General features: G+C 45.8%; 1 protein-coding gene across 1 annotated transcript; it reads left to right on the top strand.

The window, feature by feature from the left end:
* Positions 1-31,841: 31,841 nt before the first annotated feature.
* SLC6A2 (solute carrier family 6 member 2) lies at positions 31,842-135,576 on the top strand. Its single transcript, XM_084812872.1, has 14 exons — positions 31,842-32,163; positions 70,664-70,795; positions 74,516-74,750; positions 81,295-81,433; positions 94,555-94,689; positions 103,585-103,688; positions 108,185-108,309; positions 109,142-109,254; positions 113,754-113,882; positions 115,890-115,989; positions 122,685-122,785; positions 129,203-129,370; positions 132,771-132,842; positions 134,220-135,576. Exons 1-14 carry the CDS (start codon positions 31,842-31,844, stop codon positions 134,241-134,243), a joined length of 1,899 nt encoding a protein of 632 aa, XP_084668998.1. The 3' UTR covers positions 134,244-135,576.
* Positions 135,577-144,179: the final 8,603 nt, after the last annotated feature.

The following is a 144,179-nucleotide window of genomic DNA, read 5'->3' as shown; positions in this document are numbered from 1 at the left end:
GAAGCTCAAGTCTGGATGCCAAATTCAGCCCACCTGGGGATCCCAATCTGGTTCTCTGGTATTCCCCAGATGGCCACGCCCCTTTCCACAGCCCCTCCACCTTCCCCCAACCCACCAATTGTTCTATGGTTTCCCAGCTTTTGTGCAATCCCCCCCCACACACACACACACACCCTTCTTAAAGGTTGAAATGCTTCTCTTAAGGCTTAGTTACTGTCATGGAGAGAGCAATCCTACAGGGATCGGTGGCCACCTCGGAACTTGGAGGCAACCACCTATCCAATGCAGGGCAGGAGAAGGGCGGAAAAGATTGTCCCCTCCATACTTCAGCCACCCTGAATTTGCAGCTAAACAGCCGATTTTGGCCGTCTAGCCGTGGGAAGGCGGAGTGGGGGGAGCGGCTGCCGGATGATGACACGTTGGATATGTTGTACCGGCATTTCCACCTTCCCCACCCTGGAACACCCCCAGGAATGCCCGTCTTCTAACCGTGGAGTGTGGGGCCATTCCGTGCTGCCTAGGAGGCAGAACGGGAGTGTAGGAAGGTCAGTTCCCAGAAACCGACGTATCCTATGGCCTTCTAGCCACTGACTAGCGGCCATAGGATTGCGCCCAAAGAGTTTTGAGCTAAAACAGGCTGGTCTTTTTTTCATATTTTGGCCCCATCCTCTTTTGGCTTTGGCCTTACCATGACATTTTATGGGGGTTTCAGAGGTCACTGTTGTGTTCCACTCATAGCTGTCCCAAGTTTTCCCACTGCTTTCCCCATATTTTCTCTTACTGTTTTTGTTCAGTCGTTAAGTCGTGACCCCATGGACCATAGCACGCCAGGCCTTCCTGTCCTCCGCTCTCTCCCGGAGTGTGTTCAAGTTCATATCGCATTGGTGATGCTATCTAGCCATCTCATCCTCTGCCGTCCCCTTCTCCTTTTGCCTTCAGTCTTTCCCAGTATCGGGGTCTTTTCCAGGGAGTTTTATCTTTGTATTAGGTGGGCAAAATATTTGAACTTCAGCTTCAGTATCTGTCCTTCCAATGAGCACTCAGGGTTGATTTCCTTTAGGATTGACTGATTTGACCTCCTTGCAGTCCAGGGGACTCGTAAAAGTCTTCTCCAGCACCACAATTCGAAAGCATCAATTCTTCGGCGCTCAGCCTTCCTTATAGTCCAGCTCTCACAGCCATATGTTGCTACTGGAAAAACCATAGCTTTGATTATATGGACCTTTGTCGGCAAGGTGATGTCTCTGCTTCTTACTATGCTGTCTAGGTTTGCCATAGCTTTCCTCCCAAGGAGCAAGTGTCTTTTAATTTCATGGCTACAGTTACCATCTGCGGTGATCTTGGAGCCCAAGAAAATAAAATCTGTCACTGCTTCCATTTCTTCCCCTTCTATATGCCAGGAAGTGATGGGGCCAGATGCTATGATCTTAGATTTTTAATGTTGAGTTTCAAACCAGCTTTTGCACTCTCCTCTTTCACCCTCAACAAGAGGCTGTTTAGATCCTCTTCGCTTTCTGCCATTAGGGTGGTATCGTCTGCGTATCTGAGGTTGTTGATAATTCTCCCAGCAGTCTTAATTCCGACCTGTGATTCATCCAACCCGGCATTTCTCATGATGTACTCTGCATATAAATTAAATAAGCAGGGCGACAATATACAGCCTTGTTGTACTCCTTTCCCAATTTTGAACCAATCTGTTGTTCCATGTCCGGTTCTTACTGTTGCTTCTTGACCCTCGTACAGGTTTCTCAGGAGACAGGTAAGGTGGTCTGGTATTCTCTTACTACAGAAAAACTATTAAGGATTTTTTTTAATGGAATAGCTACACAATGCCTTCTAATTCATAGCACAAAGTGCCCTCTACTTGGAAGAATCCTCAGTCTCTCTCTGCCCACCCCTCATTGAGAACTTTTAGCTCAGCCCATGATTAGACTGTGCTAGCTGCAAAATAGATTTGCATGGATAAAGCAGGGGTGCACAATATGATTCCTGTGAGCCACATGCACCCCCTCCCTCTTTCCCATCACCACTGCATTTGCTGCCACAACGATTTTTCAAGAAACACCCCTGGAGGAAACTGACTGGTGAAAGTTTCCCCAAGGAAAGGGAGAGGAAACTGACAGGATGTTGTTAATATCTTGTTACAATTATGGAGCCTGGAAAACTCTCCTCCTATGAGCTAGATGCTTTTTTCCCTTAATCCTAGCTGTGTGAGAGCAGGTGATAGTGAGAGATGGTACACTCTGCATGTACTTTGAGGTATCCTTTTAATTCTGACTTTAGTGGTTGTCAGGTCTGAGCATTGGTGTTATTCTGAAAGCTGTTAAGGGAGAGTAGTGTAAGGGTGTCCCCTGCTGGTTCAACATCTTTAATGCATATGGTGCTTTCCCAGGGGAGAAGATGTGCACCCATAGAGCCCTTTTCTTGAAAGGCTGAAAGCAATACCTGAACCCGCACCCCACACTGAAAGGGAAATAATTTGGTCCCAAAATCTGTTTGGGCTCTTTAAACTTAAATGACACTGTCCTCATTAGAACAGGTGCCTATAACCCTGCCTGATGGGGATAACTTGGATTCGTGGGATGTAATTCACTCTGGGGCTCAAGCCGCACTGTCACTTAGATGTTCATATTGGGTTGTGTTTTAAACATTTAGGGTGCAATCCTGTACATGTTTAGGCAGAAATAAAGTCCTACAACAGCATAGCTGGCTGGGGCATGCTGGTGGGTTTTTTTTTTTCTGTCTGAACATGCATAGGATTGTGACTGTAGTAATGGAAGTCAAATCTATTCAAAATAATTGTTAAAAGATGGTGGCACCACTGTACTAGTAGGGAACACAAAACCACAGATGCTCAAGTTCACCAACATTCTCCATGCTGCACTTCGAAGCTCGGTTCGCCTTGCTCCCATTTTCACTTGCAAACTGATGTTCTTTTCATTCAAATGGGGGAAAGTGTGCATTTGTGTGCATTTTTCTAAAGGGTGCACACACACACACACACACACACACTTAACTAAAGCATGAAAATACATATTGGAGGGAAAACACTCATTTTAAAGAGTGCACAAAAGAGTATGCACTCTTTTTCCACCCCCACCCCCACCCCGCGCTCCTGTTCATGTTCAGGTTATCACCTGGGACAAGTTCTGATGATTTGTGAACTAAAACAACATTCTCAAACATCCCTAGGTAGCAGTTAACAAACTTTTAGGTCAGAAAAGATAAAAAACAAACAAACTTAGAAGCTTTTAAGAGCTTCTTAAACATTAAGAACAACATTACCAGTTGTCACAGCTTTCTGGTAGCAGTGGTAACTCTCTTCTGGGAGCAAGACCACCCTTTCCTCTTTCATTTTAGTCTTGAACATCATGATAGTTGATGTGTGACTGGCCACTGCACTCATTTACTCCCACCTCTTTATATTGCACTCTGGCTATGTTCATGTACCCTTGGCCTAGCTTGCTTACAAAGCACAATCTTTTCTAATTCTTCTTCCTCCATCTACATTTGTGATACTTGCTACTTCCTCTTCTCTGTGTCTCTGTCTTCAAAGTCACTACTTTCTCATTTCGATTAGCCTATTTTCCTTGGGGCTTCAGGCTTTTCATTTAAGGACTCCCAACATTGGACAAGCTGAACTGGTCAACATTGGTCAACCTCTGTAAATCGCCCAGAGAGCTGCGGTTATGGGGCAGTATAAAAATGTAAATAACAGTAATACTAACAACAACAACAACAACAACGAGAACAATTGTAGTTGAATAACCTGCACCCTATCATATATGTATGTGCATGTGTGTGCATATCAAGAGTAGGTCATGTGGTACCTGTGGACACCTAATGCACCCCTGGACACTTTTTTTGTTTTGCTTTTGCTTTTGCTAGGCACCAAGGTGCCCTAGCCCTCCCCACTTTTTTTAATTAACACATTTCTTAGCAGCAGCTGGATTGCTGTTGGTCCTGTTGGTGTTGAATAGGTTTCTGTTGGTGCTGAAAATTGTGGGTTAGAAGGGGTTTTATAGTGTGCTGGAACTCAAACCCCACTTCTGCTTTGTACCAGTGGAGGTTGTGGCTCCGTTGTCAGTAGGGCTTATGGATAGCTCCTTGAGAGTTCTGACTGAAACCCAGAGTAGATTCACGGCCCCACTGACATTGGAGGCACCAGTCTCCACTGCTTTGTATTCAGTCTTTTTGCCCAGTTACTGATCCTTTGTCATGCCCTCCATGGCAGCCATTCCATGGTGTGCGTGTGCCCAGGACCATTTCACAAATTGTCAAATGTGTCCATGGCCAAAAATTTGCCTACCCCTGGTGTGTGTGTGTGTGTACATCTATATCTATTCTATATTTATCCCCCACAGCCCCTAAAGTGGACTGATGGAACATTGTGCATATAGTCCAGCTGGACTATTGAAACCTGAGGAGACTCTGTCTCTATCTCTGGACAAGCCTGGGAAATTTCCTCCCCCACCTCCTGCAATTCTTCTTCAGTATTTGAGCCACTGTGCCACTTCCTGTGCTCAGAGGCAACCCTGATGTTCAGACAAAAGCAGCAGGGCAGAAAGGAACTGGCAGGGCCATAAGTGCCCCATGTGATTCTGCCCCCTACCCCCCGGTCCCCAGCTATGGTGAGGCTTGCATACAGCTACGTTTTGAGGGAACAGGGAGGCCAGAGGGCTGTGGCAGATGATATCAGCACCTCTGCTATTATTTTTTTTAAGTGTTTGTGCTGGGTCCCTGTGAGCGTTGGCTCCATTACATTACTGCTGCCATTTAGCTGTTGAAGTTGAGGAGCCTGTTGGAGAAAGGAGATGGCCACTGTGATGGAATTTGCCTTTGCCTAAGGATTCTCTTAGATGTATTTTTTTTTTCTGTTTCCAGCTGGTCCCAGATCAACTTATCACACTCAAATTCCCCAGCGCAAAACCCACACCTCAAGGAGATGTGGGTTTGAATCTCCCTGAGATGGTGATTCAAATCCTGACATAGACAACTGAAATCACTTGCAGGACCATACGATCAGGCTTTCCTTTCCATCCTTTACTTCACAATAAAATACCTTGCATCAGAGGTGGGGAACCTCAAGCCTAGGAGGCAAATCCTGCCCGCTGGGGTTCCCAAAATGACCACACACCCTTCCCCCAACCAATGATTGTTTGATGATTTCCCAGCTTTTCTGCAGTTTTTTTCTCCCATTCCAAAAGGTTGAAATTCTTCTCCTCAGTTACTGGCAGTAACAGCATTTAGCTAAAATCAGCTGGTATTTTTTGTGGTGTTGGCCCTGCCCATTTTGCCTTTGCCTCCACCCACCACTAGAATGTGGCACCCAAGTGCTTTTCTGAAATTGAATCGGCCCCCAGGCTGAAAGAGGTTCCCTACCCCTGCTTTATAAGAGAACGACATATGGTATAAGTGCATAGAACATGTACAAAAATGCAAAGTAGTCGTTACCAGCAGAATACATTTCAAGAATATTAGCAAAAATTGTTCCAGGAGAATGCCTTTCTTCTTTTAACCATAAGAATACAAAAAGAGCCATGCTGTATCAGACCAAGGGTCCATCTAGTCCAGCATTCTGTTCACACAGTGGCCAACCAGCTGCCGACCAGGAACAGCAGGACATGAATGCAACTACACCCTCCCACCCATGTTCCCCAGCTACTGGTGTACATAGGCTCACTGCCTCTGGGACTGGAGGTAGCACATAACCATCAAGACTAGTAGCCATTGATAGCCTTTTCCTCCAGGATTTTGTCCAACCCCCTTTTAAAGCCATCCAAATTGGTGGCCATCACTACATCCTGTGGTAGCGAGTTCCATAGTTTAACCATGCGCTGTGTGAAGAAGGACTTCCTTTAATTTGTCCTGAATCTCCCACCAATCAGCTTCATGGGATGACCCCATTGGGTTCTAGTATTTTGAGAGAGAGAGTAAAATGTCTCCCTATCCACATTCTCCACACCACGCATAATTTTGTTCACTTCTATCATGTCTCCCCTTACCCGCCTTTTTTCCAAGCTAAACAATCCCAGCTGTTGTAACCTTCTCTCAGAGGGGAGATGCTCCAGCCCCTTGTTCATTTTAGCTATCCTTTTCTGCACTTTTTCCAGCTGAGTGAAATTAATTTTCTGAGCGGACTCAGAATGAGTAGAGAAGTTATGATAAGGACAGGTTTTCTCATTCTGACTTCTATCAGCTCTGTCTCTAATATTGATACTGTTCCTTCTGAGCTGGTTATGTGATGCTTAACGAAGACTGGAACTGAAGGTCAGCACCCTTTAATAAATGTTTTTCCCAAAAGTCCCAGCTATGATTTAAGAGAAAAATATTTATTTCATATTCTTGTCAGCACTGCTGAGTAACAGCTTTCCTTTAAGTTGCCATAACTGGTTACTTGATTTTGAGTCACCTCTTCGTTTTCTGTCATCTTTGGGCTAGCTTGTTTTCTATTCTATTCACTTTCCAAAATATTTCATATGTATATTAGGCAATGTATATATTAGGCAAAATATTTCATGTTATTGTCACTCATTTACACCATAAACATCATCCTTCCTTCAGACTCCTTATCTGAAACATAAATGATTTTTTCCTGGGTTGTGGTGGGAAATGGTACAACCTTGTCCTTCAGTTGTCACTTGGGTTAACAATAGCAGGCTAAGACATCAGGAAAAATACAGTGAAATTAGTATTACAGTATGACAGAGTGACTGCTTGGATAATTTAAAAAGTGCATTATATTAGGGAAAATATGTGCAAAAAATGTGGATATTACTCAAAATGGTGTACAAAAACACATGTATTAAAATAAATGTTGACAAAAATTTGTACAAATTTTCATGCAAATTAAAAATTATATATATCAAAGTTTGGGATGAATCAGAATTAACACTGGAAAAATGAAAACCTGAAATTGAGAGATTCATCTGCCTCTACCAAAATTCAGGACTTTAAATTTTTCTCCATTGGTTTCAAACTGGCATTGCAGCCTGTGTGAAGATGGTTTTGAATCTTGAGTCAGTCTTCTATAATGGTGGTCTTCTCTCCCAGCTTTGAGTTGATTTTATAAACTCCCCATCTACTCCCTTATCCAAAGTATTGCCCTTGTTGAACATACTTCCCTTTCAGTGGGTTTCTCTTTCTCTTCAGAGTTGAGAAGTCCTCCATTCTGGACAAAACAGCAGAGTAGAGCTGTGAATGGCTTGGATAGTCCGAAGGATCCCATACACATTGTCTGAACATCCCTATCAAGACATTCCCCATTGTACTAAAACTTCTCATTTCCCAGGTCAACTACGCTTCAATTAAGCTGCTTTCTTCTAACATTTGGGCTTATCAGTCCAACTTTATCTAATATAAACCACTAAGTCTTCTTTGGATCAATTATACCTTTCCTCCCTCCCCTGTGTAATTTCAAAAGCTTAATATCTCTGTTACTTGTCAGCCCCAGGGGCAAACTTGTCCAACTGAATCCTATCAATGATCTCAAGCCTTTAATTCAATTGTAGCTTCTTCTTCTTTTTCTTTTTTCACTACAGCCCCAACCGTTACACATAATTCTTTTATGGCCAAGAAGCCTCTTTAGAAATAATCCAATAGCTCATATTAAAATATGGGTCATACACAGAGCTGCCAAATGGCTGATGTGTCATAAACTTGGAGAATGAGTTTCCAGCTTCTTTCCAGCCTTGGCTTAATTTTCAAACAATTTGGGAAACACAATTTACCTGCTGCCAATGGTGTAGTGGAGCCAGGGCTCACAGGGTCAAAGCCCCAGGACTTTTTGATTAGCAGGGGCAAAATGACATAATCTGCCACCCCCTTTAGACTTCACTGCCCCCTATGAACATGGCTGCAATCCCCAGAGTAGGTGAGGAGAGAAGAGATTTCCCCAGCAAAATAAATGCATCAATATATAGTTGTGAGCTATCCTGGTTTTAAAGCAAAGTATTTTGGAGCAGCTTAGTTTTGAGTGGGTGATGAAGACCGATTAGTTTAGGGATGTTGGAGCAAGGCAGTTGTGCAGTAGAGCTCAATGAGCTTCCATCAGCTTGGCCAGCTGTACTCCGTTCTGTCTTCTGCTAGCTGGCCCCATTTGGCCTGCAGCAAGTCAGGCCAGCTAGCGGATTTTTTGTTTTTTTGAATTTGCATAAATTCTGGCTGCAGTTTGTAATTCTTGCAAATTGTGCAAATTACAGCCACAATTTGTGCACATTATGCAATTTGTGCAAATTTGCAGGTGTCATTTGCACAACTCTCTATTTGAGCAAATTACAGCCGAGACACCCCTCCTGCCCAATACATAAAAAGTCACCAGGATTCAGAGAAACCTGGTGGCTCAGTTCACATATACAAGCTGAGACGGGCTTGCTCTGAAAGTCCAGCAAGCCCCCAAAGGGCTGGATTTCCCAGCTTCAGACATCCCTACCTGAGATCTACGAAGGGACCTGCTCCTGCTGGAGATGAAACCTGCTAGAACTGGTTTGTTGATATGGATCAATACAGCTGCCTGCATTTTTGGACTATCCTTAGGGGCGTGGCCATGGGGACTGTCATGATAACAACCTGCACTTCAAAATTCATCATTACACTACTGCCTGGTGCAGACTAGTTGTGATGGACTACAACTCCCAACAATCCCCCAGACAGCATGGACAATTGCCATGCTGTCTGGAGTATTATGCGAGTTGTAGTCCAACACATCTGGGGGGTGATGATGGGTTGAGGAAGGGTAGTATAAACAGGAGAACAAAAGGAACATTAAAGGAGTACAACAGCCCCCACCAAAAAAAGTCTCTTCCGTAGCTTGATGTGAAAATTTAAGGGCTGTTGATGATCTCTGTGTACGTAATATGCAAAGTTTTTTTTTTAAAAAAGTTCTAATAGGCAATTCTGAGAAGCTATCAAATGTTCTCAGTGTCTCTCCAGCCCCTCCGGTAAGAAGCACCACATCACACAGCGAACATTTAAAATCTGGGTGACAGCAAAGGCCCTAGTAGACCGCAAACCTCATAAGCAACGGGAAATGTTTTTGATTATACACATCCTTCCATAAAATGACTCAAATGCATCCAAAAAGCGAACACACATTCTCCCTAAGAGGGAATGCCTAAAAGACATATGTTTCCAATCTTAATATTTCACATTGTGCCACAGCTGCCAAAACAACTCCCCTACTCCTACCCCACCCCAGTTTTAACTTCTGCAGCAGCAAAAGTTTCCACTGGTCCACAGAAACGTCCTTTTAATGCCAAGTATCATTTGACATTCATTTGCAAATACTTTGATCTGTACAGTTTCTTTGGAGAATGCAATATGAGTTTATAGAATTAATAAATGCTGAAAAACACAAGTCCCCTGACAATAAACAAACCCATAGCACACTGCGTAGACCATTCAATCCCTGCTATTTCCAGATGAGACACAGAAAGACTCCTGTCCAAAACTCAGGACAATCACTGCCAGTCAATGTAGACCAAGGTGGGGAACTTTTTTTTCAGTCCAAGGGCCAAATTCCAACCTGTGAAAGGTCTTAGGGGGCATATTCCATCTGTGGACAGGGCCAAAGTCAAAATGGGCATGGCCAAAGTCAGAACGGGTGGGGTCAAATGTGATTCTTACTGATTGTAAACCTACTCAGTAGTAAGCCTCTGCATGTCTACTTGGAAGTAAGCATGATGAATCACTCAGCAGCATTTTCAAATAACACCCCCAAATACTAAGCCACATGTCTACACAGAAGTAAGCATGAGCAGCATGTCTACTCACAAGTAAACAGGACAAGCCACTGCATGAATACTCACAAGTAAGCAGGACTGAATCACTCAGCAGTTTCCTCCTAGACCTTACCCTTTCACACCGGCAGGGGAAAACTCTTCTTTCAGATCAGCTGCTGATCAAAGAAACGACCTTTTCCCTGTTAGCAGGGGCTGCAGAGCCTAGGTAGGAAGCTGGGAGCTGGATGGGGAGCCCCTGTGGGCCATAAGCTGGGGATCCTGAGCTAACTGAACTAATGGTATGACTTGGTACAAGGCAGCTTCATGTGTTCTAAGGTCTGAGCGAGCGCTCCCTTGGAGATGGTGGGGGCATAGTTCAGTGGTGAGGTATGCTCTTTGAAGTGTGCATGCAAACCCCATGAGGGGCTAATGTGCCATGTGGGGGCTGTTTTTCCCACCTACCATGGGTCTGTTACCCACCCTCTGTAGTGGCTTACCATGTCATGTGGTGAGCTCCTGTGGATTACCCTAAGTGGCCATAGAAATGGCCACCGACAGCGGCCAGAAACACCACTGATTCTCTGGCCCACTCAGCAGATCTCTTGGCCAAGATCTCCTAGCAACAGCTGGCGTGCCTGGTGCAAGGCTGTTTCCACCATGGTGGCTGCTGGGATGTGCAGCTGCCTTGGTAGGAGGACAGCAGAGCAGCGTGGGTACCCAGGGGGTAAGTCAACCATGCTGCCCAGTGTGGTTTGGCAGTCATGTGGGGCATGGGCTTGCTATGGTTCCCCTAGCCCTCCCCACAGCATGGTTCTGCAGCCCTCCTTCCCCTTGTGAGCATCCAAAAACGCCCACTATGTGCACTATCTGCAGCACCTCTACCTAAAGAATCGTCGCTAGTAGGACACTATATAGGCAACACTGGCCTCCTGCTGCCCATATTTTCTCATCACTGTCATTGTCACTGTGTGTGAAATTCCACTGGCCCCAAAGTTAGGAGAGCGGGGGAGCCCAAAAAGGGGCTGGAGTCCAATGAACCCCCTCCCCTGGGTCCGGCCTCTCAGACTGCGCTCGCCGAGCCCTGGGGCCCTGACAGACCTGGCTGCTGAGCGCCCCGGAGCTTGGTGAGTGGCTGGGAGCACTGCTGCATCCCAGCACACCTCCTCTTGGGAGGAGGCCAGGGTGAGAGTGGCAGGTGCTGGCCGTACTGGGACCCAGACAGTTCTGAACAGGCCTAGATGACTGTGCACAGTTCTAAATACCCATGCTACATTCCTAGATGCCTGGGAGACCATGCAGCAAGGATTTTTTCAGCTTGGCCTAATAAGACCAAAAGCTACAGAAAGACATAGGTAAACATAATAAGTAACTAACTGAAACACAGATCTTTCAAGCTCCCACTCATGGCCTTGAAATTGCTGTTGACCTCCAACATGGGGGTTCACAATCATTGGGGGGAGCAGGGAGGGGGGAGCATGTGTGTGTTTTCAGACCTATTTTGGCATCCAGCTGAGATACCAACATGTCTGAAATGCCCTCCAGTCCTAAAATGGATCAAACTTTTGCAACCATTCAACCTTTCCCTATATTTAACTGGGGTCTCATGTTGATACTCCTTCCTGGGTGTGCTTCATGTTGGAACAGTTTTGAGAAGACTGTTATATAGATATTGTTACTTCATAGTCTTGTTAACCATAGAGTGGGTCAGTTTAGGCCAAAGGTGGGTCAGTTTCGACTACTCATGCTTTGTTGTCAGTCTTGAGACCTTTCAGTGTTCAAAATGTTTCACCATCCAGGTCAAGCAATTTCCCCTGACATGACCCTAGGTTCCAATTCCTCCTCTTCAAGAAGAGAAGCCTATGATTTAGATCTCTCAGACCCAGAAGAGGATGTGGCTGTGGAAGCAGCTGTCAACACCTCTCTCACCTCAGGGCCCACAACCTCAGAAGGGCTGCTGCAATTCACCCCACTGCTTCTGGAGGAGGTCTTGTTGCCACTCTCAGATTCTGAGGACTATGGTTCTGAGGCCACTACTATGGTCCAGTTGCCATCACAGACAAAGCCTTCAAAACCAAGCATGGCCACTTTAAGGGAGTGTCTGTGGGAGAAGCTAGCAGCTTCTAGAAAGCCCAAGTGCTATTTAAGGCCTAGTCTGAGTCTACCAGTTGTTGGAGCAATACAGAGGCTGAGCTTTCCTTGGCCCACGTAGGTGTCTCTGTGATGCTAGATTTCTCAGGGGAAGTCTAACTGGTATCTCACCTTGCTTTTGGACTCTCTCCCATACTCAACAGGGCCCATGGCCTGAGATGATATATGGCAACTCAGGACATGTGTTGGTTTAAATAAAGATCTGAGTGGGGAATTAAAGGATTCAGACAATCACCTGGATATATCAACAATGTTTCTTTGGATTTCAAATGAATAACAATAAATTTCCTCTCCTTCCCTTTACAATGGAATCACCCCCTTTGTCCTGTCTCATGGTTCCTCAAGTCCCATTGCTGTGTGTGCATGTGGGGCCTTTGTTCTTTCTAGATCAACTGTTTACTTCTCAGATGTCTTTCACATAATGGGCCTCATAGCCAGGTGATGATCAGGTTGGCTCCTTGTCTCTTGGCTTCCTGCTCAGATGCTGATAAAAAGCCCCACCTCCCAAAACCACCTTCTTCCTTCTCTTTTTCCCTCCAACTGCCCTTTAACTGCTCTCTTTTGTACTGCCCTTTTCCCCTAGCAACTGTTGTCATGACTTTCTTCTTGTCAATATTCCCTTCACCTAGCTTATTGATCCCATGCCACAGGTGCATCCCTCTTATCTGTAACCTGAAGAGTGGAATGCCAGCAGCAGTTTAAATGGAAAATGCACCTTTACTTCATTTTAGGAAGTAAAAAAAAAAAAAGAAGTAACTTCTTTGCCTCACAGCTTACTCCAGGAACAGGCAAACATTTTGGGCTGTCAACACATTTGGCAATTTGAGAATCTGTCCTGGGCACCACCACAAAATGGCTATCATGAGAGATGTGGGAAAAGACATATAATCTGCCCCAAAGACTGAGTACATGGCTGAGGTGGGGGGGTCTGAGACCCAACACACTAAACAACAGGATCAACCTATTTCACAGCAATCCCAGCTGCTGGTAGGAAAATGTGTTGTGTTGTGTGATGATGATGATGATGATGATGATGATTGATGATGATTGATGAATAAGGTATCCTGATGGGCACCAAGAAAGGTGTCCTAGTGTTGCCTACCACTAGCTTGCTCACAGACCACACCTAGGCCACTCTTATTTGGCATTTCTCCAGCCCAGCTTTCTCCAACCCTCTGAGAGTGTTGGACTACAACTCCCATCCTTCCTAACCATTGGCCATGCTGCCTGGGCCACATGGGAGTTGCAGTCCAAAATATCTGGAGGACATTTGGTTGGGGAAAGCTGCTCCAGGCTCTTGTCTTTCAAACTTCCAGACTTCAGAGGACCACTTCCATATGGACATCAGAAAGGAACTCCGATTTATCCATCATGCAGACCTTACACATTGTAGAAGTTTCTTGGATGTGTTCTTAGCACATCTCACTTCACACAGAGCACTAGCTAAGCCTTTGGAGCCTCAACATCAGCCTGTGTGTTCTGTAATACACCCCTGCAGCTATATATAGCAGAGGTAGACTAGTTAAGAAGAAGAAGCTGTCCAAAGTGCTGTGGGAGGGACCATAGTTCAGTGGTAGAATGCCTGTTTTGCATGCAGAAGGTTCCAGATTCAGTTCCAAGCATCTCCAGGTAGGGCTGGAAAAACTCCTCCCTGAAACCTTGGAAAGCGGCTGCCAGTCAGTGTCGACAACACAGGGCTAGATGGACCAAGGGTCTGACTCAGTACAAGGCAGCTTCCTGGGTTCCTTCGTGGAAGCTTGTCTACCAGGTCCATTACTGGAACTCTTGCTGAGGTTATGAGGAATTACAGGGTTCTGTGCTCCAGACTGAAAGCTGTGCTCCTACTAGTTCAGCGGTGCAGACCCTCAGGCCTGGGTGCCAAACCTGGCCCTCCTGGGGCTCCAGTCTGGCCTTCTGGGGTTCCCTAGATGGAAATGGCCCTTTCTCTTGACCCAAACACTTTCCCCAGCCACTGATCTTTTGGTGGGTTCCTGGCTTTTGTGCAGTCCCCACCCCCACCCCCATTCTAAAAGGTTGAAATGCCTCTCCTAAGGCTTAGGCTAGATCTGCACTTCTGTGTTACAGCGGTATTGAAGTGTACTGATAACTGTCAGGGCACATTACACTTTCAATATACCACTTTTGTAGTGTTATTTCCTGCTTTTTATTCCACATTATACAATATGCTGCAGCAGATGTCCGTGTGTGTCCTATGAGATTTAAATGCCCAAGAGAGATATAGCGTTACCATGATGGGATCATGGTAATGATATGGCACAAGGTGTAGATCTGGCCTTAGATACTGTCAGCAAGAGCTTTAAGCTAAAATATCCTGGGCTGGGCTGGGGTGGGGGTGGGGGTTGGAGGGGGGTATTTTGGTCCTGCCCCTTTTGCTTTGGCCCCATCCACCACTTGAATGCATTGTCCAAGAGCATCTCCAAAACAGAATTCAGCCCTTCAGCACCCATGCTCTAGGCATCAACTGAAGACTGGAAGATGGTAAGCAGACTGAGCTTCTATTAAGCAATGACATTGGAAGACAGAAGAGGAGAAGCCCAGGCTGGGGAGCTTTTGCCATGGGCTCCTGATTCCTGAAATGCCCATCTATTGACCTGGGAGAACTGCCTCCTGGTGTTTGTTTGGGGTTTTGTTTTTTGTGGTCACATTTGCTTGTTTGTATCTGTATTTAAAAATTGTAAGCTGCCTTGGGTGTCTTGGCAGACAGGCAATATAGAAATGTAAATAATGATGAGATTGTTGATGATCAATGAACCATTGGGTGATTGTTCAGTAGTTCACACAATAACAATGCCTTAATCCTTAATGCTGCAATATTGTATCATTTCTCATGATTCTGATCCTTTGTTTGGCAGCCTAAGAAGAGTGACAAGACACAGCTTTTTTTTCTAGTCGGATTTTCTGGGCTAATCAAGATCAAGTGTTTCCAAATAAGGTCCCTTCATGGACCCATGAATTATCAGATGATGCAGTTGACATGATGAGTAAGCATTAAGGCATCCAGGGTTTTAGCATTTGGAGAGACACCATCACGTTCATGAGATGGATGACTCTGTACCTGCCATGATTCAATTCTATATCATTAAGGACAGTAGCAACATAATCGTCTCCACTTTTAATGTCTGAAGGTTATGGTTAAGTTTATTTGAACTGAGGCTTTAAAAAAAATCAGGAAAATATATATTGTATATTCAATAAATATACAAACACAACAATACAAAGTGAAATGCAATACAAAGTGAATTTAAGAAAAACACCAGATGTTGTTGTTGTTGATGATGATGATGATGGGTCTAGGCTAGGGCCAGGTCAGCACTGCTGAGCATTTGCCAAGACATACACCCCAGCAAAGGGCCTACTGCTAACTGCTGTTCCTTGTTGTTTCTGCCTTTTCACCTGCCCTCTGTTCTGTAAGCATCCAATCTGTGACAGGAGCAAGGAGACCAAGTAGCAGCCTCGTTGTGACATAACCTCTCCTTCGGAGTGGATTGGGCCCAGTGGGAGAGGGCAAATGATTGGGGAGTGATGACAGTAGCAAGAAGGTGGGCCCACTCAAGGAGAGGGTCCCACTGAGGGCCTCTTGCCCACAGCTGCCCCGCCTCCAATCTGAAGCTGACACTGATGGATGTGGGGCTCTTGCCACAGGAGGAGGAAGATTTTGACCATCTCAGTCCCAGGCAGAGCCAAGTATCTGAAGGATTGTCTCCTCCCATATGTACCTGCCTGGACTCTAAGATCATCTCTAAGGAAGTGAGGTGGGTGGGTGGCTACCAGGAAGATGGCCTTTTCTGCTGTGGCACCCCAGTTGTGGAATGAGCTTCCTAGAGAGGCTCGCCTGGCACCTGCTTTGTGCTCTTTCCGGTGCCAGGTGAAGACCTTTTTATTTTCCCAGGCATTTTAGTATTTTAGCATTTTAGTCTTTTAGCTCTGTTGTTTTAATCTGCTATTGTATTTTAAATCTCTGCATTGCTGCTAGGTTTTATGCTGGTTGTCCTTTTATAATGTAGTTTTAAGTGTTTATATTTTATGTTATGTTATATTTTGAGGTTTTAATTGTTGTGAACTGCCCAAGGAACCTTGGCTATTGGGCAGTATAGAAATGTAATAAATAAAATAAAATAAAATAAAGAATAAGTAAGCAATTGTTTATTGGCACAACCAGTGTCAAGGGTAGGCATGGCCAGGGACCTCCCAAGGGCTCAGCAGGGCCCTACTGACAAGAGTCTGCAGGATTTATTCTTCACCATCATCATGCCCATTTCCATAGGTGGGTTCCATAGTCAAGCAGAAAGGGCATCTGTGGATGTTGAGGCATTGCCACCAAAGCCAGTGTGCCCTTTCATAGCTCAGCTGGAAGAGCAGGGGATGTAACTGTGCATTTCAAGACCCCCTTAGGCTGGCATGGGCCAATTGGCAACATGACAACCACAGCCCATCTCTTCCTTCACATGATGGCCCTCGTATTCGACTGAAGGCCACCACGTCTTCCAGCTGAACATCAGGAGAAACTTCCTGACTGTTAGAACAGTACAACAATGGAACGAACTGCCTAGGGAGCTGGTGGGCTCTCCCACACTGGAGGCATTCAAGACAAGGCTGGACAGCCATCTGTCAGGGATACTCTGAGCCTCTGACTTAGATTCCTGCATTGAGCAGGGGGTTGGACTCAGTGGCCTTATAGGCCCCTTCCAACCCTACTATTCTATGATTCGATGATTTGATGATCATTGCGGTCTGCTCGTTCACCTCCTCCCCCTTGCTTTGGTCCAGATGATAGTTGGGGTAAGAAGGAGGAGCAGTAGATGCCACAGCCTACTTGCTCATTGGCTCTCTGCCTGTCAAGCAAGCAAGTTGGAGCTAGGGATGTACGAAAGTCACTTACCTTTTTGCGGATTCTGTTCATGGGGGGGGGCGTTCTGTCCCTCCCCCCGGAATCCTCGACAGGGGGGAGGCGATCCGGTCCTCCCCTCCAGAATCCTCCACGGCCGGCTGTGCTCCGCGGCGGCTCTGTGGAGCAGCCGGCCAGGCCCAGGCCAGGGCCTTCCACACCTGGATTTCCGGCCGCAGAGGGCTCTGGGTAAAAAAACAAAACAAAATGCATACGCAAATGGCGGTGGCTACAGCCGCCGCCATTTGCGTTCCTTATTTTTCTTTGTCTTAGTCTACGTAAATATTTACATAGTCTAAGATGAAGACTAGAAAGGGGAATGCAAATAGTGCCCAGTACGCTATTTGCATTCCCCTTTCTTTTCTTCGTCTTAGTCTACATAAACATTAACGTAGACGAAGACAGCGAAAAATAAGGAACGCAAATGGCAGCGGCCATAGCCGCCGCCATTTGCGTACGCGTGTTGTTGTTTTTTACCCAGACGTGATAGACTACGTAAGTCTGTACGTAGCCTATCACGTCTATGGGGGGGGGCAGACTGCAAATGGCGGCGGCAGCAGCTGGTCAGAAGACCAGCTGCTGCCACCGCCACCGCCAAAGCCGCCACTGGAGCCACCACCGTCTGAAACATCCGCCCCAGATAAGTCTCGTCCCGGGGGGGATCCACGGGGGGACGGGGGGGTGGCAGGCCGTTCCACGATGGATTTCGGGGTGCCGAATGCACTGGCATTCGGCCTCACCGAGATCTGTCGCGGAATTCTCTGACATCCCTAGTGGGAGCAGTAGCAGCTGGTGATGGTGAGAAAGTAGACCCAGCAAGAAGTGGGCCCATGGAGGATATTTTGTCCAAGACCCCTTAACAACCTGGAATTGGCACTGTTTATTGGGAGTCATCTCAGTTTGGGAAAACATATGCAAGCTTTGGAGCTACACAAGAATAAAGGTGAGGGGTTCTATGTAATTCAGCGTTCTGTCATTGTTTTTCACCAACAGCAAATATTCCACCCCAAAGTAACATCATTTATTCTGATTCCTTTGTTAAAAAAAGAGAAAACAGTGGCCTATAGGAGTTTTAAGGCTTCTTCTAACTCTAAGCTTCTGTGTTTGAACAGCAGCTACCTTTCCAGGCAAGAGCTAGTTGAAATTATTGTTTGTGTCAGTTAATGTTTGTAAAACAATACAGCAGGTCTTGGTAGAGTGCAGTAGGTCCTGGACCTCATTCTCTGTTGCGATTTTCACTTAGTATTTCCACAGCCTTGAACAGTGCTGAAGCCTTTTGAATAGTCTGGAAAGGTGCAATCTGCAAAGGTGCAATCCCCAAAAGGTTAGATGCACATTAAAAACAAAACAAAAAAACCTCAGGGGATGTTTTTGTATAAATGTGTTCCGTGATGAAAGAAACTGCCAGTTTAAGACCAAAGTTAAGGTGATAGCAAGATGGCTCAAACACAACAAAGCCAGGAAATTGGAAGCTAAAACTGATGCCTTAACCAATGTGCCCTTGATGTTGGGCAATGTCTCTCAGATTGCATTGCTTACAATTTACCCTCCATTTTAAGAACTTAGCTCTTAAAAGCGCTTAAAAAATTTGCAGACTGCTTCATAGACAGGATGAGAAGCAATATCTATCTATCTATCTATCTATCTATCTATCATCTATCTAAATTAAATGTGGGTGAAAGTGAAATGGACAGATTTCTCCATCCTGATTTATAATAGTGCAATGGCTTTTGTCAGATCATTTCCTTGGTTAACAGCTCATTGGCGAATAATCCCAGAGAGATATTATTTCCTCAATGGGAGCTAATAGGACAGAAATGGGAATCTCTCTCTCTCACCTTCTGTTCCCCACAGGTAATCTCTTATAAATCCCCAGGGTCCCTTGATGTAGGGCAGGGAGATTGGTGGTGGTGGTGGGGAGTTCCTCCACGCCTCTATCCAGGCCAGGGGGGCTGGGGGCTATCCCTCTAAATTTTCGCTGCACCCCTAATATTTTTTACAAACAAATAATTAAAAACCAGGTTATAATTTTGTCTTTTAAAAGCCTGCAAACCAGATGAACTGCCACCTACTTTTGGGCAACCCCCCACACACACTTTTAGGCTGGCTACGGGCCTACCTCTATCTTTCACACACCTGCAGACTGCAGTTGCACCCATGTCCTCTTTAGGGCTTCCCACAGGTGTCCATCTGGTTAGCCATTGTGGGAATAGAATGTTGGACTAGAATAACCTTTGCCTGGCCCACCAGGGCTCTTCTAGTCTTCTGATGTTTTGGTTTGTTTGTTTGTTTTTTTATGGTGAACAACAGCAGGCAAGGGTTACTGTCCTCATGTCCTGCTTGTGAGCTTCCCAGAGACATTGGGAAACAGGATGCCAGACTAGATAGTCCTTTGGTCTGATACAGCCCATCTCTTCTTATGTGCTCCAGGGTTTGCCAGGTGGCTATGCCTGCTCCCCTCAGGCCCATTTCTCCTGACCACCAATCATTGGGTGATTTCCTGGCTTGTGTGTGGTTTTTTCCCCATTCTGAAAAGTTGAAATGCCTCTCCTACGGTTCGGGATGCAGCCCTACTGGTTGCGCCCTCACCGCTCAGACGCCTCTGAACTCGGAGGCTTCCCAGTTTCCTACAGCCTGCTGAGCTGGAGCTGGCAGGGCAGGAGGGACGGCAGAAGGGGACTTTCCCTCCCCACCCTCTGATCTCCTGCCTTTTTGCTTGGGGGGGCTTTTCAGCCTGTCTAGCAAGGGCTTTGGACAGGGAGGGAAGGAGGATGGAGGAGACTGAAGATAACTCGTATCCCGGCCGCTCCACTCTCGTCCCCTCCCCACCCACTACAATGGCCCCTTTCCTCCTCCTCTCATGTCAATTTTCCTGCCTCAGAGCAGCAGCCAGTATGATTCTTTCCATACCTGCTGCAAAAGGGTGTGTGTGTGTCGAATCTCCATCTGCCCCTTCCGAGGTCGGAGTGCTGTCTCCAACCTCGAAGGGGATCTTCTCAGCCTTCCTAGAGTCCCTGAGATGCTCACCACTATTATGCTGTGATTTGAGGTAATTTGGTCCCACCCCTTTTGCCTTTGGGCCCACTCAACACCTCTACTTCAAGACCTTGCAAATTTGTGTGGCCTGTGAGGTGACTGGCAGTGTGAGAGTTAATACAAACCCAGCTTGGCTATCATGATGGTGGACTCACTACCAACAGCTGGAGGAGCAGACCAGTGACATCCTAACTGCATCAGCAATGGTGAAGGGGATCATGAGCAACTCCTGTTGCTGACTAAGCCATTGATGTAGCTGTTGGACTGATGTTGAAATCTGAAATTTGGGCAAGAATCCCTCCATTACGTCTCTGAATGATTATGTCCCATGGTGACTCAATGTAATATATTCTTTTCAGCCTCCGAGAATAGCAGCTGTCAACTGAAAGAAAGCTCCCATGGGACAGGTCATCTGAAATTTGTGTCCCAGAAAATCTCCTTCACTCCAGGAGGAAAGCTTGAGCATCAATGGGCTTCTTGAAAATGTAAGTACCAGCTGTTGGCATCAGGTGACACATCTATCTATCTATCTATCTATCTATCTATCTATCTATCTATCTATCATCTATCTATCTAATCATCTGTCATCTATCTTTCAAGATGAGGCTGGCTGGACAGCCACCTGTCAGGGATGGTCTGACTTGGATTCCTGCACTGAGCAGGGGGTTGGACTCGATGGCCTTGTAGGCCCCTTCCAACCCTACTATTCTATGATTCTATTATCCACCCTGGCTTACTCTGACTTTCAGTGGCTTTTGAATGTATACTGGGACTGGAGCTTATGCTCTACCAATGGCCTCCAATTTTTGCCCATTCATTGGTAGAAAAATTACATTAAGACATATGACTTATAGAACTTGTTTCCAGCTCGAGCCTGAGAAAATGGTTTATTTGAACATACCTTATAATGACAAGATGGAAGGGCTATTGTTGGGTGGTTTGTCCATCCACCAGATTGTGCTTGTAATCTGGGGGTGCTGCTTGATCCAGCCTTGTCACTGGAGGTCCAAGTAGCTTCTAGGGCATGTAGCATCTTCCACCAGATAAGGCTGGTGCACTAGTTGTGAACCCTCCTGGACAGGAGATAGTCAGGCCACCATTAACCATGATCTGGTACAAGGCTGGTACCAGTTTTGGTGGGGCCCTTGGTAATTCCTGTGGGTGGGCCCCTCAGGTGTGGTGAAGAACCCCTCTGGGCATGGCAACAGTGGAGGGTGTGGTGGCAGCTCCCCCTCTGTCTATGAGTGCAGCAGCACCTCCTCCCATCTCCCCTTATCTTGAGGCAGGCAGTTGCAGAAGCAGCAACAGCAAAGAAAAGAAAAACACAAAAACAACAACACTGTCTAGCCAGCCAGTGCTGTTGTTGCCACCCACCATTTTTATTCCCCCACAATGCATCTAGGGCCGTGATGTAACACTAATATGGACCAATACCATGTTGGGGCCTCAAATATATTGCGGGGAATCTAAAAACACAGGCCTCTCCAAGGTCACTGTCAGGGTTGGACTGGAGCCCAGAGAGCCCCAAAGCAGTTCTGATTCTGAGGAAGAGATAGAAACCGGGGGAGAGGAACCCGTGCACTGTACAGAGGCACAGCCAGGGGGAGAGCCCCTCCCGGTACACATTCTTGAGAGTGATAGTGACCCTGGCAAGGAGAGGGAGGTGCAACAGCAGTTTCTGGATGCTAGGCGCTGGCGCAGCGTCAAGCGGAGATGGCGGGCACTGAGAGGAGGTGTTCAGCCCACTTGGCACGACAGCAACAGTGGCGCCCCGATGCCCCATGGGAAAGGGGTGGACTCTCTCCTCCTAGCCCATAAGTTCAGAGGTTTCCTGCCTTCCCCTCCATGGAGATCAACTGATTCCTAAGGTTAGAACCCCCAAGTAGGCAGCTCTCTTAAGTCTCACTGGTAGGATCAAGCAATTAGCATCTGTAAGCATCATTAGGTTGAATGGGAATAAAGCCTTGGAAAAGAGCTTTATTGTCTGTGTGGTGATTCTGGCTACCTGAGGATTTTGGAAGGCAGCAGGGGTGACCTCCCAACAGTCACAGGCAGAGAAGTAACTTTCCCAGCCCTGCCACCCAGAGTTTCTGGGGATCGAATGTGCATTTTATGTGGGGGTGCCCTTGAAGACAACTCAGAAGTTGCAGCTAGTGCAAAATGCAGCAGCTAGACTGCTGACTGGAACATCTCATAAAAACAATATAACACCAGTTTTAAAGGAATTGCACTGGCTGCCAATACACTTCCGGTCAGAATTCAAGGTTTTGGTGATGGCATTTAAAGCCCTAAGCAGCTTGGAACCTTGATATTTGAGGGGAGGACCTTCTCTGCTGTGGCACCCTGGTTGTGGAATGCCCTCCCCTCGGAGGCCCGATTGATGCATACATTGGTTTCATTTCAGTGCCAGGTAAAAGCATAGCTTTTAACTAAAGCCTTTGAGAGCTAAATGCATTCCCTAAAGAAGCACATCGTTTTAGGGAGCAATCCTATGTGGATCAACGGTCGCCTTCAACCCTGGGGATGACCGCCTATCCAGTGCAGGGCAGGAGGAGTGGTGAGGAGTAGATCTCCTCCTTGATCCCCCCCACCCCGCTTTCATGGTTAGACAGCCGATTTCGGAGCGTGGGAATGGTTGGATGACACATAGGATGTGTCGTACCAGCATTTCCAACCTCCCTGCCCTGCCCTGCCCTGCCCTGCCCTGCCCTGCCCCCAGGAATGCCCCGTTTTCACCACTCTGCGCTGCTCTTACAAGCACGGCGCACAGGGCTGATCCACACTGCCTACAATGTGACATGGGAGGGGATGGGGGTCGGTTCTCCAGGAACTGACCTATCCTATGGCCATCTAGCCACTGACTAGTGGCCATAGGATTGCACCCTTGACTGTTTTATTGTTTTAGATTTTAATTGGTATTAGCTTGTTTATTGGTTTAATATGTTTTAAGCTGTTTAAATTATTTATTGTTTTATACTGTTTAAATTGATTTTATCTGTACGCTGCCCATGGATCTTAATGATATAGGGTGGGATACAAATGTTTCAAATAAATAAATAAAAAATAAAAATGTGGGACAGGGCCGGCATTGTCACTTGGCATCATTGGGCAGCTCTTGGGGCCCCAAAACCCAGGCAGAGCCCACTGCTGACACCTGCCGTGGCCCAGTGTTCTGAGCAACAATGGACTAGATGAGGGCTACCAAACTGAAGCTCAATCCAGGCAAGAGTGAGATGCTGCTAGTGGGTGGTACTTCTGACCAGATGGAGGGTGCCCAACCTGTTCTGGGTGGGGTTGCACTCCCCCTGAAGGAGCAGGTCCGTAGCTTGAGGGTTCTCCTGGAGCCATCCTTGTCACTTGGGGCTCAGGTGGCCTCAGTGGCATAGAGTGCTGCCTTCTACCTTCGGATGGTGGCCCCGCTATGCCTGTATCTAGACAGGGATAACCTGGCTTTGGTAGTCTTTGCTCTGGTAATCTCCATATTAGATTACTGGAATGCACTCTGCGTGAAGCTGCCCTTCAAGATGGTTAGGAAGCTGCAGCTTGTGAAAAATGAGATGGTCGGATTGATAGGATGGACCAGATGGTCTGAACATACGTCAGTTCTGGTGTGCTTGCACTGGCTGTCTGCACATTTCAAACCCAATTCAAGGTGCTGGTTGTTATATTCAAACCTATAAAGCCATACACAACTCAGGACTGCAATATCTGACAGAGTGCCTCTGCCAGTATGAACTCATCTGTGCACTATGATAATCATCTGAGGCCCTACTATGAGTGCCTCCTCCAAGGGCGATTCAGAGGACAGCGGCAAGGGACAGGGCCTTTTCTGTGCTGTCCCCAGTGAGGCCTGCCTGGCACCAACATTGCTATCTTTTCAGCACCAGGTTAAGACTTCCCTCTGTTCCCGGGCATTGGAGAGCATATGATATCTGTTGATTTGTTTAAAAAGAAAAAAGTAGGGATGTCAGAGAATTTCTCCACGAATCTCGTGGAGGCCGAATGCCAGCGCATTCGGCCCCCCGAAATTGGTGGAGAAACGGTCTGCCACCCCCCCCCCCCAGGATGGGACTTACCTTGGTTGAATGTCCCTGGCGGCGGCGGCGGTTCTGGCGGCGGTGCGGCGGCGGTGCGGTGGCGGTGCGGCGGCAGTGGCACCCGGTCTTCTGACCGGCCACCGCCACTGCCATTTCCAAGATAAAACAAACAAACAAACAAGCAAACGTGATAGGCTACGTAAAGATTTACGTAGCCTATCTCAGCTAGATTTTTTTAAAAAACCGTGATAGGCTATGTAAATGTTTACGTAGCCTATCACGGCTGACTTTCGAAAAAAAAAAAGCGTGTATGCAAATGGCGGCGCCCATGGGTGGCCCCATTTGTGTTCCTTATTTTGGCACATGTAGTCAACGTAAACATTTACGTAGACTACGGCGAAAATAAGGGCAACGCAAATAGCATTGCCCTTATTTTCGCCATAGTCTACGTAAATGTTTACGTAGACTACAAGTGCCAAAATAAGGAACGCAAATGGCGGCGCCCATGGGCGCCGCCATTTGCATACACGCTTTTTTTTTTTTTTGAAAGTCAGCCGTGATAGGCTACGTAAACATTTACGTAGCCTATCACGGCTGACTGCAGGGACGCAAACGGCGGCGGCTACAGCCACCGCCATTTGCGTCTCGGCAGGAGATGACGTTTCACAGCTGGAGGGATGGGGCACCTCCCCCCCGGCCAGAATTTCGGTGGGGAGGGATGGGGCGCCTCCCCCCCGGCCAGAATTTCGGGGAGAGGGACAGAGTGCCTCCCCCCCACAGCGAAGCAAGTGTCGGGATCAGGTAAGTGACTTTCGTCCATCCCTAGAAAAAAGGGTCCTGGGATTTTATTTATTTATTTATTTATTTTCATTTCTATACCGCCCAATAGCCGAAGCTCTCTGGGCGGTTCACAAAAATTAAAACCAAACAACACACAATAAAACAATTTAAAATATATAGAACATTAAAACCACAATATAACAATACAACCACAATAAAACCTAGCAGCAGTGCAGGAGTTTAAAATACAGATTTAAAACAGCAAAGCTAAAAATTTAGAAAGCTAAAATGCTAAAATGTCTGGGATAATAAAAAGGTCTTCACCTGGCGCTGAAAAGGAATACAATGTAGGCGCCAGGCGAACCTCACTAGGGAGCTCATTCCAGAGCCGGGGTGCCACAGCAGAAAAAGCCCTCCTCCTAGTAGCCACCCGCCTCACTTCCTTTGGCAGAGGCTCACGGAGAAGGGCCGCTGACGATGATCTTAACGTCCGGGCAGGCACATATGGGAGGAGGCGATCCTTCAGGTAACCTGGCCCCAAGCCGTTAAGGGCTTTGAATGTTAACACCAGCACTTTGAATTGGGCCCGGAAATGGACTGGCAGCCAGTGCAGCTGGAAAAGTACTGGTGTAATATGAGCTCGCAGGCCAGTCCCTGTTAACAATCTTGCTGCTCTATTTTGGACCAGCTGAAGTTTCCAGACAGTTTTCAAAGGCAGCCCCACGTATAACGCATTGCAGTAATCAGACGAGAAGTTATCAGAGCATGGATAACTGTAGCTAGGCTATCTCTGTCCAGATAAGGGCGTAGTTCATATACCAGCCTAAGCTGATAAAAAGTGCTCTGTGCCACTGAGTTCATCTGTGCCTCAAGTGACAGTTCTGGATCCAAGAGCACCCCCAAACTACGAACCTGATCCTTTAGGGGGAGTGCAACCCCCTCCAGAACAGGTTGAATATCACCTAGCCGGGCAGATGAACCACCCACTAACAATACCTCCGTCTTGTCTGGATAGAGTTTCAGTTTAATTGGCCCTCATCCAGTCCATTACCGTGCCCGGGCACTGATTCAGAACAGCCACTGCCTCACCTGGTTTTGATGAGAAAGAGAGGTAGAGCTGGGTGTCATCTGCATATTGATTTTATTGTTGATGGATTAAAAATTGGTTTTATATTTTTGTATGGTTTTATGTGATGCTACCATTTTTGTATAATGGTTTCATATTATGCTATCATAGTGTATTTTAAAGTTTTAATCTTTGTTAACTGCCCAAAGAGCTTTGGCTATTGGGTGGTATAGATATGTAATAAATACAGTGAGTGGCTATATTTCCTACACACTCCCAACATAGCATCACTCTGGGGCATTGTGGGAGCTGTAGTGCCACCTGGTGTGTCTGCCACTGCTGACAGGTAAGTCCACCAAGAGAGGAAGGGGCCCTTGAGAAGCCATTTTGTTTGGAGCCTTTTAAAGCCTGGAGTTGGTCTTGACTTGGAGCCTTCTGCTTGCATGTACTTTTCTACTTTGCTGCTACCCAAATAGAGCATGGAACAGAGTGGACATTATTTTGGTGAGGGCAAAATTTGCCTTCTAGGGCCATGTTTCATCGTTGGGAATTCCATTGGATGGTTTCAAAGTCCACAGAGATACACTGCATATACACACACAGAGAGAGAGAGAGAGAGACTCCCTCCCTACACACACACACACACACACCAGGAATCTTTGAAATATGCATGACCTCGCTCTACACATACACACTATCATAATGATGTGCAGTGTTTGTGTGTGTGTGTGTAAGAGAGAGAGAGAGAGAGAGAGAGTTTCACCACTAGCAGAAGTTGATGGGTTAAAAACAAACAAACTGACTTTTACAAGTCAAACAAGTAGATGTGGAAATTGGTCTGAATCAATCCAGCATTATTAATTCTTTTGTTAGGAAATAGCTAATTTGACCACTTTTTTTTTTTTCCAGATCCTTGCCCTAAAATGCTAGAGGTCAAAAAGAAAGAAGACAGATTTCACACCCCAGACAAAAAGCTTTAAAAACATCACCTCTTCTTGGGACTGATCCAGTCTGGTTTTAAAGTTTAAAGCATCTCAAGTCTCAGGATGATGGATGCTGCCAATCAAAGGCACCAAATTCCCTTTACTGCTCTTTGACTCATCCCCCCCCAACAAACAAACAAACACACACACACACACAGCCAGAACATTTCATGTATTCCCTTTCCCCTTGCCTGCAACTGCTTAAGCTGCTGTCAAGCCCCATTAGACACAACATGGTCCAGAGTGATTCAACATTAAGCCCCCCCCCTTTTTTTGGGGGGGAAAATCCAATTGAGGACTTTTCTTACCTTGAGGGGGCAGCTGATATTACATTAACCAGACTGCCCACACTTTTCCAGTCAAAAGCTCCACAGCTAGAGAGAGAAGGAGGCAGGCAGGCAGGCAGAGACCCACATATCAAATTCTCGAAGGGAAAGAAGTGGAGGAAGGAAGGTTTTCCTGGGCAGCCCCAATTTCAACTTGCCTTTGGAATGGGATCAATCCTATTCCAAAGTCTTCAGCCTTCACGGGGAGACAGGAGAGAAAGGATCCCCACCCCAGCTGCTCAGGGTTAAACCTGCTTTCTCCAGTCAGGGGAAGTGATCCGGATCCTCCAGGGCAGAACATCTGTGAGGTTGTATTAATACAGTAATTCAATCACGTGGAGGGAGACGGGTTTAAAAAGCTCCCCGGTGCCTCGCTTACAGCTTCTCCTCTTGTCCAAAAGGAGAGGAGGTCTGAGAGGCAGAAGAGGAGGCCTTCCTTCCCATATTTGCTCCACACAGTCAACAGCTGGGGAATGGGACATCTGTCTTTGTCAAGTGCCACCTTCTGCTGAGCGAGCTGACCTGTCTGCTGGTGAGTTCCCAAAAAGCCTGAGTTTGTGGGTAGGTGAAACACAGGGGCTGCTGGAATCAGGTTGGCCAGGCCTGGAAGAAGCAGGGTGTGATATCCGTGTGCCTGTCTCTTTGTGCTTGTCTGTCTCTGTGTGCTTTAACACATGCAGTTTCGCACTTGACATTTGCATCATAATGGTGGATTATGTGTGTCGGTCTGTTTCACTGAGCATGCACACATATCTCTGTGTGTATGCGCGAGCATTTAAGTGTATGCAAATAGGCACTTAACATTAGCAAAGGAACTCTGTCTGTTGCAGTGTGCACATCTGTACAATATACAAAACTCAATTCAGCACTTCAGCTGCTTTGGCAAAACCTGTGTAGAGTTTATCCAGAGCGTAGTCACACAGGGCAGTACATAGCTGCTGGCGTATGAGGTTATCTCTTGTATTTGTCTGTGTGCATGGCTGTGCTCATAGGAATGGTTACTCTGCCTGCTGGACATCTTTGCTTTCATTAACTCTGTTCACGCTGTTACTGGAGGTAAGGCTTAAACAAAGGCTGATGAAAGTGGCTCAGTGGAGGATCAGGAGCTTTGCATGCAGAAGCTCCCCCATTCAATCCCCAACATCTTGAAGTACTAGTTCCCCTCTACTCAGCACTGGTTAGACCTCATCTGGAGTACTGTGTCCAGTTCTGGGCACCACACTTTAAGAAGGATGTGGACAAGCTGGAGAGGGTTCAGAGGAGGGCAACAAAGATGATCAGGGGACTGGAAACAAAGCCCTATGAAGAGAGATGGGAGGACCTGGGCATGTTTAGCCCTGAGAAGAGAAGACTAAGGGGAGAAATGATTGCACTGTTCAAGTACTCGAAAGGTTGTCACAGAGAGGGAGGCCAGGATCTCTACTCAATCATCCCAGAGTGCAGGACATGGAATAATGGGCTCAAGTTACAGGAAGCCAGATTCTGGCTGAACATCAGGAAAACATCCTGACTGTTAGAGCAATATGGCAATGGAACCAATTCCCTACGGAGGTGGTGGGCTCTCCCACCCTGGAGGCATTCAAGATGAGGCTGGACAGCCACCTGTCTGGGATGCTGTGACTTGGATTCCTGCACTGAGCAGGGGGTTGGACACGATGGCCTTGTAGGCCCCATCCAACCCTACTATTCTATGATTCTATGATCTCCAGGTAGGGCAGGAAAAACTCCTGCCTGAAAACATGGAGAGCTGCTCCCAGACATAATAAACAATGCCAGGTATAGATAGACTAATCTCTGAACACATATAAGGAAGCTTCCTATCTGGCCTTTGGCTCATATGTTCACAGTATCTAAGGTGACTAGCAGAGCCACATCACCGGTTTCTTTGTGCCCCATCCCCACAAGAAAGTGGGCAGATGGGACTGTGTTCCTTGCAGTGTTCTATCCCAATATTGACTGGCACACTGATTTTGCAAGGTGGGGTTGTGTTGTTTCTAAAACTTGCAAACCCTGTTTGACCAATGGTGATGAGAGGGGACAAAACAAAAATGAGAAGTGGAATTTCTCTTTCACCTCTCTCAAAGTCCATTGTCTCTCTCCAGCTAGAGAGAGATAAGAAAACAGCAAGATGTGATATGTGATTGAGAGAGAGAATGGAAGAGAGAGAGAGAAAGGAGAGGACCAGATGTAGAGATCAAGAGTTATGGTCTCTCTCTCTCTCTCTCTCTGTGTGTGTGTGTCTGTTTTTATATATCAGAAATAATCCTATAAATGTCTACTCAACTCTCATTTTAAAGAGTGTGTGTGTGTGTGTGTGTGTGTGTGTATCTATACCTATATCTATATCTATATCTATATCTATATCTCAGACCCTTCTTGCAAAGAGCTTAGGGTGGCATACAAGGTTCATCCCCTGTGCTTTCATCCCAATAACTCTGTGAGGTAGGTTAGGCTGAAAGATAAGCAGCTACTCCCAAGGTCACCCAGTGAGCTTCATAGTTGAATGGAGATTTGAACCCAGGTCCCTTCCATTTAAGTGAGTCTCACACTGCAGTTTTTGAGTCTGGAGATGTTGAAGGCCACTGGTTTAGATTATGTGTCTCGTCTCCCACCTCTCCCACTTCACACATGTAATAGAGAAAGTATGATGCTTAGTCTAGTATAACTCCAGCAGGACTGCTCCATCATCCCCCACTCCTTGACATGGTTTTACGGTCATGTCAGAGTAGCTGATGCTGAATTAATGTTTAGCATCGCCTACCAATGGAGGGATTTAGGATCCTCCTTACTCTGGTATCCAGAGCATAGTGGGGTATTTTGGTTTGTTCTCTGGAACTGGGAAAAAAAAATAGAAAAGCTTCCAGTGTTGCTCAGAAAGCAAATATATAAGTAGAAAGAAGGGAAAGATTCCTTTCCCCAAATGGAGGTAGACAGCTCTGAAACTGGGTGCACCCAACCCATTGCCCAGAGTGGCAGTGGGGAAAGGATGCCACTCAAGGTATCAGTCAGTGAAATTTCATTGATTCCAATGAGACAAGGAAACAGGTGCATAACATTCTCACACTGAAATCAATGGGGTTTAAAGACTCTGAACTTCAGCTATCATCCCTGGGCATAGGATCTGCCACTGCAGACCAGTGCCTGAGTGGAACACAGATTTAGGCACTGCTTTTCTTTTTCTTTTCTTTTTTAAATGCATCATTGAAATTGATTTTGTTGCACATTATTGTTTCTTGCTCCATGATCTATAGCTGAATCCAGTTTACTTTTTGTTCTTAACCTTCACTAATTCAGTCACACACACACTCACAATGACATTTTACAGCCCAGATTGGGGCATACTTGCATTACATGACTAAAACTCTAGGTATCGTGTGTGTGAGTGTGAGTCTGTCTAGTCTACAGAGAACTGCACAAAGACAGCGATGGAGGCCACATGGTATATTTATTCCAGATTAGTTAAAATAACACTCTGATTCTGGATTATGAATTGGAGAAGCATTCCCTAATGTAGTACCCTCCAGATGCTTTGGACTACAGTTCTCATCATGCATCACTAGTCCCACTGGTTCAGGCTGATGGGAGTCGTAGTCCAACACATCTGGAGGGTGCCACATTGGGAGAAGATGTATTAGAGGCTGTACTAATGGGAACAATTCCCACTGAACTCAGATGGTCTTACTTTGAAGCAGATATGTATAGGATTGCACTGTTATCCTCATCATTGCTGTTTTATTGTGTAAGCCACCCTGAACACAGAGAATTTTAAATAAGCAAGCAAGCAAAGGAAATAAATAAGGCATGCACACGTGTTTGTGTGTACACTCCAAGGCTGGCTCTTTTGCATTGCAAACTGCACTCTGTTGGAGAGGAAGAGAATGGCCAGAGACGGAACAACTATTCTGAATAAGTCAATCAAAAATCCAGGAACGTGTGTGTGTGTGTGTGTGTGTGTGTGTGTGTGAGAGAGAGAGAGAGAGAGAGAGAGAGAGAGAGATGCGGCATCCGTAGCTAATCTGTTGGGTGTGTAGTCTGGCAGCAGCGGAATATCTCTAGTGCACGCCAGGCAAAGCAGTTAGTCCCTGTTAGTTAACTAAACTAGACTCCAGGATTATCCTTGCCTGCCTACGATCCAAGAATATCTCACAGGCACTAGCATGTCCCTATATGCTTAAGCGAAGCATACGTTTTGGGTATTTGTTCCCTAAAGTGCCTCCGTGCGCCTTTGTGAAAGGGGAGCAGAGTCCCTGGGGAGGGAGGCAGGATTTTTATTATCATCCTTTTTTGAGGCTAGACAGGACGGGTCAGGAGTGACTCCGAATCCCAGACGCGTGGTCACCGACGCCCGTGCGCTCAAGGGCAGGGCCGGTGGGCAGGGCCGGTGCATTGGGCGGCTGGCTACCCCGCGTTTAATGCCGGGCGGGTGCGTGGCGGAACAGGGAAGAGGGGTAGGACAGTCCCGGCGGGGTGGGAGAGGAGGAGTTGCTGCTGGGTTGCTGGCGGAAAGGAGAAGCGCGGAGACCGCGCGGCGCTTGGGATCGGGTGCCGGCCAGTTGGCTTAGTTTAGTCCCCAAGGAGGCGGCGGCGAGTCCGGAGGGTTCTTGCGGTGCGGGACTAGCTCTCACCCCACCGCCTCATTTGCATGCCTTCCTGCTGTCGCTGCTCCTCCTTCTCCGCGGTGCGTTTTTGCGCTGCGCTTTTGGAGAGCTTCTCCAAGGGCGCTCGCCTGGAGCGCCGGCTTCCCGCTCCTTGCCTGCCTGGCCTCCCGCTCGCGCTTCGCCCCGCTGCTCTCCCACGCTGAGCTTCTCGTTCTCTCCCCTCTTGGGCGTTCGAAGTGAGGATGATCACCCCCGCGAGCCAGCCTGAGCGGAGAAGCCCGGCGGTGACGCCTTTGCGGGACTCCGATCTCCAGTGGCAACGGCAGCAGCAGCAGCCACCCAAGAAGGACGTGGAACTCATCCTGGTGAAGGAGCAGAACGGCGTGCAGTACACCAGCACCAATCTCCTGCAGAGCGGCAGCCCGACCTATAGCCCCGGCGCCCCGGCGCCCGACCGGGAGACGTGGGGCAAGAAGATCGACTTCCTCCTCTCTGTCATTGGGTTTTCAGTGGATCTGGCCAACGTGTGGAGATTTCCCTATCTCTGCTACAAAAACGGAGGAGGTAGGAGAGTCTTTCACATTATCTATTTGTCTGTCTGTCATCTCTTCATCCAGGTATTTCTCCGATCTGGGACATGGCAAGGGGTGAGGTGGATCAGACAAGCCTTTGGAAGTTGGTGCACTTGGTTTGGGGAGATCTGGATTCTGATCCTGCAGGGCTTGGGTTCAAATGTCTCCATATCTGCTGGAAGTGCAGAGTGTGTCCTTGAGCAAGTCCCAGACTTGCAGCCACATTATGCCTTTATTTAATGTATAGATCACCCTCCACCTCATCAGCCACCCTGGGGTGATGTACTCTTTCTCTCTCTCTCTCTCTCTCTCTCTCTGTATGTATGTGTGTGTATGTGTGTGTGTGTGTATATATATATATATATATATATAGGATCGAAACTTCTCATAGAACTAAGGAGCAAAAAAAACCACCACCACAAAACAAAAACAAAGCAAAACAAAGGAAACCAACCAATCCCCAACCTACAATAAAATTTGAGAGCAGCATTAAAATTACAATTGAAGAATGGCATAATATTATACAGGGTTAAAAGCCCAACGGAAGAAAACTGCCTTTGCTGCGCATCCAAAGCAAAATGAGGAAGGGGCCACTCTCACCTTCCTAGCCGGGAACGGGGGTGTGTGTGCCCACTGTTGGGGTGCACAATCATTTCTTCCCAGCTGTAAAATGGAAAAAGTAGTGACCTACCTCTTAGGGGTGTTGTGAGGGTAAAACCCCGTGAAGAACAGCAACACTGCTCTCCTGATCGGAAGCATGCTGGTTTGGAAGACAGACCCATTGAGCTTATGTATGTGTCGGGAGTGGGTGGGTGAGAGAGATACCAGTACCTGAGCCTCTCCTGGTGGTTTGCAAGCTTCTCTGGCACATATAAGAATGTAAGAAGAGCCCTGCTGGATCAGACCACAGGTCCTTGCAATCCAGCATCCTCCTTCCCAGCCAGTGGCCAGCCAGATGACTCCAGGAAGCCCAGAAATGTGACATTCAGGCAACAGTGCTTCCCCCCTGCTGCTCTTCCATTGACCAGTATTCAGTGGTGATGCAATGAATATGAACTTGAGCACGCTCTGGGAAAGATTGGAGGACAGGAAGGCCTGGCGTGCTGTGGTCCATGGGGTCACGAAGAGTCGGACACGACTGAACAACTGAACAACAACAACTGTCTCTGTACATGGGGGTTCCATTTGGCCATCATGGCTGGTGGTTACAGACAGGCTTTTAGGAATTTGTCTAGTCCCCTTTTAAAGCCATCTGGGTGAGAATAGAAGATACATAGGCTCCCCAGTGAAAACTCTTGGCTAGCAGGCATCTCATGCAACATCTTTCAAACTTCTTTTTCAAAAACTAAAGACAGGTGTTGCTATGCACTGTATTAGATGTGGGGGGTTGGGGCCAAATCTTTCCATTGGCCCCATCCACAGGGGGATTTTCTGGCACCACAGTGCACAAGGAGAGGAGTGCAAACCCTTCCCTCCCCAACTGTGATCACCCTGGAAATCCCCCCCCCCCGCAGCTAAGTTCAGGAAAATCCTCCCATTTTCACCACTGGAAAGGGGTCTTTCTAAGTTTAATTGCCATGCGGAGGGGAGGGCACCCAGGGCTCGTTGTAGCATGCAAAGAGAGGGCTTAACCCTTCTCTCCACAAGTGCAATACACCTTGAAAATTGCCTCCTGTATGGCAATTAAGCTGAGGGGTGGGGGGACTTCCATTGGCATCAATAGACACTTAGGGCTCGGGGGCCATGGGAAATTGATTTGGTGCTGGGGTCCCATGGTCCCAGGCCTAGCAATTCCCCTATGTACCTGCCACCCTCTGAATCTTATTTTGCAGCACAGTTAAGCATAAGTGTATGGTTATTATAAATGGATCTGAGCCCAATCCAAAGCGTGTTTACTCAGCAACAAACCCCGCGGAGTTCAGCAACTATTATGAGCTGTGTTTTGGATTGCATGATTTAGCTTTGCACCTTGCTGCTAAGTATGTTGGCTCGTGTAGAAATCCCGTGCCTTTAAGTGAGTCAACTTCCAAACACACATGCACACTTACCAAGAAGGAACACCCACAGATCACAGCGGATCTTGCTCCCAAATCAACATATCTAGGATCTGGTTCCCTTGACATCATTGGGGCAGATTTGGCATAAATCCACAAACATTTTGCTCATGCATCTGTACACCACTGTTAGACCATCCCTGTAACATACGACCCCGTTGCATTGCTATGCATCTTTGACAAGAACATTTTACTAAAAATAAAAGAGCATTTTAGTAAATGCATTCAAAAGTTGTGTTTGTAATTATGAGAACACTTGGCTTACATGATTTGATTGCCCGGAAGTGCGGTTACGGAATAAAACAACAAAGACTCTTTCAGCACTTTGAGACTAACACATTTGCTATAGCATTAGAGTCAACCATCAGATGCATGAAGTGTTACCCAAAGTTCGTAGGATGGGGAAGGACAGTGTAGTAGAATAATAAATTGGGGCAGTATGGACTCCCCCCACCCACCCTTTCTGGGCACGGGAGGAAGTAGCAAAAGGTGCTGCTTCTTAGGTGATGCATACACATTCCTCTTGGAGTGAGCAAGCAGTCATATTAGAAGTTTGTGACATTACATTATGATGGGGGGAGAGACTCTGCCTCCCCACCACCACAGAAGCTTGGTTAAGGAGAGACCACTCCCTTTCCAGGCTAAAGAAACTGGGCATTACTGGTTTAGTACATCTGTACTAGGGTCTGACTCAGTATAAGGAAGCTTCTTATGTTCTTGTGTACTAGAAAGCACACACACACCAAGCCCGGTCCTTCAAATCTCTGTGGAATTGGACTTGCTGTTGACAACAAGCTATCCTTTGCATGCTCACTGGAGCAACTCCATCTGCAGTCCTTGTTGGGCACCTGCCAGTCCCATATTGGAGGAACATAGAGCATGACAAACAGATGGATAACTCTTGGCAAGACTGTGGAAGGATAGGGGTAGACGTATGGCTGCAAGGGAATCGAGCAGTGGAAGACACAGCTATTTGATGATGCCTGGATCTCTCAGTTGCCTGGTGATAAAAGGGCAACTTAACATATTTGCAGTGGGAAACAGATCTCAACTGAATCTGTGAGTGTAGATTCAAATTCTCATTTGGGAATTGCAGGTCTGCAAACTTTTGCAAAGTTCACAATAAAACACACACATAAACACAAATGGGCCATTATATATATATATATAGAGAGAGAGAGAGAGAGAGAGAGAGAGAGAGAGAGAGAGAGAGAACTGAATCTGAGTTATGAAGCCTGAAACCCACATCCTAGAGCTTGGGTTTTGGGACCCACAAAACTATTTCTGTACCCAAGCAAGGCAACTCTCAGTCAGAAAACTAGCTCTGCCCAAAACAAATGCACTTGTGTTTGCTTAAGTTTGAAAAGGTGGTTCCAAACGTGACTGGCTCATTTGTAATGTTTTGAAACGGCACAGTGTCTGGCAAATCTGCCAGACTTCTTTGGATTTGTTGACATGGGTGTACGTCACTTTCTTCCTCTCTCCATCAACATTATCCCTGCATGCTTGATGTCTGGCGGCAGCTGGCAGCATGTGTGAATGGACTCCCTTGAAAGTGTTGTTGAGGTCAGGCAGGCTGATAGGAAACTTGAGCCTGTGATGCCTCATTTACCAGCTTGCTTGGTCACTCCGGTCATCAGATGAGGCACTCCTGGTGGTTCTGCATCAACCTGTGGTCCATTTGGAGTCAACTAAGAGTAGAGCTTTTAGTGTATTGGCTCCCTCTCTATGGAACTCCCTGTCCATGGATATCAGACAAGCACCAACATTGTTTTATTTTTGGTGCCAGCTGAAGACATTTTTTTAAAAAAATAATTAAACAAGCTTTCCCCGACTAACCAGCCACTGTTTCAATGGCATAATTTGATGTCAAGTATTTTAGATATGTATCTTGATTTTTTTTCTCTTCCTTTTTTATTGTTGACCACTCAGGAATTTTATGGGATGTAGACTGGCATATAAATCTTGAAAATAAATAAATAAAATATCAGTGATGTTCATGTCTGCAACTTGATACTGCCGGCCACAGCTGATGGATATTCATGAATGAATGAGCTATAAAGTGGGTCACCCAAATATTTTGAGGCTTCACTCTTGCACACACACGTGCACATGCGCGCCTGAGAGTAAGTCCTCAATAAGTGCTCAATAATTTACTTAGAAAGCAATCCTATGGCCCCTAAACAGAGTCAGGGGGGGCATAGGATATTTCGGATTCCTGGATCCAGGGACAGAGGCAGTGCTTGACTTGGGATGCAGGAGTCTGAGTTCCTTGCCCCCCCCCCCCCCCACAGCCAGCCTGGAGAGAACCATGCCAGCTGCCTTACCTAGGTCACAAAGACAACTGCAGAGAGAAGGGAAAGGGGGCATGCCAGTGGGAGGGGAGGGAAGGGATGGCTTATGCTGTTTTCCCAGGCCTCCCCGGCCTCCTTCCCTCCCCCTTCCCAATGCCTCAGGAAGAGTGGGATGAGAGGCAGAGGCATAGATAGCTTCCACTGTGCCCTCTGCTCTTCACCGGATACTCATAAGCCTCCACGTTCATAGGCTTGCGAGCATTAATGGCAAATGGCATAGGATTGCACCATTAGACAGCCATAGGACTGTGCTGTTAGAGGGATCTCAACTTTATTTTCTATGTTTGGTTTTATTTTATTTTTTAAAAATGTTGTAAACCAACCTGAGTGCTACGATAGTGGTGGGAGAGCAGGGTAGAAAGGTGTCAGATCACATAGAATCAGTAACATAGAATCAATAATATAAGGGTACTGTAATTAAGTGAACATAAATCAAGTCATGTCTGTGTATGTGTGAACGAGCCCCAGACATTAGAATGAACACCCCACCAACTGAATCACTGTTGGCATTGCCCTAAATGCTCTGGTAACTTGCTTTAAGAACCTTACACCTAACCAAACGCTGGCCAATTCTCTTTTTGAAGCTGCTTCATATCAGATCTAAGAGCTCTGCCAGCCAGCCCCATGAATTGGGGACCTTTATTTACATTATTTTTTATTATTTATTTATTTATTTCATTTCATTTCTATACCACCCAATAGCCGAAGCTCTCTGGGCGGTTGTGCATGTCACCGCTCTCTGGGCGGTTACATGAACAAATGCTGGATGCTTTAACTTCAGTCACCCATGCTTTAGAAAAGATTTGTCTTTATTCCCCAAGAAGTAGCATAAGGATTATTAAAGAAAGTATTTCCTGCATGCTGGGCTGTTTTGTTCTCTCTGGTTATTTATTTAGATATGATTTGCCCTGCAAAGGTCACAGATGAGATCTTCAGCACAGCCCATCCGTTGTGAGGACTGCTTATCTCTATAGGTTCTTTCAATGTCCCACCACCACCCAAACAACAAAACAAAACCCATGACAAAGGTGAAAGTGAAACTTCCCTTTCTTTGCGAGGGAACATATAGAAGTTATGGGTGGTCTGGTCTACTCTGAGCTGGTGACAAGGGCTAGCATATCAGGGCACACACCATAGCCCTCGCTCCATCAAGGGCCCCACTGCTCACCCACAAAGCCTTCTGGCACTGCTTCCCCTCTTACTTACTTTCTCTCCTTATTTATATGCTTACTTCAACCATTCAGCCTCCACTTTCCTTGCCTGATCCTTCTGGGCAGTGGTGCAGATTGGGCTCAGAGCAGAGGGCAAGTGAAGGGGCAGTGTTGGCAGTGGGAAGGAAGTGGGCCAGCTCAGAAGGAGGCCCACGGAGAGCAACAGCCCTTCTAGGTCTGGAGCCAAGACTCAGTCTAGTTTGTCTGGAGTGTTTGAGGGGCTCTTCATGTCCATGGTAGGCTCCTTGCAGAGGGATAGTTGCGTGAGCTGGTTGCTGCTGAAACAACACAGAGTATTGCGGTACCTTAAGGACTAACCCTTTTATTATGGCATAAGCTATTTTAGACTAGCACCCCTTTCATCATATTCTCAGGTGGCAGATATATATACATGTACACATAGGTGTAAGGGACAGAGTGAGCAACTTGCGGCCCTCCAGATGTATTGGCCTACAACTCCCATCAGCCCTAGCCAGTATAGCCCATGGCAAAGGATGATGAGAGTTGTGGCAGACCAGATGCTGCCCATCCCTGGTGCAAAGGGAATGTAAAAGTTGGAGGTAAATTACAATGGTGTAATTTATACCATGTGTCCTCCCTCCCTCCCTCCCTCCCTCCCTCCCTCTCTCTCTCCTGTACAGACTACTTGCCTTTATCTAAAATGACATCTTGAAGTACGCAAGTTTAAAATACAAATGTCCACATTTTAAATATTTAAAAACAGAGATCACACAATGTCTCAGTTAAAACATCCCAGAGAGCAATCCTATGGCCTGCTAGACATTGTCTAGTGGGTCATAGGATATGCTTCTTTCTGGGAACCGACCTCGGAGCCTCTGCTCCGAGGTCAGTTCCTGGAAAACTGACCGCCCCTCTTGTCCTGAAATCCTATCCTCTGCACTCGGAGCGACTGCAAAGGGGCGGGGCTGGGGGGCATTCCAGGGCGGGGAGATGTGTTGTACGGCAGCTTCCTCTCCCGGTAGGCCCCCCCGCTGCTAGACAGCCGAAAATAGCTATCTAGCAAAAAAATAGCAAGGCAGGAGAGGCAAGGAGGGAACGATCCCCCTGTGCCTCTCCTGCCTTGCTTTGGATAGGCAGTCGCCTCCGAGGTCGGAGGCAGCTGCCTATCTAGTTAGGATTGTGCCCTCAAACAGTTACAACATTTAAAACAAAATCAATAAAAACCTGCTCTCAGTTAAAACATTTGAAATCAGAGAACTTGCAATAGCAGTCTTTTGAATCCTTGGAATTCCTCTGTGAAACTCATGTCTGAAGGCTGCTTTGCTTATAAAAGGGTCATTTCTTATCTTACAGGGTGGGGTGGGTATGGTTGTTTTTGCCCCCATCCCACAACTCCCTGGTAACATTTGAACCCATGAAATTGACCAGGAGGTGCTGAAGACATTGTTGTCTCCCATGCCAACCAGGTGATGATGTGGGAAGGTGTGATGTAGTGGGAAATAACTACCAGGGCATAGTCTGAAGGCACATGAGGCAGCCACTTTGCTGAAGCTAAGCAGGTCTGGGTCCAGTCAGTGCTTGGAGGAGAGACTATCTGGGAACCACATGTAGCCACCTTGACTTCCACAATGGAAGAAAGGTGGGATATAAATGTAAATAAATAAATAAATAAATAACTGCCAAGCCATTGCATGATACCTCCCGATCATTAGCAGAGCAGGGGGAAAGCAACCAGAAGGGAAAGCAACCAGGCTGTTCCAAGTGATTTTAAAAAAAAGAATAAAAAGGAGAAGCAGGAGGCCCATTAATGTAGAGATGCTTTGCCCTGTCATTCAAAAATCTGCCAGTGGCTCTAGAAATCACATACCAGGAAGAAGAGAAAAATTATGTGTTTGGAAGGCTATTTACATTTTGTAAAACTTTTAACACAGATCACCACTGGATGTTTAAACCTCTGTTTCTAATGCTGAGAGCTAGAAAAAAGATCCCCAGAGTTGTAAGAGACACCTGAAGGCCTGTTTTCAAAGAGCCGAGGTAGACATGACATTAATTACAGGACAGTAATTCAACCGCAGGGTTTTTGTCAGGTAAATAGCAGCTACAGGGAAGTCTGAGCAGACTCAGAACCATGGCTTGGGCGGGAATGGGAATTTTAATTCTTCCTCCCCCTACCATGATCCTGCAAAATATCATCTCTCTGAATCTCCACTGGCACCAAAAGGAGCTTCCCCTGAATAATAATATTTATTATGATGATTATGATTGTGATTATTATTATTATTTGCCAGTGGCTGCTCCAGAGAGATTATTTTTGCTGGGTCTATCACACACACACACACACACACACGGGGAGGGGGAGAGAGAGAGAGAAAGAGAGAATTATATTTTCCCCTCCCCAGCTTCACCTTTCCAGGGCTGCTTGGGTTTTCCCTCAGCTGCAGTTTATGTAGTAATAAAAAAAAGACACATCAATTGCAGTCACACAATTAACATCACATCTGGTTTGGATCTAACTCAAAGAGTTGTGTGGGTGGGGGGTTAATTAAAGGCCCCTCTCCTTGGCATGCTAAGTTTCTATGTGCAAGAAGGTGTATAGTATAGTACATTAATGAAACGTGGTCTATCATTTTCAAACTGAAGTGGTACAGTCCAGCAAAAGCTGCACCATGCAACTCATCTGGCCATGTAGCTCAGCTCTAAGCCTGTCAGAGCAGCAGGTTCCTTTTAAAGTCTCAGGCATTTCAGAGCATGAGATCATGAGACCTGACCAAGGTATCTGAAGATGATGTCCAATTGAATTAGTTACCGAGCCAGGTTCATGGTTTTGTTAATGGCACATCAAGCTCTGAACAACTTGGGACCAGGTTACTGGGCAGATTACCTCCTCTGATATAAGATCATCTAAGATGCTAAGATCACCAGAGGAGGCCTTATTGGTGGTACTGCAACTTGCAGATTGCCATCTGGCAGCAATCCGGAAATGGGCCTTTTCCATGGTGGCACCCATTTTGTGGAATGCCCTCCCCCTTGATGTTCAAGAACCACCGTCTGTGTCATTCTGTCAGCACACTTATTTATTCATTTTATTATATTTATATCCCACTCTTCTTCCATTGCGGAACTCAAGGTGGCTACGTGTGGTTCCCAGGCAGAAACTAGGTTCTGTACTGTGCACAAGAGAAGAAGCCAACTAAAGCTGAGGTTGCTCAAGGGGCTTTGCATTATGCTTGCATAACCTGTTGTGCAACCAGTTGCACAAAGCTCATGTGCAACACAATGTGCAGCCAGTTGTGAAACTGCTCTGTACCTGTTCTGCAACTGGGTGCACAAGAGTAATGAGCTACATTTGCACAACAGAAAGATTCAGCAAAGCTCCACTAGCACTATTTGAATTTGCGGAATGTCACCGGTGGATACTGCCCATAGTCCAAAAGCAGAATCAGGCAGGAGTCAGTAGCACAGAGGTCCAAGGCATAGTCAAGACAACTTTGTATAAGTCACTAGAGCTGATGTTGATGCTGTTCCAGCAATGGCTAGACTGAAACGGAAGGCTTATGTAGCCAAAGTTTCTAGTGTCCCACCCATGATTCAACCTCAGTTAGTTACAGGCCCTCTGGCAAAAGTCCTATTCATGACCAGGGCCTTGCTCCTGAGGAGTCCCTTCCTCTTGAGGAGCCCTTCCTTCAATTCAAGTGCTTCTTCTTAAAGGAGCCCTACTGGCCTGCCTTGAGGCAACAACGCTCTTGGAGGCATCCATCCTGGCTGTGAACCACCCAGAGAGCTTTGGCTATGGGGTGGTATATATTTATTTCATTTATATAAATGAAATGAACTCTCTTGCCTCAGAGGCAGAACTCTCTTTCTCATGTGGGGAAGGACCTGCGGTCATCTCCCCTGAGGGTCCAAGCTCCCCTAGGTCTCCTGATATGGGTGGCTCCATAGAATCATCCATCTCTGGGAGCTCTAGTTCCTCCTCCTCCTCCTCCTCCTCCTCAGAGAATTCCTCCAGCGGGGGCATGACAATTTCAACTTTTTAGAATAGTGGAAAAACTGCACAAATGCCAGGAAACCACCAAACAATGAGTGGTTAGAGAAAAGGGGTTGGACCCGGGGGAAGGGTATGTGGCTATCTGGAAAACCCCAGAGGGCTGAATTGGGATCCCGAGAGAGCCAGATTTGGACCCCAACATCTGTGGTTCTGCACTTCTCCTCTAGGTTGTGGCCTGAATGAGCTTATCTGGCCGTACCCTTTTTTTGATGTTCGTACGTCACACTTTCTAGTCTCTAGCTCTAGCTCTGTGCCTCCGAAATTTTTATGAGCAAGTGCTCAGGCAAATCACAGCGCCATTCCCTTGACATGTGTTAAAAGGCTTCCTATTGTTCCATGATCATCCTATTGTTCGTTACTTTGTACTTTGCTCTATTAGCATGTGTGTAATACAAGGCATCGTCTTCTCTCCCAGAGTGCTATTCTTAGCAGATGCAAAAAAGACTCAGAGCCCTGTTGTAGCCTGCTGTGTCTTGAGCCTCTTCCTGCAAGAGGCTGAGCTAGCTGAACTGCAAGATGTTGATTCTGGGAAGAAAGATATTAAGGTTGTAATCCCATTTATTTGGGAATAAAACTGAGTCTCCATGTGTGGCAGAATGAGAAGGTAGAATGCTGAGGTGGTAGAATGTATTGCACAACTTCAGATGGCAAGTGGGGGATCACATTTTTAATACTGCCCTATCTTTAAGAGAGAGAGAGAGAGAGAGAGAGAGAGAGAGATCTCCCTGCAAATAGAAATCTAGCACAACAGGGAGATGGCTAAATAGAACCTTTTCCCCAGATGTGTTAGTTTCTTACTCATAGGGAGTTTTGATTTTTACAGGGAGGAACACTCAAAAATGTGTCTTCCCCCTGCAATTTGGAGTGGTGAGTCCTTTCTACCACCCCAAAATTGTACTGTCCCTCTGCTCATTTTTTGCTGGCTAACAACAAAAAGAAACCAGAACTGCCATCTTTAGATGAGCGGGGTGGGTGGAGTGGGGTGGGATAAGTATATGGCACAGTCTATTAATGTATATATCTTATTATAAACAGCTATGGGAAGGAATAATAATAATAATAATAATAATGTGTTCCTTGAAACTATGGGATAAATATATTCTGTACTGGAATCAAAAAAGTCAGCAACAGAATGTTAGTAACATGGTATTAGAACTAAGTAGTTGTTTAAAAGGAATTAGGAATAGTCTGGTCATTAATTAGTTAATGTACTAATGTTGTTTATTTTGGCCTAGTTTCTGGATAACCTCTCTATGATATATTGTTTTGCGTAATTAGCATTGCATATATAATTCCTAATAATTCATTCTTTTAAAAAATATATTTTACTATCTCATTCTATTCTGCTGCTTGTGAAGACCAGGGGTAGGCAGAAGGTAGATCTCCAGACTTCGATTCCTAGAAGCCCCTGCCAGCATCGCCAATGGTCAAGAATGCTGAGAGCTAAAGTCCTAAACCCCTGGCAATCTACCTCCTGCCCACCCATGGTACAGATCAATCATAGCCCCCACTTAAATCAGTGGAGATGTATTTCCAATCCCCAAAAGCAGTTTACTGGGCAAAGTTCTGCTGGTCCTCGAATCTTGTTTTTGGAATATGACTTAAGTGCTGTTGATATATTTTATGCAATTATGTACAACCCTAACTTGCCAAATTCTGCACTTACATGATGTTTTTCTCTCTCAAGACTCCTCAGTCCGTTGGCATCTGGAATGGAAATTTTGAAACAAATCAAATGAGGAGCATATAAATCAGAACCCATCCATGCAAATTAGAATTCCCCCCCCCAAAAAAAAAATCTGTTTCAGCTAGACTGACCACATAGTCTTCTCCTGAGAAGTTTTAATCTAGCTGTTGCCTTCGCAATTCTGGGCTGCTCTTATGTTCTTATAAAGTTATTGGCAGGGGTCAGGATGGCATTTGGAATGCTGATGTCAAACCATAAGTTATGATCATGTATTGCATTGATATTTGCCTTTTCTCCAAAGAGATTATCATAGAATCATAGAATAGTAGGGTTGGAAGGGGTCTACAAGGCCATCGACTCCAACCCCCTGCTCAGTGCAGGAATCCAAGTCAGAGCATCCCTGATAGATGGCTGTCCAGCCTCGTCTTGAACGCCTCCAGTGTGGGAGAGACATTCTTCCCATCCTTTGTGAGGTGTAACCCGTCCCTTGCCAACAGCCCATCTTCCAGGAAGTATAGGCTGTGGTCCCTGAATCCAAATCTCTCTCGTCGGCACCACTTTCGTAGCCAGTCATTCACCCAGAGTATGTGTCATTCCCTTTCTATCCCTCTTTATTCCCCACCACCACACACACACACACACACCCATTTTGTCCTTATAACAACCCTGTGAGGTAGTTTAGGGTGAGAGATAATGACTGGCCCAAAGTCATCCAGTGAGTTTCATGGTTGAGTGGGAATTTGAACATGGCTCTCTCCAGTCCTAATTCAGCATGAAGTTCAAGCATGGGGAGGGAAAAAGTACACTTCATTGGGGCCCAGAGATAGGGTGCAGGGGAGACAAGGCTGCAACCCCATTACCTTGAGGGGAAAAACTGTGGCTAAATTGTAGATCATGTTTGTGGATATTTATGCAAACCTATTTCCTTGTATCCATGTCGCTATTGTACAGATCTTGTGAGATTTGCTGGAGCTAATCAGAAGCGGTGAGCAGAAACAAACAATGTTCTGAACAGCAGCTTGCTAGTTCAGGACCTCTTCTAGAACAGAGGGTGTGCTTGGTAGGGCTTGTACTTTAAGAAACAGATTTGTTCTTCCCTATGCTATATGTTTTCTCAAGAACTACCAGTCTCAGAGTTCCTTGTGCCTATACAGGCAAGAGAGAGGGCCAAAGTGCCATAATAATCAGGGACATTGTTCCCAGAGACAGTGGGAGCCAATGCTACAGGTAAGATTAAGAGACCTGAAACATATGTGACTGAATATCTAGTTCATTTACACACACACACACACACACACACACACACACTAAAAGTCTACCTTCAGAGTATGAACTACCTCTACTTACCTTATTTAATGAGATTTACAACAAATAAAAGCAACTAATTTTCAGTTGCATAGTGAAATTTTCAATTGTAGTGCATAGCTCTACATTTTTTTTTCCTTTTTCCTTTTGCACACTGCCAGTGACTGTGGCAAGAGATGAAAGGAGTTTCAGCAAATGATTTATTTATTTATTTATTTATAATATTTATATACCACTTCATATATAATAAGGTCTCTAAGTGGTTCGCATATAAATATTAAAAATCACATTAAATACTCTATTAAAAACCAATTCAACTGCAGTAACAATAAAAATCACATTTAAAAAAGACTATGATAAACAATTCCAGCTACAGTAACAATATGAAATAATGCATGGAACATTAAGCTAGAGCAACATATGTTTAATTACGATGCATTACAAGCTGGACAAAGCCTAGATGAACAAGGGCGTTTTCAGGAGGCATTTGCAACATGCCACATTTTTTGCACAGGGGAGGGTTTTTCACAGGGTGGGCGCCACCACCGGGAAGGCCAACTGTTGAGGTATTATTTGGCTACGCTCTGTCACTCGCTACATGAGCTATCACTCATCAAAATCTGCTGGAGTTCTACTACGGAAGCAAAGATGACTAAGCCACCTCACTATTTGCTCCGTCGAGTGTCAGCTTGCAGGAGAAATTGATTTGGGTTTGGGGCAAAGACTTTACAGTGAAAAGAGCCATCAAAAATAGAATTGGTCTGTGTACAAAATGTTTGTAACAGTGTCCATCCATTAAAATCATCCTCACCACTGACTGTGCTGGCTAGGGTTTAGGGAAGGTGCAGATCAACGACATGGGTGGGAGAGGGGGAGGCGTTCCCTACCACTGCTGTATTAGGACAAACTAAAATGTTTCAAGATGGCCAGCAAGCTTTGTAGGACTCTTTTCCAGGTTGGAAGTTAAAACAAACAAAAGCGAAGAAGAAGAAGAAGAAGAAGAAGAAGAAGAAGAAGAAGAAGAAGAAGAAGAAGTCGTCTCTCTGTCTCTCTCTTTTGTCTCTCTGTGTCTGGGGTGTGTGTGTGTCATGTCACTCTGTGTGTGTCTTTCTGTGTGTATGTGTGTGTTGGGACATGGTACAAAACCCCCAGTGTGGGCCACAGTATAATTTCAGAGTGTAGAAAATGTAATTTCGGAACAAAAACTGAAGCTTTTATTTCAAGGTATGTGAGGGATCAGTGGGGTGGGCCCACAGTATGTGTGGGAGGGTCTCTGTGTTGCAGAATTGTATTACCCCCTGCCCCGCAAATGATACTTTGACCCTGATCTGACATGCTGACCATTACTCCACGCTGAGTCAAAGAAGGGTGAGATCGAATACTAGAAGGAATGTACACATGTTCTCCTCATATGGTCTACACGTGAGGAGGGGTCATGTGTGTGAGCTCTGCCCCCTCTATTGCCATTCTTGTTGCCCTTTACAAGTGGAGGGGCAGCTGTTTGCAGAGGAGAACCTCCTATATCCATGGAGAGTCTCCCAAAGCTTTTAGAATCCTACTGTTCCCTACTTCCAAAAACCCAGACGTAGCTCCAACCAACAGAGGAGGGCCTCTTTTTGCAGAGAGTCAACCTTCAATCTGTAGACAGTGACAAGAACAGTGGAGGGGGGGGGACTAGCCTGCTTATCCCTGCTCCCCCTCCTTCTGTGTACAGCTTGCACATAAGAAGGACACCTGAACAGGGCTAGAGTTATACCTCTACTAGCAACTTCCAGTGCCTCCTTAAGAAGGTCAGGTGCCTGCTCTGAGAAGCATGGGTTTGTCTCACCTAGTGATGGACAGATCTGTCAATTTTGCTTTCTCCCAAATTGAATCATCATCATCATCATCATCACCAAAAATTTCACATTCTTTCTGTCCCATTCATGAAGAAATTTTCAGTTTTTGGTAAATTCTGATGGTGGTGGTGGTGGTGGTGGTGGTGATGATGAATGATTAATCATCCATCATCATCATCAAATCCAGCTTCACAGGGTAAATCTAACTGGTACAGCTCTTCTCTGCATGGAGAACACGGTGTTGTGCTTGCTTCTCATGTAGCTGTTTAAGATGAGGTGCCTGTCATAAAAAAGAGAAAGAAAGAGAGAGAGAGAGAGAGTGAGAGAGAGAGAGAGAGAGAGAAGTGGCAATCCTGCTTCAGCACCAAACATGGCTGAATAAACAGGGACGCAAACCCAGAGTTTTAAGAGCTAAGCTGTGCCGTCTGTAGGTTTTGGAGGGCCCTTGGGCAAGACACCCTCAATGGCTCCCTCCCTCAGGGCACCTACCTTCCCCCCAGCATTGGCATCAGCTGCTGTTGTGCCTCATCCTCTCTCTCATCATTGCTGCTACTTGCTTGCTTCACAGGGAGAGAGAGGCAGCAAGCAAGTAGGTAGGTAGTGGCGTCCCATGCTCCTCCTTCTCGCCGCCTCCATTGTCAAGTGGGTGAGTAAACAGTGAAGAGGAAGAGGGACTCCAGGGGGCTCTTATCAATGGGCCTGTGCTGGGATATGGTCCCTCAAGTATGCCCACCTTTGATGCCAGCCCTGGAGCTAAGCACTCAAAGCCCTTTTGTCAGTTTCGTTATCTCCCACACTTAAAAATAAAAATCAAGTTCTTTCCATCCCATTTATCAAGAAATTTGCAAATTTGGTAAGTTCTGTTAAAACACACACACACACACACACACACACACACACAAGCTGAATGAAATTCTCACCCATTGCTAAGCCTCCTCAGCCTCATGGGTAGGATGGACAGTTGCCTTGGACTATGGAACTCAAGAGATGCCAGGAATCATTCAAGTGGGGATTATGGTCTCCTCAACACCCCGCCCCAAGCAAACTGCACCATGAGACATCAAGTCCTGGAGCAGGACAATACATCCCACCATGCCTGATTTCCTCATTTGAAGCCCTTTCCTCTTGCTTTGTTCATTTATGGAGCAGGGGGAACTGGCTGCTATTAGAAATGGGTGGAAAAATAACTTTTGAGGAGGAAACACAACCACCTCCCACTGCATGCAATAATACCCAGCATGGGGTATGCAAAAAATATTTTTTACCTAAGGTTGAGGCAGCCTCCCTCCTCCCATGATGTAATATCTGTACTGGTTTTAATATATACAAACTCTTTGTTGCCAAAAAGAAAGAAAGACAAAAGATCAAAGGTTTCCTTGGGAATTTTCTATAAAGCAAAGTGCTTGCTCCATAAAAAGTCGAAATGTTAGCAGTGTGATGAGGAAATGAGGAGGGGTCAGTATTCTCCCATGTGTTCAGTCTCTTTTATTCTATAGAATCTTGGGGGAGCCTCAAACATATATATTGTTCAGACCACAAGGTGGAGCAGTGAAACTTTGCAATCATTAATGTAAAGAGAACATTAGGGATGTTGGAGAAATCCATTTGCGGGGTGGAGTTTGATGAGTCTTCCTGGGTTCTGTCCCCTGGACTTTGTTTCAGTTCCCACTGTCGTGCCCAGCTCAGTCTGTAGGAATCAGGCCAGTTTGCAGATTTTCTGGGTATTTTGCGCATTTTCCCCCACAGGTTCCATAGTTTGCACAAATTCGGGCATGATTTGTGCAAATGTCTCAGAAATGTGTGCACGTTGCTCAGAAACGTGTGCGAACTGCAAAACCTGGGGAAAGAAATTTGCAAAAAAGTTCCCAGACTCCCTGGAAAAGCCCGCTGCTGCTTGGCTTGCAAACACAAAGTGAGCGGAATAGAGATGTTAGAGAATTCCACCACAGATCCCAGGGGGGGCGAATTCCAGTGAATTCGGCCCCCCGGAATCCGTGGTGGAACGGAGCTCCCCGCCCCACCATCCTGCGAAAGCCCCACGAAACGGAGCCTACCTGGCTGCAGCTCCTGCTCTGGCTCTGGCTCCGGCTCCGGTGGCTCCGGCCGCTGCCGGGCTGCTGTGGCTGCAAATGGTGGCCGTTGTAGTGGTCGCCATTTGCGTAGGGATGCCAGAGAATTCCGCCACGGATCTCAGTGAGGCCAAATGCCAGCGCATTCAGCCCCCCGAAATCCATGGCGGAACGAAGCCCCTGCCCCCCCCCCCACGAAAGGCGTGCGAAACGGAGCACTTACCTGCTGCTGTCTGCGCTGACTTGTGAATGGCGGTCACATCTGTGGCCGCCATTCACTTTCCCATCATAGCCGTGATAGGCTACGTAAATAATTATGTACGTGATAGCCGTGATAGGCTACGTAAATTACGGCTAACACAGAGATGCCATTTCCGTCCCTGCAGAGGCCATGATAGGCTACATAAGTATTTGCGTAGCCTATCACAGCAAGCAAAAAAATAACAAAAAACAGCGGACGCAAATGGTGGTGGCTACAGCCGCCGCCAATTGCATTCCCTTTTTTTCGCCGTTTTAGCCTACATAAATATTTATGTAGGCTATTACGGCAAAAAAAAAGGAGAACGCAAATGGCGTAGTGGGCACTATTTGCGTTCTTTTCTCTTTTTTTTTTTGCCGTAATAGCCAACGTAAATATTTACGTAGGCTAAAACAATGAAAAAAAGGGAATGCGAATGGCGGCCTCTGTAGCCACCGCCATTTGCATCCGCTGGGTTTTTTTTGCTTGCCGTGATAAGCTACATAAATATTTCCTATGCCTATCATGGCAAAATACAGGGATGCCAATGGTGGCAGCTACAGCAGCCGCCATTTGCGTCCCTGCAGGCTGCCCAGCGGCCAGATATCTGGCTGTGGGCGGCCCCGGCCGGCGGCTCCATGAAATCTCCACGGAGTGGAGCCAGCTGGACAGAATTTCGGCGGGAGGGACAGAGTGCCTCCCCCCCCCACTGTGAATGTCACCCTTCAAAAAGGTAAGTGACGTTTGTACATCCCTACATTTGCGTTCCTACGCTGGCCCATGATGATAGGCTACGTATATATTTATGTAGCCTATCACGGCTAAAGCACGGATGGAAATGGCATAGGGGACGCCATTTACGTTCCTGCTTTAGCCGTGATAGGCTATGTAAATATATACATAGCCTATCACGGGCTGGTGTAGGGATGCAAATGGTGTCTCCTACGCAGGACGCCATTTTTGTCTGCAGCAGCCTGGCAGCGGCTGGAGGCCCCGCTGCGGGTTGGCCCGGCCAGTGGCTCCATGGACTGGCCATGGAGCGGATCCAGCTGGGCAGGATTCCAGGGGGGAGGGACGGATCGCCTCCCCCCCACTCGAGGATTCCGGGGGGAGGAATAGAATGCCTCCCCCCACCTGCGGACCCCAGAGGAGCCAGGTAAGTGGGGTTTCGTACATCCCTAGAGCTGAACAAGCCATGGAATTCTGTTGAGTAAAAAAAAAAAAGCTGGATTTCCAAGCGACAAACATCCCTAGTGGATATATATGCTGTTTTAAAATTGCCAGCTACTGAAATTACACAAAATATGTTTTTGAGGACACCTTTGTTAAACATTTTTATTTGTTATATGAGATCTTGGGGTCATTAGAGACCTTTTTACAACCAGGCAAGAGGCAAAGTCCGATACGCACTATATCTGAACATTAACTGTTTAAGGATAGGCAAACCGGGGCCCTCCAGATATTTTTGAAGTGCAACTTGCAAAATCCCTGACCAATCGCAATGCTGGCTGGGGCTATAGTAAAGAATACATGGATTATATTTATGGCCAGATCCTACACAGGTTGTATAGAATAGGCTCCCCCCAACCTTGTGCCCACTAGGTGTGTTGGATTACAACTCCCTTAATCACATGCTGACTATGGATTAGGGAAGTGGTAGTCTAACACATCTGGAGGACTGACATAGAACAAGATCTCACTGTTTCAGTGAACCAGAATGCCAGGATATGGTGTGAGGGCATATGATGCAATAGGTAAGTCTGGATCTAGTCAGAGCCTGAGTGGGAGAGCATCTTCTACACCATCCTGAATTCCATGATGGAAGAAAGGTATATGAATGTACTAAGTGAATATGTAAATTAATTCCATCTAACAAATTTAGATGGAGTTCTTTTTGGTTCTGTTACTTTCAGAAAACTATAAAGCAGGGGTGGACAACTTGTGACCCTCCAGATGTTTTGGCTTACACCATTGGCTATGCTGGCTAGGGCTGATGGGAGTTGTAGTCCAAAACATCTGGAGGGCCCACCCCTGCTAGGGTAGCAGAGCTAAGTTGTTGTTTTTACAGGACCAATATTCTCCTGGAAGAAAAAGCCTGTAAATATTTGGGTTATGCAGAACTTTGTTTTTAAGAAGTATAGGGTAACAACCATTTTGTCTTTTTTTTACCTCGAAGGAATAATAAAACATAGAATATTTAATTAAAAAGGCCATGAAATCTTGAAAGCTTCTTTTCACCTTTACAGGGCAACAATGGGTGGGAGCGGGAATGCATTTAATTGGGAAAGGAAACAATCTAATTTTGTGTTCTCTTTTTTGAGAGTCCTCGAGCACTCCTACAAATTATGGAAAGAGAGAGAGAAATCTTTTCTCCCTTACATGGTCTCATCTTGCACATTTTAGCATTTCAGGATGAGACTCATAAATGAACACTTTGATGTCAAATAACAGTCACATGGTTTGGAATAACAAGGGTAGGAAGTGCTCAAGCAAAGCATTCGAAACAGATTGTGGGATCAAAGGCAAGCAGCTGGATGTAATTTGCATTTCTGCAGGATCTTTTTTTGCCAATGTGCGGAATCGTAGCCTTTCAGTGCAGGGGGAGGTCAAAGGTGGTTTATATTACATTGAGGTCCTTAATTGCACTCCCACAGGAACCTTCCTCCCGACATGTCAAGATGGTTGTCAGAAGAGGTTTCTGGGTTGCCAGATCAATGTTTCAAACTTGAAGGACACTTTGGAGCTATGATATCTGAAACAAGGGACATCCGTTATGTTCTGTGGGTGTCTGAAACACTCTCTGGCATAGCATTGTGGCCAAACTTTGGGTTGAATCCAGATTTATGCCAGATCAGAAGTGGATTTCCCCACCCCCTTCTTTCCATGGCAGCCTGTCTAGCCACCGGGAAATGATACACAGAGTCGGGAGACCCTGCTGGATGGGGTGAGCTGTGTTGTGGGCGTAGGAGGGGGATCCCCCAAAATCATGTGGAGGGACCATCCATGAGCAGAGCCCTTCCTCTCATAGAAGGTCCCTCCCTCTTGTGAAAGGCAGATCCTGGATCTATGCTACAGCCATTTGTGTTTGTGCTACAGCCATTTGTAATGGTCACTTCTCTGTTGCTGAAGGGTGTGTGTTATCTGCAGTACAGAAGCAGCACTGAGAGGGAGTTCTTCATTCTACAATCCTCATCACCCTCCAGCCATTGGCCATGCCAGTTGGGCCTGATGGGAATGTAGTCCAACAACATCTGGGAGTCCAAGATTTGTACACATGGGACTGAAACCCCAGCAGAGGGCAAACCACCTGTGTGGAAGAAGTATCAGGGGTAATGATGGAAAGGGAAAGAGCAATCCCCTCTGCACTTCTACAGACATCAAGTCCCACCCCCCTAGGGGTGTCTTGGTGCCAAAATGTGACCACCAGGCTAATGGTAACACATTGCTGTAGTGTGTTGAATTCTCCATTGGCACTTCACTAAGCCAGTTTAGTTGGAGAGTACTTCCAGTGGAAGTGTGTGCTATTTAAGGTGCAATCCTATGCATGTTTAGACAGAAAACATGGGGCATGGTGTGAGTTGTAGGCCTTTTCTAGTTGAAATGTAGGCCCAGCCATAAACTCAGGTTCTTGGGAAGCTAATCTCTTACAAACTCAGCCTTCACTTTGTTGACTTATCTTAAAGGGAGGGATTCACAAACCTGTCCATTTTGATTTCTATCAGTTTTGCCATTTTCCAGTCTTAACTTTATCATGTCCCGTTTCTACACCAATTTGCAATTTTTTAAAGTCTGGACAGAAAGGTGTATATGTTTTCATGCATATTTCTCTCAATATATGCATTTTTGTATTTATGCACACTTTTGGCAAGCAATTTGCCCTGATATAATCATGCAGTTTTGTATGTAATTTTCACAAATGTATCCATTTTCTGCACACATTTTCCTAATATACACGTTTCTGTAGGAATTTTGAGGGATCAGAGAAGTGCAACAGATTGTTTGGAGATGTGCATATGCCGAAGGATAATTGTGTTTCTGTTTTGTGTATTGGTTTGGGAAGTGTGGAATAGGTAGGTGGGCACTAAAATGCAAACCAAACCAATTTCTCTTAAAGATGTATGAGAATTCTGTTTCAGTTCGCAAATCAGTTGAAAATGCCCTGTTGGCAACCCTAAAGACAAACACAAATGGGAGCACATATTCTCTGAAAATGATCAAACTTGCATTTATACTCACAAAATACACAATTTAAAGTGTACATTTAAAAAATGAGAATTTTAAAGAATGCACACTTCTAAACATGCACACTTTTAAATGTCCACATGGTCACATGTGAATGGGAAAAGTGCACTTTTAAAAATGCCCCCTTCTGAAAATTTGCACTTTAAGTGTTGCATTTTTAAAGTTGTGGATTTTAAAGTTGTGCATTTTCACACTTTAGTCAATGGGGGAAAATTGTGCACTTTTGAAAAATGTGCACTTTTCCATTCAAACGAACAGAAAAAAAAAAACAGTTTGTGAACAAGAACTCAAGACAACTGAACTGAGCTTTGAGGTAAAGATTGGAGAATTTCACAGAGCTCAAGCATTCCTGGTTCTCCCTCACCCAATTTCTCTCCCCGCCCCATCCCTACTGCTACAGGGCTTTTCTAAGGATTTCTGAAATGATATATATGAAATACTTCAAAAACTCCAAAAATGCCATAAATTCTGAGTCTTTCTTTCTTTCTTTCTTTCTTTCTTTCTTTCTTTCTTTCTTTCTCAATCTGTTTAATAGATGCAGTGCTTACTTTCTGTAGTTCTGAGGTCTCCAATGTGATGCCCATGTACCTGCCCATAAGGCTCCTTGCCTCTTCTGATTTTTCTTTCTTTTTTCTTCTCCCCGCCCCCCCCCATAGTTTTCTTGAGTTTTCCATGATACAAAACAGGTACCTTGCCTCTTCTGATTTTGATTTCTTTAATACTTTTTTTTAAGGGAGGCTGGCTTACTATAAAGCAAAGTACTGCCCCCCCAGCACTATGTTTATTTGGGTTCAGATGAGTGGATTTGTGTTTTGAAGCTCACCCCCCCCCCGCCTTGTACTTAGAATTAGAGGTAAGTTACTTCTTTATACTCTCACCAGTTTGCCTTCTGGGAAATGAGTGTTTTGTGACTGGCCATGCCCACTATGGCAGCCATTTTATGTCTGAGCAAGCCACCCAAGGCAGCCATTTTGCAAGAGTGCCCACAAAACTATCAAAATCCCAAATGTGCCCACTGACGGAAACAGGTTGGGGAAGTCTAGTTTCATACATAGAAAGTAGGCAAAGCTGGGCCAGGGAACCTTTCACCCTTAGCTGCCAGAACCCAATTAAAAACCTAAATATTTTCCCAGCATCATCATGACCTTGATCATTTCTGCCCCACTAGACACACACACCTGCTATTATTTAAACAAGCGCACACACACACACACGGGAAATCCAATCATAGATCTCTCAATGTCACTTCTAATTACACCCATAGCCACAGCCATTATGCTGCACCAATTGCATCCTGGGAAGGCAAAAACTTGGGTGATTATGGCACGGTAAGATGAGCCTCAAGTGTTATCTTGAGAGGTTTGCATTTGATCATTCTCCTGACAGGTATTTCAATTTCAGTCATCTACCTCCTATTGGCTTGTACATTAATCCCCATGAAAGACCCACGGAGCTTCATTCAGATGTGTTTAAGCACTTTTCTTCACCTTGACATATAAGTACGCTCAGTGATTCCCTTCCCTTTTTTTTTTGTTATATGTTCCCCCCCCCTTCTCTTCCTCCTCTAAAAGTGCTCCTTGTAGAATGGATGTCATGAGAGGGTTGTTTGTTTATTTGGTTTGGTGTATGTGGGGAGGGGGGGTTCACTCTGAAAATCATGTGGAGGCAAGCTAAAAAAAGGAAGCATAAAAACATTCTGACTGATTGAGTTTAAAACGAACAAACAGAACACCACAGCAAACCCAACAATGGCTCTTCAGACTTTACTGCTGTTAAAGTGTTTGGTATCTTGTGCTGTAGCTCAATGGCAGAGCACATGCTTGGCATGAAGAAGACCCCAGGTTCAATCCTCAGTAGTTTAGTACAGGCAGGGTGCACAGGGGTGAAGCATTAGGCCTGTTTGACTTCAGAAATGAGCAGGGCTTTGTAGCTAGGTCTCCCTAGTCCTTCACTCTGCCTACCAACATCATAGAATCATAGAATAGTAGGGTTGGGAGGGGCCTACAAGGCCATCGAGTCCAACCCCCTGCGCAATGCAGGAATCCAAGTCAGAGCATCCCTGACAGATGGCTGTCGAGCCTCGTCTTGAATGCCTCCAGTGGGGGAGAGCCCACCACCTCCCTGGGTCATTGGTTCCATTGTCGTATTGCTCTAACGGTCAGGAAGTTTTTCCTGATGTTCAGACGGAATCTGGCTTCCTGTCACTTGAGCCCATGATTCCGTGTCCTGCTCTCCGGGATGATCAAGAAGAGATCCTGGCCTTCCTCTCTGTGACAACCTTTCAAGTACTTGAAGAGCGCTATGGGGAGATATAGAGGAGATATCCGCCTGTATTCAGATAACTCTTTAGCCCTATTCAGGCAGCTGATGATATGCATGTGTAACAAAGTTGAGATAAGCCAGTGGGAAGGCATGGGTCTAGTCCCGCCCCCTCAACAGTGATGCATACTGTGTGGCCACCCACCCAGCTAACATGTGATTGGAGTTAGTCTGAAAGGGGACACATCCTTTCACATAGTGTTTCCTTCATGGGGATGGAAACCCTGGTTAGGGATGGCGTGGGTACCCAATTCTATCCAGGAATCCGGCAGACCCCCACCCCCACTTCCAAGCCATGGTCACCCTGCTCCCACTTACTCCATGCTCTCCAAGCCCCCCGCACTCACCCAGGTGGCTTCATCAATCTCCACAATCACCATTTTTTTTTTAAAAAAAAAAAGGCGATTGCGAAAAAGCGCATATTTGTGTATACACAAAATGAGGCTGTGAATCTCCTATATATGCAAGATTACAGGCATCCAAACACCTGTAATCTTGCATATATGGGCAATTCATGGCCCCATTTTGCATCTACGCAAATATGTACATTTGCACTATTGCTTTTTTATTTTTAATGGTGATTGCAGAGCTTAACGAGGCCACCCAGATGAATGCAGGTGGCTCAGCAAGCAGTGGAGAGCTTGAACGTGGGTCTCGGTGTGCACGAGCAGAGGCAGGGGCTGGGTGGGTGCCCGGAGAACCTGGATGGGAGCCTGCCCATCCCTAACCCTGGTCAGTTAGGATTCCCGTCCCATGAAGTCACTGTTTAATGCTTCAGGGGCACAAATGCTTTGGGGGTGAACACAATACTGTGTGTCTGGCTGTCAGGAATGTAAAATGCAGTATTAAGGCCAATGTAGACATTACATTAAATGCTTGATTATTTATTTGCCAGCTCTCAGGGCACAGATCCTTCCAAGGTGGCTTACAAGTAGGGATGTACGAAACTCACCTTTTCGTGGATTTTTTTGCGGTGGGGGGGAGGAGCTCCATCCCTCCCCCCAGAATCCTCAACGGGGGGGGAGGTGATCCAGTCCTCCCCCCCTGGAATCATGCTCGGCCGGCTCCGCTCTGCGGAGCAGCTGGTCAGGGCTGTCCACACCCGGATTTCCAGCCGCGGATGGGCTGCTGCGGACACAAATGGTGGCCACCATAGCGGCCGCAATTTGCGTCCAGCCAGGCTGCCAAGATAGGCTACATAAGTATTTACGTAGCCTAACACAGCAACCCCCCCCAAAAAAATGGCGTATGCAAATGGCGGCAGCTATGGCGGCCGCCATTTGCGTTCCCTATTTTTCACCGTTTTATCCTACGTAAATATTTACGTAGGCTATTACGGTGAAAAAAAGGGGAACGCAAATAACGTAGTCGGAGCTATTTGAGTTCCTTTTTTTCCCGCCGTTCTAGCCTACGTAAATATTTACGTAGGCTAGAATGGCAAAAAATAGGGAATGCAAATGGCGGCCGCCATAGCCGCCACCATTTGCGTACGCTGGTTTTGGGGAGGGGTTAGCCATGATAGGCTACATAAATACTTACGTAGCCTATCACAGCTGCAAAGTCGCCAATGGCGGCCGCAGCAGCCCGGCCATGGCCGGCCACGAGACCAGCTGCTGGAGCCTCCGCTGCCGGAGCTGCCGCTGCCGCCAGAACCACCACTGCCGCCACCACCGAATCCACCGCATCCGCCCCAGGTAACTTCCGTCCTGGGGGGATTCCGGGGGGGGGGTGCGGGGGGGCAGGATGCCATTCCACCATGGATTCCAGGGGGCCAGATTCTAAAGAATCCGCCCTCACTGGAATCCGTGGAGGAATTCTCTGTCATCCCTACTTACAAGTAGTATAAAGATGCATTCATAAAATCCCCCCAATCCCCAAAAGCAATATTAAAATATAACAATTCCTCAGTATCTTTAGGTAGGAGGCCCTGTGGGGTGAGGGGCATTCTAGCTGGTTTAATTATGGGCATGAATTTAACCTTTTCCTCCCCTGCTGTGGTCCAGTGGAAAATCCCTCCTCTGTAGCTAGTATTTGCTACAGTGTGTGTAATGTATATAGTAACTTCAAAGAAGGAATTTATTTCCCCTCAGGACTCTAGCAGGGGAGGAAAGAGTTACATTCCCCCTCCATGCCTAGTGCAACCCCCCTCCCCTGCTCATGTAGTTTGACCCTTCATCACTCTTGGGACAGAGTATATTGGAAATATAATAGTCACACCCGTTGTCTTTTTTCCTGTGCCCAAAACATCCAGACACAGCTCAAAATAGCTTGGTTTGTATGCTCTATTGACCCTAAAGTTCATCAAAAAGCTCATTGTACAAACTCCACCAAGACTTGCTGTTCTTCAGTAGGCACACTTAGGGCTCATGTTTTTCACTCAATGGGGTCATATTGCGATAATATTGCTAATGTGGCATTGAGTTCTCAAATCTGTTGTTGGCAATTAAGACTGTCAGGGTGGACACTGAGCCCATAGAACCTCAGAGCAGTTCTGATTGTGAGGAGGAACAGCCGTCCATGGGAGAGGAGCGCATTCATCCCTCCCAGGCCCTGCAGCTGGCAGAGATTCCTCCTGCCGGCATTCCAGAGATAGATAGCAGTCCTGGGAGTGAAAGAGCGCAGGAGGAGGGCTGGCTGGATGCTCAACACAGATGCAAAGAGTGACGAGCTATGGAGGGCGTGGAAAGGAGGCGTAGCGCCCGTTTGGCGCGCAAGCAATGGTTGCGTCCAGAGGACCCAAGGGAAAAGGGGAGGGACTCTCCCTAGCCCACAAGTTCAGGGTCTGCAAGTGATTCTCATTCAAACAAGGACCAACTGTTTCTAACCTGGGGCATAGGTTACTCTGCTGTTCATAGCTTAGTCGATGGTGATAGAGTTATTAAGTTGTAAAAGGAATAAAGCCTTGAAAAGAATCCTTTGTCTGTGTCTGGAGTTGCCTACTGGAGTAGACTGAAAGAGGCTGGATAGAGATCAAGAAAAGTTGGCAAGAATATATGGAAGATCTGTATAGGAAGGATAATAATATCGGGGACAGATTTGATGGTGTGGTCAGTGAGCTAGAGCCAGACATCCTGAAGAGTGAGGTTGAATGGGCCTTAAGAAGCATTGCTAATAACAAGGCAGCAGGAGATGACGGTATCCCAGCTAGGGATGTCAGAGAATTCCACCACGGATTAGGGATGGCGGAGAATTTCTCCCCGAATCTTTGGGAGGCCGAATGCCAACACATTCGGCCCCCTGAAATTGGTGGGGAAATTCTCCTCCGCCCCCCCCCCGGGATGGGACTTACCATGGCCGAATGTCCCTCTCGGTGGCGGGTCCCGGTGGCATTTCGGTGGCGTTTCGTCGGGGGCGGGGGCAGCGGCCGGTCTCCCGACTGGCTGCCGCCACCACCATTGCAAAAAAAAAAAGTAAAGTAAAAAAACAACAACACACACCCGTGATAGGCTACGTAACGATTTACGTAGCCTATCATGGCTAGATTTCCAAAGTCAGCCGTGATAGGCTACGTAAATCATCACATAGCCTATCACGGGTGATTTTTTTTTTTAAAGCGCGTACACAAATGGCGGTGCCCCATGGACGCCGCCATTTGCGTTCCTTATTTTGGCATGTCTAGTCTACGTAAAGATTTACGTAGACTACGGCGAAAATAAGGGAACGCTATTTGCGTTGCCCTTATTTTCGCCGTAGTCTACGTAAATCTTTACGTAGACTAGACATGTCAAAATAAGGAATGCAAATGGCGGTCCCCATGGGAGCCACCATTTGCATACGCACTTTTTTTTTCCCAAGTCACCCGTGATAGGCTACGTAACGATTTACATAGCCTATCACTGCTGACTTTGGAAATATAGCCATGATAGGCTACGTAAATCGTTACGTAGCCTATCACGGGTGTGTGCGTGTATGTGTGTGTTTTTACTTTTTTTTTCGCGGCCGGGTAGACGGGGAGCTTCTACCTGGCCTGAATTTCGGCCGGGCAAGGCGGGGCACCTCCCCCCCCTCACCTGAACTTCGGGGGGAGAACCAAAGCACCTCCCCCCCACCGTGAAACAAGCTTCGAGAACAGGTAAGGGATTTTTGTCCATCCCTACCACGGATCTTGGTGAGGCTGAATGCCAGTGCATTTGGCCCCCCGAAATCTGTGGCAGAATGGCTTGCCAACCCCCCGCACCCCCATGGATCCCCCCTGGGACGAGACTTACTTGGGGCGGATCTTCCGGGTGGCGGCGGTTCCGGCCGTGGCTCCGGCGGTGGCTCCGGCAGCGGCTTCGGCAGTGGCTGAGTCCGGTCTTCCGACTGGCTGCCGCCACCGCAGTTTCCAGGCTTGTGGGGGAAAAAAAAAAAAGACGTGATAGGCTATGTAAAACTTTATGTAGCCTATCATGGTTGGGGGTGGGTTTTAAAAAAAAACATGTACGCAAATGGCGGCGGCTATGGCCGCCGCCATTTGCATTCCTTCTTTTTACCATCTTAATCTACGTAAATATTTACGTAGACTATGATGGCGAAAATAAAGGGGAACGCAAATAGCGTAGCAGGCGCTATTCGCATCCCCTTTTGATTCACCGTTTTAGCCTACATAAAGATTTACATAGGCTAAAACGGTGAATGAAAAGGGGACGCAAATAGGGCCCGCTACACTATTTGCGTTCCCCTTTATTTTCGCGGTCATAATCTACGTAAATATTTACGTAGATTAAGACAGCCAAAAAGAAGGAACGCAAATAGCATAGCGGGCGCTATTTGCATCCCCTTTTGATTTGCCGTTTTAGCCTACATAAAGGCTACATAATATTTACATAGATTAAGATGGCCAAAAAGAAGGAAAGCAAATGGCGGCAGCCATAGCCGCCGCCATTTGCCTACACGGTGTGGTTTTTTGTGGATTTTTTTAACCAGAGCTGGAAATCCGGCTGCAGACAGCTCTGGCCTGGCCAGGCCAGGCCTGGCCAGCTGCTCCGCGGAGGTGCCGCGGAGCACAACCGGCCTTTCGAGAATTCCGGGGGGAGGAACAGAGCACCTCCCCCCCGGCCAGGATTCCGGGGGGAGGGACGGAATGCCTCCCCCCCCACCATCAACATAATCCGCGAAAGGCAAGTCACTTTCCTACATCCCTAATCCCAGCTGAACTGTTTAAAATCTTGCAAGATGATGCTGTCAAGGTGATGCATGCCACATATGCCAGCAAATTTGGAAAACACAAGAATGGCCAACAGATTGGAAAAGATCAACGTATATCTAGGGGTGGAAGAAAGTCACTTACCTGTCCTCGAAGCTTGTTCGCAGTGGGGGGGAGGCGCTTTGCTGCTCCCCCCGCGAGGTTCAGGCCAGGGGGGGAGGCTTCCCGCCTCGCCCGGCCGAAATTCAGGCCGGGGGGGAGGCTTCCCGCCTCGCCTGGCCGCGAACTCCAAAGTTTAAAGAAACAAAACAAAAACGCCCCCGTGATAGGCTACGTGACGATTAACGTAGCCTATCACGGCTAGATCTGCAAAGTCAGCCATGATAGGCTACGTAAATCGTCACGTAGCCTATCACGGGTGACTTAAAAAAAAAAAAGCGCGTACGGATAATGGCGGCCCCCATAGGGAGCCGCCATTCCCGTTCCTTATTTGGTCGCTGTAGTCTACGTAAATGTTTATGTAGACTACGGCGAAAATAAGGTTAACGCTATTTTGGGCAGAAACCTCACCTTTCTGCCCAAAACATGGCACTCAAGGCAGCTTATGATCATAGAAAAATAAAAATGGATGAAAACAATAATAAAACAAGCCCATTATCCGTACGCGCTTTTTTTTTTTTTAAGTCACCCGTGATAGGCTACGTGACGATTTACGTAGCCTATCACAGCTGACTTTGCAGATCTAGCCGTGATAGGCTACGTTAATCGTCACGTAGCCTATCATGGGGGCGGTTTTTTTTTTCTTTTATTGCAATGGCGGCAGCGGCAGCCGGTCAAAAGACCGGCTGCCGCTCCCGCCCCGCACGAACACCCACCGAACCGCCGGATGGACCCGCCCCCGGGAGGGACATTCAGCAAAGGTAAGTCCCATCCCAGGGGGGGTGCGGGGTGTGGGGGGGTGCGGAGAATTTCTCCCCGAAAGTTTCGGGGAGAAATTCTCCACCATCCCTACTTATATCCCCATACCAAAAAAGGGAAGCACCAAAGAATGTTCAAACTATCAAACAGTGGCACTTCTTTCACATGCCAGTAAGGTAATGCTCAAGATCTTACAAGGTAGACTCCAGCAATTCATGGAACGAGAATTGCCAGAATACAAGCTGGGTTTAGAAAAGGCAGAGGAACTAGAGACCAAATTGCCAATATCTGCTGGATAATGGAGAAAGCCAGGGAGTTTCAGAAAAACATCTATTTCTGTTTTATGGACTATTTTAAAGTCTTTGACTGTATGGATCATAACAAATTGTGGCAAGTTCTTGGTGGTATGGGGATACCAAGTCATCTTGTCTGCCTCCTGAGGAATCTGTATAACGACCAAGTAGCAATGGTAAGAACAGACCACGGAACAACGGAGTGGTTTAAGATTGGGAAAGGAGTACGGCAGGGTTGTATACTCTCACCCTACCTATTCAACCTGTACGCAGAACACATCATGTGACGTGCTGGGCTTGATGAAGCCAAGGCTGGAGTTGAAATCGCTGGAAGAAACATTAATAATCTCCGATATGCAGATGATACCACTTTGATGGTGAAAGCAAGGAGGAGCTGAGGAACCTCATGATGAAGGTGAAAGAAGAAAGTGCAAAAGCTGGGTTGCAGTTAAACCTCAAAAAAAGCAAGGTTATGGCAACCAGCTTGATTGATAACTGGAAAATAGAGGGAGAAAACGTGGACGCAGTGACAGACTTTGTCTTTCTAGGCACAAAGATTACTGCAGACACTGACTGCAGCCAGGAAATCAGAAGACATTTACTTCTTGGGAGGACAGCAATGACAAATCTTGATAAAATAGTGAAGAGCAGAGACATCACACTGACAACAAAGGTCTGCATAGTTCAAGCAATGGTATTCCCCATAGTAACCTATGGCTGCGAGAGCTGGACCATAAGGAAAGCTGAACGAAGGAAGATAGATGCTTTTGAATGGTGGTGCTGGAGGAAAATTCTGAGAGTGCCTTGGACTGCAAAAAGATCAAACCAGTCCATACTCCAGGAAATAAAGCCAGACTGCTCACTTGAGGGAATGATATTAAAGGCAAAACTGAAGTACTTTGGCCACATCATGAGAAGACAGGACACCCTGGAGAAGATGCTGATGCTGGGGAAAGCGGAAGGCAAAAGGAAGAGGGGCCGACCAAGGGCAAGATGGATGGATGATATTCTGGAGGTGACGGACTTGACCTTGGGGGACCTGGGGGTGGCGACGGCCGACAGGAAGCTCTGGCGTGGGCTGGTCCATGAAGTCACGAAGAGTCAGAAGCAACTGAACGAATAAACAACAACAAAAAGGGCCCCCTGACAATGACATCTGTGTACATGGTGTAATTAGCTGAACACTGGTCCTTCCAATTCACGGGTGGCAAACTGCAGCTCTAAGGCCACATGTGTTCCTCATCCTAATTTCAAAAGCCCTCTGGAAGCAATCAGCTTAGAACTCCAGCAAGATACATGGTTGGACAACCTGGCACCCTTGGGAGGTTTTAGATTTTTAACTCCCATAATTCCTGACTGTTGGCCATGCTGGCAAGGACTGTTTGCAGTTGTATTCCAAGGCATCCTGAGGGCACCAGGCTGCCTTCCTTATTAATTTTTATTTTATTTTATTTGTACCTCACCTTTCTGCCCAAAACATGGCACTCAAGGCAGCTTATGATCATAGAAAAATAAAAATGGATTAAAACAATAATAAAACAAGCCCATTAAAACACAATTAAAAAATACAACAATAAAGGAATAAAAAGAGTAGCCAACCCCCACAGACACACTGGCATGCCAAAGGCTTGCTTGAATAAAAACAACTTTGCCTGCTGGTGGAAGGGCAGCAGAGAGGGGGCCAAGCTAGCCTCCCTTGTCAGGGAGTTCCACAGTCTGAGGAGAAGTCACTGAGAAGGCCCTCTCTCACATCACCACCAAATGCCTCTGAAGGCAGCAGTACTGGAAGAAAGGCCTCTCCCAAAGATCTTAAAACCTGGGCAGGTTTGAATGGGAGAAGGTTAGGGCAGGCTGTTCCCAAGTCATATATGTCTTTATAGATCATAACCAGCACTTTAAATTGTGCCCATAAACAGACTGGTGGCCAGTGAACCTGCTGTAACAAATTTATTTATTCATTCATTTCGTTTCTATACCGCCCAATATCCAAAGCTCTCTGGGCAGTTCCCAAAAATCAAATCCATGAAGTGCAACATAACAATATAAAATACAAAAGCTTAAAACCGCAATATAACAGTACAACCAGAATAAAACCTAGCAGCAATGCAGAGATTTAAAATACAGTTTTAAAGCACCAAAGCCAAAAGGCTAGGAAACTAAAATGCTAAAATATTGGGAGAATAAAAAGGGCAAGGAAGTCACGTGCTCCCTGTAACCAGTCCCAGTCAACTGTCTAGTAGCCACAGCAATTTGGAGCAGCTATAGTTTCCAAATAGTATTCAAAGACAGCCCCACATAGAGTGCATTACAGTAGTCCAAACAGATACAGATCTATCCCAAGGGAATGTGGTCCTCAATGAAAAAAAAAAATCCTCTGTAATAATATCTCAGGGTTATACAATCAGAATGAGAAACAGCAGATTGCAAGTCGTGGTGTACTGTTGAGACAGCTGTAGCTCACTCCACCCTTCTGCCAAGTTGTCCAGGAGAGAATATAGCCATCCCTGTCCTCTGGCATGCACAGGGGGCTTGAGAGAGTGGAAGGAACATCTCTTACTTGTGTGTGGTATGAAGAAAGTACAAAACAGAGGGAGCCTTTCCTGCTGCTGCTGCTGGTGTTTACCTACTTAAGCATAGGGATGTCAGAGAATTCCGCCACGGATCTCGGGGAGGCCGAATGCCAGTGCATTCGGCCCTCCGAAATCGGTGGCGGAATGGTCTGCCCCCCCACCCCCCCGGGATGAGATTTACCTGGGGAGGATCTTCCTGGCGGCGGTGGCTCCAGCGGCAGTTCAGCAGTGGCGGCTGCTGCCGCCACCATTTCCAGTTAAAAAAAAAAAAAGACGTGATAGGCTACGTAAAGATTTACGTAGCTTATCATGGCTAGGTTTTAAAAAAAACTGTGATAGGCTACGTAAATCTTTACATAGCTATCACGTCTGACTTAAAAAAAAAAAAACCCGCGCGTACGCAAATGGCGGCCACGGCCGCCACCATTTGCATTCCTTATTTTGGCATGTCTTAGTCTACGTCAAGATTTACATAGACTAAGATGGCGAAAATAAGGGGAACGCAAATAGCGTAGCGTCTGCTACGCTATTTGCGTTCCCCTTATTTTCGCCATCTTAGTCTACATAAATCTTAACGTAGACTAAGACGTGCCGAAATAAGGAACGCAAATGGCGGTGGCCGTGGCCGCTGCCATTTGCGTACACACATTGTTGTTTTTTTAAAAGTCAGATGTGATAGGCTACGTAAACATTTACGTAGCCTATCATGGCTGACTGCAGGGACGCAAACGGCGGCGACTACAGCCGCTGCCATTTGCATCCCTTCTAGCCAGCGGCCGGATGTCCGACTGCTGGCGGAGCCGGCCGGCGGCTCCGCAGAATCCCTGCAGAGCACAGCCGGCTGGAGAGGATTCCGGGGGGGAGGGACGGAGCGCCTCCCGCCCCACCATCAACATAATTTGCAAAAGGTAAGTGACTTTTGTACAACCCTACTTGAGCACAGCAGTGAGAAGAAGACATCTTGGGGTTGGGATTTGTACGGTGCCACGTTTCCTGCTCATCAGAGGGTTGGATGTACTTGCCCTGGGGAAGCAGGTGAGTGAATTTATGGCTTTCTGGTGAAAGAGGGGTAGTTAATTCCTACCTGCCACATAACCCAACTGGAGAAAAAACAGCAGGGAAAGGTGAGTCTGGGTCAAGGACCACGTACCACTCCCCAACCTGGCATTTCTCCATCCACATTGCACATCCCTTGCCATATTTTAGACATCCAGCAGATAGGGATGTCAGAGAATTCCATGACGGATCTCGGTGAGGCTGAATGCCCCGAAATCCGTCGCGGAACGAAGCCCCCAGCCCTCTACTAGGGATGTCAGAGAATTTCTCCACGAATCTCGGGGCGGCCGAATGCCAGCGCATTTGGCCCCCCAAAATTGGTGGAGAAACGGTCTGCCCCCCCCCCACCCCCGGGACAGGACTTACCTTGTGCGAATGTCCCTGGTGTCGGCAGCTCCAGAGGCAGTTCGGTGGTGGTTTGGCAGCAGCAGCTGCGGCGGACGGTCTTCTGACCAGCTGCCGCCGACGCCATTTCCAAGTTAAAAAACAACAACAAGAAGAAACGTGATAGGCTACGTAAAGATTTAGGTAGCCTATCACGGCTAGATTTTTAAAAAACACCGTGATAGGCTATGTAAATGTTTACGTAGCCTATCACAGCTGAGTGAAAAGAAAAAAACCCCGCGCGTACGCAAATGGCGGCGCCCATGGGCGCCGCCATTTGCGTTCCTTATTTTGGCACATGTAGTCTACGTAAACATTTACGTAGACTACGGCGAAAATAAGGGGAACGCAAATAGTGCTTTTTTCCCCCACTCAGCCGTGATTAGCTACGTAAACATTTACGTAGCCTATCACGGCTGACTGCAGGGACGCAAACGGTGGCGGCTACAGCCGCCGCCATTTGTGTCCCGGCAGGACAGGAGGATTCGCAGCTGGAGGGACGGGGCACCTCCCCCCCCGGCGAGAATTTCGGCGGGGAGGGACAGGGCGCCTCCCCCCCGGCCGGAATTTCGGGGGGAGGGACGGAGCGCCTCCCCCCACCGCGAATCAAGCTTCAGGATCAGGTAAGGGACTTTCGTACATCCCTACCCCCAACCCACGAACGGCGTGCGAAACAGAGCACTTACCTGCTCCCGTCCGCGCTGCTTTGTGAATGGCAGCCGTCCTGCAGCCGCCATTCGCTTCCTCTTCTTCAAGCTGTGATAAGCTACGTAAGTATTTATCATGGCTAACGCAGGGACACCATTTGCGTCCCTGCAGAGGCCGTGATAGGCTACGTAAGTATTTAAGTAGCCTATCACAGTGGGGGGGGGACCCAGCGTACGCAAATGGTGGTGGCTACCGCCATTTGCGTACACTGGGTTTTTTTCCCCCCTGCCATGATCGGCTACATAAATACTTATGTAGCCTATCACGGCAGGGGAAAAAAAAACCCAGCGTACGCAAATGTTGGTAGCCGCCGCCATTTGCATATGTTGGGGTTTTTCCCCCTGCTGTGATAGGCTACATAAATATTTACGTAGCCTATCATGGCTCAATACAGGGACACAAATGGCGGCGGCTACGACAGCCACCATTTGCGTCCCTGCAGGACTGCCCAGCGGCCAGATGTCCGGCTGCAGATGGCCGGAGCTGGCCGGCGGCTCCGTGGCTTGGCCATGGAGCGCAGCTGGCTGGGCAGGATTCCGGGGGGAGGGACAGAGCACCTCCCCCCCACCTTGGATGCCCCTCAGCGGAGCAAGGTGAGGGATTCATACATCCCTACCAGCAGAATCCCAGGCCCCTTTACCCAGATCTGACACTGAATATCTAGCTTTTGTGTTTAGACAGAAAAAAAGCCCTACAGCTCCTATGTTAAACCTGCATAGGATTAAGTCCTTGGTTCGTTTCTCCTATCCTTAATGGAGCAGATCCCCCCCACCCCCCCACCCTGCCCTATGTCCCGGGTGTTAATGATACCATAACATAAAAAGAATTTGGAAAGATGTCTGTTTGCCAATCATTAATCGGTCCAGCCTCTGGTTATCTCACCTTGGGTAGTTGTTGATTGATTTTATTTTTTGTGCAGTGGTGTCTATAAACTCCTCAAACAAATGCATGCAATCTGCCTGAGTCTATTTTCTTTGATCTTGAGCATCCCCCATTAACTCTAGTTACACTTTGATATTTAAATTAGCCGTGTCCTGATGGGAGAATGCATTTGTTTTCCCAGGGAGACTCGTATCACCAAGATAAATTTACTCAGTCAAGCGTTGTAGCTATCTCTACAATCCAGCTGTATAACACACAGAGAGAGACACACACATACTCCACACAAACACAGAGATTAGCAAGAACATTGTGCTATATCTCGCATCTGGGTCATTGTTCACTCAGTTGGACTCTCCCCAACTGCACACAGCCCAGGAAACACAAAATAAGATAAATGTGGGGTTTGTGTCTGCAGTGGGGAAAGAGAATACAGAAAGCAATTGTGGACTGAGTTGAAACAGGTCATAATTTTTTCTTGCACACAGCTTCCTGATAATGTGGCTTTGTATTAGCAGAAACCCCCTGGCTAAGATGAAAGCCAATGTATTGACAGTACTATTCCAGCCCATCTGGTGTTAAATATTTATTATTTGATCAATATTTCTATTGGTGTTGAATAGGGATGGCGGAGAATTCCGCCACGGATTTCTGTGAGGCTGAATGCATTGGCACTGGGCCCCCCGAAACCTGTGGTGGAACGGCCCCCCACCCCCGCCCCACTGAGGAATCCCCCCCCCGGATGAAGCTTACCTGGGGCAGATGTTCTGGCGGCGGAGGCTCCGGCAGCATCAGAGGCGGTGGCGGCGGCAGCTGGTCTCTCGGCCGGCTGCTGCGGACTCAAATGGCGTAGCTGCCTATGCCGTGATAGGCTACGTAAATACTTACATAGCCTATCACGGAAAGAGCAGCAGCGCAAATGGCGTAGTGGCCGATGTTTGTGCACCTGCTCTTTGCCATGATAGGCTACGTAAATACTTACGTAGCCTATCATGGCAGCCTGGCTGGACGCAAATGGCAGATGGATGGCAAATGGCAAATTGCTGTGGCCGGAACTCCGGCTGCGGACGGCCCTGGCTGGTGGCTCTGTGGAGCTGCCGCGGAGCAGAGCCAGCCCAGGGAAGATTCTGGGGGGAGGGACGGAGCACCTCCTCCGCACCGCGAATCCAAGCTGCGAAAAGGTAAGTGACTTTCGTACATCCCTAGTGCTGAATGGGGTGTTGAATGGGGTACAGCTACCCTTGAAAGACCAGTTCCTCAGCCTGGAGGTCATTTTAGACTCCCAGCTGTCCATGGAGGGTCAGGTCAGCTGTCAGCTGTGAGCTGGACAGCGCTGTACCAACTACATCTGATACGGTGGCTGCATCCCTACCTTCCCAACCATCTGCTCCCATCGGTAGTACATGCCCTGTGGTCTCCTCTCATCTAGTCTACTGTAATGCAGTCTACATGGGGTTACCCTTGAAGACAGTTCGGAAGCTGCGGCTGGTGCAGAATGCAGTGGCTCACCTGCCAGCATGATCACATCACTCCAGGAACACCAGACAGGCCACTCAACAAGATCAGCCTCAGATGGCCTTCTCTCTGTCCCATCAGTCAGGACAGCTAGACTGGTGAAAATGAGGAGAGGGCCTTCTCTGTGGTGGCCCCCACTCTGTGGAACTCCCTCCCTAGGGAACTCTGCCATGCCCCCTCTTTAATGAGCTTCTACCATGCATTGAAAACTTGGTTGTTCAGGCAGGCATTTGGGGTGGGTTAGGGTATTTTTAGAAAATGATGTTTCAATGATTAATTTTACTGTTTTAGATTGTTTCTACTGCTGTACATTGCCCAGAGTGGCCAGGTGACCATCCAGATGGGCAATTAAGAAATTTAATAAATAAATAAAATAATTATGTATTGCATTTCTATACCACCTTTCTGGAACTAACGAAGGTGGGTTTACAAAAATACAGAAAACAAACATAACTCAGTTATCCTTCAAAATTCGCACTTCTCTGAATTTTGCAATGGAGTTCTCCAATCAAAAATTCAGCCAGAGCCTCCGTTGCTCTTCACACTGCAGTCGATGGAGTTAAAAAGGCCTTTACCTGTTTCATGGTCTTGGGCAGGGGTGCAGAATTTTAGCCTGAAGGCCAATTCCATTTTAAAGAAGCTCTTGGGGGCCACATTCCAGTGGTGGGCTGGGCCAAAGGCAAAAGAGGCAAAGCCAAAAATACCAGCATATGTTAGCTTAAAGTTCTTACTTACAGCAACTAAGCCTTAGAAGAAGCCTTTTAGAGGGGCCATGTATGAAATCTGGGAAACCACCCATCACTTGGTGTTTAGGGGAAAGGGGGTGGGGCCAGGGAAGGAGAAGTGGTCATCAGGGGAACTCCAAAGGGCTAGATTCCCCTAGCCTAGGAGAAAGTGCTTGAAATGCATAAATAAAGAGAAGGGAGATATTGGGTTCAGCAGCTATGATGGGGGCCAGATGAGTAGCCACTGGGCCCCACATACCAGTCCCCCTCCATCCCAGTGCAATACTTGCCCATTCATTTCCTAGACATGGGCCCAGCACTTGCAAACAGAGATGGGACCAGATGCATACACCAGCCCATGCAATGGCAGCACCTCCTGCAATTATAGCAGCTCCAAAATGGGCTGCCATGATAATGGAATTGTTGCATGGAGTCTGCTCTTGCCTGTTGAACACCCACAGTGCTTTCTCCCCATGGTCGCATCCCTGATTCTGTTAGAAGAAGAATTCATTCGGTCCCGTGACTTGATCCTAATCCATGACGCCTTAATTAAAAAAAAAAAAAAGCAGTGAAGCAACATATCTAGTACTGAATCCAGGTTTGAAGTTCCCTTGGGCAAGACAGCCTCAATGGGCCCCCTTCCTCAGTGAGTCTACCTTCTCACTGCCATTGTCACCAGGTGCTATCGCTCCTCATCCTATTTCTCACCATCATTAGATAGGCGGAGAGCCAGTGAGCAAGTAGGCAATGACATCTACTATTCCTCACCACCATCACCATCATTATCTGGGCCAGAGCAATAGGTGGGTGAACAAGCAGCTTGCAATGGTGAAGAGGAGGAGCAACTCTAGGATGCTTTTTTTAATGGGACCCTACTAGGGTATGGGCCCTTAGCAGATGCCTGGCCACGCCTGCCCTTGACGCCTCAATGAAGAAGAACCCAAAGCTAAACTGGTAAGTGGTTAATATCTGTTTGGTGGTTTTGTTTTCCAGGTGCCTTCCTCATCCCTTACATCCTCTTCCTCATCATAGCTGGGATGCCCTTATTCTATATGGAACTAGCTTTGGGCCAGTATAACAGAGAAGGGGCTGCCACTGTATGGAAAATCTGTCCACTTTTTAAAGGTAAATCCCAGGCTTTCTTCAGCTTAAGGTATTTGCACTGTGGCTCTTGGTACTGAACACATTTCCCATGCTTCCATTAAAGCATGTCACAAAGCCAGAACAGCCAACTTAGGTAGGTAGGTAGGTAGGTAGGTATTTATTTATTGTATTTCTATCCCACCTTTTCCCCTCTTGCAAGGAACCCAAGGCAGCTTACATTATCATCCTCCTCCTCCATTTTATCCTCACAACAACAACCCTGTGAGGTAGATAGGGCTGAGAGTCTGTGACTGGCCCAAAGTCACCCAGTGACTTGCACACTTACTCTAAAGCAAAGAGAGAGAGAAAAAAACAGGCTCAGTTACATGCTACACACTTAATACGATGTGTAGTTTGAGCCACATAATCTAAAGCAACATGTGGTCCCAGCCCCTCCTGTGTCCCTCCTCAAATTTAGAAAAAATAAAATGGAAAAAAAGGCATCTGTAGTGACTACAGGTACTGTTTAATACTTTTACATTAATTTTTCATTATTTTTTCAGCACCTGCAGGGTTCATGTTTGTGCTGACCACATTGGAAAGGGGAACCTGGGGGCTTAAATGGCCCTCAAACCTCCCAAATTTGTCCATCCCTGATCTAAATAAACAAGAGCTCCCATGGATGGCTTTAAAAGGGGGTTAGATGAATTCATAGAGGAGAAGGCTATCAATGGCTACTAGTCCTGATGGCTATATGCTGCCTCCAGTATTCAGAGGCAGTGTGCCTATGTGCACCAGGTGCTGGGGAACATGGGCAGGAGGGTGCTGTTGCACTCAGGTCCTGCTTGTGGGTTTCCTGTGGGCAGCTAGTTGGCCACTGTGTGAACAGAATGCTGGACTACATGGACCATGACCAGGCACACAGGTCACCTGTTCAGTCTTTCCCGCTGTGGTGAGACGTATTGTACAGCTGAAATGCCCCAGCTAGATGGGCAAAAAAGCCTGTCCAGCAAAACTGCAGAGCGGGAGGAGTGGGGAGGCGATGATCACCTCCATTGCTCCTCCTGCTCTGTGCTGGATGCTCATAAGCCTCTGAGTTCAGAGGCTTATGAGCATCAAGGGTGGCCATCATAAGATTGCACCCTAAATAGCTGACAGTTTGCTGTGCTTTAATGTCACTCCCCACATCGGCCATTGAATTGGGCCACCTCACCCTAGTGAGACAGCCAACCACGGCAGTGCTGCAGGTGTCTTTTGCCGTGCATCCTTGGGTACATTTTGAAGCCTCCACTGAAATTCTAAGCAATGGAAAATATTGGACATAGCTGGGTTCAAAACACTTAGCCTGGAATGCAACGGAGTGGATCGCTCCAGGTTTGTCATTTTTATGGTAGCAATGGAAAAATCTGTCAATTTCACTTTTACTTACCTTCATTGAAAAAAAATAAAAATCTTTCCATTCCACACATGAAGAAACTTGTGAATTTTGGTAAATAAATTCTCATCAAAAATGAGCTGAAATTAAATTCTCATCCATCTTCACCAGCCAAGTCAATAGGTACAGCTATTCGTAGCATGGAGAGGACTATGTTGTATCTGCCTGCCATGTAGCTGTTAAGGATGATAGAAGAGGTGAGAACCTTAATTCTGGATGAACACAAAAGGGTTTCAAATTCAGACTTTGAAGAGCTTAGCACTCAAAGCCCTGCACCTGGATGGATAAATCTATCCATTTCACTTTCTCCCACTTTCATTAAACACACACACACACACACACATTATTTTTATCCTGTTTATAGAGAAATTTGTGGATTTTGTTAAGCTTCTCTCTCTCTCTCTTTCTGAGTCAAACAAAATTCTAACTCATCCTGACTATATGGCTCTATTTCTATTTTAATCTCTGATGTAGGTGACAAGTGAATAGTTTACCTGTAACTGATTTAAAAACAAACAAACAAACAAACCTACCTTTCTATTGGGGTAGGGGAGATGAAAAAAAATAAATGAGTGGGTAATTTTAGTTTGCTTTCTACTCCAGTGTCATTTATTGGTTACCCAGGTGCAGCAAAGATTAAACACAACAGGCTACTATCAGTTATAAATGGTAGTGCTGTGGAATCCAGTGCTTGCTGGTAATGACACGGTTCCATCATATTTGGCACCAAGATGGTAATGTGCAATTACGATGGAAGTGTTCATTCAAATGACAGGATCTGAGGGTTAAGTTTAGCCATTTGGGTGGGACCCAGCTGTAATAAATAGCAGGCTGTGTCCAGGCTTAATGGGCCATATGTACTTGTGAAACTTGCTCAGATGACATCACTAAATAATTTACCTCAAGGGTGTTATTCTGGATTTTCAGTTTGAGTTTGCACTACTTTTGTATACACACTATTAGGATTAACATGCTGGTTAACTGACCTGTCAAATATTATCAGTCTACCAACTAATAGCACAGTTAAGGGTGCAATCCTATACATGTTTAGATAGAAAAACAGTCCTACAACACCCAATATTTCCCAGCCAGCCATGCTGGGAGTTACAAGGCTTTTTTTCTGCCTAAACATTCACAGGATTGTGCCCTAAATGTTGCCAAATATTGCACTGTGTAGGTCACAGTGTACCTTTAGGACTAGGAATGAGCTAATGGGCAATGTTCAAGATTGCCATGGTTCTCTGAGCATTGTCTCCCCTCTTGTCTCATCCTCGATTCCCATTTGTGTATGTGATCACTCCCTGCTCTGCATGAATGGGAATAACTGCACAAATTTCCTAATTAGTGCAAATTTCCTCCATAGACTAAAGTGGGGCTGATTCAGTCTATGGGGGAAATTTGTGCAAATTAGGAAACCGGTGCAAATCAAACAGGGAAAGTTGCACAAATTGAATGTGAGCACATGCTTGGCCACTGATTAACATTTTTGCCCCATGCTTGTGATTGTGTGGAGTTACGAACAGGGCACGCTTGCATGTTTTGTGAGCAAAAATGAAATTCTCATGCATCCCTATTTATTACTGCATTTATTGATTTATTTGCAGCATTTTAACCCTGCTTTTCAGCCAGAAAAGTCTACCAGAGCAGCTTACAAAGGTTAATACTAAGACAGTCTCTTCCCTCAGGCTTACAGTCTAAAAGGCACGACAGAAAAAGGAAAGGGATTGGGAGCGATGAGGATAAACAGCAAAACTGTTATTAGTTTCAAAGTTCTTACACACGTTCTTTCTGGCAGAGAAGGTTGAACCAAGCTCCCTGCGGTTGTTCCTTCTCTGGCCAATCTATGGGGCTGGATTGGTTTCTCCCTTGCCATGATGTTGTTCCTGAGGCCAGGGCTAACTCCTCACAGTGGTCCTTGGCATTCTGGTTCTCTTTAAAAATTGACATAAAAACCCATCATCACACCAGCAAATGCTACTAGAGTTGCGCTAAACCTCACTTATGTTAGCACGATGTAATTCACAGTAGTGGTAGTGTCGAAATGGATACTGCCCCAAATAAACAAATATGTGGCCAATATCTGACAAACCTACATACTATTTCCACACACCCTCACCTGAATAATGTAAAACAACAACAACAACAACAATCTTGCCTCCAATCCCAAAATAAGCAAAGAAACAAAAACCTTGGTTTGGGATTTGTTTGGTGATTGTGAACTGCAAATGATGAGTGATCATACCCTTTTCTGTCCTTCACTAGGAAAATTATCCTGTTGCAATGTATTGTGCATCTCTGTGTGTAATCTGGTTATCCTTTGTCTTCAGGTGTAGGCTATGCTGTGATACTCATAGCTCTGTACGTGGGTTTCTACTACAACGTCATCATAGCTTGGTCTCTGTATTATCTGTTTGCATCATTCACGCTGGGGGAACTTCCCTGGACAAAATGTGGCAATCCCTGGAACAGTGCCAACTGCACGGACCCCAAAAATGCCTCGGCGTTTGTTGCTGGCATCACTTACTCCAAGTACAAGGTTACTCCCGCCGCTGAATTTTATGAGTAAGTGTGAGGTTTCTCAGGGGAATTTTGCTTCTTCAAACAGTCTGCAATTGTTTCACATTCAGATTTGTATGGATGTAAGAGAATTTCGTTCATGTTCTCAAATCATGTGAATGTGTCCTGCTCTCAACCCTGAACGGGAACATGAGCAGAAAGATAGTTCTTGGGGAGTTTTCGCTATCTCCCAAGCTTGCATCTGCATTCAAAAGTGTGCAGTTCTGCACTTCCAAAAATGCACGTTTCCCTTTAAAATAGTGTTTTCACACTTTAGCCTATGGGGGGAAAGTATGCATTCGGGATGCATGCTTGGAAAAGTACATAATTTTTGTGTTTAAAGAAATTGGCACTTTTCTTTGTTGGAAATAAAAAAAAATAAGACCATCATATTCAGGAGTGAAGGTGAGGTGAGATGGCCATCAAGGTGGAAAACAGAGAACCTCAACAGGTTTGAACATTGCTCATCCTGCCATCCCTATATTTGTTTATTTGTATATAGTTGTCACATCATCACAAAGCAAACATTTAACCAAACATACTAGATAGATAACATGAAGTTAACACAAACCCAGATCATATAGAATGAACTTAAAATTCTGGATCTCTGCCTATCGTGTAATATTTACACAAATCTATATAAAATTATACAAAATCCCCCATGAGCATAAAGTTCTGAATCTCCCTGACACAGCACAACATTTCCCTTTAAGGTTTTTCCCCAGAACACCAAATTTCTAGAAAACTTGCTGTCTTTGTAGTTAGATATCTATCTTGTCCACAAAGCAGTGAGGTTGAAACCCCATGGATATATCTCCCCCAAATCTCTAAAATCTGACTCACAAATTATTTTCTCAGCACAATATATGAAGGACAATATATAATACTATGTACAAAATCTTGCACCTCTTTGAAGCCACAAGGACAGTATTTAAGTGCCCCCCTTTATCTCTGTCTGCATGGATGCTGTGTTGTCCAGCAGGTAAATGCAAATACCTTCTGGGATGTGAATACAGCAAGAGCCCTGCTAGATCAGACCAAAGGTCTATCTGATTTAGCACCTGCTTCCCACAGTGGCTAAGCAGATGCCCTTAGGAAGCCCACAGGCAGGACATGGAGGCAGTTGTTATTCTGTATTGTTGCTCCGCAGTAGCTCGTGTTCAGTGACATACATCCTCTGAACATTGATATTCTGTGTAGTCATCTCTCCCTATAATAATGAACTCTGGTAAGTGAGTGCCGACAGGATTGGAGCTCAAATAGGCCCACTGAGAAACAAGAGTGTACAAAAAAGCTTTTAAAAAAAGCCTAAGGAGACCCCCACTGCCACCGCCACTATGCGAGCTCCATGAGGATTGAGAATGCTCAGTCACCAAATGAAGTTTACTGTAAGCTGGGGAAGAAAACCAGAAAATGGGAAGGGTAGAGAGTGGAAGCTCAGTGCCACGGTTGAGTAGCCACCCATTGTACCTCAGCTGGTGCAGACACTTCCAAAGACGATTTTAAAGAAGGTGAAAGTTATATGGGAGAAGGTAGTCCTTGAGCTGTCCTCGATCCAGACCACAATGTTTTGGGAGTCTGACTGAGCCTGGCACCACTGCCTCCAACCCATCCCCAAACATTCACCCTTTCCTTCCCTGTGCAGAAACAGTGGTGGCAAAGGCAAAAGAGGGAGCTAGGGAGGTCAAGTCTCTTTCTCCTTTCCTCTTTCTTTCCTTTTGTCTAAATGATGTGATGCAGTGTTTTCTGGGGAATGTAGCCCTTTCAGGAGATCTTGCAATGGCTGGTCTTGCCCAGGGAAGGGAAGACAGGGACTATTTTGTGGGCTGGGGACATGGGGGCATGAAATCATCTAAGTTATTAGGGTTAGCTCAGGATTTTCCCAATTTCCCCCCCTGGGGAGGGGGAGAGATAGGCCAATCCAAGGAGAGGGCCAGAGGATTCACCCATCCTAGCTTTAAATATCACAGCTAGCTCTTTGAAATGGGCCCAGAAAGCAGTGATGTTGTAAAATGGGCAGTATGGGCTTCCCCACTAAATATCCCATAATAACTACAGTAAAGGTGGGGTGGGACTTTTCTCTTGAGAATGTAGCAGCTCGGGGGATGAGAGCACAGTCTTCTCCAGTCTCATGACTGCGGATAAGAGATTCTCATTTTAACATCCACACCAGGCCCTTAGTATCCATGAAATGAAATGTCCTCCATCTTAATAGAGTATTCAAAGTGAAACAAATCCACGTATTGTTATGCATCACTGAGATGTTACTGTAACCATTGATACTACACTGTGAGCTGTTGATGACACGCCGGATGTTAAAGCATCATGATGTGAGAGCCCCTTTCCATTCTATGCTATTAAATGGCACAGAGCTCATGATTCTAACTAACCAAGGCACAATGCAAAATACTAAGTGGCTGTGTATTGTAAAAAGAAAAGTATAAGCATAAGCATAAGCATAAGCATAAGTAGGTATAAGCATAAGTAAGTATAAGCATAAGTAGGTCTCTATTATTTTATCTAGCTAGTAAGTACGACAGTGGAGGCAGAAATAGAAGTGGAGTGTTTCCTATTATTTCCTCTATAATTGTAACAAAACAATAATACAAGAGGGAAGTCCAGAAAGGGGCCGTTCTTATTCAAACGGGCAAGACAGCAGAAAGATGGCGTAGTTTTCCTCTTGGCAAAGTGCATTTGTTTAACAATCTGTTTCCTTTATTTCTATTAGACTATTTTAAAAAAAGTGTTGCCCTAGAAGCTTGGGATCAGTCACAGTAGTGGAACTCTTCACCATTTTGTTTTCTTATCCTTTTGATAAGCATAAATGGATATCATCAAAGTAGGGCGACGCAGAATAAAATGACCCAGCTCTTTTTGTAGATCAGAACACCCGATAGGATGTAATCTTTCTACAAAAATATGCTGTACCTAATATGCTTAGTTCTGTTCCCTATGCCCAGAAGGTTAATATTACTCAAGGTATGTGTAGAGATGTGAAGGCCCAGAAAAAAAAAAAACCACCCACAAATATCGGTGTGTGTGTGTGTGTGTGTGTGTGTGTGTGTGTGTTTTCCCCTCAAGGACCTTTTTCACTTTTTTCCCACAAATTTGAAAAATTGAACAGCTTTCTATTATGAAATATTTTTTTTTACAATGATGAGAAAGATATTTAAGACAAGGTGTTTATATATTGTTACCTAGCCTTTACCCTTCACCAAATGATTTCTAAAACTGAGGCAATAAGAAGACTTCTATAAAAAGACTAGAGATGTAACAATCTTAGAAATAATGATGCCATGGGGGTGGCAGATGTTTTCTTAACATCTCTCTGTAATATTCCCAGCATAGTTATTTTTTTTCCATTTTTTATTCAAATTATTGATTTAGTGTATCTTTAACTCATAGACATTTTGGGATACTCCAAGTCATGCCCAGTTTCCCAACATGTGAGTGGAGTCATAATATCATAAAATGGAAGAAAATGTGCATTCTTGGCGGTTTGGTTTTGTTCTATAGAGTCCTGTGGTTCTGGGCTTGTTCTGGCTAGATGCTATAGCAGTCAATTAATGTAGTTATGATCTAAAACCCACCTGCAGGCTATTCTGCCACTGCCTCCAGGTGCAACAGAACAGCACCTATTATTTATTTATTTTTTAGAAAGAACTTTGAGGCTTGGGTCTATAGAACTCACTGCCACAGTTTTCAATAAAGTTGTCAGTAAGACTAGGGAATGCTGCCTCAGCTATAAAACCTTTTAAGTGCTGAGACTGGACTCTCTACCTAAAAGCAACTCAGTAGCCTAATTCCTACAGCATAGGCATTGGATTGACACCACCACTAGAGACAACCTTTCAAAATGATCAAAAGAATAAGGTGTTCATTCATAGAAATTATTTACAAAAGTCAATAAAATGTCACTCTTCAAATAATAGGCTGAGATTGCTTAAAGGCTCTTAAATTAAATATGGTTGCTTACCATTCCCAATATAATGGATCCCCCATGTAACATACAATTTGTCCCTTATGGCATTTGAACCTGTAGTTTCTTATAGGGTGACGGTGTTACCCTGCAATGTTTTCATCCCAAGGCTTTACCTTATTATGTGGATGGCTGGAATCAATGGGGCTTTGACATCTACGTCATGAGTTTAGGAGAAGGGTGTTTAGGTTTGTTTTTACTGGCTCCATCTTAAAGGCCAAGATTGAAAAACAAAGCAAGCACATCCCATTAAGGCACACCATGTTCTTTTAAATTCTGTTTCCTGTTTAGGTTTCATATCCTTTTTAACGGTGCCATAAAGAGTGTGCTTTCGACATAGCACACCAAAGAGAAATGGACACAATGGAAGGGGATCTAAGGGGTTTGCCTCTTTCTTACATTGTGTTTGTATCCCTAGTAACATGCATATTGCTTATAGAGCTCTCAGCAACATCATTTCAGCACCCCTTGCAACAATACTGTAAGGTAGACCTGGCGGAAGCTTATGATGAGATGTAGTATCTAGGGATGCTGGAAGACTTTTAAGCTAAGTCCAGGATAATACAAAGATCAGATTACAGTTATTCTTTGGCTTATGCACTTCTCTGAATATTTGCAATGCAGTTCTCAGCTCAAAAATGCATACAAAATGTGTATCTTACGGACAAGATGTACAAAAATGCATATTTTAGAGAAATGTGTTCAGTTTAAGTGCATACTTTTGTGCATTTTTAAAAGCAAACTGATGCAGAAACAGGATAGAATGAACTTATAAATGGACACATGTGAAACTAACACAGATCAGAAATAGACTAGGATACTCATGGCTAAGATCAGGTTGTGCTTGAGCTGTAAGTTAGAACATTTCAGAGCCTCTGTTTTTAAACATGACCCTTGACCAGCTCTTCTTCAAACCTGCAAATATTTTATAGCAGGGTTGGACTGACTGTGGTCTTGCATGATCTGTTTACTTTTTGAAAAAAGGATCCCCATGCACTCTCACTCAGATCACTATGCCCCCCAACATAGCATCACTCAGAAGCATTGTGGGAAATTAAAATGGCAGCTCCCAGACCCATAAAATATTGTGTAATGGGGGAACCAGAGCAGACATTTAGTTGCCCCCCTGGAGCTCCACAGCTGAAGTTCTCAGTTTACAAAGCAAGAGTATATGTTTGTGTTCTCTTAAAATGTAAGACAGGGATCCCCTTTTGGGGGGTCAGTGGGCACATTTGAAATCCTGAGAGAGTGATGTGAGCACGCACACAGAATGGCTGCCATGGAGGATGGGGCTTGCCCATTTAGAAAATAGCTGCCATGATGGGTGTGTGGCCAGTCACAAAAAACTCATCTCCCAGAAGACAAGCTAGTGAGACTAATAGAAAAGTAACTTTCCCAACAAGAACCTAAGTAAAATAGGTGGGGCCTGAGCTCCAAAACACAAAAACACTCTTTCAAACCTAAATAAAGATGGTGTTGTGGGGGGGGGGAGCACTTTGCTTTGTAGCATACCAGCCTCTCAGTTAAAAAGATGTTTTGTTTTGTTTTGAAAATCTCAATCAAATAAAAATTGGGAGGTGCAGAGAACCTAGAAGGCACCAAGAGTGGTGCCTGTAGGAACATTGGTGGGGACTCCAGATTTAAGGCATACATATGTATTAAGCAAACCTCCTTGGTGTATGCTCTTGCTCATGTACATAAGAAATGTCTTGGTGGTGGAACAGATCAAGCTCCCCTTATCTGGTATTCTTTTAATGAATCCCAGCAACTAGAAACCACTATGTGGGCTGTCAGAAGCTGACCAATGACCCACCAGTGATCCATAGTTTTTACCTTCTGGCTGTTCCTGGTTAAAAGCAATGGGGAAATACGCCAGGGGGTTTCCCCATGTAGGAAACCTGGTGGTTAGCCCTGAAGCCAATGGACCTGTATGTTACTTCCTGTTTTACCTTCTGTTTCTCAGGCTCCTAAATGATGACTCCTTCTCAAGGCCTGGCCTAGCCAAACATCTCATTCCTTGGTGAAATTAGATTTTGCTAGGGATGTGAAAATCAGCAAAACATGAATTTGCAGAAGATCTCCGAATTCCATCTAAAGCTCATTCCAACTTGAGTCCATATCAGTTTGCAAGCTTTGCTTTTTTTTCTCGTTGCATGGAAAACCATGCATATTCTCGTGTGCAGTTTTCCAAATGCCTGCATCAGTTGTGCACATCTTTGAAATGTAAGCATTCTTCTCTCATTGATTAACGTGTATTTGTGCACAGTTCTTCAAAAGTATGCATTTTTTCATGCTCACTTTTTCAGATGTATGCATGCTATCAAACACACTTAGTTTGTTTGGTCCACGAAGGACATTGCAAGCTCAGAAGGGGACTTTGACCACAGATTTTGTCCAAGTCCATGTTCAATCCGAAGGTGTGAACCGGATAAATCCTGATAAAAAATGAACAGAAATGAATTTCTCATATTCCTCTTGAATTTGCCACTTTGGACTGGGGGCAGGGAGGCAGACGATCATGTGCTTCTCCACACAAAATGATCTAACTCTATTGCGCTTTTGTTTGGTTAGACGGCGAGTTTTGCAGCTTCACCAAAGCCGTGGGATTCAAGATGTTGGCATGCCCCGATGGCAGCTTGTGCTGTGTCTTTTGGTGGTGGTGATAGTTCTTTTCTTCAGCTTGTGGAAAGGTGTGAAGACTTCAGGAAAGGTATGGGAATCAGTCATTCATTCATTCATTCATTCATTCATTCATTTAGAACTAAAGCTGTGCACAAAAAGCCTTTCAAAATTCTCCAGCCTATTTGTGGGCAGAGTAATTGGGGCAACCATTTCACCAAATTTCTCCTAGGGAAGGAGATATTCTTCAGCTGTTACTCACTGATAGGGCCCACTATTGGCAGGGGTTATAGCACAAGTTCTTTCTTTTTCCCTCAGGGCTTTTGGTTTATTGCACTGCTTCTGTAGGTGGCAACAGCATCAACTGTGCTGGGGCTTCCAGTTTTTTGAGCAAGAATTTTGAATGTCTTTTGGTGGTATTTTTGGGCTCGCCTAATCACTGTGAGGTGGCCGAGGGTGCTGTGTGTGTTTTCTCCCTCTGTTACACATCTTTCAATTGATCTGCAACCTCCCAGGCCACCTGCACTTTCTGAACTGAAAAAGCCCATGGGAGGAATTGCCTCATGATTAGGGATGTCAGAGAATTTCTCCACGAATCTCGGGGAGGCTGAATGCCAGCACATTCGCCCCCCCCAAATTGGTGGAGAAATGGTCTGCCCCCCGCTCCCCCCGGGACGGGACTTACCTTGTGCGAATGTCCCTGGCGGCGGCGGCTCCAGCAGCGGTTCGGTGTTGGTTCGGTGGCGGCGGCGGCTGCAGCGGCCGGTCTTCCGACCGGCTGCCGCCGCCACCATTTCCAAGTTAAAAAAAAAACTTGATAGGCTACGTAAAGATTTATGTAGCCTATCATGGCTAGATTTTTAAAAAAACACCGTGATAGGCTACATAAATCTTTACGTAGCCTATCACGACTGAGTGGAAAAAACAAAACCACCGCGCGTACGCAAATGGCGGCACCCATGGGCGCCGCCATTTGCATTCCTTATTTTGGCACATCTAGTCTACGTAAACATTTACGTAGAGTACAGCGAAAATAAGGGGAATGCAAATAGTGTTCTGTTATTTTGTACAGCACTTAGTTTAGGAATTTTCATAAATAATGACGATGATTTACCAAGGTCTGAAAACAGAAGAGAATGAAAATAAGACCTACACCATGGTTATGAGCCTAAGAACCTAAGAAGAACCCTTCTAGACCTGGCTAAAGTTCCATCCAGTCCAGCTTTCATGAACCTGGTGCCCTCAGATGTGTTGGACTGCACCTTCCATCTTTTCCAGCCAGTATGGCTGTCATCGGTGTGGGAGGGCACCAGGTTGGGAAAGGCTGATCTAGTCCAGCATCCTGCTTGCCATAGTGGCCAACCAGATGCTTTTGGGAAGCCCACAGTCAGGGCTTGATGGCAACAGCCCTCCCTAACTGATACTCACTAGCAACTACCATTCAGCAGCAACTACCATTCAGTGTCATACTGCCTCTGTTCATAGAGGTTGCATATAGCCATCATGGCTAATAGCCATTGATAGACTCATCTTCCATCAATTTGTCTAATCCTCTTTTAAAGCAATCTAACCTGTGGTTTGGCAACATGCCCACAGGCACCAGGGTGCTCCCAGACACCTTTCTTGTCACCTGCTGAGGCACCCTACCTCTGCCACTGTTTTTTTTTTTTTTTTAATTAACAGATTTTCTTACCGGTAGCTGGGATCACCTCAAAGCAAAGTGACAGACTCCATCTGCTGTCTGTCGCCTTCATTTCCCATGAATGCCTCTGGACCACATGTGGGGCTCAGAGACATTCTTTGGAAATATAGATGGCAGGCAGATGCAGGAAGGGATCCTGAAAGGAATGCGTATGGCTTTTTGTGTGCTTGCAGTGAAGAGGGGAAGGGAGGGATGTCTGTGTATGAATGTATGCATTCATGATGGATTCATGGGGTGTGTGCATGTGCGTGTGTTCCTGGATGGAGGATGGATAGATGGAGGCATGTGTGTTTGAGAATGAGAGACAGAGAATGTGTATATGGGTGGTGAGCTGGAGTGAATAAGAAAAAGAGATAGAGGGGAATGAGTTGGCTGGCAGAAGGGATGGGTTGGGGGAAGAAGACAAGTTTGCTTTCTGTGAAACAGGGTTCTGTTGGCACTAAAAATTGGGTTCAAAGGAGTTTAGTGTGTTGGGAATCAGACCCTACCTCTGCCTTGTACACAGTCTTTGGGGCAGGTTAGTTGTAGGGATGTCAGAGAATTTCTGTTGTTTTCCTCAATTTCTTTGCATTGTTCATTTAAGAAGGCCTTCTTGTCTCTCCTTGCTATTCTCTGGAACTCTGCATTCAGTTGGATATATCTTCCCCTTTCTCCCTTCCTTTTCCCTTCCCTTCTTTCCTCAGCTACTTGTAAAGCCTCATCAGACAGCCACTTGGCTTTCTTGCATTTCTTTTTCTTTGGGATGGATTTCGTTGCTGCCTCCTCAACAATGTTACGGACCTCCGTCCATAGTTCCTCAGGCACTCTGTCTATCAGGTCTAATCCCTGAAATCTATTCCTCACCTCCACTGTGTATTCATAAGGGATATGATTTAGGTCATACCTGAATGCTTTAGTGGTTTTCCCGACGTTCTTCAATTTAAGCCGAAATTTTGCAACAAGAAGCTCATGATCTGAGCCACAGTCAGCTCCAGGTCTTGTTTTGACTGACTGTATAGAGCTTCTCCATCTTTGGCTGCAAAGGACATAATCAATCTGATTTCGATATTGACCATCTGGTGATGTCCATGTGTAGAGTCGTCTCTTGTGCTGTTGGAAAAGAGTGTTTGCTATGATCAGCGTGTTCTCTTGGCAAAACTCTATTAGCCTTTGTCCTGCTTCATTTTGTACACCAAGGCCATGCTTGCCTGTTATCCCGGTGATTTCTTGACTTCCTACTTTAGCATTCCAATCCCCTATGATGAAGAGGACATCTTTTTTTTGGTGTTAGTTCTAGAAGGTGTTGTAGGTCTTCATAGAACCAATCAACCTCAGCTTCTTCGCCATCAGTGGTTGGGGCATAGACTTGAATTACTGTGATGTTGAATGGTTTGCCTTGGATTCATACTGAGATCATTCTATCGTTTTTAAGATTGTACCCCAGTACTGCTTTTCCCACCCTTTTGTTGACTATGAGTGCTACTCCACTTCTTCTAAGGGATTCTTGCCCACAATAGTATATGATGGTCACCTGAATTAAATTCGCCCATGCCTGTCCATTTTAGTTTGCTGATTCCCAAGATGTCGATGTTCAATCTTGCCATCTCATGTTTGGCCACCTCCAGCTTACCTTGATTCATTGATCTGACATTCCAGGTTCCTAAACAATATTGTTCTATACAGCATCGGATTTTCTTTTCACCACCAGACACATCCACATCTGAGTGTCCTTTCGGCTTTGGCCCAGCCGCTTCACTCTTTCTGGCGCTACTTGGAAATACCCTCTGCTCTTCCCCAGTAGTATATTGGACCCCTTCCGACCTGAGGGGCTCATCTTCCGGTGTCATGTCTTTTAGCCTTGTGTTACGTTCCATGGGGTTTTCTGGGCAAGAATACTGGAGTGGGTTGCCATTTCCTTCTCCAGTGGACCACATTTTGTCAGAACTCTCTGCCATGACCTGTCCATCTTGGGTGGCCCTGCATGGCATAGCTTATGGCTTCACTGAGTTACACAAGCCCCTTCGCCACAACAAGGCAGTGATCCATGAAGGGGTGTGTAAGCATGCATGATCCCAATTTGGATCAGAACTGTAGTGCTCTGGGATGGGTGGGGGTTAAATCTTCCCCCATGTGTTTTTCCCTAAAATCCACCCCCCCCAAATCCTGGCAAGGGGGGGTTCAAAAAAGAAAAAGAAAAAAAATCCTCCATTGACTTCAATGGAGACCTTTACTTTTTCTCTCTCTGTTTTTTTTTTTACCCTCCCCTCCCCTCAATACCAGGATGGTGTGGAGTTCCAAGGAAAATGGGTGGAGGGAAGTTTTAACTTCCCCCCTCCTAGAGCACCATGGTCCCAATTCAAAGTAGGGCCATGTGACCTTACACAGGAATATGTAGTTCTATCATGCATAGCTACAGTATGCATAACTAGAAAAAAAATTAGTTTGGCCTTTAGACTCCTAACCATGTTCTATATTCCAGATATAGGGTCCAGCCATGTTTTTTTCTTCAGTTTCCATCCCTTCCCCATCTTCTCTGAGAATCTCCAGATGTGATCCTGAGCAATGGCCCCTGAGGGCAAAGCAAACCATGGCTTGCAATATGGGGCATAATGCCAAACCACAGTAGGTCCAAATGTGGTCTCCAAACCAGCTTCGAACTCTGGTTTTAGGTACTGTCTTAGTGGCAAATTATGGTTTTTCAGATGGTGTTGGTTCTCTGTATATTTTTATGGTCAAAGATGGCTAACTTTGCATAGATATCTATTTGTTTGTATGTATTCAATTAATTTATATCCCGCATTTCTGCTTTAAAAAATAGCACTCAAGGCAGCTAACAATAAAATCCAAAAAGAAAATCTTAATTAAAACATAACATAAAAACAAATGCATTTAAAACACAATGGAAAACACAACAATAAAAGAAATGGACAGCACCCAACTGATTAAAAACCCCTTCAGAAACAGACCAGTTTATATGCCAAAGGCCTGCCTGAATAAAATTACATTTGCCTGCTGGTGAAAGGATGACAGAAAGGTGGCCAACCTAAGCTTCCTTGGCAGGGTATTCCAGAGCCTGGGAACAACAGCCACCAAACATGCCTCTGGTGGTGTTGGTACCAAGAAAAGGGTTTCTTCTGAAGTTCTTGGGCCAGTTTATATGGGAGAAAGCAGTCTTTCGGATAGCCTGGTCCTGAGTTGAATAGGATTTTATAGGACATAACCAGCACTTAGACAGATGGACAGACAGATGGACAGACAGACAGACAGACAGACAGACAGGATCTATCATCTGTCTGTCTGTCTGTCTGTACATTTTATTTTATTTTATTTATTTATTACATTTATTAATTGCCCATCTGGCTGGTCACCCAGCCACTCTGGGCTATGTATAACAATAAAACAGTTAAAACAATAAAATTCTACATTAAAAACATCATAAAAATACCCTACTCACCCCAAATGCCTGCCTGAATAATCACGTTTTTAATGTGTGGCAGAAGCTCACTAAAGAGGGGGAATGGCAGAGTTCCCTAGGGAGGGAGTTCCACAGAGTGGGGGCCACCACAGAGAAGGCCCTCTCCCTCATCCTCACCAGCCTAGCTGTCCTGGCTGATGGGATAAAGAGAAGGCCATCCAAGGCTGATCTTGTTAAGCAGCCTGTCTGGTGTTGCTGGAGGCTCTCCTTAAGATAGGCTGGGCCAGAACCATATAGAGTTTTAAAGTTCAAAACCAACAACTTGAATTTGGCCCAGAAAACTACTGGTAACCAGTGCAACTCCTTCAGCACTGGCGTGATGTGATCTCGCCAGCGGCTGCCTTTAATCAGGCGAGCCGCCGTGTTCTGTACCAGCTGCAGCTTCCAAACTGTCTTCAAGGGTAACCCCATGTAAAGGGCATTACAGTAGTCTAAATGAGAGGAGACCAGGGCATGTACTACTGATGGGAGCAGATGGTCGGGAAGGTAGGGACGCAGCCGCCGTATCAGATGGAGTTGGTACAGCACTGTCCGGCTCACAGCTGACACCTGACCCTCCATAGACAGCTGGGAGTCTAAAATGACCCCCAGGATGCGGACCTGGTCTTTCTAGGGTAGCTGTACCCCATTCAACACCAGGAGGTTTGGGGTGCAGTGTCATCAATATGTGGATGACACGTAACTCTACCTCTCATTCAAATCTTCACATCCCCCAACCTCCTCTAGTCTCCCACCAAAAGTACCTCAGTCTTGTCAGGGTTCAGCTTCAGCTTATTCCTCCCCATCCAGCCACTCACCGTCTCCAGACATTTGGACAGGGATTCTATGGCCAACCTTGGTGAATTTGAATGAAAGGTAGAGCTGCATGTCATCTGCATATTGATGACACCGCACCCCAAACCTCCTGATGATAGCCCCCAGAGGCTTCAAATAGATGTTAAATAGTATCAGGGAGAGGATGGAACCCTGTGGCACCCCACAAGTGAGCAGCCATGGGTCCGAAACCTCCTCTCCCAGTGCTACCCTCTGGTACCTGTCGGAGAGGAAGGACCGGAACCACCGCAATACGGTATCTCCAATACCCAACCTTTCCAGGTGGTCCAGGAGGATACCGTGGACAACGGTATCAAAAGCTGCTGAGAGGTCGAGGAGAACAAGGAAGGAGCATTCACCCCTATCCAGAGCCCTCCTCACATCATCCACCAAGGCGACTAAGGCCGTTTCTGTCCCATGCCCAGGCCTGAAGCCCGACTGAAATGGATCTAGATGATCAGCTTCTTCTAAGTGTGCCTTCAACTGCATTGCCACCACCAGCTCAATCACCTTGCCACAAAATGGCAGATTCAAGATTGGGGGAAAGTTGTTCAGAACTTGGGGATCCAAGGAGGGTTTCTTTAAGAGTGGTCTCAACAGTCTTTGTGAACGCACACCCAAATAGGGATGTACGAAAGTCACTTACCTTGAACAAAATTTGATTCGCAGTGGGGGGGAGGTGCTCTGTCCCTCCCCCCGAAATTCTGGCCGGGGGGGAGGTGCTTTGTCCCTCCCCCCTGAAATTCTGGCCGGGGGGGAGGCGCTCCATCCCTCCATCCCCGAATCCTGGCCGGCCAGGCTGCAAATGGCGGCAGCCGTAGCCGCTGCCGTTTGCGTCCCTGCAGTCAGCTGTGATAGGCTACGTAAAAGTTTATGTAGCCTATCATGGCTGAGTGGGGGGGGAAACTCGTGCGTACGCAAATGGCGGCACCCATGGGCGCCGCCATTCGCATTCCTTATTTTGGCACGTCTAGTCTACGTAAACATTTACATAGACTACAGCGAAAATAAGGGGAACGCAAATAGCGTAGACACTACGCTATTTGCGTTCCCCTTATTTTCGCCGTAGTCTACGTAAATGTTTACGTAGACTAGACGTGCCAAAATAAGGAACACATTTGCATATGCGCGGTTTTTTGTTTTTTGTTTTTACTCAGCCATGATAGGCTACATAAACATTTACATAGCCTATCACGGTATTTTTTAAAAATCTAGCCTTGATAGGCTACGTAAATCTTTATGTAGCCTATCACTTTTGTTGTTGTTGTTGATGTTTTACTGGAAATGGTGGCGTTGGCAGCCGGTCGGAAGACCGGCCGCTGCCGCCACCACTGCCAAACCGCCGCCGAACCGCCGCCGAACCGCCGCCGGAGCCGACGCCGCCAGGAGGATTCGCCCAAGATAAGTCCCATCCCGGGGGGGGGAGGTGGCAGACCGTTTTGCCACCAATTTCAGGGGGCCGAATGCACTGGCATTCGGCCTCCCCGAGATTCGTGGTGAAATTCTCTGACATCCCTACGTGACCCAAACACACACAGCCAACAGTCTTTGTGAACACACACCCAAACAAACACAGAACCATCTCCACCATATACATATGGAAAGGTCAGGTCCACAGTCTGTGAGAACTTCTGGATCCTGCCATGCTGTTGGAAGGGCAAGTTGCAGCCATGGACAGGGATGCATTTCCAGAGTTTCAGCTAGTGGGCCAGCAGCACTCTTTCTGGAGAATGCAGATTGGCCACCATCCCATAAACTGTGGTTACATCCAGATTACACTATTGAAATTAGGGATGTCAGAGAATTCCGCGATAGATCTCGGTGAGGCTGAATGCCACTGCATTTGGCCCCCCGAAATCCATCATGGAACGGCCTGTCACCCCCCCCGTCCCCCGCAGATCCCCCCCGGGATGAGACTTACCTGGGGCGGATGTTCCAGATGGCGGCATCTCCAGCGGCGGTGGCTGCTAGACTTCCGACTGGCTGCCGCCGCCGCCATTTGCAGTCTGTGTATCTTTCCCCCCCACCATAGATGTGGTAGGCTACGTAAAGACTTATGTAGCATATCACGTCTGGATTTAAAAAACAACAACAATGCATACGCAAATGGTGACGGCTATGGCGGCCGCCATTTGCGTTCCTTATTTTTTGCCGTCTTAGTCTACGTCAATATTTACGTAGACTAAGACGAAGAAAAGAAAGGGAAACGCAAATAGCGCCCACTATGCTATTTGCGTTCCCCTTTCTTTTCTTTGTCTTAGTCTATGTAAATATTGATGTAGACTAAGACGGCGAAAAATAAGCAACGCAAATGGCGGTGGCCGTAGCTGCCGCCATTTGCATATGCGTTTTTGTTTTGTTTTTTTTACCCAGAGCCCTCCGCGGACGGAAATCCGGCTGCGGATGGCCCTGGCCTGGGCCTGACCAGCGGCTCCGCGGAGCCGCCACAGAGCAGAGCCGGCCGTCAAGGATTCTGGGGGGGAGGACCAGATCTCCTCCCCCCCCCATCGAGGATTCCAGCAGGAGGGACGGAACGCCTCCTCCCCCACCATGAACAGAATCCGTGAAAAGGTAAGTGACTTTTGTACATCCCTAATTGAAATGCTCTGCTTGTGGAGCTGCCTTCTGAAGACAGTTTGGAAACTACAGAGGATTTGGAACGCTGCTGCCAGGCTGTTGGTGGTGGTGAGCCCATTATTCACAGCATGTGACTCCATTGCTACTTAATTGTCATTGGCTCCATCTGCGTTTTGTTGTTTATTCGTTCAGTCGCTTCCGACTCTTCGTGACTTCATGGACCAGCCCACGCCAGAGCTTCCTGTCGGCCGTTGCCACCCCCAGCTCCCCCAAGGTCGAGTCCGTCACCTCCAGAATATCATCCATCCATCTTGCCCTTGGTCGGCCCCTCTTCCTTTTGCCTTCCGCTTTCCCTAGCAACAGCATCTTCTCCAGGGTATCCTGTCTTCTCATGATGTGGCCAAAGTACTTCAGTTTTGCCTTTAATATCATTCCCTCAAGTGAGCAGTCTGGCTTTATTTCCTGGAGTATGGACTGGTTTGATCTTCTTGCAGGCCAAGGCACTCTCAGAATTTTCCTCTAGCACTACCATTCAAAAGCTATCTTCCTTCGTTCAGCCTTCCTTATGGTCCAGCTCTCGCAGCCATAGGTTACTATGGGGAATACCATTGCTTGAACTATGCAGACCTTTGTTGTCAGTGTGATGTCTCTGCTCTTCACTATTTTATCAAGATTTGTCATTGCTGTCCTCCCAAGAAGTAAATGTCTTCTGATTTCCTGGCTTCAGTCAGCATCTGCAGTAATCTTTGCGCCTAGAAAGACAAAGTCTGTCACTGCGTCCACGTTTTCTCCCTCTATTTTCCAGTTATCAATCAAGCTGGTTGCCATAATCTTGCTTTTTTTGAGGTTTAACTGCAACCCAGCTTTTGCACTTTCTTCTTTCACCTTCGTCATGAGGTTCCTCAGCTCCTCCTCGCTTTCAGCCATCAAAGTGGTATCATCTGCATATCGGAGATTATTAATGTTTCTTCCAGCGATTTTAACTCCAGCCTTGGCTTCATCAAGCCCAGCATGTCACATGATGTGTTCTGCGTACAGGTTGAATAGGTAGGGTGAGAGTATACAACCCTGCTGTACTCCTTTCCCAATCTTAAACCAGTCTGTTGTTCTATGGTCTGTTCTTATGGTTGCTACTTGGTCGTTATACAGATTCCTCAGGAGGCAGACAAGATGACTTGGTATCCCCATACCACCAAGAACTTGCCACAATTTATTATGATCCACACAGTCAAAGGCTTTAGAATAATCAATAAAACAGAAATAGATGTTTTTCTGAAACTCCCTGGCTTTCTCCATTATCCAGCAGATATTGGCAATTTGGTCTCTAGTTCCTCTGCCTTTTCTAAACCCAGCTTGTACATCTGGCAGTTCTCGTTCCATGAATTGCTGGAGTCTACCTTGTAAGATCTTGAGCATTACCTTACTGGCATGTGAAAGAAGTGCCACTGTTCGATAGTTTGAACATTCTTTGGTGCTTCCCTTTTTTGGTATGGGGATATAAGTTGATTTTTTCCAATCTGATGGCCATTCTTGTGTTTTCCAAATTTGCTGGCATATGGCATGCATCACCTTGACAGCATCATCTTGCAAGATTTTAAACAGTTCAGCTGGGATACCGTCATCTCCTGCTGCCTTGTTATTAACAATACTTCTTAAGGCCCATTCCACCTCACTCTTCAAGATGTCTGGCTCTAGCTCACTGACCACACCGTCAAATCTATCCCCGATATTATTATCCTTCCTATACAGATCTTCTGTATATTCTTGCCACCTTTTCTTGATCTCTTCTGCTTCTGTTAGGTCCTTGCCATCTTTGTTTTTGATCATACCCATTTTGGCCTGGAATTTACCTCCGATGTTTCTCATTTTCTGGAAGAGGTCTCTTGTCCTTCCTATTCTATTATCTTCTTCCACTTCCGCGCATTGCTTGTTTAAAAATAATTCCTTATCTCTTCTGGCTAACCTCTGGAATTTTGCATTTAATTGGGCATATCTCCCCCAATCACTGTTGCCTTTTGCTTTCCTTCTTTCTTGGGCTGCTTCCAGTGTCTCAGCAGATAGCCATCTTGCCTTCTTGGTTTTCTTTTTCTTTGGGACGTTTTTTGTTGCTGCCTCCTGAACAATGTTGCGAACTTCTGTCCATAGTTCTTCCGGGACCCTATCTACTAAATCTAGTCCCTTAAATCTATTCTTCACCTCCACTGCATATTCATGAGGAATATTAGTGAGCTCATATCTAACTGATCTGTGGGTCTTCCCTATTCTCTTTAGTCTGATTCTAAATTGTCTAAATTTAAATAGTCTAAATTCTAAATAAGAAGTTCGTGATCTGACTAGGGATGGACGAAAGTCACGTACCTGGTCCCGCAGCTTGCTTCGCGGTGGGGGTGAGGCGCTCTGTTCCTCCCCGCCGAAATTCTGGCTGGGGGGAGGCGCCCCATCCCTCTGGCCGAAATTCTGGCCGGGGGGGAGGCGCCCCATCCCTCCGGCTGAAATTCTGGCCGGGGAGAGGTGCCCCGTCCCTCCAGCCGCAAATCCTCCTGGCCGGGCGGGACGCAAATGGCAGCGGCCGTAGCCGCTGCCATTTGCGTCCCTGCAGTCAGCCACGTGATAGGCTACGTAAATCCTTACATAGCCTATTACAGCTGACTTTGGGGGGGGGAAGCGCGTATGCAAATGGCGGCGCCCATGGGCACCGCCATTTATGTTCCTTATTTGGGCACGTGTAGTCTACGTAAAGATTTACGTACACTACGGCGAAAATAAGGGCAACACTATTTGCGTTGCCGTTATTTTCACCATAGTCTACGTAAATGTTTACGTAGACTACTTGTGCCCAAATAAGGAATGCAAATGGCGGTGTCCATGGGCGCCGCCATTTGCGTACACGCTTTTAATTTTTCCAAAGTCAGCCGGGATAGGCTACGTAAGGATTTACGGAGCCTATCATGGTGTTTTTGGAAAATTTAGCCGTGATAGGCTACGCAAATCTTTATGTAGCCTATCACGTTTGTTGTTGTTGTTGTCTTTTACTGGGAAATGGTGGCAGCGGCTGCCGGTCAGAAGACCGGCGGCCGCCGCCAAACCGCCGCCAGGAGCCGCCAGTGCCAGGGACATTTGACAGAGGTAAGTCCCATTCCGGGGGGGGGCGGAGAATTTCTCAAGCAATTTCGGTGGGCTGAATGCATTGGCATTCGGCCTCCCGGAGATTCGTGGAGAAATTCTCCGCCATCCCTAAGAACTACAATCAGCTCCAGGTCTTGTTTTTACCGACTGCATAGATGTCCACCACCTTTGGCTACAAAGGGTGTAGTCAATCTGATTTCGGTGTCAACCATCTGGTGAAGTCCATGTATAAAGTCATCTCTTAGGTTGTTGGAAGAGAGTGTTTGTTATGCACAGTGAGTTGTCTTGGCAAAATTCTATCAGCCTATGTCCCGCTTCATTTTGGTCTCCCAGACCATGCTTGCCTGTAATTCCAGGTGTCGTTTGAATACCTACCTTAGCATTCCAGTCTCCTGTAATGAAAATAACATCTTTTTTTGGCGTACTATCCAGTAGGTGCTGCAGATCCTCATAGAACTGATCTACTTCTGCTTTTTCAGCATCTGTGGTTGGGGCGTATATTTGGATCACTGTGATGTTAAATGGCTTACCCTGAATTCGAATTGAGATCATTCTGTCATTTTTTGGATTGTATCCAAGCACTGCTTTAGCCACTTTATTATTAATTATGAAGGCTACTCCATTTTTTCTGTGGTCCTCTTGTCCACAGTAGTAGATCTGGTGGTCATTTGATGTGAAATGGCCCATTCCAGTCCATTTCAGTTCACTGACTCCCAAAATGTCTTTATTTAATCTTGACATCTCCCCAATAACCATATCCAATTTGCCCTGGCTCATAGATCTTACATTCCAATTCAAAGTACTGGTTGTTATCTTTAAAGCTATATATAAATTGGTCTGTGGGTATTAAACATGGTTTGAACCTGGTTTTACTAACCACAGTTAGACCGAACCAGAGTTTCCTGAGTGTGGATGTAACAGGGAACTCTGGTGAGTTCAAAAATGGAAAGAGAAGTTTTCAAGCTCCTCCTCATGCACGCAAAAGAGCAGAAGGGCAAAGCATGAGAGCTTAAGGGTGCAATCCTATGCATGTTTAGACAGAAAAAGTCCTACAACTCATGCTCAGAGTTGTAGGACTTTTTTCTATCTAAACATGCATAGGATTGCACCCTAAGTCTCATACGGACTCATTCTCATAACAAACAAACAAACAAAACATGCTGTTATGGCTGTACGGGGCCTCTTATGTCTGAGAGAGAGAGAGTTGCATGTGAATGGCCAGCAGAAGAGTGTGACTCAGTGTATGTATATCCATGGGGCAATGTGTGGGGCTGAAGCAGAATTAGCGCATAAAAACATATTATTTACATGGTTCCCCATTTACGTGTCTTTGTGTGGGTGCTATACGCACAGAGAACTACTATGATTACTACGTGGATTTCCATATTCATGTGAATATTAGTAGCTGCCATAGACGTTTCTCACAATGAAATAAGGAGATATGACGCAATAGTCAAAGGGACCATAGCAGTAATCAAGTCTTTGCCAACGAAAAGATGAATCAATATTTGTGTGTGCGTGTGTCCATTTTGTCTTATAGGTTGTATGGATAACGGCCACATTGCCTTACGTTGTATTATCTGTACTGTTAATCCATGGACTGACTTTGCCTGGTGCATATGATGGAATCAAAGCATACCTCAACATTGATTTCAGAAGATTAAAAGAAGCCACTGTAAGTTTCCACGTTCACTTACACATTATGATTAACATTGAAAGAGAAATTGTGGTAAAGTCATAATAAAGAAAACAGAAGAACAGAAGAAGAGCCATGCTGGATCAGACTAAAGGCCTATCTAGTCCACCATTCTGTCCCCAGAGTGGACAACCAGATGCCCCAATGGGACAGCCATAAGGAGAACATGAGTGCAATAGCACCTTCCTGCTCATGTTCCCCAGCAACTAGGGATGTACGAAAGTCACTCACCTTTTCGCAGGGGTGATTCCGTGCCTCCCCCTGAAATCCTAATCCGGCCGGCTCCGCTCTGCGGCAACTCCGCAGAGCCACCAGCCGGATGCATTCGCAGGCGTGTGGAACCTGTGGACGCAACTGGCAGCGGCTATGGCGGCCACCATTTACGTTCATGTTTTTGGCCGTGATAGGCTATGTAAATATTTACGGAGCCTATCACAGCGAAAGACAGGGGCACAAATGGTGGCCGCTACGCCATTTGCACCCCTGTTTTTTTGCCATGTTAGGCTACATAAATATTTACGTAGCCTATCATGGCAAAAAAACAGGGGCACAAATGGTGGCTACTACGGCGGCCGCCATTTGCATTCCCTTTTTTTGCCATGATAGGCTACGTAAATATTTATGTAGCCGTCACTCACAGCCTCCGCAGGGACGCAAATGGCATCCCTGCGTTAGCCATGATAGTATTTACATAGCCTATCACAGCCTAAAAGGTGAAGCGAATGGCGGCCGCAGATGCAGCCGCCACTCGCAAAGCAGCATGAACGGCACCAGGTAAATGCTCCGTTTTGCGCGCCTTTCACGGGGTGGTGGGGCGGGGGGCTTTGTTCCTCCACAGATTTCGGGGGGCCAAATGCACTGGCATTCGGCCTCACTGAGATCCGTGGCAGAATCCTCTGACATCCCTACCAGCAACTGGTATACAGAGGCATACTGCCTCTGATACTGGAGCTAATATATAGCCATCATGACTAGTAGCCATTGACAGCCTCATCCTCCATGCATTTCTCTAATCACCTTTTAAAGCCATCCAAATTGGTGGCCACCACTAATTTGGTCGTAGCAAATTCCATTGTTCAACTTCTATCTGTTTTGAATCTTGCATCTTTCAGCTTAGAGGGATAACCCCGGGCTCTCATACTGTGAGAGAGGAAGAGAGAGAGGAAAAATCCCTCCCTGTCCACTTCGTCTAACATGCACAGTTTTACATGTCTCTATCATGTCCCCCCTTACTCATCTTTTTTCTAAAGTAAAGTGTCCCAAACATAACCTTTCCTCCTAGGGGAGTTTCTCCAGCCCCTTGATTATTCCTGTTGCCCTGTTCTGTACCTGTTTCCAGCTTTGCAATATTCTTAGAGAGGAGTAGTGACCAGAACTGTAGACAGCGTATGGTTGCATCATACATTAGTATAAAGACATTGGGTCATGTCCGATGGTGTCCCAGTGCTAATGATGTTGAGCTATCGTAAACCAATGCTTGTACAGTGTAACTAGCACGGTGGGGAAAAGCAGTGATTTATTGCTTGTGCTAGTTACGTTGAGCAAGCACTGGTTTACATTAGTGCAATGTCACTAGTGTAAACCAAGGCGCTTTGGCTACTGAGTGGTATAAAAATGTAATAACTAAAATATTATGTTTTTATTGTATTTTAATCTATGTTATTGTTTTGATACATTTTAATTATGCCTGTAAACTGCCTTGAGTGCCATTTTATGGTACAAAGGCAGGGTACAAATAAAATGAAGAAATCAGTGCTGGTGCTGGGACACCATTGGATCATACCCATAATTATACCGGCAGTTCCAGTTTTGATTGCTTTCCTAATGATTCCCAACTTCTGTGGCAGACACCATTGTCCACACAAAGGTGGAGCATCATCTAGTGATCACAATAGGGCTGTGCATGCATAATACCCACACAGGGTATTGTACCCTGAATGTACTCTAGCTATTGCACATGGATGGTTGGATCCAGACCTAGTCATGCGTAGAGTAGACCTATTGAAATCAATAGAAGTCAGTCATGATTAGTTGTCCCATTGACTACCCTAAGCATAGATCTACTCTACACATGACTAAGACTGCATCCAATCCAGAGAACATGTCTCATTCTCTTACCACTATCCCCCCCCCCACCAGATTTAGATGAGCATTTCTAATTTCTAATTTCTGGAGAGCAATGGAGTATTCTTCCTTTTTCAGTTCAAGTCAAATTTGCAATCGCTAGTTTTAAACCTAAAGTAACTTATTACAGATGCTTGTGCAAGCTGGGCCTGACTGGCTGTAGGCTGAGATCCTGAGAGTCCCATATATGTGCCTGGGCACTTCTGACTATACACAGTGACTCTTAGGATGCTGCCTTATATTGAGTCCAAGTGGGTCCATCTAACCAATATTGCCAACACTGACTGGCAGCAGCTCTCCAGGGTTTCCGGCAGGATTCTTTCCTAGACCTACCTGGAGATGCTGGGGATTGAACCTGGGACCTACTGCATGCAACACAAGTGCTGTACTGCTGAGCTACAGTCCGTCCCTTAGGAACATAGAAAGCTGCCTTATTATCCTGAGTCAGACCATTAGCCCATATAGGCCAGTATTGCCAACACTGACTGGCAGCAGCTCTCCAGAGTTTCAGGCAGGATTTCTCCTAGCTGTACCCGGAGAAGCCAGGGATTGAACCTGGGACAACCTGCTCGATCACACTGCACTATGGCCCCTCCCCTCAGGGGTGACTTCAGTAGGGGTGTTGAACCTCTTTTAGGATGAGGGCTAAGTTCAAGTTCGGAGATACCTTCAGCCACATTCCAGTGGTGGGCAAGGCCAAAGGCCAAAGGGGGTGGGGCCAAAGGCAAAAGGGTGTGTGGCCAAAATACCAGCATATTTTAGCTTAAAGCTCCTACTGCTATAACTAAGCCTTAGAAAAAGCATTTCAACCTTTTAGAAAGGTGGGGAAAATACATGCACAAGCCAGGAAACTACAAAATGATTGGTGGCTAGTGAAAAAGGTGGCGCCAGAGGAAGGTGGCATGGTCATCTGGGGAACCTGGGAAGGCTGGATTGGGATCCCCGGAGAGGCAGATCTGACCTGCAGGCCTGACATCCAACACCCCTGTCCCTACTCCAAATCTCACATTCTGATTAGCCGTGATAGCAGTGAGACAGAAGCAGTTTATGTCTGAGGATCAGACACTGAGGACATAGAAGGGGGGGGGGTTGCCATCATGGCCTCCTTGTGGGCTTCCTGGAGGCATCTTGTTGGCCACTGTGGGGGAAAGGATGCTGGACCAGATGGACTTCTGTTCTGATCCAGCAGGACTGTTCTATGTTCCTGCAACCATTTTTCTATTGACAACTTGCTGCATCTGTCCTAGGGATGTTGGAGAAATCCATCGGGGGGGGGGGTGAAGCTTGCTAATCCTTCATCAGCTTGGTCCCCCAGACTTCGGCTTGTTTTCCTGTGAGCTGGCCTGACTTGATTTGCATTGAGTTGGGCCAGCTCATGGATTTCCAGTTTTTAAAAATTATTTGCGTCAAGCAATTTGTACAAATCATAGCTGCAATTTGTGCAAATTCCTTTTTATGCCCTCCCCCTTTGAAAAAGTTTCAGGAACAAACCACCAGCTTGGCTCACAAAATGCAAGTCGAGTCAGGGGTGCCACCGGAATCCATCAGGTCCCCAAAAGGGCCAGATTTCCCAGCAGCAGACAACCCTTTTCTATCTTGTGATGGAGTCATGGCGTGAAATTGTCAGTTTTGGCAGATCTGTCTTTTCTAAGGGTTGGATCCAGCTTTAGTCCTATTGAGAGTAGCCCGACTGAAATCAATGAGAATCAAACTAGTTGTGACTAACTTGTGTCCCATTGATTTCAATGGGTCTATTACAGGTATGACTAAATCTGGATCTGACCATACATGATCATAGAATCATAGAATAGTAGGGTTGGAAGAGGCTTATAAGACCATTGAGTCCAACCCCCTGCTCAATGCAGGAATCCAAGTCAAAGCATCCCTGACAGATGGCTGTCCAGCCTCGTCTTGAATGCCTCCAGTGTGGGAGAGCCCACCACCTCCCTAGGTAATTGGTTCCATGGTTCTATTGCTCTAACAGTCAGGAAGTTTTTCCTGATGTTCAGACAGAATCTGGCTTCCTGTAACTTGAGCCCACTATTCTGTGTCCTGCACTCTGTGATGATCGAGAAGAGATCCCGACCTTCCTCTCTGTGACAACCTTTCAAGTCCTTTAAGATCACTATCATATCTCCTCTCAGTCTTCTCTTCTCAAGGCGAAACATGCCCTGATCATCAGTGCTGGCTCCAAATTGTTGGGGCTGTCAGGCAGCGGGTCCTCAGTGGGCCACGTTAATCTTGCAGATACGAGATATTTGTGTATACACCCCACCCCACCCCAAATTCTGATCCTGTTGGATGGTCCATGCCAACTGAGAAGCTGGTGCTGTTGGGATGGTAGGCCCTATATCAGTCTTTGCGTCCCTGCAGATGTTGTAGATTGTTATCCTCTGGAGATGGCCCATATCTTCTTGAAGTGATCTGCACAGAACAATGTGTAATGAATCCTTGGCTTTAAAACTCCTATGGCTGGAAGTTGTGATCTCATTGACTCCGCAGGGATGAATGAATTGTTGCTACCCAGACGTCTAGTGTTTGAAATCACATGTCTATTTCACAAAAGGAGCAACAATAACTATTCAGTGACATGTGAGATGTGAGGAAGAGTGTAACTCTCTTCCTCATTGTTCTCCACAAGGAGCTTCCTGCAAGTTCTTTAGTGTTGGTGGATCCCAATTGTTTTCTCTCCCTTACCCTATAAATCTGCTGTTTATTATCTGTAATGTAAGGAAGAATTAAGCATTAGCAAAATGCCGCAGGAATGTTCTCAACGACGCGACACTAAAGCTTAGAGGGAGAGACTGGCTGGCACCTCTTGGAAAAATATTTAGCAAACTAGAAATAGTTTGGGAAAGCAGCACTGTGCAGTAATAGCATCACTGAAGTCAATACATGGCATTACTGCAGAGTAAACATTTGAAGGTCTGTAGCTTGTTGTATCTCATGATGATGATGACGATGATGATAAATCCCTCACAGAGAGAGATTTATTTTCAAGTGCACAGAGTGTAAGCTTAATTCAGAGTGTTAAATAATGGGGATCAGGCAGAAGAACAGGATTCCATTAATTGAGCCTTAAAATTAGCCTTGAAGGCCATGTGCTATGTCCCGTTGTTGATGGAGAGGTGGCTGGTGGGCAGAAAAGAGAGGCCTTTTCAGTAGTGATGCCACCTCATCTTCTGGAGTTTATGTGGGCACTTTTGTTTCAGGAGACCTTTGATTTTTGATGGTAACTGCATTGCATCTTTCGAGTGATGGATTGACTGACTGCTGCTTTGGGATCTATTATCCTTTAGTTTTATTTATTTATTTATTTATTTATTTATTGCATTTATACCCCGCCTTTCTCCCTCTTGCAAGGAACTCAAGGCGGCTTACATTATCCTCCTCCTCACCATTGTATCCTCACAACAACAACCCTGTGAGGTAGGTTGGGCTGAGAGTCTGTGACTGGCCCAAAGTCACCCAGTAAGCTTCCATGGCCAAGTGGGGACTAGAACCCGGATCTCCCGGCTCCCAGGCCGTCACTCTCACCACTACACTACACTGGCTCCATGTTTTATCCATGTTTTATGGTGCAATCCTGTACATAGACATAGAATCATAGGGTTGGAAGGGGCCTACAAGACCATTGAGTCCAACCCCCTGCTCAGTGCAGGAAGCCTGATTCCCAGGCAGTCTCCCATCCATGTCTACTCAGAAGTAAGTTCCACTGTATTCAATGGGGCTTACTCCCAGGTAAGTGGGCATATGATTGCAGCCTTAACCATGAGGTCTTATTAATCTGTTTAATTGATTGTTTTTGGATGCAGGGGTGTTGCAAGGCATGTAAAAAATGCAAGGCATTTGCCCCTAAGACACAAAACATAACATCTGCATCATCACCATCATCATCATCATCATCAGGATTTATTTAAATTTCACAGAAGGCAAAGCCAGCTAATAAATTTCTCACCAAAATTACCCCAATAAAATAAATCCTTCAATTAATTTGCACCCCACTCCCAGATTATGATTAATATTTTCCTCTCCCCAGCTACATTCCCTTCTGCAAATCTCTTTCTCTCTCTCTCTCTCTCTCTCTCACACACACACACACACAGAGAGAGAGAGAGAGAGAGAGAGAGAGCAATTAATCTTATAACAAACATTCCCTTAGTACTAATGGACACTTGGGGCACTGGGAAATAGATCCAGGACTTGAACCTGATGAGCCCAGGCCTAGAAACATCCCTCTTTGGGTTGTGTTTGATGCTGGGATTTTTAAGCAAAATCATTAGCCATTTTGTATATAAATAACGTGAAAAGAAGTTATAATAGAAAACATATATAAAATGAAATATTGGATCCCTAGAATGGTGTTACTCAGTTAAATTGTATAGCAGGTTAGCCTGTCCTTTCTAGTCCATCGGTTGTCTTCCATGCCTGGCTTTACAACTGCTTCTACATTCCTGATACGTTAGAGCGACACCCCCCCCCCCGCAAAAAAAGAGGTTGCTAACCCAGATTAAAAATAATAATACTCTGGCATGTGCACTTTTGCATTTTAAGCTCAAAATATAGCACCATCATGGCTATAGGAATAAAATGGAGTGTGCTTCTATTGCCCTGATGCCCTCATAAGAACATCAGACGAGCCCTGCTGGATCAAACCAAGGGTCCATCAAGTCCAGCATTCTGTTCACACCATGGCCAACCAGCTGTCAACCAGGGACCCAAAAGCAGGACACGAGTGCAACAGCACCCTCGTGCCCCATGTTCCCCAGCAACTGCTGTACATAGGCTCACTGCCTCTGGTACTGGAGGTATCACATAGCCATCAAGACTAGTAGCCATTGATAGCCTTTTCCTCCAGGAATCTGTCTAACCCCCTTTTAAAGCCATCCAAATTGGTGGCCATCGCTACATCTTGTGCTAGCAATTCCATAGTTTAAATCTGTGCTGTGTGAAGAAGTCCTTCCTTTAATCTGTCCTGAATCTCCCACCAAGCTTCATGTGGAGTATAGTAAGATCATGATCCCCTCGGGGATGTGTGAATTAAACAAATAAATAATGTGATTAAGCAACTATTTCATGAACGTATGTCCAGCACATAAGCCAAAGTTAAAGTAGAGGAGTAGGACTTTCTTTTAAAGTTTTCTGAATTCACTACCACCTCATTTCTAAGTTCAAATCATATCTTGGGTATTTATGTATTTATTGTGGACTTTATATGCCATTCTTCAGCAGAAGCTGTCAGAGTAGCTAATGTTCTTGGGGGTTTTCCAGTGGAGAGAGCTGGTAATCCAGCCAAAGCCCCTCATCTCACTATGGAATGGTGAGATGCATAGGGCTATTGATTCAATTGTACTTGACTTCCCTCTCCGGCTCTGCTTCTTGGTATACTGAGGAGCTGCAGAGAATGAAAGAGACTGGATATCAGCTAGAGCATAAATGGTGTAAGACTAGAAGTGAAGATGACTGAGCAAGCTCTGGAGTACATAATAGTATCTATTCCACAGGCAGTGTGGGCAACAAAGAGTAGCCATTCAGCAGAATTCTTTTGGGTAGTCCAGGTGTTGTTAACACTCTTTCCAGTGAATGGAGCCCTGGACCCTTCAAGGATCTGCTATGACCTTTTTGCACTTGAAAAACATTGTTTGTTTCCACAGCAAACTTCATGCTGTTAGTGCAGCTCCAGTCGATGTGTCTGATGCCACCATCTGCTCAATTTTATGGGATCAGTTTCAGTTGCTGTGGCCTGATGATGTGACAAGCTCCTTCCAGCAATGCGACTGGCCACATGCCCTCTCAATCCTTGCCCCTCTTGGCTAATAAAAGCTAGCCAAGGGGGTATGTCCAGGTGGGTCCAGGAAGTGGTAAATTAGGGATGGACGGATTCCCTACCTTCTGGTCCATGGGGGAATCCACCTGGGGGGGAGGCGATCTGTTCCTCCCCCCCAGAATCCTCCAGAGCGGCTCCGCGTGGGGAGGATTTCACGGAGCCGCACTCCAGCTCCGTAGCACTGGCAGAACGGTAATGGCAGCCACCATTACCATATTGCTGGGAGGAATACAGCCACAAATGGCATAGTGGACGCCACTTGCAGCTGTAAAGCCCTGAGTTTAATCTAAATAGAGCCATAAATGGCTGCAATTAGGTTAAACTCAGGGCTTTACAGCCACAAGTGGTGTCCATTGCACCATTTGCAGCTGTATTCCTCCCAGCAATATGGTAACGGCGGCCGCCATTACTGTATCACAAACACTACGGAGCCGGAGTGCCATCCCACGGGGAATCCTCCAGATGTGGAGGTAAGTGAGGTGTTCCACCGCGGATTCCAGAGGGATCTTTGGAAACTGACCTCATTTGAGTCTGCGGAGGAATTCTCCACCATCCCTATGGTAAATACATCCTTGCATGAAGGGGTGGTTCCTGCTGGCCTTCAGGAAGCTATAGTGCGACCACTCCTGAAGAAACCCATTCTGGACCCAGTAGTACTTGACAACTACCCCCTTCTTAGGGAAGGTACTTGAATGGGTCATGGTGGAGCAACTGCAGGCACTCTTGGAGGATACTGATTATCTAGACCATTCCAGTCTGGGTTTTGAGCAGGTTATGGTACTGAATCAGCCTTGGTCACCCTGATGGTGACCTTTATCAAGAGAGGGACTGTGTATTAAAATGAATGTATGTGTGCGTGCTGCTTGTGAAATTACCAAATTTGGCTACTACCTCATGCATTTTCCTTCTCTACTCTCATGCAGGTATGGATTGATGCAGCCACACAGATATTTTACTCCCTAGGGGCTGGTTTTGGGGTCTTAATTGCTTTTGCCAGCTATAATAAATTTGACAACAACTGTTACAGGTAATCCATGCAATGTCAACTTGTCTGTGCATCTTTAATATTTCTATTTATTTTATTCATTCATTCATTTATTAAATTTCTTAATCGCCTATCTGGCTGGTCACCCAGCCACTTTGGGCGATGTACAACAGTACAATTTAAAACAGTAAAATTATACATTAAAACATTATTTAAAAATACCCTAACCCACCCCAAATGCCTGCCTAAATAACCAAGTTTTCAGTCCGTGGTGGAAACTCATTAAAGAGGGGGCATGGTGGAGTTCCCTAGGGAGGGAGTTCCACAGAGTGGGGGCCACCGCAGAGAAGGCCCTCTCCTCATCCTCACCAGTCTAGCTGTCCTGGCTCATGGGACAGAGAGAAAGCCATCTGAGGCTGATCTTGTTAAGCAGCCTGTCTGGTGTTGCTGGAGGCGCTCCTTGAGATAGGCTGGGCCGGAACCATATAGGGTTTTAAAGGTCAAAACCAATACCTCGAATTTGGCCCGGAAAGCAACTGGTAACCAGTGCAACTCCTTAACTCATTAATTTTAAACCCCTAATGTTAATGATACAAGAACTGAAAAGGAGAAGAAAAATCAGATAATATCATTCCAGAAAGGAGGTATTCATTCTTGAGGTTACTGTATTTTTTTTTAAAAAAAATAAGGAATCATGCACACAGAGAGAGGTTCCCTGCCCCCACCTGCCAGTTAAAATCACAGTTAAGGCTGTCTTATATTGCATCAAGTCACACAAAGCCAGGAAATTGGAAGCTAAGACTGATACCTTAACAGACATATCATGATCAATAATAATAAATAATGTAGAGCAATGTCACAAATTGTGCTTGCTTAAGACTTACCTTCCATGCACCCACACATTTCCTTGGTCTTTCTGGCCCAAATCCAGATGGGGAGTGCCTGGGATCAGCAAAGATTCCCAACATTTTCCTTGTCCTACCTTGCCTTGTGAAGCCTCTGCACCTTAGTGCATTGGCCCATCAGGCAGATAATAGATTCCAAGCTTCAAGTGGGTATCATTTTTATAAGCAGTAGAATTTGGAGCTTATTACAGTGGAACCATTTTCTTTTTACTCACCTTCATCACCACCATCACCACAACCACTTTTCAATTTTACAAAACATCGAGGCAGCTTAAAATGCAAGGGGGGGGGACTAGTAGTAAATCATTTAAAAATACAAAATAGTATTAAACCAGCAGAACAGTTTAAAATAATAAAAGCAGCAGAGAGCAGCATTACTGGAGTAAAGAAGTTAAAAGATTAGAAGGCCTGTGTAAATAGCAAGATCTTTGCTTGGCATCTGAAAGTAATTAAATTTGGTACCAGGTGAGCTTCCTTAGGGGAGACCATTCCAAAACTGAGCCACCACAACTGGAAAGGCCTCTCCCCATTCTCCACTAGCCTAATCTCCAATGGCAATCATATTCAGAGCAGGCCCTCCAATTATGATTGTAGAAATCCCCTAGGCTCATGTGGTAGCAGGTGATTGTTCAGGATAGATGGCTGTGGTCAGGCAGTCTCTGTCCAAGAGTGGCAGCATGTGGTACCTTTCTACATAAGAGCATGTAGCTTTCAGGGCAGGGCTAGCTTCAAGACTATGTAGCTTCATGGTCAGGAACCTGATGAGGCTGCACACCCCAGCAGGGGTCTACTGACAAGAGCCCCCTGAAGTTGCTCCTCTTCACCATTGAAATCTGCTTGCTCACTGGCCTCTCCCTCTGGCTCAGACAATAGTGGTGGTGAGATGGAGGAGCAGTAGATGCCACCACCTACTTTCGCACTGACTGTCAGCCTGTCAAGCAAGCAAATGGAAGCCGTGATGTGGAAGAGGATGAGGAGAAATAGCGGTTCATGACAATGAGGTGAAAAGTAGGGATGTCAGAGAATTCTGCCACGGATCTCAGTGAGGCCGAATACCAGTGCATTTGGCCCCCCGAAATCTGTGGCGGAACGAAGCCCCCCGCCCCACCACCCCAGGAAAGGCATGCAAAATGGAGCACTTACCTGGTGCCATTCGCGCTGCTTTGCGAATGGCAGCCACATCTGCGGCCGCCATTTGCTTCCCCATTTAGGCCGTGATGGGCTACGTAAATATTTACGTAGCCTATCACGGCAAAAAAAGGGAATGCAAATGGCAGCCACCGTAGCCGCTCCCATTTGCGTTCCTGTTTTTTTGCCGTGATAGGCTACATAAATATTTACATAGCCTATCACGGCAAAAAAATAGGCGCAAGTGGCGTAGTGGCCGCCATTTGCGCCCCTGTCTTTTGTCATGATAGGCTACGTAAATATTTACGTAGCCTATCATGGCCACAAACATGAACGCAAATGGCTCTGCTCCACGGCAACATGAATGCAAATGGAGTTGCAGCGGAGCAGAGCCGGACGGATTAGGATTTCGGGGGGAGAGGTGGAGCGCCTCCCCCCCACCGCGAATCACCCCTGCGAAAAGGTAAGTGACTTTCGTACATCCCTAGTGAAAAGGCAGACTCACTGAGGGAGGGTGACTTGCCCACGAACCCTCCAAAACCTGGAAGCTGCGCTATTTTCAGGAATTCCTTAAACTGCTATTGAGGAAAAAAGAAAGGTTTGGACCACTGTGTATATTCAAGGAGGAGATGTGATCCAGACTTTCTGTGCTGAAGCGCCTAAAAAGAATCCACATATTGGTTTCAGCAGCCTGCTAGCTTGTTCTCTCTAGATTAGAATCTGGCTTTCAACAGCTTTAGATCTGCTTGTTAGTATTCCTGGGTGATAATGAATGGCCATCATCGTGTAGCAGAAGTGACACCTGTAATCACACATGGCTCTCCAAATGACAGCCATCTGCCTTTCACAATTAGATTACTGTTAATCGCAACCAATCACTAGGAAGTGTGCCTTTTTAAAAAGGGAAAGAAAAAGAACCGTTTCCTCCATAATTGCTTTTATCCTGTAATCTGAGTAAATTTACCATAGAACTTCTCAAAAGAAAAGAAAAAAACCACCAACACCAACACAACTCTGGATCTGTTGGAGGAAGGATAATTAAAAAACCCTTGAAGCAGCAGTCACAACTGCGTTAAATTGTTTGGAAATTATTAAACTTGTCTTCTGCAGTTTTACTTGTGTCATTTGCTCTCTGCCGAAATGAGCAATTTGTTCTGTTTGTAAAATATTATTTTTATCTTTAATCCTCCCAAACGAGGCTCTGTTATGAGACAATTGGTATTTAAGCAGCTCATTTATTTATTTGTTTGTTTGTTTGTTTATTCATTTCATTTCTGTACCGCCCAATAGCCGAGGCTCTCTGGGCAGTTCACAAAAATTAAAACCACAGAGTGCAGCATAAAGTATAAAATATGAAAACGTAATACCACAATATAACAGTACAACCAGAATAAAACCTAGCAGCAATGCAGACATTTAAAATCCAGATTTAAAACACCAGGACTAAAAGATGAGGAAACTAAAATGCTTAAATACTGGGAGAATAAGGGTGAGGATTGAATAACTTTGGGAGCTGGCATATCTTTATTGCTGTAAAAACAAACAAACAAACAAAAAACAAGTGAAACACAGCTAGTTTCACTGGAATGTGTGGTATATGAAGATTATTCACGTAGTTCTAATTGTACATTGCCATACAAGGAGATAGGGGCTAGGGATATATGAGACATACATTTCAATTCATTTTTTATCAGATTTTACCCAGTTTGCACCTCCTGAACCAAGCACAGACTCAATCTGCAGTTGGAGTCCATACTTTTCTAAGCTTGCAATTTGATTTGTAGACACCCAAAAATGTGTTTGACAGCATGTGTACATTTGAAAATTTGAATCACATCTCAAAGATCTGCACAATTGATGCATACATTAGGAAAAATATGCACAGATTTGCATGCGAAAAGAAAAATGACAACACAGAGATTACAAGCTGATACGGACACGAGACAGAATTAGCTTCAAGGTAGAATTTGGAGAACTTTGCCAAGTTCAAGTTTTGCTTGTGTGCACATCCCTAACAGGGACATAACAAAGAGCCATAACTAAGTGGTATAGCACATGCTTTGCTTCCAAAAGGCCCCAGGTTCAATCCTTGGTGTCTCCAGGTAGAGCCAGGAAGAGCTGATACCAGTCACTGTAGACCCATGATGGGGAACCTCAGGCCAGTGGGGCAAATCTGGCTCTCCTGGGGTCCCAATGCAGCTTCCCCCAGATGACCATTGGATTCCTCAGGTGGCTACACTCCTTTCTTTAGCCACAATCCTTCCCCCCCAACCACCATTTGGTAGTTTCTGGGCTTTTGTGCAATGTTTCCCCATTCTAGAAGGTTGGAATATCTCTCCTAAGGTTTAGTTACTGGCAGTAAATTGGAGGGGGAGGGAGATGACAACAAGATTTTAACCTCAGATGGGCTTTTGATCCTGCTAATAGGGCATTTAATTCATTTCTTCAATGTTATCAGCACAGGGGTTTCCTCCCTTTCTTTCATCGTCCCTTGATTTCTCTTAGGGATGCATTGATGACCAGTACAATCAACTGTGTCACCAGCTTCATCTCGGGATTTGCAATCTTTTCTATCTTGGGCTACATGGCTCATGAATATAAAGTTAGTATTCAAGAAGTGGCCACTGAAGGTAAGACGGCTTCTCCCTTCCCCCTCCAAACTGAATTGTTTCCACCCTTCAAACCGCCCGCACACCTACATCCTTGTTGAGTCAAGAATACTGAAGGAGTTATGTCGATTAAATAGGTCAAACAGACATGTATGAGAATTGTGTGCCCTTTGAGGTACAATTTCTTGCTATTGCCTGTGTGTTCCCTCTGGGGTTTATTTCTCTGGTCTGTATCCATTATACATCTGTGGGTACTATCCACTATTAGTCCTACATAATATACCCATTGAAATGAATGAGATTTCATTTAGTCACAACTGACTTAATTCCCATGTTTTTTTCAGTGAGTCTCCTTTACATAGGACTAACACTGGATACTGCCCTGTATTTGTACTAAAACATTTGTGGTCAAAACCTCTTCTACACTGCTTTGAAGCACTACTTCCCCCACTTTTTCTCTCTCCTAGTTTTCTCTTCTGTTCTAGCTACTTCTCTCACCCTTCTCCTCCTGGTTGTAAAATAAGTTTTGCCTAGTCCTGAAGAAACATTAAATGTTTTCCCTTGTGGCCATAAAGAATTAAGAAATGTGTTGCTATAGTGTTGTTATTAGCTGTGCAAACAGGCTACGCTACAGTGCCACCTACAGACAGATTACAAACATTACAACACAGCATGCATACCCTTTCATGCCAAGGGGATGGGGGAGGGAAGAAAGCATCTCAACTAGAGAGGAGATATAAGCAGAAGGCTACTCTAAACACGGTGACAAGTAACAATAATACATATCAATTAATCAAACTTGCTTTACATTTACGAATTAGGAAACAAACATCCTTATTTTCTTCTTTTTCAGGACCTGGATTAGTTTTCATCCTTTATCCAGAAGCTATTTCAACTCTTAAAGGATCAACTTTTTGGGCTATTGTGTTTTTCATCATGCTGCTTACATTGGGAATTGACAGTTCTGTGAGTATCCCCAACACACGTACCATTTTGTTTTAATAAAGTGTTCTGTTCCTATACACTAGGGGCAGGCAATGTGGTGAACATGGGCTTTAATATTCCTCCAGACACCTTTCTTGGCATCCACCAAGATACCCTACCCCTCCTACGTCAATTGCTGTGAAATAGGTTTCTGCTGATGCAGAAAACTGTGGCTCCAGAGGAGTTGTTTAGTGGGTTGGGGCATTGCCTTGTCCTAAGTCCTTTGAGCAGGTTACTTGTCATTTGCCATGCTCCCATGGCAACCATTTTGTGGTGGTGCCCAGGACAGTTTCTCAAATTGCAAAATGTGCCCATGACCCAAAAGGGTTACATATCCCTGCTATACACATGGCCCAAAAAGGTTACCTAGCCCTGCTATACATGCAGACTTGGATTCTAAGATACATCCAGAGCATCTGGATCAAAATAAATGGAGCAAAGAATAAAAGGAACCTGGTGGTCGGAGTCTACTACCAGCCACCCAATCAAGGAGAAGACAAAGACGAAACTTTTGAAAAGCAAATAGCCAATGTTTCAAGGAAGCATGATGTAGTAGTAATGCAGGACCTCAATTTCCCCAATATTTGTTGGGAGACAATTTCTGCAAAACATGGCCCCTCCTGGAAATTCCTGACTTGTGTGGCAGATAACTTCCTCCTACAGAAAGTAGAGGAAGGAACTAGAGGATCGGCTATCCTTGACTTGATCCTAAGCAACAGAGATGACTTAGTGGATAAAGTAGCAGTTACAGGAACTCTGGGGGAAAGCGACCATGTTGTACTTGAGTTCTTGGTTCTAAGGGAAGCAAAAGCTGAGTGTAGTCAAACGCATACGCTGGATTTTAGGAAAGCTGATTTTAATAAACTCAGAACAATGATCAGTAAGGTCCCATGGCAAGCGACGCTAACGAGAAAAGGAGTCCAAGATGGGTGGGAGCTTTTAAAAAAGGGAATTCTCAAGGCACAATTACAAACAATTGCAACAAGAAGAAAAGGTGGAAGACAACAGAAGAAGCCAATGTGGCTTCACAAAAAGTTTAGAGATGACCTGAAAACAAAAAAGGACACATATAGGAAGTGGAAAGAAGGCCAAGTAACAAAGGAAGAGTGCAGGCAGGTAGCACAGACTTGCAGGGATGGCGTCAGGAAGGCTAAAGCTGAGAACGAGCTGAGGCTAGCGAGGGATGCTAAAAACAGCAAAAAGGCTTTCTTCAGCTACGTGCATAGTAAAAGGCAGAGGAAGGAAATGGTTGTTCAGCTATTAAATAAAGATGGCAAAACGATAACAGATGACAAAGAAAAGGCAGAGGTGCTCAATTCCTACTTTGGCTCAGTCTTCTCCCCAAAGAGGGTCTATGACCCCCCTGGCAAAGGTGAAGTACAGGCTGAAGGGGCAGGATTGCAGCTTGAGATTGATAGGCATATGGTCAAGGAACACCTAATGACTTTGAATGAGTTCAAATCTCCAGGGCCAGATGAACTACATCCTAGAGTCATAAAGGAACTGGCAGAAGAAGTCTCAGAACTGCTGTCTATTCTCTTTGAGAAATCATGGAGAACAGGTGAAGTGCCAGATGACTGGAGAATGGCTAATGTTGTCCCTATCTTCAAAAAGGGTTAAAAGGAGGAACCTGGGATCTACAGACCAGTCAATCTGACATCAATCCCTGGGAAAATTCTGGAGCAGATGATAAAGCAATCCATCTGGAAGCACCTTGAAAACAATGCAGTGATTACTCAAAGCCAACATGGATTTGTCAAGAACAAGTCCTGCCAGACGAATGTGATCTCATTTTTTGATCAAGTAACCTCCTTTGTGGACTGTGGGAATGCTGTAGACATCATATATCTCGACTTCAGGAAAGCTTTCGACAAAGTGCCCCATGATATCCTGATGAGCAAACTAGCTCAAAGTGGGCTAGATGAAACAACGATCCGGTGGATCCACAGTTGGCTACAGAATCGGACTCAAAAAGTGCTTATCAATGGGACCTTCTCAAATTGGGAAGAGGTAACAAGTGGAGTACCGCAGGGCTCAATCCTGGGCCCAGTGCTCTTCAACATTTTTATGAATGACTTGGAGGAGGAGGTGCAGGGAATGCTGATCACATTTGCAGATGACAAAAAACTGGGCAGGATAGCTAATACTTTGGATGACAGAAACAAAATTCAAAGTGATCTTGATAGACTGGAGCGCTGGGCAGAAAACAACAGAATAACATTTAATAGGAATAAATGCCAAGTTCTGCACCTAGGAAAAAGAAACCAAATGCACAGTTACAAGATGGAGGATACATGGCTCAACAACACTACAGGCGAGAAGGATCTTGGAATTGTTGTCGATCGCAAGCTGAATATGACCAACAATGTGATGTGGCTGCAAAAAAGGCAAATGCTCTTTTGGGCTGCATTAATAGAAGCATAGCTTCCAAATCCCAGGAAGTACTAATTCCCCTTTACTCAGCACTGGTTAGGCCTCAACTGGAGTACTGTGTCCAGTTCTGGGCACCACACTTTAAGAAGGATGCAGACAAACTGGAGAGGGTTCAGAGGAGGGCAACAAAGATGATCGGGGGACTGGAAACAAAGCCCTATGAAGAGAGACTGAAAGAACTGGGCATGTTTAGCCTTGAGAAGATAAGACTGAGGGGAGATATGATAGCACCCTTCAAGTACTTGAAAGGTTGTCAGAGAGAGGAAGGCCAGGATCTCTTCTCGATCATCCCAGAATGCAGGACATGGAATAATGGGCTCAAGTGACAGGAAGCCAGATTCCGGCTGAACACTAGGAAAAACTTCCTGACTGTTAGAGCAATGGAACCAATGGAACTTCCTGACAATGGAACCAATTCCCTAGGGAGGGGCTGGGCTCTCCCACACTGGAGGCGTTCAAAATGAGGCTGGGCAGCCACCTGTCAGGGATGCTCTGACTTGGATTCCTGCATTGAGCTGGGGGTTGGACTCGATGGTCTTGTAGGCCCCTTCCAACCCTACTATTCTATGATTCTATGATTCCTGTTCATGTAAAGGAGGATGCTAATTCCAGCCTCTAGCTGCAGCTTTATTCCACACCATTCCCAAGGGTCCCCAGATCCCCAGGAGTATAATGGGGGGAGGAGGCAGGAAAATCACATTGTGTTAACTCTGTTTTCTTGAAGGAAGGACCTTTAGGATTCAAGCCAAAGAGTCAAAATGAACCATTGGTTCTGTTTAGAACACAGGTACAGAACATCAGGCCCGTGGGCATCTGCCATTGTGTGCACTGATAAAAACTGAATTGAATTCCAATTGTTCCATGGTTGATTTCAGTGGTCTAAATATGATTTGACAGTCAGGTTCTATTAAGATGATAGGAGAGACGGAGAGAGACAGCGGGAGGGGGGGGTTATAGAAAGCTTTTGTCAGTGTGGATATTTCTTTTCTTTAACCCCCCAAAACATTCAGACCTGCTCTAGCAGGTACTGGGGAATATGAGTGGGAGCGTGCTGTTGCACTGATGTCCTGCTTGTGGGTTCTTGGTCGACAGCTGATTGGCCACTGCGTGAACAGAATCCTGGACTAGATGGACCCTTGGTCTGATCCAGCAGGGCTCTTTTTAAGTTCTTCATTTATATTCCATCTTTTCAACAACAACAACAACAACAACAACAACAACAACAACAGTGCATGAAAGGACTAAGAATAAAATACAGATTAAAAACAAAATTTTAATTAAAATACAACATAAACAGTATTTATCTTTAAACCAGACCTGGACTTTCAGTGCTTCAGATAGAGGACTGTCCTCTATAAAGTAGGACACATGACCACCCTAACTGATGTCAGAGTTGAAGCATCTTTCATATGGGCAGAGACTAAGACTTTGGGGGAGTATATTTCATTTGTTTTAGTGGAGTTTTTGCTTTTATAAAAGGACGATGGAGGGAAATGCTTGACATTTTCATCATTATGTATCATGGGGTGAGAGTAGATAGTCAGGGTTGTGAATGCATCCCCTCATAGTAGTAGAACTTGTATTATGATGAAACTGGCCAATTATAGGTTCAAGACAAACAAAATAACTTTTACAAGACATAACTGGCTTGTGAAATTCACTGCTACCAGATACGGTATTTGATTGATGATAACTTAGTAGGGTATTTTTGCACAGAGATTGGGGGGGGGGGGTTAAGGATTAGACAAATGCATAGAGGATAAGTCTCTCAGTGGCTCTTAGACATCATAGTGAGGAATGGAACCCCCCATACCCAGATATGCAATACTTTTGATTACCAGAAGTTGGAGAGTCAAAACCAGGAATTAGTTATCTCCATCTTGTTCTCCCTTGGCCATCTGGGTTCTTGTGCAGGCCAGAGCTGGAGACAGAATGATCCACTAGATGAATGTTGGTCTGTTCCAGCCAGACAATTCTGAAATGACCCCGGAATTATTTTTGCTAACCTGCAGCTCTCTCTCTCTCTTCCCCCCACCCTTCCTCCTTAGATGGGTGGCATGGAAGCTGTCATCACTGGCTTAGCAGATGATTTCCAGATCCTCAAAAGACGCAGAAAGCTTTTTACATTTTGTGTCTGTTTTGGCACCTTTCTGCTTGCTCTTTGCTGCATAACAAATGTAAGTATGCCCATTCCAGTGCCTATTGGAAGTGTGTGCCTATTCTAGTGCTGTGCTGAATATGTCCTCCTACTTTGCTAGGCCAATTGGCAGACCACAAAAGTGAATGGGTGGCATTTTCTGCCATTTTGGGAGGAGTCAGGAGAATAATAGAAAAATGTTCAGCAGGGTAGAAAGCTTACTAGAAAAGTGGGAGCAATGGCTATCTCTTTACTAAGATAGTAAAGAGGACACATGCTGAGAGTTGTAGTCCAAAATATGAGGAGGGTAGAAAGTTGGGCACGTCTTCTCTAAAGCAAGACCAGTGGGCCCCAATCTGGATCAGGGCCCTAACATGGGGATAAGAAGGTTTTAACCCTTTAACACCTGCTGTGGTCCCAATCCAGATCATGCATACATGCATGCCTGTAATTTTCATTGCCAAAAAGTTGTCTAGTAGTTTTAATCCAGTAGTTTTACAGGATCACTTCTGGGCAATGGGAATTACAGGTGTGAGGGTTCTGATCTGGACTGGGACCAGAGCAGGGGACAAAGGGCTTCCTAACTCCCACACACTAGGATCCCAATCCAGGAAGGAAGGAAGGAAGGAAGGAAGGAAGGAAGGAAGGAAGGAAGATGCAGCTGCTAGTTACATCGTCAAAAGAATGTGTAGCTTGGGTCTTTGATTTGTTGTTGTTATTTCTATAACACCTCATGGCCAAAGCTCTCTGGGTGGTTCACAAAGGTTGAAGATATCCTCACAGATGACCAGGAATCAATCGCCCTCAACATATCTCAAACATCTACCTGTGCTTTGGAATATAGTGTTGTGAGAGTGGCAGAAGTAGTTTCTTTGCAGAGCAAACAGAAATACTTCTTCTGTTCTGATGCAAAATCTTGTCTAAAATACATTTCTATAGGTTTTCAGGCTACCAGAGCTTATATGTGAAAGATCTGTCTTTAGAGCAGAGGTGGGCAACACACAGGCTGCATGCAGCCCCCATGGCCATTTTTGCACCCCCTTCCCCCACCAAATTTGCCACTGTAGCAGATTTGGGGGTGGCAGCAGTTTCAGCAGGGGTGTGTGTGTGGTCCCTGGTGTGTTCTGTGGAGGGGAGGGGGGAAGAGATAATGTTGATCACCCATGCACTGTTCATGAGTGTTAGGTAAAGTGTGTGATGCCATGAAATCACAGGAGTGTTGAACCATCCCTCCATCGTGTGTTCACCAAACATATAAGGAGATAGCAGGATCATACCTGCAAGCCATGCTCCCTCTGCTACAGCTGCCAGCCATCCCACCCTCCAAGTGCATGTTTGGTGGAAGTATGAAGGAGCCCAATGCACATATAGATATACGCACATAGGCGTCCTTCATGTAAACAGGATCCCAGATTGGCCAGAGTTCCCATTAACATGGACCAGGCCTACTGTACACATCTTTACATGTATAGAGTTCCTTCATACATCTGCTTAGCCCATGGCCAATGGGTGAATCGGTGTTTGGGGGCATGCCCTGTGAGTACAATCTCACCCCACCCCTCATGCTTTTGGTAATATGTGAGAGGGAGGGCCATGTGAACACTTCTTTTGTTCTTTTGAGCACTTGCAATTCTTATTAACATCTCTGTGTTCATTAGCTGGTTAGTTTGTTATTTTTGTTGTTTTAAGGGATATATGCACACTTAAAAAAACATTAAAAGGTAGACATCTGGATTGTGATGTGGGGCTGATGTGAGACTGACAGCTGAATCAGGATTTGATTCAATGTTATGTCCATCTGTCATGCAAATGCCAAAGTTAACTTCATGCTACGGGTGAAGAAGATCTGAGGTGGCTTTTTTTTTCTTTTTTCAATATATTACATCTGTCTTCATCTATGTTGACTCAAACTTGCCTAGTGTTGAAACTAGTTGGTTACAGATATAGGGACTCAAGCACATTAAACCCCAGCCAGCGAGAGTATTTGAAGATGCTCTGGAATTGCTGGTCTCTTCATCTTATTGGATGTTTCCTTCTTGCTGCGTAGGGTGGAATCTATGTACTTACCCTGTTGGACACATTTGCTGCTGGGACATCCATCTTGTTTGCTGTTTTAATGGAAGCCATTGGTGTTTCCTGGTTTTATGGTAAGTGCAGTTGGGGTGGGGGAGTCTGACATGATACAGTCCATGCTACCACTGCAGGACTCTCTCAGATAATTTACAGCAGGAGAAGGGAATGCCCAAGAGCTGGGTTCGATTTTGGGGAAGGTCTTGGGGGCCACATTCTAGTGGTAGGCAGAGCAAAGATGGCAAAAGGCACAGGGTCCAGAGACCAGAAATGCCTGCATATTTGAGCTTAAAGCTTATAGTGTCAGTAATTAAGCCTTAGGAGAGACATTTTGACCTATTAAAATGGGGAGGGGGGAAGCTGACCATCTGGGAAGCCCCAAATTGGGACCAACCCTTGATTTCCACCTTCTTCTGTTGAACATGTAGGCTGAGACTCACAAACAAACAGTAGATGGGGTGGTAAAGCTGTGCACAAAGACTCCCCATAGTGAAATACTCAGGTCAGCTTTCACACAACAGCTGATAACGCCCTTTTGACCTCCAGTGGTTCCTGTACATCAGTAGCCATCAGACATAAACACAGACAAGTGGTATAAAGAAGACACAAAGAGATTAATCTCCCTGCATCCCCCACCATGTACACAATCATAACACTGCCAGGCAAGTAGCCAGATGGTTCTTCTCCCTCTCCTGCAAATGAAAATGAATGCACTTAGATAACCAGGGCTGGAAAAGCTTGCCGAAGCTGTATTTATGATAACAGCTCTTTACAGGGTTTACTAAACACAGCAGGGCAACTTGAGGGAAATGGCTTCTTTAATCACACATTCTACTGCCAAGAAGTGAGATTTTTACCATGACATCTGCGAGCACAGCATTAATTATGCCCTCAATTACACTGTTCCCATCTTGCCATTTAAATGCCTGTGATTGCAGGGCATCTCAGTCTCATTTGGGACAGGTAATTTCCATTCATTCCCTCAACTGAATATTTGGCCTAGAGCTTGTTCAGAACCCAGAGCCACACTTCAAACAGGCCCCAGACAGAATGATGGGATTAACCTCTCCATGCTATACAGCTGTCCAATTCAGTGGGATTCAGGACCTGGCTGTATGGAACCGCTGCCCAAACCACAAAGGTGACCTATGAATTGGCAGTATGCCAGCTCCCACAAGAAGCTGCCATAGCAGAGCAGGTCATATTTCAACCTTGAGTCATCGATATTTTTATTTATTTACCTAATTTATATCCCGCACCTTCAGCGTAAATGTATGTTCCCCGGGCAGGTCGCGAAAAGCGAAAGTACAATTTTTAAAAGATAGGGCTAGATCCAGACTTAGTCATACTTACAGCTAACTCACTGGCATCAGTGGGACTTAAGTCAGTCATAACTAACTTAAGGGCATCTCTACACCAGCATAAAATCCTGCATTTAAAATGGGGCTTTCTGCTTCCATTTTAAATGTGTTTCCTTTTCTCCACCCCCTTCTCTCCCCTTCTGCCCATATCTGAGTCTTCCATTATCTTTCATTGGTCTCACTCCTCTTCTTACTGCTTTTACTCTTTTCACAAAGGAAACACAATAGGGTAACATTATCTGTGATCTATTTAAAAATGGAACAAAGGGCATTTAGTGCAGGAGACGCCTTGAATGATCACGGGGTCATGTAAAAAGCCCGCAAAGTTACGTGAAGGAGCAATCTCAGTTACAGAATAAAAGCTCAATGTGAAGGAACCCTTAGTCCCATTCAGGCCAATGGGTCTTCCCTAAGTATTGCTAAGCATGGAGAAGCGACAATTAAGAGGTGATATGATTGCCGTTTTCAAATACTTGAAGGGCTGTTGCATGGATGATGAAGCAAAATGGTTTTTTAGTTGCTCCAGCGGGAATGACCCAAATGAATGAGTTCAATGATAAGAAAATGGATTTTAAGTAAACATTAGGAAGAACCTCCTGATGATGTGAACTGCCTTGGAAGGTAATAGGCTGTTAAGAGCTTTTTAAGCAGAGGTGGGATTGCTACATATCTGGTGCTGTAGTAGTGGATTTCCTGAATTGGCAGAGGGTTGGCCTAGTGGATTTGTGACATTCCTTCCAACTCTGTCATTCTATAAAGAATTCATTAAAAGCGCAATCCTATGGACTGTGCTCTTGCTGCTTGGAAGCCCCCAAACTCGAAGGCTTCTGATATTCTTTTGCCCTGCTGGGGTGAAGCCAGCAGGGTGGGAAGAGCAGGAGAGGCAATCTCTGCCTCCCTGCCCTCTGATCTCCTTTATTCTTGCTTGAGAGGGCCTGGAGGAGGCTCAGAATAAATTGTATCCTGCCCATTCCTCCCCCTCTCCAAAGTTGAACTTCCAACCTCAGAGATGCATCCGGTGTGATTCTCTCCACACTGGCTGTGTGGGGACAGGGTTGGGGGTCAGACCTCCAACTCCCCCTTCTGAGGTCGGAGCACTGTCTCTGACATCAGAAGGGGTTTTCCAAGCCATCCCTGCCCAGGGATCATAGGGTCCCTCTCTTAATAATTAAAATAGTCTGACATGGTAATTCAGAACAACAATGAAATTCAGTATCCAGACTAACAAGGCTGCTTCCATTAAAAATAACAGCAACAACTGGTACCTGAAAAAAGAGTTGGGACAGTGCCAAGTGAACCCCTCTGGGGAGGGAATCCCAAACACAGAATGACACAACTGAGAAGACCATATCTCCAGTCACCATCTGTCTTGTTTCTAATAGCAGGGCAACAACTAAGGCTGCAATCCTGTGCATATGTAGGAGTTAAGGCCCACCAAAGACAGTGGAACCTACTGTCTGAATAGCCATAAATAGTATTATGGTTTCCCCAACCGGCCACTCTCCAGATATTTTGGACTACAGCTCCTATCATCCCTGACCATTGGCTATGCTGGCCTGGGTCAATAAGAGCTGTAGTCCAAAGCATTTGGAGGGTACCAGGTTGGGGAAGGCTGTACTAGATGCCACTAAATATGACTACTTCTGTTAAGACAAGAGCACTGCTCCATTTTTAAGTGCCTGAAGGAATTTTAAAAAATGGTTTTTATCTGCCTTATGAGAGCAAGAGTAGACCTAGCAAGCCTCATTGGGGAAGAGGAGAGATTTTCCACAGGAGGCTCTGCTTTGAATGGATACCTCCGTAGCCTCAGAGAATAAGGTGTCCAGAGGACAGGGCCTCAACAATATGACTAACGTTGCAAAAAGGGTTCACATGTGTGGAGGCCAGGGATGTCAGAGAACTTAGTTTGGGGGGTGGATGATGGGTTTTCCTAGGCTCTGCACCTCGAACTTCATTTTGGTTCCTGCTACAGCACCCGACTCGATCAGCAGCGAGTCTGGCCAGTTCGTGGATTTTCTGGGAATGGTGTGCATTTTGGTGGGGCGGGGGGGAGGGAGTCTGCAATTTGCACAAATTTCTGCTCAACTCACACAAATGACAGATCAATTTGCACAAATTATGGCAGAATTTGTGTAATTTTCAAAAGTTTGGCCAGCAGTTGGACAGATCCAGCCCTCATTTGTGCAAATGGCTTGGAAATTTGCACAAATTGCAGAACCTTCAAAACATGCACAAAATAATTCCTGCAGTTTGGGAACAGACCGCAGCTCAGCTCGCAGACACAAAGCAAGTTCTACACTGTGAACGCCATGAAGCCAGCCCCCCTGCCCAAAACCTGGGTTTCCCAGTGACGGACATCCCTAGTGGAGGCATAACCTGAGAGACCCTGGCCCTAGACCATGGGAGCAGAATCTCTTTTAGCCCAAGAGCTGAATTCCATTTTGGAGAAGCTCTTGGAGGTGGCATTCCAGTGGTGGGCAGGACCAGAATACCAGAATACCATATTTTTCCAGTGGTGGGCAGGACCAGAATCATATTGTATCGTAAAGCTCTTACTGCCAGTAGCTAAGCCTTAAGAGAGGCATTTCAACCTTTTTAGAATGGGGGAAAGCTGCACAAAAGCCAGGAGACCACCAAGCAATTGGTGGGTGGGAGGAAAAGGGGTGGGGCCTTCAGGGGAACCCCAGAGGGCCATATTTGGCTCCATGTCTGAGGTTTTGCACCCCTGACTTAGACTGATCCTTGCAGCCTTTCTTCATATTCCTTCCAGTTCTCTTCATAGGTCTCATCAAATTCCTCTGCAATTGGTTGATGTTGTCAGGGTGGAAACTGAGCCCATAGAGCCCCAGAGTAGTTCTGATTCTGAGGAGGAACAGCAATCCGTGGGAGAGGAGCCAGCTCATCCCTCACAGGCACAGCAGCTGGTAGAGATTCCTCCTGCCAGCATTCCTGAGATAGATAGTGACCCTGGCAGTGAGAAAGTGCGGGAACGAGGCTCGCTAGATGCACGACGCAGACGCAGAGAGCGACGAGAGATGGAGGGCGCGGAAAGGAGGCGTAGCGCCCATTTGGTGCGCAAGCAACAGCCGCCTCCCATGGACCCAAGGGAAAGAGGGAGGATCTCTCCCTAGCCCATAAGTTCTGGGTCTTCAAGTGACTCTTTTTCAAACAGGGATCAACTGCCTATTCGAAGCTTAGGCCACTCTGCTGTTCCTTGCTTTAGTCACTGGTGATTAGCATCTGAAAGAGTCATTAAGTTGTAAAAGGATTAAAGCTTTGAAAAGAATCCTTTCATCTGTGTCTTGAGTTGGCTATTGGAGTCTACTGAAAGAGGCCTCCAGGGCGCTCCTGACAGATGCCTTTGAGGCTGAGAACTGAGAATGCTCCAGATTATTGGCCCATTATTGAATGACAGGCCTCCTCAATCCCCTGTTTTCACTAGTCATAGTCAGGTGCCTTCTTGATAGGGTGTATGAAACCCCACTTAACTGGCTCTGCTGGGTTCCGGGGGGGGGGGGAGGTGATCCGGTCCTCCTCCCAGAATCCTCGACGGGGGGGAGGCGATCCTTTCCTCCACCCCGGAATCCTGCCTGGCCAGCTCCTCTCCGTGGCCAGTCTGCAGAGCCACCAGCTGGGCTGATCCGCAGCGGGGGGCCCATTCGCGGCTGGGCTGCTGCGGACGCAAATGGCGTCCTGCATAGGGGACGCTATTTGCATCCCTACACCAGGCCGTGATAGGCTACATAGATATTTACGTAGCCTATCACGGCTAAAGCAGGGATGCAAATGGTGTCCCCTACGCCATTTGCGTCCCTGCTGTAGCCATGATAGGCTACATAAATATTTACGTAACCTATCATGGCTAAAGCAGGGACGCAAATGGTGACCACTACGCCATTTGCGTCCCTGTCTTTTGCCGTGTTAGGCTACGTAGATACTTACATAGCCTATCATGGCAAAAGGAGGGACGCAAATGGCGTAGCGGCTGCCATTTGCATCCCCACTTTAGCCGTGATAGGCTATATAAATACTTACGTAGCCTATCACGGCAAAAGACAGGGACACAAATGGCAGCCACCACGACGGCCACCATTTGCAGCCATAGCAGCCCGGAAGACGACCCGGAGCTGCCACCACATCCGCCGCCAGGTAGGTCCATTCCGGGGAGGGATTGCAGGGGTGGCAGGGTGGCGAGGCCGTTCCGCCACGGATTCTGTGGGGCAAGATTCTTTAGAATCCGGCCTCACTGGAGGCCGTGGCAGAATTCTCCAACATCCCTACTTCTTGAATGGTTTTGAAGTGAACTTTGCTCCTTTTGATATCGCTATTCTGTTTTCCCATTGAACGCTTCATCTTGGTCACAAGCGTTCTTGGATGAGATCGTCTTTCAATGCCTCTGCCAAAGGTTCACTAAGTGCTTTGGCAACTCTGAAAGAACAAAGAAGACCAAATCATCCAAACAATATGGTTGAAAGCATGTTTTACTCCCCCTCCACCTCCCCAATTAAAAAAAGAAGACTTATGAACGGTTCTGATGCCTGAAAGTAATTCTTCTTGGATGATATAATTTCAAATTGTTCAGTGCATCCATTTAAAAGACAACATTGATCAACAACTTTCATAAAGATCAGTTTCATTCTTCATCTCTTCAGTCTACTCATTAATCATCCAGATGTTCTTTCTCTTAGCTTCATCCATCTCCTCTCTTCAGTATAATGAAGAGCACAGCTGCACTTTCCCCATGGTTGAAATAAGGTCAATATTTGCAGTGAACTTCACTCTATGCCTTCTGCTTGATAGGAATTTTGTCACATTTCTGTTGATCTCTTCCATCCAGACTAACCTTCCCCAACCTGGTGCCCTCCAGATGTGTTGAACTGCAGCTTCCATAATTCCCAGTCAGCATGGACTGTGTAATTTCAAACCAATGACTATGCTGGCTGACAGTAAACAGAGTCCAGAGGATGTGGGGGAAAGAGTTTGTAAAGTGAAAGGACTTCACTTGTAATGGTATAGCTAGATTATCCATAGAACTTTTGCTGTAATTGCACAGAGTAGCAGCCCAAATATATGCCACTTTATCAAAACAAAGTGCCAATCAAACTCAGTGGGACTTGCTCCTAAATAAATGTACATATGATTTGTGACCAAAGGCTGCTTAACTCCCACTGCCTTAAAGATAGCAGGCCTTCGACCAACTGGCCACCATTTTCATAGGCTCCCCAAACCTAGCAGCCATCATTCTGAGGCTCCCACCAAATGGGAATCACTTTGACAACCAACTGACCAGCATTCTGAGGGATGGTAATCAAGAGATATCAAGAGAAAGGATTGCAGTGACTACCGTAGCCAAATATATATATGTGTATTCTTCTCTCTGCTTTTTCCTTACATTTGTGATCAATCTTCAGGTGTGGATAGATTCAGTGAAGATATTGAGAGGATGATGGGGTTCAAACCAGGCCTCTACTGGAGACTGTGTTGGAAATTTGTGAGCCCAGCTTTTTTATTGGTAAGCTCTTCTTTTGTTTTAATAGAAACAATAGGACTTGTGTATCTATCTATGGTATGGTCAGCTTTCCTGCCTCTGCAGGTATAGCACCCAGATCCAATATGCATTGTTGCAATTTCCAGTTGAGAAAGGGGATGTACCTGCGGAGGCCATCTTCTGCGTGTGGATCTCCCATGGAGGATTGGGGCAAAAATGTACAGCTGGCAACATTCTTGACCCAGAACACCATCAACCAGAAATACTCCTACACAACACCATAAAAAGGAATGGGTTTGTACATGAGCACATGTATTGTGTGCAGGAGATGGACTGTCCCTGATTAGGAAAAGGCAGATAAAGTGAAAGACTGAGCAAGATTGTTGTTAAGTAAAACTTTCACTGTAGTGTGTGTGTGTGTGTGTGTGTGTGTGTGTTGTGGGGTAGGCATTCTTTCAATCCTCGACCATTGCAACAGTGGAAGAAATCCACTAAGCACTTTTAGAAATGAAATATTTAGTAATTTACTTTAAAAAATAGCTGTTTTTTAAACGTGAGCCTTTTGGCATTATTTGTATATTTTATCATCTGGAAAAATCTCTTCTTGGAACACTTAGAATCATTTTTAAAAATTTAAAAAGTTTTAATCCCACCCAGCCATCCCTCAAATTCTGACGATGTTTCTTCACTTGCTCTAATCATGGGACTTTATAAGATCATAAAGTGATAATTGACAATAAAAAAATAAGAATACAATGTGGCTTACCTTTCTGGATTCTTAGGCTCTCATAAGTTTTTCTGATAATCTAATTTCAATGATGCGCAGCAGATGCGAATAAAATAAATTTGGAAACCCTAAAGGAGCAGAATGAAAGCAGAACCTCCTGGTATTTTTTTTCCAGATGTCATGCAAAAGTGAGTGCAAATGCAGTAAACATCTGAACAGATGAACTTGAATTTGAAGGGGGGTAGATTCAGCTGAACGTTAGGAGAAACATCTTGACAGTAAGAACAGTCTGAGAATGGAAACTATTACCTAGAGGGATGGTGGGCTTTCCCTTGATGGAGGTCTTTAAACAGAGGCTGGGCAGTCATCTGTTGGATGCACTTGCTCAGGAGTGGGCAACTGTGCTGGGTTGTGGGGCCACATTGGAACCCGCATGGAACCCTTCTGGGGCTGCACCTCTCCCCCACCAGAGCCACACCTCAACCAGAAGTGGCCATACGACTGTGTTCCCAGTGATTCTTCTGGGAAACAATGCATGTGGAGAGCACACACCTTGTTTCTCAACAGAAATGCGCTCCCCCCACGGCTCCCCCAGGAGGCCAGGGGAGTGCAATCCCACTGGGAAACAGGGTGCATGTTCTCTGCATGCACTGTTTGTCTGCACAACCGGCAGTTCTGCTGGAAACAAGTATGAGGGGAATGCACACATTGTTTCCCAGAAGAATCATGGCCCAAGGTATCTGGTGGGGTCCACAAAACTCCCTCGTGCAGGGGCATGTGCAGCTCCTGGGCCACATGACCCTTACTGTTGCTCTAGATTTCTTGCATCATGTGTGTGTGTGTGTGTGTGTGTGTGTGTGTGTATGTGACCTAGATGGCCTACAACCAACTCTACGATTGAATTATGTAATATATTAGTTGCTGAAGGGGTGATAGTTCATGGGCAATGGAAGCATGTAGCCAATATGAGCATAACAGTGGTAGTTAAAGGTATCCATATTTCTGTGGATAGCTTTTAAGTATATCTTCTGCAATTCCACATAAATGAAAAGTTTGGCACAGAACCCAGGCTCCTGAATAGATCAGCTTTCATTCAAATTTCTGACTCTCATGTTTCAAAAATGTACAAGACAGATCTCTGTAGGCGGATGTGGGAATCATGATCGGATCATCATGTGCTATATGAGCCCATGGTCATTGTTTTTGGGAAAGTAGAGAAGTCTCTCTTTGTGCATTCAAAATAATAGTACAACAAGTACCAAAATAGTAAAAGTACAAAAATAGATCAAGAAGTACCTGGAGGGCGCAATCCTATGGGGATAGATGGCCACTTACGAACTTGGAGGTGACCTCCTGTCCAATGCAGGAGGGGAGGAGCCGGAGGGGATTGTCTCCTCTGAGCTCCAGCCACCCTGCATTCGCAGTTAGACAGCCAATTGCAGCTGTCTAGCTGTGGGACCTCGGAGCACAGGGTGGGGAGGCTGGATGACACATAGGAAGTGTTGTACTGGCACTTCCACACTCCCCACCCACCCTGGGAATGCCCCTTTACCCCCACTCCATCCTGCTCTTCCAAGCGAGGAGCGTGGGGACTATCCATGCTGCCTACAAGGCAGCAGGGGAGGGAGTGGAGAGGCGGTTCCCGGAAATGGACCAATCCCATCACCATCTAGCCACTGTCTAGTGGTAATCTTCAAGTGTAATCCTATGGTATCCAAGTGAGTGTCCCAGGGAACATAGGATGGCCCAGAAAACCCTCTGGGATCAGAGGCAGCTCTCTGACCTCGGAAGGGAGAGTCGGAGATCTGATCCTGGACCATGCCCCCTCACAGCCGGGGTGGAGATAACTGTGCCAGCTGCCTCTCTGAGGCTGGAAAAGCAACCTCAGAGGAGAAGGAAAGGAGACATCCCAGTAGGTAGGGAGGGCAGAAGACTGGAGAGGGCAGAGTATCCTGAGTAGGGATGTATGGACTGTGTGAAATCCACTCTGTTTCATGGATTGTCAGCCACCTTTTGTTCCATCGTCTGCCCACCGACGGATGCAGATTGTTCTTTTCCGTCATGTGGAAAAATGCACAAATAATTACGTAAGAGGGTTCACAACAATTTTCATAATTTACCTTAGTACGTAACATTTAGCATATTGTCCTGCATTCTATTCCACTTTTCTTGAGCAGAAACTTGTGTATTTTCCTACTAATAAATATGCACACATTTCAGGAAAGGTTAAAAAAAAAAAAAATCTGGACTCCATGGACTCCACGCAGCCTGGGGGGGCGCTGTGCAGCGAATTCCGCACATTGGAGTCTTAGAAATCTGAGCTCATTTTAGTCCATCTTGAATTTCTCCAGCATCCTTAATCCTGAGCCTCCCCCAGCCTCCTTCCCTCCTCCTCTGAAGCACCCTCACTAGACAGGCAGAAAAGCCCATCTAATGAAAATCTGAATCACCAGAGACAGAGGATGGGCAGTCGAAGATCTCCACACCCGCTCCTCCCTACCTACCAGCTTCAGCCCAGTAGGGCACAGGAATCTCACAAGCCTCTGAAACTGGGGGCTTCCAAGCAGCAAGGGCACAGCCCACAGGATTGTGCCCTTTCTTTATCAAGACATGTTCAAATGTCCAAAGCTACCTTGAATCTTTCAATAACATTTTTCTTTCTTATGTGAAAGAGTGCATTCAGGAGCATTTCTAGAGGCTGTGTCACTGTTATGTGCTATACTTGAAAGCAAACAGACACTGCCATCTGATCTTTCCTCATTCACCTCTCTGTGTGAATAGCCGATAGGGATGTACGAAAGTCACTTACCTTTTCGCAGCTTGGCTTCGCGGTGGGGGGGAGGCGCTTCGCTTTTCCCCCCGAAGTTCAGGCGAAGGGGGGATGCTTCCTGCCTCGCCCGGCCGAAATTCAGGCTGGAGAGAAGCGCCCCGTCTCCCCGGCCGCAAAACAAAAAGTAAAAAAAAAAAAGTCCCCGTGATAGGCTACGTGACGATTTACGTAGCCTATCATGGCTAGATTTCCAAAGTCAGCCATGATAGGCTACGTAAATCGTCACGTAGCCTATCACGGGTGACTGGAAAAAAAAAAAAAAAGCACATACGCAAATGGCGGCAGCCCATGGGCGCTGCCATCTGCGTTCCTTATTTTGGCACGTCTAGTCTACGTAAAGATTTATGTAGACTACGGTGAAAATAAGGGCAACTATTTGCGTATGCGCTTTTTTTTTTTTTCAAAGTCACCCGTGATAGGCTACGTGACGATTTATGTAGCCTATCACGGCTGACTTTGGAAATCTAGCCGTGATAGGCTCCGTAAATTGTCATGTAGCCTATCACAGGGTTTTGTTTGTTTGTTTGTTTTACTTTAGTTTGTTTTTTTTTGCAATGGCGGTGGCGGCAGCCGGTCGGGAGACCGGCCACCGCCCCCGCCCCCACCGAACCGCCGCCGAACCTCCGCCGGGACCCGCCGCCGGGAGGGACATTCGCCAAAGGTAAGTCCCGTCCCAGGGTGGGGGCGGGGGGGCAGAGAATTTCACCGCCGATTTCGGGGGGCCGAATGCGTTGGAGCTCGGCCCCCCGAAGATTCGGGGAGAAATTCTCCACCATCCCTAATAGCCGATGATTCTTCTGAGAAGAGGCAACAGCTCTGGCTACACCTCATGTTAACTTGGACTTCAGTCCACCAACTATCTAGTCTGCAGAAAGTGAAGTCAGCTTTTCCAGTGTAGGTGTATTACAGACACCCGTTTTTATTAGGTTAGGGGGGGGGGGGCATTGTTGTTCGTTCTTCCCAAAATGTTGTGCTGCCCAAGAAACCATCGATTCATGCCAATGTCCTTTCTTCAGCATGTAATACCTTTAACTCGATGTTTGAGCGGCAGACCTAATAACAAAGATTATCAGCACATCAAAACCCTTTCGGCCCTGCCTGTGTGAAAAACATTTAACTTGACACTCAATATTAAACTACCTATTGAGTTAGGAATTTGTCCCTTTTGATGTTGCCATTTATGCTTGATTTTTAAGAGCAAAGGATGATGCACTTAAAACACAGCTGCCAAGTGCAGTCTGCAGGGGCCATCAGAATTCTGGGATAAGATACAGGTAAGGATGGGTAAGAATTTGGTTTTCATTTTCATGCAAACCTACCTAATCCACACTCCCCAGACTGATACACAAACCAGAACATAGTTGTGCTCTGAAATTGGCACATTTCTGAATGTTGCAATGCAGTCCATCAATTTAAAAATGCACACAAAGCAAGAAATGCATGTGTTAGGGAAAAGCGCACATGAACTGCACATATGAGGGGAAAGTACACATGAAGTCACTATATACTAGGGGAGGAATTGTATACACTTGGAGAATTGCACACAAGAATGCGTATATTGGGAGAAATGCTGATAAAGATGCATGTGCATTTTCAGTGTGACCCTTAAAAACAAAATTCATAAATTGATGTGGAAATGGAATGAGCTTAGCAGTGGTAATCTGAGAAAGTGGACAAAAGTGATCTTGACAGATTTGCCTATTGCAAGATACAGATGCTAATATGGGGTTGTATGTGATTGTGCCCATGTGACAGCAGGAGTGACCTCTTCTGCCATGGGGCTTTTGCAATTCTAACGATAACCTGAAACAAGAGAAAATGCTAATTTCTATACTGGGGCAGGTCTGCTCACAGAAGGGAGATCTACTGACCTGATCCGATTTGGAAACAAGCGTTTTTGCTTGTTTCTCAGGTTATTTTTGGAAGTGTCACTTTCCTGTTGTGCAAGCAGTGCATCCTGTAAGCACAACGGAACCAGCAGAGGTGAAATGGCCCTGTTGGATACTGCATATAGTGTGCAGAAACCTGCACTGGATTCTGGTACCACTGGGCGTAATGGGCATCTTTCTTTCCTTGATGGAATTGTGGGTTGGTTGGTTTGTTTCACCTTCAGAAAAGTGCCCCCCAAAAACTCCACTGCAATTTATGTAATTTTCACTGGCATGTAACATTTCATGTATTATTATTATTAATATTATTTTAGCACACAATCAATGAGCAGAACACCCCAAAAAAGGATGCTACACAGCAAAGGCTGAAGAGAGATCAGAGATGTATAAAATGGTGTCTGTGTGTGTATGTTTAATGCTGTATATATTTACACATTTTCAGTAACTTTTGTATTTCCGTCTGACTAAATTTCTGTACAATTCTAGAAAGTTTTTTTTAAAAAAAAGTCTACAAGTCCACAGAATCCATGCAACTCAGAGGATGCTGGCCCGCTGCGGAATCTGAGGGTCAAATTCATACAAATATGTAGTCGTTTGAATCTATTACGGATTTCTCCAACATCCATAGTTATGGATTATGACCAACCATTTGAAAGCCAATTCTGTAAGACAATGTACATCACACTCCCCCTTTCAAGTGGAAGCATTTATAGAAAGGTTGTTAATTGTTTTGATCGCTGTCATGAGTGCAGACAAATATTGTGTGGTTACCTTACCTTTAAGCAGTCATCTTCTAAGCACAAATAACCCTTGCAGTTCTACAGGTTCAGTCCAGCTCAATCAGAATCTAGAGGACAGAGGTAAGCATCAAATCAACGTAAACTCTATAGATTATTTGCACGCTACAATCCAGCTGATGTGAAGAGCCAACTTGGAATAAACATATGGTTCAAATAAAATTGATATTTACCTTCTTCTCCCCATTTTTCCCATAGTTTGTGGTAATAGTCAGTGTTATCAATTCCAAACCTCTGACCTACGATGAGTATGTCTTCCCACCTTGGGCCAATTCTGTTGGATGGGGAATAGCATCATCTTCAATGATCCTTGTTCCTGCATACATTCTCTATAAATTAGTGAAGGCGCAGGGGACCTTTAAACAAGTGAGTGGCCGGGCAATGAAATGTCATGGAAATGTTCTTTGTGAAATGAAAATCGCCAACGTTAAGCTAAGAGTTTGCTTTCTTTAATTCCACAAACGCTTTGCCGAGAAGTGACCTTTTGGAAACAGCTTTTAAGTAATTTTCCATTTCAAGAGAGGATTTAGGACGCTTCTCTACTTCCTGTGCTGGACATTTGGAAGCTAAAGCACCCCAGAATCTGACCTATTAAGGGACAAAGCTAGACAGAAATGGATAAGATCCACCATCAGATTTCCCTATGTCGTTTTCTTTACTTCAGAGCAATTGCGGTTGCTGCTAATTAGATTACGCATATGCTATTTCTCTGGTTTGACATTGCTTCCCTGCTTCCCTGAATCTCCTAGCTGTGGGGGTGGGGGGGAAGATGGGCACAATATGGGAAACTGTATATTTTCCATACCAGGAGTCCAGGACTAACAGAAGCTTCTGGAAGGGCATGTTTTTAGTCAGGCAAACATTGCAAGGAGAAAGGGTGCATTCTCCCCCCACCCTAGCACCACAGGTCAAATTAGCTGCCCCCCAAAGCTGCTGTGAAATAAAGAACAAAATCCTATGAGATCCATTCATGATGTTCCTACATGACATTTACTTTGGCCCTAAAATTCTTATTGGGGTGGGTGGGGCAGCAGAATAAAGCTGGAATGAAACTTTGTAAACTGTCCAGTTTTCGAATGTGTAGAAGCCAATGTCAAAATCTGGCCTTATCATATGGGGCAGCAGTGGGACGTTTTGGGGGTGCTGAAGGGCAATTTCACACACCCCCTGGAGCCTCCCAGGGGCCACACTGCCATTATGAGCTGCTGCTGACTTTTGGTGGGGACAGCAGCAAAACAATTGGCAGTTTGCCCCTGCATTTCAGTGGCAAAACTTGCCTTGTTTTAAGTGGTAAACGCTTGCCTTGTTTTAAGGCTATGCTTGGCCCTTTGAGGCCACCACTGCAGTTAGTTGCCAAAATTCTCTGGGAAATTGCCAGTTGCCAAAATGGCAGTGGCCAATTTGAGGGTGGTGTGTGTGAGGGTCACACTTAAGGTCAGAGGGCCCTGCATGGGACCAACAGACCAAGTGTTGCCCACCCATAATATGGGCTTTATATACACTTTTAAAAACACTCACACTTAAAGAAACCATGCTGTTCTCCAGTTTCAGAGAACCTCTGTTTCTATGGTGAAAAAGTGCATCCCATTATTCTGTATCACAATTGCACTGCACTCTCCTCCCAATTAACTTTTCTAAACTATTCAGGTTTAAGATTTGTGATCATATTAATTTTCCTGTCAGTGTCATTGGAAAGCCTTCTTCTCTATGCTACCATGAAATCTGCAAAAATGAGGATTTAAGACACAACTGTCCCCCCCCCCCATTTGTTTAAGCCTTTCAGTAAGGTAGCACAAAGGCACCCCTTTTGGGGTTTCGCATGCAAACATCTCATATTACAAAACAGGTTCAAAATAAGCTGTTGCTTCCCACTAAGCTATCCATGACCACCTCCTGCCATTTGTTGAGCTGCCATGATGTCACAGAATGTTTACACTCAGCCAAAGTTTTCTGTGTCACTTTTAACTTGTTTACTCCTACACTAACTGAAGTGTGTGTGTGTGGTGGCTCAGAAGACAATCAATCAGGGCTGTCCTACCATTAGGCAGAGTTGCAGGTGCTGGGGGATGTGGAATGGATCGATCTGAGCTGCCCAACACCTGCTAAGCTACCCCCTGCTGCAGTGGAGGACACTGTCTTCACCAGTGTTGAAATAAAATTAAACATTTATTTACTTATTTATTGCATTTATACCCCGCCTTTTTTCCTCTTGCAAGGAACCCAAGGCAGCTTACATTCTCCTCCTCCTCCTCCTCTCCATTTTATCCTCACAACAACAACCCTGTGAGCTGGTTGGTCTGAGAGTCTGTGACTGGCCCAAAGTCACTCAGTGAGCTTCCATGGCCGAGTGGGGACTGGAACCCGGATCTCCCAGCTTCCAGTTCAACACTCCAGCCACACCACACTGGCTCTCTGGTCTACCAGTCTAGTAGGCTTTTGTATGTTGAATTGGGGTGCCATTTTGTCCTTTGCTTCAGGGAGAAAAATGTTTGGGGCCAGCTCTGTAATCATTTGACTCACATGAGCCTCACACATGACCCAGTAAGCTCACCTAGGCAACAAGTGGGGCAGGCATCAGGGGCAGGGCTGGTCAGGCGACTTTGCTGGAGGCAAAACTCAGACAAGAGTTGGGCTCAGCCGATAGTACAAGGGTGAAGAACCTCAGGCAAGGGGCCAAATCCAGCCCTCCTGGAGTCCCAGTCCAGCCATCTGAGGTTCCCCAGATGGCCACACCTCTTCCCCTCACCCCACCCCGTTTCCCCTGAACACCAATTGTTTGATAGTTTTCTAGCTTCTCTCTGTGTGTGTTTTTCCCCATTCTAAAAGGTTGGAGTGCCCCTCCTAAAGCTTAGTTATGGGCAGGAAGAGCTTCAAGCTTAAATATATTGGTATTCTTGTTATTTTTGGCCCTGCCCCTTTTGCATTTGGCACCACTTACCACTGCAATGTGGCCCACAAAAGGTTCTCCGAAATGAAATTTGGCCCTCAGGCTAAAAGAAGTTCTGCACTCCTGTCATCATGGCTCAAAGATTCCCTAACAGAGTTAATTTCTGAAACATACCAACTTGCCATTTCTGAAATTGTTTTCTATCCTAGTTCTGAAACTCTTGGTTTCATGGCTTTATAGCAGGGTTGGGCAGACTCCAGACTCATGGTATCTGCCTGTGTTTTTTCACCTACACTCCAAAATACACCAACCAGAGCCTGCTGCAATAGTTACACCATTAGAATTCAGGAATTCTGAACCAAGGAATTTGATTTGAGTATCAGAACTGAACAGAGCTGAGTGGGCTTCACTATTGGTTACCCCAGCCTTTATTTCTGTAGTACAATTGGGGGCAGGAGGGGAGACATGTTGTTGCTGCTATTGTTAAACAACTAGCAGTCAGAAATCCTTGCTGATCTGCTGCAAAGCATGCAGAGATCACCCTTCTGCCCATCCCTGCTTAGAGGTGACACTTTCAAGGAAGGCGATTTTGGGGCTTGACTTTGACTGCAATCCTATGCATGTCCACTTAGAAGTAAGATCTGTTAAGTTCAATTGGACTTACTCCCAAGTCCTTGTGTAAAGGCTTGCAGGACACAATAAAGTTCAGGGTGATAAAGAATGGCACATAATTCAAAAGCATTGGATACTGCTACTTTAGTAATGTTGGTCCACCAGCAGATATCACCTTTCCTGTGTAGCTTTCGTTCCTTTCATCATCACGGTGCAGAGATAACTTCCCTCAAAGTGACTTTTTCCTCTTCCTGTGCCCCTCTTTAGAGACTAGCCGACTGCATCACATCTGAGAATGAGCAACATCTTGTAGCACAAGAGAATGTGCGACAGTTTAAGGTATGTATTCTCTTGTCCAGGTTCCTCGTTTCTGCATTCTGAAAAGTATTACATATATACATAGGTTTTATTTTTAAATAAACAAATGGAAGGCCATTTGATATTTTGATTTTCAGCTATGCTATAAGATACCCTTCCCCAATCTGGTGCCCTCCAGATAATTTGGACTAAAGTTACCATGATTCTAGACCAGGGCTCATGTTTGCTGGGGATACTGGGAGTTGCAATCTGGAGAGCACCAGGTTAGAGAAAGCTGCTATGAATGTTTTATTATAAATGAAATACATAAGAAGAGCCATCTTGGATCAGACTAAAGGCCTCTCTAGTCCAGCATTCTGTTCACACAGTGGCAAACCAGCTGGCCATGGGAAACCTACAAGCAGGACATGAGTTCAAAAGCACCCTCCTGCCCATGTTCCCAGCAAGTTGTGTACATAGGCACACTGCCTCTGATACAGGAGGTAGCACATAGACATCAGGACAAGTACCATTGATGGCCTTATCCTCCATGAATTTGTTCAATCACCTTTTAAAGCCATCCAAACTGGTGGCCATCACTACAAGATGCTTTAGCTCTCTATTTCTTGCATCAAGCAGGGAGTTAGATTAGATAGCCTACAAGATCTCCCTCCAACTCTTCGATTCTACGGACTCTTTATGGTGAGGAGGTAGTCACATGGGGTCACTGTTAGCATCAACTCTGTACGTAGATTAATGTAAAGATAAGCCAATTAAAGCAATCTTTCATAGACTAGGTTGGAATTCCCTTCAAGTTGTAAATCTGTTATTCAGAACATTATAGTTTACAAAATTCCTGCACAGTACAAACTGGCAATTAGAAACATATGTAGGAAGCCCACAAGCAGAGCATGAGTGCAACAGCATCCTCCTGCCCATGTTCCCCAGCACCTGGTGTACATAGGCATACTGCCTCTGATACTGGAGGTAGCATGTAGCCATCAGGACTAGTAGCCACTGATAGCCTTCTCCTCCATGAAGTTCTTCAATCCCCTTTTAGAGCCACCCACATTGCTGGCCATTACTACATCTTGTAATGGATATGGCATGTGTGGGCAGGGAGAGGACATTACATCTGAACAGCTCTCAGACCATACCCTAAAGAGATTTGATTTTCAGAGGCATTCTTATTTTTATTTTTGCTCACTAGCCTCCACTTGCAAATCAGGTTTAGAGATAGAGGTTGGCAGACCAGGCTTGTGGAAGGGTCTGCTTAATCTTATTTATTTTTGCTAGAAACCAGCATCTTTCCTAGGCCACCACACTGGATGAAATAGATGTATTCATGTTGAAAGCGCCAGCATGATTAACAACTGAAGTATTCACTCAGATCTGTTTGTTCCTTTGTTTCCCTTGCAGCTCCAGCATTGGTTAACTATATGATGACAGAGAAACCTGAAAAGAAAAGCCAATACATTATAAAGCTAAATTGGGAATGCCTGAGAAGTTACCATTGAAGCTCTCTATCGTGCCTGGTCCTAGTTGGCTGGCTGCCTCAGAAGGTCATCTCCAGATTTCTTTGGGTGAAGAATCATCATCCTCTCTCTATCACCCGATTGTTCCGTTTTTTCAAGTGAACATCCCAAATGGTTTTTATTGGTTTTTAAATTGTAAAACAAAACAAAACATAGTTTTCAGGGTGCTGACCTTAATCCTGAGTGAAAGGGTCATCTTTGCTAGTGACAGAAGCAAAGATGGAAGGATAAAAATCAGCATGTTGTTTAAAGCATGTCTTATCTGGGGCACAGAGAGATCAAGAAGATAAGTTAAGCTCTCTTTTTTTAGAAACAAAAGAAGACATAGAGAAAATTATAGGCATTAGCTAGCTGTGAAAGAGGTGGATGCCCTCCACCCAGCTTCACACACACATGGCCAATACCTGATTGTGAAATTCCACAATCATAGTTGGAGGGGCCTTGTTGTCCAATTCCCTGCTCAGTGTAGGGAATCCAGAGGTAGAACCACCCCAACAGCTGGACCTTCCAACCTCTGCTTGAAGCCCCCCAATGAGGGAGAGTCTATCCCCACCCACAAGCTGGGGTACTGCTCTCATCACCAGTAAGTTTTTTTTGCCACCTTTTAATATCTATATGAAATTGGTATACTGTCTTTAGGGAAATGGACCCAAACCCCAATGCTTGGCTTACTCCAAGAGACAATGGTGGCAGCTGAAACTGTTGCCTGTCCAACCCTCTATGGCCAGGGGGTGCACAAGCTGGGGCTCTCTAAGGCCTTTACTACACCCCCCGCAGCGTACCACACACACCCACACACACACACACACACCAATTCTGCTGCTGCCTATACTTTCAACTCCCTCCCCAGAGATTCTCACTCAGATTGTTCTTTTCCTGCTATTGCTAGCAACAAGGAAAAAACAATCTGTATTAGGATTGCTGGGGCATGTGTGTGTGTGTGTGTGTGTGTGTGTATACAGAACATAGAGCCAAAAAGGCTGTGCATCCCTACTCTTGCTGATTGGTTCCATCAAGACATTTCTGCCATTGTACAATCAAGTGGCAGCTTGCTTGTGTGAATCAGCCATCACGGATCTAAGACCACACTTCAGAACCCCCTGATTCCATGACCAAATGTAATGCCTTTCTCAACAATGGCAAAGACGGTTATCTTTGCTGCATATCTGTGCCATTCCTGAAAGGCAGCTTGGGAGGGAATTAGATCTTTATGCTTGTGTGGCCAGCAATTGTCGAATGGCAAAATAATAAAATAAAAAATATTACATCACCAAGCAAGATGGCTCCCTTATATACCCTGCATTCTCTAGACAAATGAAAGTGGCGGAGCAGGGGTCGGGGGAAGGTGTCTGGGTAGTTGAATCATCTTGCTAGGCTTTGTTCAGAATTTGTGCCAAATAAAGAATCTATAGAACGTATTTATTTTTTTATATACATACAGTAAAAGGCACTGGCAGGTGAATGCATATGAGAGATGGGTATGGTGCCTCTTCTGAGTGGGTTGATCTGTTCCACAAATCATCTTGTCAATCCTATATAATAGAAATATATAACTGTTCCTTGCTGATATGCAGTGACCTTTTGAAATTCTAATGTTCTTCCGTGAAAGCTAGAAAGACAAACTTGACACATGAATCATACATTTACCAATGGTTAGTAATTGGGGGGAAACATCCAAAACTTAAACAAAACAAAACAAAGAAAACACCTGAGATTGTTTTCATGGCCAGCTCTTTATCCAATAGCTTTTTAGGGTAAGTGTGCATATCTCCCATAGGGAGCTTCCCCCCTCCAAGTAAAATAAAATAATTCCTCATGGTTAGATTGCTGGATTTTTTGGAAGAATGTGTCAAACCCAAGTTCGCTTGGCCAAGTCATTAGTCTAGTCTCCACAGAGATGGTATGTGGGCTGTACCACTTCAGGTGAGGGTTCTCAAGATGGAATGATCCACCAGATACTCCCCCATCTCTGAACATGAAAAAAAAACATGTCACAGAGTAGAGTTCTAGCTTATCCTTCTTCCTGGCTTGCTATTTTTCTATGTGTGGAGGATTTATTTATTTGCTTATGCATTTATTTATTTATTTATTTATGGATGGACATCTATTCTCTGAGCTCCCCAACTGTACTCTGAAGTGACACGACCTAGGTGCTGGTTGACCCTCTTGGTAAGCACTAGGCTCTTGTCTCTCAGCCTCATCTACCTCGCAGGGATGTTGTGAGGCTATAAAAGCCCTCTGAGCTCCCTTGAGGATGGGCAGGATGATTATGAATGTAACATAAAATAAAATAGTGTTCAGGGACTAGATTCCTAAGCAACCCTCTTGCTTAGAGGGTCTTTTTAACCAACTGATGGGTGTGATGTGTCACCCACTTTTTAAAGTGCCAGTGTATGGAGGTACCCCCTTCTTACCCCCTCCCCCCAGTCTTGGCTATTCCACATCTAGCTTCTTCACAGCAAGGCTTGGATCCTGCTTGGTCCCCCTATTCCCATTCTTTCTAATCATCAATTTGGGGCACCTGATAGAGGTTTGTAAGAAGTGCTTCCCCTCACTTGACAGTCGCTTTAATGTTCCCCAGCACCTTCAAGTCTATCTGATGCTTTCTGTGTGTGACCATTTCAGTCTCTCTCTCTCTCTCTCTCTCTCTCTCCCTCTCTCAGCTGCAAATCTGAACTGTCAGCATTCTACCTCAAAATATCCCTTCTTCAGTTTTGAACACTCAATATTCATTTCAAGTAGGCATGCTTAGGACGTGTATATGCTCAGTTTAGAATAATGTGAAGCTGGACCCTTGGCCGTGACCTTGGCATGGTGGGCAAAACGCTGCCCTTTTGTTGATACAGAGAATCATTTTGCTCTGCTACTTATTCTTCTGCACATCTGCCAAGGCTGTAATTTCATTTCATCTCTGAACCTAAAAGTCCATCTTACCCCAGTGTGCCTTAACATCATGATGTGCTGTTCAGCATTAGCATTATCTCCATGCTGAATCAGCATTGGAGCATAACATAAAGGGTTTTTTTGAATGATGGTTTCCGGACTGTTAGAGCAATACAACAATGGAACCAATGGCCTAGGGAAGTGGTGGGCTCTCCCACACTGGAGGCATTCAAGATGAGGCTGGACAGCCATCTGTCAGGGATGTGCTGACTTGGATTCCTACATTGAGCAGGGGGTTGGACTCGATGGTCTTATAGGCCCTTCCTACCCTACTATTCTGTGATTCTATGAAATGCAAGAACCCAGAAGGTTCAGCTCTTCATTCTTCTGTTTTCTATGCACTGTTTCCAGTGTCATCCTACTTCAACTAACACTTCCTTAAGAGTAGGTGATTTAGATCATGCGTGTGGAATCTGTGGTCCTCCAGCTATTGGTGTACTACAACTCCAATCAGCCCTAGCCAGCATAGCCAATGGTGAGAGTTCATGGAATTGCAGTCCAACAACATCTGGAGACCAACATTTGCCCCATCCCTAGATAGTTTAGATATTCCTAACTCAAAGAACCATCAAACCTTCTAACTGCCTGCTTAAGTATGCTTGATATAGTTTTAGGAAATACTGTGCATGAGGGAAAAGTGCATTCACATCTTAGGAGCTTAATTTGGTTCTGCCAAACCCAATTCTATTCTTAGCCCACATGGGCAAGTGCTGCCATTTTGTCCATCTCTGACATCATAAACAACAACAACAACAACAACAACAACCCAACAACAACAAACCACACTGTGCATTGGGGTAGACAGTCTGATGCCTTCCAGTTGTGCTGGACTGCAACTCCCCTAAGCCCTGCCCATTGGTCATGCTGGCTGGGGCGTATGGGAGTTGTCATCTGAAACAATTGCTGTACATTGGAAATGTCAGGGAGCCTTGCCTTGCATTGGGGAGGAGCCAAATCAGTTAAATGTGGGTCTTTCCCATCACCATGTTGCACAGCCTGGAGGTGGGCTGAAGGAATTTGGAAATTGTAGGATAAGCAAAGGCATTTCCAATGGGCAAGGTTCTCTTGGCCTTGATGAGACCCTTAGGAGCATAGGATGCCGCCTTATACTGAGTCAGGTCACTGGTCCATTTAGTCCACTATTGTCAACACTTCCTTGTTTCCTAGCCCTACCTGGATGGAGATGCCAGGAATTGAACCTGGGACCTTCTGTATGCAAAGCAGGTGCTCTTCCACTGAGCCACGGCCCTTCACTCATCCCTTCTGTTTTCCTCTCACCTTTAAGGAGGATCCTTTGACCTGGACTAGGCAACATTTAGTTCAGAGCATTTCAGCAGACAAAGGACCAGTATCTTTATGTGCCCCGTGATCACAAAGTGATACAAATGTGAGTCTGTATCGACAAGTTGATGGCCTTTTCTTTTCTTTTTCTGTTTGTTTTAATTCATTCGCTTCTTTGCTGAAGGAGCTCCAGAAAAATGTATTTGCAAAGCAGGGGGTTATGCCTGCCTATGCATGGCATAGATATTGGCATGATACCCAGACTAATCTGTGAACGAGTGTGTAATAATGGTGAAAGCAGCCTGGCCAGTGTGGGACCTATCTGGTACCTGTGGATTAGCCTACAAGTACAACATTATCAATGATCTGCTTCCATATATCAGTTTGTTGCACCTGATGGCTAGGATCCAAAGGGCTACTTTAGCCATGCCTAAGGGCATGTGTATCCAGTAGAATGTTGGATGTTATATACTTCTTTTTCGTGAGGCAATCTTTCCCGTGGTTCAGTTTTCACTGCAAAAGTTGTCACTGGGGAGGGACAAGAAAAAAGTTTGCCCTCTGCAGCTTAACACTGTTTTGTGCATTTCATCATGCCTGTTTGCGGCCAGTGTTTCCTCCCCTTCATTGCTTCCTTCCCATCTCCTACTGTACAGGAGGAGGGGCAGGTAACGCATCTGCATTGCTGAGACCAAGTCCAATCCTCCCATGCATTGTGTTGCACCTCCAAAAGCCCATCCCACTGAAAGCAACGACATGCAGGGGACAAGATCGGCATTCTGATGTGCATCAGAATGCATGCCTCCCAATCCCGTTGCCATTTCTCTGTGGTGCATTACTATCAATGACATGGGCATCCCTTTGAAAGTAGGATGCAACCAAACAGTTTTGTTAGATGGAAAGAGGATAGGTTTATCCATGATATGTCACTGAATGCCATTGGCAGGGAAGGCCTATCGCTTCTGTGCTTGTCTGTGAGCTTCCTGAAGTCACCTGCTTGGCTACTGGGTTCAATGGACCTTAGGCAGAGTGAAGCAGCTGCCTCAGGCAGCAGATTTCGGAGTGGGGGCAGCAAGGGTTTTGGAGGACAGAGCTGTATGTCTAGCACAGAGTCTGCCCTTTAAGCTAACCTCTTGCTCTCAGGTGCTATAAAGACAGACAGTGCTGAAGTAAGATTCAGCTGGTAGTCTGACTGGCTTCTATTGGGGGAGTGTTGGTGGGGATCTTGTTCTTTGCCTTAGGTAGCAAGAATGTCTTGGGCTGGCATGTCTAGCAGGGCTATTCACAGGTGTCCTAACGTACCCTTTCACAAAAGAGTGCAAAACATTGCCCCAAAGGTGGCCTGGGTTTTCATACTGCACCAAAGTTCACAAAATGCACCCCTGTTCTGTTCAGTCTCAGCACTGGCTGGCCTCCATACTTTGCCACCAACTGTATTTGAAACTTGCACCAAATTTCAAAAGCAGGTTAGCCAATAATTGGCAGAGTGAAGAAGTCCAAAGCCCCCCTCCCTTGGGATGTGTGTACCTAGCTGCATTGCTCTTTGAATCCTGGCCCATGAGTTTAGTTAGGAGTTGATCAGTTGTGTACTCCATTACTAAAAACAAAAAGTAGAGCTTTTTAAAAATATTGAGCCAGCATCCTTTCAAGTTTGCCTTACCGATAAGAGCTTTATAGTTAGCATTTACTTGGTTAATGTCGACTTCTTTTTTGCTTAATTTGTAATGCCTTTTTATAGCATAAGGTTCAATAAGGGTACCTCTGTGTATATCAATATTTTTATCAGTTTTTATTTTTTTATTTTTCACAAAAGATTAAAAAAATGTATATTGTAACACAAAATGTTTAAGCTTTTATGTGGAAAGCTCCCTTCAAATCCATCTTTCCATTCGAAATCCATCTAATCAGCCAACCTGGTTAGTTCAAGCTTGGTGGGATGATTTACCTTTTGATTCTCAGTGTAACGTGATAAAAGGAGAATAACGCATTTGTGTGGACAGCATCTTTATCTGCAGTGCAATATTCTCCAAAGCTGCCTTAATCTGATAGAGGAAATCATGTCTGTTTGTAGTCTATATTCTCAAGAAACTGGAAAGTATTTTTCTGTGTAAGTTTATTGCAAAAATATTATATGTAACCAAAATGGTGCGGGGTGCAGTTGGGGAGAACACAACCCATCATCCTGATCTAGCTTTCCGTGTATAATGATCTGCACACACAAAAGCCACACAGATCTCTTGCAGGCTGAAGTGCCCGTTAATTGAACTTCAGCCCCCGCCCCCCAGTATGTATATTTGGATCACCTCCCTCCATTGAAATGAATGGGGCAGCCATTGTCCCTGTCCTTTGAGTGCATTCACCAAAGTACTCACTCTGCAGACAAAGCGTTGGATTCATAATTCAGGTGACTAAGGTCCAAATCTCTGCTGAGCCATGCAGCAAATTGGGGTGGCTTTGGGCAAGTCTCTGTCTCTCCACCTACCTACCTCACAGGGTTGTTGTGAGACTAAAAAGGGGCCACTGATATTCCAAGGTTTTTGGATGAACTGTGCGATACAACTGTGATAAACAGACGCATGGATCAGGGTGAACGGGCCACTAAGAACTTTATGGAAGCTGAGTGCTCTTCTGCAACATCATTTGATTCTTTCAAGAAATATGGAGTAGAACGTATTTTAATTTGGCCAGAAGCTCACCAAGAGAGGCATTCCTGGCAGCATCCCTACCATCAAAAGGGGGGCATGCAGTGCAGGAAAATGTGCACCCTCTTCCATTAACTTGAGTCCACTGCAAATGCATCCCATTTCTTTTTATAAATCTGGCCCTGTTTACTTTAGCTGTCCCAAAATAACATTTTGTTGTATCATTTCCCCAACACCTCCACCGTGAGACAATGGGGACAGGTCTGCCTGCATGCCTGGGAATAGCTGCATTTCCTATTAACTATGAATGTATGTGTGGTGTATGCACTGGTTGACTATATTCAAGATGTCAGTCAAGTTGTCGAGCGTCAAGTATTTGTCCTCTCCCCACCCCACCCTGTCATCCTGTGGATCTGTATAAATAAGAGTTGGGGTTTTATTTTTGTTCTGTTTTTTTTAAGCTGTGCACTGTAAATGTTTAGGGTCTATTCAAAGATTGTGTTACAAAGTCTTATTTAAGTTGACATAGAAATATGCACTATGAAGCAGTATATACAATAAAGAGTATCTTCTGTACCAATAAACTTTGCATTGCAGGTTGTCGGTTTTTTGCTTTTGTTTTGTTTCTACAAATAGAGCTTGTGATGTTCTTGCATGCACCATTGAAGACAAATGCCAGTCTTTCTCCTGGTTTGTTTGTAATGGTTTATTTGTTACGTGAACAGTAAGCATATATCTCATGGACATCTGTTTTAAGTTTTGTTTTGTTTTTTACCTGCTTCCTTTTTTCCTGAGCTCCTTCCTGTCCTGAATAGGGATGTTAGACAATTCTGCCACGGACTCCAATGAGACCTTGGCAGAATGGAGCACTCCCCACCACCACCCCACAAAATTTTCTTGGGATGGACCCTACCTGGCGTCAGCCGGTCCGGTCTGTCCAATGCCCTGGTCTGCAGCTGCCATTTGCTTCCCTACTTTAGCCATGATAGGCTACGTAAGTATTTACGTAGCCTATCATGGCAAAGAGCAGGGACGCAAATGGTGCCCCCTATGGCATTTGTGTCACTACTCTTTGCCGTGATAGGCTACGTAAATATGTACATAGCCTATCATGGCTAATGCAGGGACGCAAATGGCACCCACTACACTGGACACCATTTGCGGCCGCAGCCTGGCAGCGGACAGAAGTCCGGCTGCAGGCTGGCCCAGCTGGTGGCTCCGCAGACTCACCATGGAGCAGAGCCAGCCAGGGAGGATTCTGGGGGGAGGGATGGATCACCTCCTCCACACCGCAAATGCCCCGGACTGGAACGGGGTAGGTAATCCACCCATCCCTACTCCTGAACATGCTATTTCATTACACCACAAGGTTTCTTAGGCTGCAGTTCTAACCACTATGGGTTGGGTCCAGGATCTGCCTTCCTCTAAAGAAAGGTCTCTGCTTGCAGAAGGTTCCTCAGCCCAATTGTTGGGGATCACCCATCCCCTACACACACGCCACACAGTTCATCCCATTCAGCAGGGGCTCCTGACTGTAGCATTTTCACGGGGCTGGAGGGATTGCCATGGGAAGGAGTGGGAGGGGAAATCCACTTTCACCAGAGCAATTGTTCCAGCGTAAATCTGGATCCAACCTCAGAGGTGCAGAACCTCAAGCCAAGGGACTGCATCCAACCTTCTGGGGTACCCCAGATGACCATGACCACTTCCCTGGCCCCATTTCCTTTCCCAGATGACCGTGTCCACTTCCTCTGGCCCCATTTGCTTTCCCAGATGACCATGTCCACTTCCCCTGGCCCCATTTCCTTTCCCAGATGACCGTGTCCACTTTCCCTGGCCCCATTTCCTTTCCCAGATGACCGTGTCCACTTCCCCTGGCCTCATTTCCTTTCTCAGATAACCATGCCTACTTCCCTGGCCCCATTTCCTTTCCCAGATGACCGTGTCCACTTCCGCTGGACCCATTTCCTTTCCCAGATGACCGTGTCCACTTCCCCTGGCTTCATTTCCTTTCCCAGATGACCGTGTCCACTTCCCCTGGCCCCATTTGCTTTCCCAGATGACCATGTCCACTTCCCCTGGCCCCATTTCCTTTCCCAGATGACCGTGTCCACTTCCCCTGGCCCCATTTCCTTTCTCAGATGACCGTGTCCACTTCCCCTGGCCCCATTTCCTTTCTCAGATGACCGTGTCCACTTCCCCTGGCCCCATTTCCTTTCCAAGATGACCATGTCCACTTCCTCTGGCCCCATTTCCTTTCTCAGATGACCGTGTCCACTTCCCCTGGCCTCATTTCCTTTCCCAGATGACCGTGTCCACTTCCCCTGGCCCCATTTCCTTTCCCAGATGACCATGTCCACTTCCCCTGGACCCATTTCCTTTCTCAGATGACCGTGTCCACTTCCCCTGGCCCCATTTGCTTTCCCAGATGACCATGTCCACTTCCCCTGGCCCCATTTCCTTTCCCAGATTACCATGCCCACTTCCCCTGGCCCCATTTCCTTTCCCAGATGACCGTGTCCACTTCCCCTGGCCTCATTTCCTTTCCCAGATGACCATGCCTACTTCCCTGGCCCCATTTCTTTTCCCAGATGACCATGCCCACTTCCCCTGGCCCCATTTCCTTTCTCAGATGACCATGTCCACTTCCCCTGGCCCCATTTGCTTTCCCAGATGACCATGTCCACTTCCTCTGGCCCCATTTCCTTTCCCAGATGACCATGTCCACTTCCCCTGGCCCCATTTCCCTTCCCAGATGACCATGTCCACTTCCCCTGGCTCCATTTGCTTTCCCAGATGACCATGTCTACTTCCCCTGTCCCCATTTACTTTTGCAGATGACCATGCCCACTTCCCCTGGCCCCATTTCCTTTCCCAGATGACCATGTCCACTTCCCCTGGCCCCATTTCCTTTCCCAGATGACCGTGTCCACTTCCCCTGGCTCCATTTCCCTTCCCAGATGACCATGTCCACTTCCTCT

Source organism: Heloderma suspectum, chromosome 8 (genome assembly GCF_057233095.1).
Source record: "Heloderma suspectum isolate Gila_16-S chromosome 8, 16-S_ref, whole genome shotgun sequence".
NCBI lineage: Eukaryota > Metazoa > Chordata > Lepidosauria > Squamata > Helodermatidae > Heloderma > Heloderma suspectum.
This window is presented reverse-complemented; position numbering and strand designations above follow the sequence as displayed.

Excerpts from the sequence above, each read along its gene's own strand:
- SLC6A2 (XM_084812872.1), top strand. The coding sequence starts at position 31,842 with ATGATCACCCCCGCGAGCCAGCCTGAGCGGAGAAGCCCGGCGGTGACG. Across the intron at positions 81,434-94,554 it reads GTGTGAAGACTTCAGGAAAG|GTTGTATGGATAACGGCCAC; the intron begins GTATGGGAATCA and ends TTTGTCTTATAG. Across the intron at positions 122,786-129,202 it reads TGAGCCCAGCTTTTTTATTG|TTTGTGGTAATAGTCAGTGT; the intron begins GTAAGCTCTTCT and ends TTTTTCCCATAG.